A 128,617-nucleotide genomic window follows, 5' to 3' on the forward strand; every position below is an offset into this window, starting at 1 on the left:
CAGAAACAGAGCCAGGTCAGAGCGAGGACAGAGTCTAGCAGCGGAGTGTAGGCAGAAGCCCAGAGCCGGGCCAAGGGAAGACCTTGGGACTAGACAAAGAAACGAGCACTAAGGAGAGGAGAAATGGTGCGTGTGCCAGGGAGCACTACAGAGCACCATAGGAGAGAGCGAGGCAGAGCAAGCAAAGACTGAGACCATAGAGAGGAACACAAAGCAAGGAATAGCAAGGCAGAGAACACAGGGAGGACTACAAGTCAAAGCATAGCAAAAGCAAGACATGGCAAAGCAGGCGAGGCAGAGAACAAAGGAAGGACTACAAGTCAAAGCATAGCTAAGGCGAGACATAGCAAAACAGACTAAGACAAAGAACAGCAGAAGGACTACAAGGCAAAGACAAACATGGCACGAGAGACAACACAAGACATGGCACAAGACAAGAGGCGGAATACGAGCACGGAGCGTGTGCAGAGACGCACTACAGAGCAAAGTGCAAGGGCACAGAATAGAGGGAGCAACCCCACAGACCCAGAGCCTTGCAGAGAAGCAACACAATAATCAGGCCCTGAGCATAGGAAGAGGCGGCCTGATATAGGGCATAGCACCTCCTCCTCCAGGTCAGGACCAGGGGAGAACTTCCGGGATTCTAGACATGACGAGATGATAGCAGAACCAGACAGTGCAGGATCTTAGGAAACGTCACATGATCAGGGTTTCAGACATGACGAGATGATCACCGAACCAACCAGTGCAGGATCCTAGGAAGAACACATGATCCGGGATTCTAGACATGACGAGATGATTGCAGAACCAGACAGTGCAGGATCTTAAGAAACATCACATGATCAAGGACTCCAGACATGACGAGAAGATCACAGAAGGCAGAGCAGAAACGCAGGGATCCTGCAGCTCAGACATGAGGTGAGTCTGCACACAGCTCTAGCGAACATGCAGGACAGCAGACAAAACATGCGCATGCACATCGCTCCAGGAGTTCTTGAGACAAACAGACATGGCAGACATGGCGGACGTGACAGTGCTCCTCGGTGATCCCTGGCTCCGTTGACATTCCCCTCATATAGAGTGGTCTTCAGGGAGAATACTGGGATGGAGCAAAAACTGTGGGAAGGTGCATGGGGGAAAGCATCCAAGTAGCCTCTGTGGAGGTGTCTGCGGATCTTTCCGTGCCCCCTACTGGGAATCTGAAGACCATGGCTCTGGTCGTCCTCGGGTCAGTGCCGCCAGGCAAGACCTTTGTCCCGCCTCACCTGCGGTCCAAGGTTCTCACATGGGCACACGAGTCCAGGGTGGGTGGTCACGTTGGCTACAAGCAGACCACAAAACTCCTGGCAAGGTCTTATTGGTGGCTGCACAGGGCCCGGGACACTAAAGAATACATTCAGGCATGCGCCTCTTGTGCTCGGAGCCGCTCCTCTAAACAGAGGTCAGCTGGGTTACTGTATCCCTTGCCGATGGCAGGCCTGGCAATGGAGGTTCGCAACAGCCTGGGTCGCACCCCACATGTCACTCAAACCTCTAAAATGCGAATGAAAACGCCCGCCGACACACATCGGCGCCCCGCTCCTACTTCTGCTCCTGGCGACTTAGCCAACCCTGACGCCTTCCACGTGTCCATTCTCAAACCTGTTCACATGTCCCGGTTTTCCGAGTCATCTGCTGGGGCATCAGACTTGTCTTCGGATGAGCTTGAGGCCTATGCCTCTGTGGGACACAAGGTGGTACGTGGCAAAAAACTTTATTTGGTGGGTTGGAAGGCTCAGGAGGGAGGGGGCCCTAGGAGAAGGGGTAATGTTAGGGGTCGGATTCCTGCATTGACACAACAGGAATCCAGAGCCTCACATGCTGCTCTGCAGCAAGCCATTACTGAGGCTAAGTCCCTCTGCCACTCCACTAAGCATGCTCACGAGATGATCTCCCATTGGAGGTCGGGAGTCACGTTCTCAGATCCTTCTCCAGATCTGATTGGTCCATCTCATAGATCTGGAAGGTCCCGGCAGCGCACGACTATAAAAGGCCCGCATGGCCGCTCGGCCATGCGCTAGTATAGACTTTACTTGCTAGATGTGTTAATGGTGATGGATGTATGATTCTGGTGACTGACTTAAGATTCCCCTCCCTCTGATATTACGCATGTGGATAGGGAACTAGAGAAAGAGTCAGCGCCAGTCCGTGGCAAGCCATAGGCCACTGTGCACACTGCACCTCTACACTAGCGTCCGATTGTGTCACATCTCATGGCACCATCATATAGCGGCTGTGTTTGCCACTGTGCTGCAGTCAGCAGCACTTACCGGTGTCCACGGTAGCGACGCCGAATGCACGGTAGGTCTAGATGGACACCGACCTCAGCCTTGGGCTCGTGTCCTGTGGCTGGATACCGCGCGTGCAATTTAGCTGAGACCTGTGAGTCTAAGAGGCTCGGCGTTTATGTTACAGCGCCTCTGTGAGCTAACAGAGTCCGCTCCGCGCACATCGGGTGGCTTTTAACCCGTGCGCGTTATACCGCCATATAGCGTGTCTGCCATTATTCAGCAGCAGTGTTAACACATTCTGCACGGTGGACCCCGAGCGGCGAACGCACTATATTATTTATTTAGGAACGGCGGAACGCACTAACACCAGCATTCTCAACAAAATAATGGCTTTATATCAAGACCCCTCTGCCAAATTCTGCTGCAATGGCACCTACTGCGGTTGGACAAAATAATGGAAACACCTGGAAACATCAACAAAAGTTAGTTTAATATGGTGTAGGTCCACCTTTTGCGGCAATTACAGCCTCAATTCTCCGAGGTATGGATTCATACAAGGTGTGAATTGTTTCCAAAGGAATTGTAGCACATTCTTCAGTTAAAACACCCTCCAGTTCTTTGAGTGATGATGGCGGCGGAAATCGACGTCTAACTTGAATCTTTAAAATCGACCATAAATGCTCAATAATGTTGAGGTCTGGGGATTGTAGGGGCCAGATGAGATGCTCAACTTCATTAGAATGTTCCTCGTGACCATACTTTAACGATTCTAGCTGTATGAATTGGTGCATTTTCATCCTGAAAGATGGCGTTCCCCTCTGGGAACAGTGCTTGAACCATAGGATGCACTTGGTCACCCAAAATGCCTAAATAATCGTGGCTGTTAAAGGGAATCTGTCACCCTTTTTTTCCCCTATTAGCTGCCGGCATAGACATCGGGGGCTTATCTACAGCATTCTGTAATGCTGTAGATAAGCCCCCGATGTAACCTGAAAGAGAAGAAAAACACGTTATATTATACTCACCGAGGTGGGCGGTCCGGTCCGATGGGTGTTGCGGTCCGGTCCGGCGCCTCCCTTCTTCATGCGATGACGTCCTCTTCTCCCATCCTGAAATGGCTCCGGCGCAGGCGCATTGCTCTGCCCTGTTGAGGGCAGAGCAGAATTCTGCAGTGCGCAGGCGCCAGACCTCTCCCGACGCCTGCGCACTGCAGGACTCTGCTCTGCCCTCAACAGGGCAGAGCAGTGCACCTGCACCGGAGCCATTACAGAACGGGAGAAGAGGATGTCATCGCATGAAGAAGGGAGGCGCCAGACAGGACGGTGACACCCATCAGACCAGACCGCCCACCTCCGTAAGTATAATATAATGTATTTTTCTTCTCTTTCAGGTTACATCAGAGGCTTATCTACAGCATTACAGAATGCTGTAGATAAGCCCCCGATGTATATGCCGGCAGCTGAAAGGCCAAAAAAAGGGTGACAGATTCCCTTTAATTCTTCCATGAAGGGATATCATTGGCCCGGCGGATCTCCACGAAATAGCACCCCAGATCATCACAGAACCTCCACCATGTTTTACGGTTGGGAGAAGGCAGTCTGGATGGAATGTTTCTTTCGGCTGTCTCCAAACGTACACTTGGCCAGAGGTCGGAAATAGGGTAAACGATGATTCGTCTGAGAATATCACATGTTTCCACTGCTCGAGGGACCAATTCTGGAGGTTTCTACACCATTCTAAACGCTTGGAAACATTTGTCATTGAGAGCAACGGTTTTCGAATTGCAGCTCTTCCGTGGAATCCAGATTTGTGCAGCTCCCGAAGAACCGTTTTTGTGGAAACTGGGTTCTGTAGGTGTTCATTGAGCTCAGCAGTGATTTTCGGAGCCGTGGTCTTTCAATCCTCTCTCACAATTCGCTTTAGAGTCCGACGGCCTCTCTCAGTCAACTACGACTTTCGGCCGGACCTGTGCTTTGCTGCGGACGTTTTTCCTTCTCTTTCAGATGCAGTGATTACTTTGGAGACAGTATCTCTAGATACGCCAAGCATTCGGGCACTTTCTGTTACACTAGCGCCTGCCATACGAGCACCAACAATTTGGCATCTTTGAAAATCCGAGAGGTCTGCCATTGGTATCAGGTTTTCATCAATGTTCTTACAATTCTGCAAAACAAACAGTTAATTTACATACACATATCACATAACACAAATAATCAACTACAAAACATTACCATATGTCACGGTTTGCATGTTTATAACATGTTCGAAGATTATGATGCCAAAAAGTTAGGTGTTTTGTCCAAACCCTGTATATAGAATCTTTTGGAGTGTCGAATGGAAAAAGACAGGGGTGTCAACTCTCCCCATTATTGTACGTTTTTGCGATGGAACATCTGGCAATGGCCCTCAGGAAAACCAATATTCAAGTATTCCCAGTTGGGCACGAATCTTATAAATTGGCGCTATATGCAGATGACCTCCTATTGTACATCACTAATCCTAAAACATCACTGCCCTATATTCTGAAAGAATTTGAGACGTAGTCGACTGAGTCATTTTAAGGTAAATCTTTCTAAGTCAGAGATTTTGAACATCAATATCTCACAGGAGGAGACACAATTGTTAAAGGGGTCCTTTCCGTTGGTGTAATGGTTCTATGAAATATCTTGGGGTCCAGTTGCCCTCAGACTTATCCCAGCTCTTCCATATGAATCATGAGCCTTTGCTCAGTCATGTCAAAGCTGAGCTCAAGGCTTATGACAAAACACGATTATCTTGGTTCGGTAGAATTAGCGTATTAAAGATGGACATTCTTCCAAGACTGCTTTATGTATTTCAAGTGGTTCCAATTGCACTCCCCTGTTCCTTTTTTAAGCAACTAAATACAGTCTGTAACAATTTCATTTGGAGATCAAAAAGATTGATACTGGCCATTACATTTTTGGCTAGATCTAAATCTCAAGGTGGGGCCGGCCTCTCAAATTTTCAACTCTATCATGCAGCGGCTGGGCTGGGGCGGATGGTGGACTGGTTTCATGGTGCGAATTAGAATCGTTGGGTCACAGTAGAGTCATTCCTATCATGCTAAACTTAGTTAGGTCCATATATATTTGGACAGAGATGACATTTTTCTAATTTTGGTTCTAGACATTACCACAATGAATTTTAAACAAAACAATTCAGATGCAGTTGACGTTCAGACATTCAGCTTTCATTTGAGGGTATCCACATTAAAATTGGATGAAGGGTTTAGGAGTTTCAGCTCCTTAACATGTGCCACCCTGTTTTTAAAGGGACCAAAAGTAATTAGACAATTCAAGGCTATTTCATGGACAGGTGTGGGCAATCCCTTCGTTATGCCATTTTCAATTAAGCAGATAAAAGGCCTGGAGTTGATTTGAGGTGTGGTGCTTGCATTTGGAAGGTTTTGCTGTGAAGGAAACATGCGGTCAAAGGAGCTCTCCATGCAGGTGAAACAAGCCTTCCTTAAGCTGCAAAAACCCATCCGAGAAATTGCTACAACATTAGGAGTGGCAAAATCTACAGTTTGGTACATCCTGAGATAGAAAGAAAGCACCTGGGCAATGCAAAAAGACCTGGGCGCCCACGGAAGACAACATTGGTGGATGATCGCAGAATAGTCTCCATGGTGAAGAGAAACTCCTTCACAACAGCCAACCAAGTGAACAACACTCTCCAGGAGGTAGGCGTATCAATATCCAAATCTACCATAAAGAGAAGACTGCATGAAAGTAAATACAGAGGGTTCACTGCACGGTGCAAGCCACTCAAAAGCATCAAGAATAAAAAGGCTAGACTGGACTTTGCTAAAAAATCTAAAAAAGCCAGCAAAGTTCTGCAAGAACATTCTTTGGACAGATGAAACCAAGATCACCCTCTACCAGAATGATGGAAAGAGAAAAGTATGGCGAAGGCGTGGTACAGCTCATGATCCAAAGCATACCACATCATCTGTAAAATACGGCAGAGGCAGTGTGATGGCTTGGGCATGCATGGCTGCCAGGGGCACTGGGTCACTAGTTTTTATTGATGATGTGACACAGGACAGAAGCAGCCGAATGAATTCTGAGGTATTCAGAGCTGTACTGTGTGCTCAGGTCCAGCCAAATGCAGCCAAACTGATTGGTCGTCGTTTCATAATACAGATGGACAATGACCCAAAACATAAAGCTAAAGCAACCCAGGAGTTTATTAAAGCAAAGAAGTGGAGTAATCTTGAATAGCCAAGTCAGTCACCTGATCTCAACCCAATTGAGCATGCATTTCACTTGTTAAAGACTAAACTTCAGACAGAAAGGCCCACAAACAAACAGCAACTGAAAACCACCGCAGTGAAGGCCTGGCAGAGCATCAGAAAGGAGGAAACACAGCGTCTGGTGATGTCCACGAGTTCAAGACTTCAGGCAGTCATTGCCAGCAAAGGGTTTTCTACCAAGTACTAGAAATGAAAATTTTATTTACAATTATTTAATCTGTCCAATTACTTTTGGTCCCTTTAAAAACAGGGTGGCACATGTTAAGGAGCTGAAACTCCTAAACCCTTCATCCAATTTTAATGTGGATACCCTCAAATGAAAGCTGAAAGTCTGAACTTCAACTGCATCTGAATTGTTTTGTTTAAAATTCATTGTGGTAATGTCTAGAGCCAAAATTAGAAAAATGTTGTCTCAGTCCAAATATATATGGACCTAACTGTAACTTCTCTACCCTGGATTTATAAGCACTTTCATTAATCAAAGGGACCACTATCCCCATTAACAGTGGATCTTCTCAGAGTTTGGGACCAATTGGTAAAGAAACTTAAGATTTCTACGATTCCAGGACCTTTGACACCGATCATTGACAATCCAGAATTCCCTCCTGGAGTTGGAGTGAGTAAATTCCTAGTCTTTAACTATAAAACTAGATTCCATCAGGTCCTTGCAAATTTCATTAATATACCATCGCTAAACGAGCTTAAAGCTCTCCACCCCGATCAAACCGTACCTTGGTTTTCATACCTCCAGTTCTGCTCATTCATTGATTCCCTTCAGCCGTTCTCGATGCTCAAGTCTGAACCTTCTCAGTTTGATTTGTTGCTGATCAGAGAAGTTGCACCCCAGCATACAATCTCCCAAATATATTTTGTCATCTCAGACTAATACAGAGCTCCTATGGTTCAAAAAAGAGTGGGAGACAGATATTGGGATGACCTTCTCGGAGGAGCAATAGAACAAAACTTTCTTTTGCCCACACAGACTTCCATTGGCTTGTAAAGCTCAAAAAAAAATTACAAAATCATAACTAGATAGTATCGTTGTCCAGCAGATCTTCATAAGATATTTCCCCCTGTCTACAATAAATGCTGGAGATGTGAAAATGCTGAAGGCACTATGCTTCATATCTGGTGGGAAAGCCCTCAAATAAGTGGCCTCTGGAGCAAAGTCTTTGATGTTCACAGACACATTACAGGAGAATCATTTAGAACTCCTCAGATCGGACTTCTTTCTATGATACTAGGGCCTTTTAAGTCTATCAAAAGAGGATTGCTGAGACACTGTTTACCCGCCACTAGAACAGTCATTACCACTGGTATTCTGGAATCACTCCATCTATCCAAGAATGGTCTCTTGAAATGGATTTTTTGTGTAGAATGGAAAGACTCTCTGCTTATAATAAAATTAGCTCAGACAACTTTCTGTACTTGGCAAGGATGGATTCCCCAGAGAACTCCTCAATCCTTCTGTAGTGATGAAGATACCATATATTGTTCTTGTTCATACCTGAATCTGGGTGAATTCATAAACCTTGCTCATCTCTTCCTCTCCCCTTAGGATCTCAGGGAATATGATGTCGGCATCCCGGGGGGTGTCCCCGCCCACCCGCCTTCACGATCGCTGTGATTGGCTGTTTAATTCTGAACAGCCATTTGCAGCCTCTCTCATTGTTTCATGTACTTGATCCTAGGCCAGTGCCTGGCAACGCCAGGCTTCGACGAAAACCTCTCGGATTGGCGCGATCAACAATCACGTTGATCTCGCAAATCACAGGGCACAGCCGCGGTATTACCGCGGCTGTGCCCTTCCAGGACCAGCATAGGACCAGTGTTGTAAGAGCACCGATCCTAGGCTGGTGCCTAGGAAAAGTCCTGCAGCTGCTGATTGGCGAGATCGCACCAATCACAGGGCACAGCCGTGGTGTGACTGTGCTGTGCCCTGCTGGTCACCTGCCGGTGACCTGCCTAGGATCGAAGCTGTGAGCTCCGATCCTAGGCTTGTACCTAGCAACACTGGCATCACCAGGGCTAGCTCTGATTGGTGGGATCAATGTGATTATTGATCCCACCAATAACAGGTCACAGCAGCAGCATGACCGCTCTGTGACCTGTCTGTGACCGCACTGCAGGTCCTCACACTAGCTGAGGATTCCTGCAGAGCGGACACACAGCTAGATCTCCTGTGGTTGGCTTGTGGTGCCTTAGAAGCCTGTGATACCACAATCCCTGCTGAAGACAGAAGAAAGAAAATAGACTACAACCGTAAGTGTTCTGATCCCTGCGTGATCTCTCTTCATCCACCCCAATCCCCCACTTCCCCCTTCCCTTCCCCCCTATTTTTACCCCCCTCCACCTTCCCTTTGTGCCACTTCTGTGCGCACATTTAGCAGCTGCTGAGCATTGATTGGTGATACAGTTCACCGATCAACACTCATGCTCGCTTTTCTTTTCTGACGCAGTTCACTTATCAGAGCTCGTGCCTGCTTTTTCCCATTTTTCTTTTTCACTCCCCCTTGTGCCACCCCGTACACACATCCAGCAGCCACCGAACTTTGATAAGTGAAACAGTTCTCTTATCAGAGCTCGTGCCTGCTGTCTTACACTTTTCTGTTAACAGACATTTTTCTCTCCCTGGTTTTTTTTTCTTTTATCTTTTTCTTTTCAGACAAGATTGCACCAAGCACTATCCCCCCAAACATACAAAAGCAGTTAAAAATAAAGTACTTGACACAAACACCATACCATATTTCCTTAAAAAAGTCTCGCCCGTCACGTTCGTCCAAACAGTGCTGTTCAGTGGAGGAGGCATATGCTTTTCCTTTCCTCTGACACTGATAGCAAGGGAAAAGATCCCACATTTCTTTCTCGGATTCTTCATCCTCATCATCTTCCTCCTCGGATCCTTCGAAACCGCCACGCAGATGTCCCAGGACAGAAGATGATGTAGTGCCCACCATTCCAGAAGATGAAGATGAACCTGCGCACCCTATTGCGGACCCCGTATGTACGTCGCCTCCCGAAAATTACAAGCCACTGATTCCTGATTTTGTGGCAGAATCAGGAATCAAGTTTGACACCAACGGCCTCTCAGAAATAGACTTTTTCAAAGTCTTTTTCTCTGAGGATTTTGTTAACCTCATGGTGGGCCAAACTAATTTATATGCTTGTCAATTTTTGGAATAAAACCCTGGTTCATCGTTTTCTAACTGGTCTCCTGTAGATGCAGTTGAAATGATGCAGTTTTGGGGCCTGGCCCTTCACATGGGGATCCTGAAGAAGCCAGAAATTCGTCAATATTGGAGTGTTGATATTTTATACAACACTCCAGTGTTCCGAATGGTCATGGCCCGGATGCGTTTTGTGGCCATCCACAAATTCCTGCATTATACCGATAATGCTCAATGTCCCCCATGAGATGACTCCAACTTTGACAGTCTGTTCAAAGTTCGGCCGGACATCAAACACAGTGTACGTGCCCCAAAGGGACATCTGCATGGATGAGTCCTTAGTTCGTTTTAAGGGAAGGCTCAGATTGCATCAGTACCTGCCCAGCAAGAGGGCCAGGTACGGAATCAAACTCTACAAACTGTGTGAGGGTAACTCAGGGTACACCCGTCCCACAGGTTTAGAGTTTACGAAGGAAAGGAAACCAGGATTGAACCCACTGATTGTACTCCTTTCCTGGGAGTGAGTGGGAAAATTGTGTGGGATTTAGAATCATAGAATCATAGAATCGTAGAGTTGGAAGGGACCTCCTGGGCCATCTGGTCCAACCCCCTGCTCAAAGCATCCCAGTCAGATGTCTGTCCAGCCTCTGTTTGAAGACTTCCATTGAAGGAGAACTCACCACTTCTCGTGGCAGCCTGTTCCACTCATTGATCACTCTAACTGTCAAAAAGTTTTTTCTAATATCTAATCTGTGTCTCCTCCCATTCAGTTTCATCCCATTGCTTCTAGTCTTTCCTTGTGCAAATGAGAATAAAGTTGATCCTTCTACAATGTGACAGCCCTTTAGATATTTGTAGACAGCTATTAAGTCTCCTCTCAGTCTTCTCTTTTGCAAACTAAACATTCCCAAATCCTGCAACCTTTCCTCATAAGACAGGGTTTGCAGACCGGTCACCATTCTGGTCGCTCTTTTCTTTTTGGTACACCCACTGCTGGATAAAGGTTATCACCTCTACACCGATAACTTTTATACCAGCATCCCACTCTTCAAATCCCTCTCTGCACGAGGTACTACAGCCTGCGGTACTGTCTTTAAAAATCAGAGAGGCCTCCCGAAAACGTTACTTGGGCAGATGCTAAGAAGGGGTGACAGCAGAACCCAATGTAGCGACCACCTGCTGGTGGTCAAGTACAAGGACAAGGGATGTCCTCTTGACCACCATACCACCATACATGGTGATGGAAGCACCCTCAGCACTGTACGAGGTACCTCTACACAGGTCTACAAACCGGACTGTGTACTGGGGTACAACATAAACATGTTGGGCGTTGATCTCTCTGATCAACTCCTCCAACCGTACAGTGCTTTGAGAAAGGTCAAGGTGTGGTACAAAAAGCTGGTCGTGCACATCGTACAAATGGTAAGAGGTAAGACCGTGTGGAAAGGTCCCGGAAGGCCGACGTGCTGCCTTCCTGAGGAGCACGTGCGGAGGCCGCTGACCCAGGTGATGCCTGTGTGTAATGGCCTGTGTGTATCGGACAGTCCCCAGGATGGAATGGACGTACGCAGCAAGAGGCAACCAAGAGGTAACCCCAGACAGGGGAAAATAACTGTGAGGCTATAGAGCCTGATTGTTGGACAAAGCACAGCCTGTGTGACCACAGGGCTAATAGAGCGGAGCTCTACATGAACATTCCTCTGTTGTGATATGACTGTTGCTGTTCATGGTTTATGCCGTCTGATAATAAACCACATGGACTGTTTATGTTGAAAAAACCTGTGCTGGACCTGGTTAATCTGTTGCCAAGTGATTGTCCCCCAATACACTAAGTGAGCGCTACCTTACACAGGAAACAGTAGGTTAGTTCCAAAAAAGGGGGACCACTAGATAAGTTCATTGGGGGTCTAGTTTCCAAACAGGGGGCACTTGCTGAGCATTGCCACTGTTTAGGCACATCTAGATAAGTTAATTGGGCATCGAGTTTCAAAAAAGGGGCACTTGTTGGGAATTTCCACTGTTTAGGCACATCTAGATAAGTTCCTTGAGGGTCCAACTTCCAAAATGATGTCACTTGTGTATTTTTTTTTACTGTTAAGGCATATCATGGGCTCTGCAAATGTAACATGATGCCTGCAGACCATTCCATCAAAGTCTGCATTCCAAAACGTCACTACTTCCCTTCCGAGCCCCGACGTATGCCCAAACAGTAGTTTTCACCCACACAGGGGGTATCAGGAGCGTACTCAGAACAAATTGGACGACAACCTTTGGGGTCCAATTTCTCCTGTTACCCTTGGGAAAATTAAAAATTGGGAACTAAAAGATCATTTTGGAGGGAAAAAAAATGTTTTTTTTTCCACGCCCAGGCATTATAAACTTTAGTCAAACACTTGGGGATTCAAAGTTCTCACCACATATCTAGATAAGTTCCTTGGGGTCTAGTTTCCAAAATAGGGTCACTTCTGGGGGTTTCCACTGTTTAGGCATATCAGGGGCTTTCCAAACGCGACATAGAGTCCGATCTCAATTAAAGCCAATTTTGGTTTGAAAAAGTCAAACAGTGCTCCTTCCCTTCCGAGCTCTGCCGTGCGCCCAAATAGTGGTTCCCCCTACATATTGGGTATCAGCGTACTCAGGACAAATTGGACAACAACTTTTGTGGTCCAATTTCTCCTGTTGCCATTGGTAAAATAAAAAAATTGGGGACTAAAGATCATATTTGTGGAAAAAATATGATTTTTTTATTTTCACGCCCGAGCGTTGTAAACTTCTGTGAAGCACTTGGAGGTTCAAAGTGCTCACCACACCTCTAGATAAGTTCCTTAGGGGGGTCTAGTTTCCAAAATGGGGTCACTTGTGTGGGGTTTTCCACTGTTTAGGCACATCAGCACATCAGAGGCTCTCCACGTCTGATCTCAATTCCAGCCAATTTTAGTTTGAAAAAGTCAAATGAAGCTCCTTCCCATCCGAGCTCTGCAATGCGCCCAGTGGTTCCTGTTATGAATGGATCACCGAGGAGGACGGCAGGAACACGCTAAGCCACCAGAAAACCAGAGACGTTGGTAACTAAGCGGATTGCAGACCCCTGATCCTATCCACACAACTAGCAGTAGCCGTGGAGCGTACCTACGATGCCCTAGACGCCTCGGCACAGCCGGAGAGCTAACTAAGCCTAAAGCAAGAAAGGTGAAATCTATACTGCCCCGGAGCAGACCCCAAAAGGAATAGATATCCCCCAAACATATATTGTCGGTGAGACAAGATGAAAGCACAAACGCAGGCAGAAAAATAGACTGAGCAAATGATGAGGCCCAAACTGACTAGATAGGAAAGGAAAGACACTGTCTGCAATCACGCAAAAACCCTGAAAAATCCAACACGTCTGATGTACAAAAAACACTGAAGTCACACGACTTCGACCCCACTTTATCAGCACTCTGGTATGAACTTGAAGCAAAGCAAAAGAGACCAATATAACAGGGGACTGAGCAAACTGACACAGGCTGTAACATATGGAGCGGTCGTCCAGCACATCCCCCAGTGGAGCAAGTTGAACCCGCACAACAAGCAGAGAGAGACAAAAACAGATCAGATGCAAAGGATTAGCAAATGAGCACTTAGCTGAACAATGCGGCATCAGGGCAGGAGACATCAGACCTCAGAATGCACAGGAAGTCAATCACCAGCAGGGATTGAAGGAAGTCTGCAGACTTAAATACTCCAATCAGTAACCCCAGACCTCCAATTGTCATCACCATCATAAGGTGGCAGACCTCTGTCAATCTGGCCAGCTCCACTACCTCCAGTAACCACCGGAGGGAGCAGGGGGAGCTTCGGCTCAGAAGTCTGAGTCAGAGAATTCACAACAGTACCCCTCCTTGAGGAGGGGTCACCGAACCCTCATCCACACAACCAGGCCGATCAGGATGGGCCCAGTGAAAGGCACGAATCAATCTCTTGGCATGGATGTCAGCAGCAGAGACCCAAGAATTATCTTCCTGGCCATAACCCTTCCTCTTGACCAAGCCTGAAGTTTCCGTCTAGTCAGACGAGAATCCAATATCTTCTCTACCTCATACTCCAAATTACCCTTAACCAGTACAGGGTCAGGGGGGGCCGCCATGGAAACTACCAGCTCCACAAACCTTTTTAACAAAGATTTATGAAAAACATTATGAATCTTAAACGTAACTGGAAGAGCCAAACGGAAAGAAACAGGGTTAAGGATTTCCAAAATCTTATAAGGTCCAATAAACCTTGGCTTGAATTTTGGAGATGCAACCTTCATGGGAATATTTTTTGAGGACAACCAAACCATATCACCCACTTTAAACCGGGGACCAATGGTCCTATGCCGGTTGGAAAACCATTGGGCCTTTTCTTGAGAGTGGGACAACTTATCCACTACTTGGTCCCAAATCTGCTGCATTCTCTCTACCACAGAATCCACACCTGGGCAGGCAGAAGCTTCCACCTACCCCGAAGAAAATCGAGGATGAAACCCAAAGTTACAAAAGAAAGGAGACATCAAAGTGGCAGAACTAGCCCTATTGTTTAGAGCGAATTCGGCCAATGGCAAAAAGGAGACTGTGATGGTGTGATATGTTATGTGGATGTCATTTTTTTGTATATTCCTATTTTTAACAATTCCAGTTATTTTCATAGTGTTTTCTTATTACATTGTAAGTCTACAGCCTCACTGTATCTGTCTCTTGATGACCCCCTGTAGTGCATTAATCCCTAAGGCCCTTTGTTCTCTTCTGGGAGGCAACTTGTTTGACTACCCCTGGACAAGGAAGGGGGTGGGGGGGGAAGAACGGCAAGAACGGCATCTTTTCCGGTAGAGAAAAGATGGTGAAAAGGCTGCATTTCAGAGAGAAGGACCCATTTTTATCCTCTGGTGCTAGAGTTGTGGAAACTCGTTTCCCTGGACATTTTATCCTGATACTGGACTGCGTTCTTATTCTGGACTATCTTATCCTTTGTGTGGTGGACTGAATATGGACCTTTTCGTATTTTTGCCTGAATAAAGGTCTTGGAATTGTTCACTCTTCCCTTGCTCTGTTGATTGTGTGATACCAGATAAGGACCCCGTGACAACTGGTGGCAGCAGTGGGATCAACAGAGCGTCACCCAATGGAGAACCACCCACAGAGTGAGTACAGAAATTAGACAGTATGCAGTTTACAGGAGAGAGCCAGAGACCTGGGCCTGAAATACCAGGGACTGACTAAAGAGGCCTTAATCGATCTACTGGTGGGCGCTAGCCCGGCCACCTCCTCCCAGATGTCTGAAGGACGAGCACTGGAGACAGGGATCCCCATCCAGAAAAGCCAGTGGTTGGTGTGGTATGAAGAAGAGATGGCGGTTCTGGGCCACGGCGTCTCTCAGGAGTACAAGGAGGAGGCTGCCCGCTGGGCACAGCGGAGACAGGAAGCAACGGAGCTTGAAAAAGGGAGTAACGCAATGTGGCGTGTAACCCCAACAATCCGGGAGTCTGTACGGATCATCCGGACAGAGTTTAAGCCATTTGATGAGGCTTCTGGAGATGTGGAGGGGTTCTTCAAAGACTTTGAGCAGCAGTGTGCTGTGATTGAGGTGCCCCACTCTAGCTGGATGCGTTTGTTAGTGGGGCTCCTGAACGGAAGATTGGCGGAGGCTTACCGAACCATTGATGCACTGCGGAATCGGGATTATAGCATTGTAAAGCGGACTATCCTGGATTACCATCCTATCACCCCAGACTCATATAGGGCCAAGTTCTGAGACCTCCCATGCACCACGGGGGGGATTGTTTAGGATGTATGCACATAAGATGTCCGAGGCATGTCGGAGATGGCTGGAAGCAGAAAACGCCTTTACTGTGGAAGATGTTATACAGGCGTTCCTTATAGAACAATTTCTTGCCAAGTGCCCTGCAGAGGTACGGGAATGGGTCCGAGAGCGCACACCGTGTACTGTGGATAGAGCTGCAGCCCTGGCCGATGAAGCCCTTACTATCCGGCCGCAATGGAGAAGGCTTCTGGACAATGAACCACAGCCTGCTCCCGCGCCCCGTCCCCCTCCAATTATATCTGCCCTTCCACCTAGTCGCAAGCCGATGACAATCACGCCTCACAATCCTAGGCCCCAACAATTCCGACCACGACCTGGGGGTATCACAGAGAGGAGGTGTTATGGGTGTGGGCAACCTGGACATTTGCAGTCTGGCTGTCCCTCCAAGATTCGGAGGGAGCCCTACGCAGCCCCACCTCGTCCAGTGCATCTTGTACATTCCACCACACCTGAGGAAGAGCTACCACCACCCCTACCAGAGTGGACCACCGACCACGGCACCATAGATACCCCTCCTGGAGTGTACGGACTCCGGCCTCTGTCCTTTAGCTACTCAGAGCAACGGCAACGCCACCTGCAGGATGTCTTTATTGATGGATACAAAGTGTCAGGATTTAGAGACACGGGGGCATTCTTGACTATCGCTGACCCCTGTGTGGTTCGACCCAAGGCAATTTACCAGGGTTCGGGAATTCCCATTGTCCTGGCGGGCAGTGCCCGCAAATATATACAGCGAGCTTCTGTGCGTTTGGATTATGGTTGTGGAGAAAAACTGTGTTGGATTGGAGTTATGGGAGAACTTCCTGCAGATATCCTCCTTGGGAACGACATAGGGGAGTTACAGTGCCAATTTGTGGGAGCAGTCACCCGACTACAGGCCCTTCAAGCACTACGTCATCCGGACCCCACCGGGGAGCAACCACCACGAACCGCATCAGAGTCGGTAAGCAATACTTTCGCTGCTACTACATTGGGAGAGTCTTGGGACAGAGAGGAGTTTAGTAGAGAAATAGAGGGTGACACTACCTTAGCAGCCCTTAGGCGAAAGGCAGAAACTGGGCACATGGGAGATAATGGGGATGGCTTCACTCAAGAAAACGGACTGTATTATCGTGTAACAAATGGCAGTGACCAGGGCAACCCTGACGCAACGACCAGGCAACTCATTGTCCCTCAGAAGTACAGGGCACAGCTACTTCAACTGGCCCTTTCCAGTATTACAGCAGTAAAGGTAGCCGAGGCTCTTGTTACCATCTTTACCCGGGTAGGGTTTCCTAGTGAAATATTGTCGGATCAAGGCACTCAGTTCATGTCAGATCTGGTCCAGTCCCTATGGCATACCTGTGGTGTTCGAGCCATTCGCACCACCCCATACCACCCGCAGACCAACGGACTATGTGAACGCTTTAATGGAACCCTAAAAAATATGCTGAGGGCTTTCGTTGACGTTGAATAAGACTGGGAAAAGTACCTGCCACATCTCCTCTTCGCCTATCGGGAGGTTCCCCAAGAGTCCACAGGGTTCTCTCCCTTCGAACTACTGTTTAGCTGGAAGGTTCGTGGGCCTCTCACTCTTCTGAAAGAACATTTGGAGGGAGACATCTCAGATACCGGAATGCCCATCGTTCCCTATGTTCTAGAGCTCAGAGACCGTCTTGCCCAGCTAGCTACCTTCGCTAAAGAACATCAGCGAATGGCCCAGTCCAGACAAAAAACCTGGTATGACCGTAAAGCCAGGAACCGGGAATTTATGGAAGGACAGCAAGTGCTCATGATTACTGCTTCCCCTGCCAACAAGCTTCAAGCAGTCTGGGAAGGCCCTTATCAGGTTGTCAAGAAATTTAATGACACTAACTATGTTATTGCCCTGGACTCTAGAGGTCGACGACAGAAAACCGTCCACATTAACATGCTGAAAGACTACCACGACCGATCTCTGCCTGTTCTAGCTGTCTGCCACCCCCCTAGTGATACCGCCGCCGACGAGTATCTCCCAGATCTCCTCCAGGTTGCCCAAACGGGAGGATCACTGGAACAAGTGCCCCTGGGCTCCCATTTATCGGATATACAAAAGGACAATATTGTCGCCGTATTAAGGCCGAGGGCTGTTGCTTTCTCCTCAAAGCCGGGGAAGACTACTCTCACCAGTCACCATGTGGAAACCCCCGGACAACGCCCCATCCAGCAGGCTGCCTACCGGGTTCCAGAGGCTGTTCAAGGCATGATAAAGAACGAACTGGAGGAGATGAAACAGCTGGGAGTTATTCAGCCATCTCACAGTTCTTGGGCCTCTCCTGTCGTTCTGGTCCCCAAGAAGGATGGTACAACACGATTCTGTGTTGATTACAGACGACTAAATGATGCCACCAAGAGTGATGCTTATCCCATGCCCAGGATTGATGACCTATTGGATCGTCTGGCCAGTGCCCAATTTGTGACCACGTTAGACTTGAGCAAGGGGTACTGGCAAATACCCCTAACGGAGGATGCTCGGGAGCGCTCAGCCTTCATTACTCCATTTGGGCTTTATGAGTTCCTGGGAATGCCCTTTGGGATGAAAACTGCCCCCGCTACTTTCCAGAGACTGGTGGATCGACTGTTACAACAATGTCAGGACTTTGCCTGTGCTTACTTAGACGACATCGCCATTTTTAGCACAACCTGGGAGGAACATCTTAAACACTTGGGCATAGTGCTGGACTGTATCCTTACTGCAGGACTGACCATTCGCCCTGATAAGTGCCAAATAGGGATGGCTGAGGTGCAGTACCTCGGGCATAGAGTAGGGGGTGGGACACTAAGGCCTGAGCCTGCCAAGGTGGAAGCCATTAGCAACTGGTGTAGACCCCAGACTAAAAAGCAGGTACTTGCGTTTTTAGGAACTGCTGGTTACTATCACAAATTTGTTTCTAATTTCAGCACCTTGGCCAAGCCCCTAACCGACCTGACCCGCAAGAACATGCCTAGGAATGTGACGTGGACGACGGCATGCGAGGATGCCTTTTCAGCGTTCAAGACTGCCCTCGTCACTGCTCCTGTCTTGGCTGCCCCGGATTATAAATGCAGGTTCCTCGTGCAGACAGATGCATCCACCTTTGGGATTGGGGCAGTACTTAGCCAAGTGAACGCCGCCGGAGAAGAACATCCTGTTGCTTTTGCCAGTCAGAAACTAAATCGGGAAGTTGCCTATGCCACTATTGAAAAGGAGTGCCTTGCCATCGTATGGGCGCTAAAAAAATTGCAGCCTTACTTGTATGGCAGAGACTTTACAATTGTTACAGACCACAACCCCCTCACATGGCTGAATCGCGTATCAGAGGGCAATGGAAGATTGCTGCGGTGGAGCTTGTCCTTACAACCCTACAGCTTCTCCATCCAATACAAGCGAGGAAGCCAACACCAGAACGCCGATGGACTGTCTCGACAAGAAGAACCATAGGCTCCCCAGGCCGACCTACCCCTGCCACTGTACAAGGAATTATAAATAACTGAGCAATGTGGACTAAAGTGAGCAGGCCAGAGGTCTGTGTAGACCTCATGGCGTGCTCACTTATTATGGGGGGGGGGTTGTGATGGTGTGATATGTTATGTGGATGTCATTTTTTGTATATTCCTATTTTTAACAATTCCAGTTATTTTCATAGTGTTTTTCTTATTACATTGTAAGTCTACAGACTCACTGTATCTGTCTCTTGATGACCCCCTGTAGTGCATTAATCCCTAAGGCCCTTTGTTCTCTTCTGGGAGGCAACTTGTTTGACTACCCCTGGACAAGGAAGGGGGTGGGGGGAAGAATGGCAGCTGGACAAGTCAGTTCCGGTAGAGACAAGATGGTGAAAAGGCTGCATCTCAGAGGAGGTCCCATTTTTATCCTCTGGTGCTAGAGTTGTGGAAACTCGTTTCCCTGGACATTTTATCCTGATACTGGACTGCATTCTTATTCTGGACTATCTTATCCTTTGAGTGGTGGACTGAATATGGACCTTTTCGTATTTTTGCCTGAATAAAGGTCTTGGAATTGTTCACTCTTCGCTTGCTCTGTTGATTGTGTGATACCAGAGAAGGACCCCGTGACAGAGACCCAATCATCCTGATCAGCAGATATGAAACATCTCAAATAGGACTCCAAAGTCTGGTTTGTTCTCTCAGTCTGCCCATTGGTCTGAGGATGAAATGCAGAGGAGAAAGACAACTGAATTCCCAGTTTGGAACAAAAAGCTCTCCAAAATCTGGAAACAAACTGGACTCCTCTGTCCGACACAATGTTCTCAGGAATCCCGTGCAGACAAACCACTTGTAAAAACACGGGCACCAACTCAGAAGAAGATGGCAACTTTGGGAGTGGTACAAGATGGACCATCTTAGAAAATCTATCACAGATCACCCAAATAACAGTCATTCTCTGAGAGACAGGGAGATCAGAGATAAAATCCATAGAGATATGGGTCCACGGCCTCCTGGGCACTGGAAAGGGCATCAACAAACCACTAGCACGAGAACAGGGCTTGGACCGAGAACAAGTCCCACAGGACTGCACAAAATTCCTGACATCACGAGATAAGGCAGGCCACCAAAAAGACGGACTCACAAAATCTCTGGTACCAAAGACACCTGGATGACCAGCCAACGCGGAGCAATGAATTTCAGACATTACTCTTTTCCTCCATTGGTCAGGGACATACAATTTTCCCATAGGGCAACGTTCAGGTTTATCCTCCTGAAATTCCTCCAGGGCACGTCTCAAATCATGAGCGATGGCGGTAAGAACTACACCCTCATTTAGAATGGTAGTAGGCTCGGTCACATCAAGAGAATCTGCAAAGAAACTCGTGGAAAGGGCATCCGCCTTAACATTCTTTGTGCCCGGAAGAAAGGAGACCACAAAATTAAAACACGTGAAAAACAAGGCCCACCTAGCCTGTCTAGGATTCAAGTGTTTGGCTGATTCAAGATAAATCAAATTCTTGTGGTCGGTGAGGACCACAACTTGATGTCTAGCTCCCTCCAACCAATGTCTCCACTCTTCAAATGCCCATTTCATGGCCAACAATTCCCGATTCCCCACGTCATAGTTACGTTCAGATGGGGAAAATTTTCGAGAAAAGAAGGCACAGGGATTCATCTTAGAAGTTACCGGATCTCTTTGGGACAAAACGGCTCCTGCACCTATCTCAGAAGCATCTATCTCCACCTGAAATGGGAGTGAGACATCAGGTTGCCGTAGAACCGGTGCAGAAGTGAATCTCCGCTTAAGCTCCTGAAATGCCGAGTCTGCCTCTGGAGACCAATTCACCACATCGGCGCCCTTTCTGGTCAAATCAGTCAGTGGTTTAACCATACCAGAAAAATTACTTATAAATTTACGGTAGAAATTAGCAAAACCCAAAAACTTCTGGAGAACCTTCAAAGAAGTGGGCTGAACCCAATCATAAATGGCCTGTTCCTTGGCCGGGTCCATTTCAATGGCAGACGGGGACAAAATGAATTCCAAAAACGAAATCCTCTGTACACCAAAGAGACACTTCGATCCCTTAACATACAGAGTATTTTCCCTCAAAATCCGGAACACAGTCCGGACATGTTCCACATGAGAATCCCAATCACTGGAAGAGATCAAAATATCATCCAGATAAATGATCAAAAACTTATCCACAAAGTCGCGGAAAATATCGTTCATAAAAGATTGGAAGACATAAGTGGCATTAGTGAGCCCAAAAGGCATCACCAGGTACTCAAAATGTCCCTCCGGGGTATTAAATGCCATCTTCCATTCATCCCCGTGCTTGATGCGAATAAGGTTATACACCACCCTGAGGTCAAGTTTGGTAAACCAACAGGAACTTCTAACTCTGAAAAATAAATCAGGGGTAATGGGTACTGATATTTAACAGTGATTTTGTTAAGGGAACGATAGTCAATACATGGCCTTAATGAGCCATCTTTCTTGGCCACAAAAAAAAACCCAGCACCTAAAGGTGAAGAGGATTGTCTGATATGACCCTTCTCCAATGACTCCTTGATATAAGATCGCATAGCATCATGTTCAGGTACCGATAAGTTGAAAAGCCGACCCTTGGGAAATTTACACCCGGGCATTAACTCAATTGCACAGTCATAACTCCTATGAGGAGGCAAAGACGCAGACTTACTCTCACTAAATACATCAGAAAAATCAGCCAAATAGTCAGGAATCTCATGAGACTGGGGAGAGGAGGAAAAAACAGGAGTGTCACTAAGAACACATTGACAACCCCAACTCACCACAGACACAGATTTCCAATCCAAAACAGGATTATGGGTTTGCAACCAAGGAAAACCCAGAAGAGTTTCATGCAAATTGTGCAACACCAAAAATTTACAATTCTCTTGTTGGTCCGGGGTGACCCGCATTATCACCTGGGTCCAAAACTGGGGTATATTCTCCGCCAAAGGAGTAACATCAATACCCCTCAAAGGGATAGGAGTCCGCAGGGGTATCATGGGAAAACCACAATGCTTGGCAAAGTCAAAATCCATCAGATTCAAAGCTGCTCCTGAATCAACAAAAGCCTTAGCGGAAAATGTAGATAAGGAGCAGATCAAGGTAATCGCCAAAAGGAACTTGGGCTGTACACTGCCCACCGCAAATGCGCGAGAAAACCGCGTTTTTCTTTTAGGGCAGACAGAAATAGTATGAGAGGCGTCCCCACAAAAAAAAAAATTATTACGTCTTCTAAACTCCTGACGTTGTGCCCTAGACAAAACCCTATCACATTGCATGGGTTCAGAAGTTTGTTCGAAAGGCGGTACCACCTCTCGTGTAGTTTTACGTTCACGTAAATGCCGATCAATTTGAATGGCCAATGACATGGAGTCGTCAAGACCAGAGGGGACAGGAAATCCCACCATAACATCCTTTATGGTTTCTGCCAGACCCTTCTGAAAGAGAACTGCTAGGGCATAATCATACCATTTAGTAAGGACCGCCCACTTTTGGAATTTTTGACAATATAACTGCAGAACCCTGACCATGGTTCAATGCCAAAAAGGTTTTCTCAGCTTGATCAATAGCATTAGGTTCATCATACAACAACCCCAGTGCTTGAAAAAATGCATCTACATTAGCCAGAATAGGATCTCCGGGTGTCAAAAAAAGCCCAATCCAGGGGATCGCCGCGCAGCAGGGAGATGACAATTTTAACCTGCTGCATAGAGCTCCCTGTTGAGTTAGGTTTCAAAGCAAAAAATAGTTTACAATTATTCTTAAAATTCAAAAATTTAGATCCCCAGAAAACACATCAGGAGTAGGGATTTTTGGTTCAACAGCAGATGATTGAGCGAGATAAGCAGAAATTCCCCACACTTCAGCAGCAAGCTGCTCTACACGATCGGACAATTGCTTAGTCTCCATTTAGACAAAAAATCCTCCTACAGCCCCAGAGAAAAAGAGTAAGAAATAAACAAAAAAAAATTCTGACACTTTTTTTTACAATTCTTTCCTTCTTTGGAGTACCCTAGAGTCTACAGTAAGGCTGGTGATTCTGTTATGAATGGGTCACCTGTTATGATTGAGTCACCGTAGGAGGCAAACACAGAAATACAAGCTAAGTCCAGAAAACCAGGGAAGTTGGCAACTATCAGATTGCAGACCCCTGAACCTATCAACACAACTAGCAGTAGCCGTGGGGGGTTCCTACAATGCCCTAGACCCCTCGATCACAGCCGGAGAATTAAATAGGCCTAAAGAAAGAAAGGGGAAATCTAAACTGCCCCAGAGCAGACCCCAAAGCAATAGGCAGCCCCCAACATATAATGACGGTGAAGCAAGATGAAAACACTAACACAGACAGAAAGATAGACTCAGCAAAGCCGGGGCCCAAAACTACCTAGATAGGAAAGGACAGGAAGGCTGCTGTCTGCAATCTGCCAAAACCCTATCAAAGACATAAGCCAACAAGCTGATATGAAAAAGACCCTGAAGCAGCTAGGCTTCAAAAACTAAATCAGCACTCAGGTATTTTCAGAAGACAGAGCTAAAGGAATTCAGCACACCCCAGCAGGGAATGGCAGAAATCCAGAAAAACAAAGCAAAACAAAGTCAAAGCACGAATGCAAAAAGCCGAGCAGCAAACTTAGCTTAAGAGGAGCAGGAATTCAGACTGGTCTCCAAGGATCCCACAGAGAAATCACCCGCAGGGCAGAAGGGCGTCGGCAGCCTTATATCCAGTCAGTAACTCCACTCAGCCAGTCATCATCATCAGCCTCAGGTGTTTGATAATCAGGCTCACTACCTTTCTTTACCAGAAGAGGAAGTTCCTCGGGCCTCAGTAGTGAAGGGGAAAATGAACTCACAACAGTCACCGAGGAGGATGGCAGGAACAGGCTAAGCCACTAGAAAACCAGAGAGGTTGGTAACTAAGCAGACTGCAGACCCCTGATCCTATCCACACAACTAGCAGTAGCCGTGGAGCGTACCTACGATTCCCTAGACACCTCGGCACAGCCGGAGAGCTAAATAAGCCTAAAGCTAGAAAGGTGAAATCTAAACTGCCCCGGAGCAGACCCCAAAAGGAATAGATATCCCCCAAACATATATTGTCAATGAGACAAGATGAAACACAAACGCAGGCAGAAAAATAGACTGAGCAAATGATGGGGCCCAAACTGACTAGATAGGAAAGGAAAGACACTGTCTGCAATCACACAAAAACCCTGAAAAATCCAACACCTCTGATGTACAAAAAAACACTGAAGTCACACGACTTTGCCCCCACTATATCAGCACTCTGGTATGAACTTGAAGCAAAGCAAAAGAGACCAATATACTGACACAGGCTGTAACATATGGAGTGGTGGTCCAGCACAGCCCCCAGAGGAGCAAGCTGAACCCACACAACAAGCAGAGAGAGACAAAAACAGATCAAATGCAAAGGATTAGCAAATGAGCACTTAGCTGAACAATGCAGGATCAGGGCAGGAGACATCAGACCTCAGAATGCACAGGAAGTCAATCACCAGCAGGGATTGAAGGAAGTCTGCAGACTTAAATACTCCAATCAGTAATCCCAGACCTCCAATTGTCATCATCATCATGAGGTGGCAGACCTCTGTCAATCCGGCCAGCTCCACTACCTCCAGTAACCACCGGAGGGAGCAGGGGGAGCTTCGGCTCAGAAGTCTGAGCCAGAGAATTCACAACAGGTTCCCCCCCACATATGGGGTATCAGTGCACTCACGATAAATTGGACAACAACTATTGCGGTCCAATTTCTCCTATTACCCTTGGGAAAATAAAAAATCGGGACTAAAAATCATGCTTGTGGAAAAAAATATGATTTTTTATTTTCACGCCCGGGGGTTGTAAACTTTTGTGAAGCACTTGGGGGTTCAAAGTGTTCACCACACATCTAGATAAGTTCCTTGGGGGGTGTACTTTCCAAAATGGGGTCACTTGTGGGGGGGGTTTCCACTGTTTAGGCACATAATGGGCTCTCCAAACGCGACATGGCGTTCAATCTCAATTCCAGCCAATTCTGATTTGAAAAAGTCAAACGGTGCTCCTTCCAAGCTCTGCCGTGTGCCCAAACAGTGGTTCCCCCCACATTTGGGGTATCCGCGCACTCAGGACAAATTGGACCTCTTTTGTGGTCCAATTTCTCCTGTTACCCTTGGGAAAATAAAAAATTGGGGACTAAAAGATCATGTTTGTGGAAAAAATATGATTTTTGTATTTTCACGCCTGGGCATTGTAAACCTCTGTGAAGCACTTGGGGGTTCAAAATGCTCACCACACATCTAGATAAGTTCCTTGGGGGTCTAGTTTCCTAAATGGGGTCACTTGTGGGGGGGTTCCACTGTTTAGTCGCATCAGGGGCTCTCCAAACACGACATGGCGTCTGATCTCAATTCCAGCCAATTTTGGTTTGAAAAAGTCAAACGACGTTTCTTCCATTCCAAGTCCTGCTGTGTGCCCAAACAGTGGTTTCCCCCATATATGGGGTATTGGCCTACTCAGGAGAAATTGCACAACAACTTTATCTGTCCGTTTTATCCTTTCACCCTTGTGAAAATAAAAAGATGTTGCTAAAAGATCATTTTTGTGACTAAAAAGTTCCTTCCACATTACTTCTGCTCCTGTGAAACACCTGAAGGGTTAATAAACTTCCTGAATGTGGTTTTGATCAACTTGAGGAGTGCAGTTTTTAGAATGGTGTCACTTTTGGGCATTTTCTGCCACATAGACCCCTCAAAGTGACTTAAAATGTGAGGTGGTCCCTAAAAAAATGGTTTTGTAAATTTTGTTGTAAAAATGAGAAATCGCTGGCCAAATTTTAACATTTACAACTTCCTAAAAAAAAAAAATGTTGCTTCCAAAATTGTGCTGATGTAAAGTAGATATGTGGGAAATGTTATTTATTAACTATTTTGTGTGACATAGTTCTGTTTAAGGGCATAAAAATTCAAAGTTTGACATTTGTCATATGTGTAAAATTTGACATTTTTGGTATTAAAAGCCATATCTTTATGAGATGCAGAAAAGGTAAGCGGATGGATCTATGTGTGGTGCCCACCGTGAAGTATGTAGGGCAATGATCCCTAACTTTTCTTACCTCAAGAGCCACATTCAACTCTGAGAGGGTCGATAGCCACAAGCAGAGCTCCCACATCCACTGCCCGAGTAGTTACATCCAGCTCCTGCCTCCCCCACAGTAGTGACAGTGACACCCAGAGGCCCCATTATCGGTATAATGGCAGCCAGAATTTCTCGATAGAAATCACACCAAGGCAGTATACTTCATCTAGGAGTTAGTTCACACCTAACCCTCATTCGGTATTCTTGCATCAAGCACTCTCACCAAGTCATTGCAATTAGCTTCAAGTACCCCGAGAGTGTGTGGCACAGTGTAATCCTATGTCTGGCTTTGTTGATGATACTGTGGGTTGAAATTAGAACAAATCACCCAGCATGGCTACCAAGGCATTTTTTATGAAATGCCATCAGATCTGGTTTTCACTTAGGGCCCCGTCACACATAGCGATTCACCAGCGATCCTGTCAATGATATGACCTTGTCAGGATCGCTGGTGTGTCGCTACATGATCGCTGGTGAGCTGCCAAACAGGCAGCCTCACTAGCGATCAGCACCAGTGACGACGAGAGCGTGCGTCGCTGTGTACCTTAGATACCAGCGCACTGGTGCAGGGAGATGGTAACCAAGGTAAACAGCGGGTTTCTAAGCACCGTGTGGCGCTTAGAAACCCGCTGTTTACCTTGGTTACCAGCTCTCAGTGCCAGCACGTTGGTATCTAAGGTACACAGCGGGTTTCTAAGCGCCGTGCGGCGCTTAGAAACCCGCTGTTTACCTTGGATACGAGCTGGGAGCTCGCTGATCGTTGCTCTCACGCCTGCCAAACATGATGCGTACTGGCCAGCGGGAGACCAACGATCAAAAAAAAGTCCAGGGCTTATGAGCACAATCAGCGATACCCGGCAGGGGGGCCAGTTGCTGATACATGTCACACACAGCGATATCTGTTATGAATGGGTCACCGAGGAGGAGAGCGCAATAGGCTATGCCACCAGAACACCAGAGAGGTTGGTCGCTCAGCGGATTGCAGACCCCTGATCTTAACAACACAACTAGCAGTAGCCGTGGAGTGTTCCTACGTTGCCCTAGACGCCTCGTCACAGCCGGAGGACTAACTAAGCCTAAAGACAGAAAGGTGAAATCTAAACTGCCTCGGAGCAGATCCCCAAAGGAATAGACAGCCCCCACCCAAACATATTGTCAGTGAGACAAGATGAAGCACAAACACAGACAGAAAATAGATGGAGCAAATGATGGGGCCCACACTGACTAGATAGGACAGGGCAGAAAAGGCACTGTCTGCAATCACGCAAAAACCCTAATAATTCTGTGGAGGAAAGACCGGTTCCTCCCACGTCACCAATGTGACGAAACTACACAGGCACAGCTCTCCAGCGCCCCCTTTGTCTCTCAGGTCAGTAAGGGAACTGCACCTAGAGCAAATGGCTGCCGGGGAGGATGTCCTGTTACCCGCTGGGTATTCTAAGATCTGTAATCAGAGTAAAAGTATCAGCCCAAGATTAATTTTATGGTTTAATTGCCTTAAGGGCGCACTAGATAATTACAGATATATACAGCAAGCTATACAATGGAATTACAGTGGATTTGCAGTCAGAGTAAAAATATAACAATAATGGTACAACACTTAGAGATATTAAGCTGTAGGTCAATTTACCAGGTTGTAGGTTGCATGTGGATGCCGGGAGCTCTGCTGTCCACAGGTACAAGAATCTTAGTTGCCGGACAGACCCCAAAGCGCGGGCCGCTGCTCCCTTGGCAGGTCTGTCCCTAGTTCCTTCTTGGATCATAATCTGGTTCTTCTGTGTGAGTGAGACTGTCTGCCATGTGCTCCCAGTTCTTAAGCATGCTGGGTTCCTCCCCCCTGTGTCAGAGGGTGGGCTAATAATCTCCACACTTTAGCTCCCTGCAGAACTTATTCCCAATATCTAAGAAAGGGGGTAACTTCCTCCAGGATGATCGGATCAGCACACGAGAGGTACCAGTGAATGCAACTTGTTTTGCCTGTCGTGTGGAGAGCAAACATGGCCCCATTAGGTCGCTGTGGAGGGCCAATTTCTATATCTCAGGTCCCAGAGCCCTCACCGACTCAGGAGTTGCACTGCCAGATGCGCGATTTCCTCAGGGTCACGTGGATATTTTTTATGAGTCTATAACTCGAAAGGTGTGCTCATAATCAATGATCCTAGGATGGAGTCGGAGAGGCTGGGAGAGACAATGGATGTGTATTTCTGTGTCCAGCTGGCAGGTATATTCTAATTGAAGCCCCCAGGCACCTTCCTGCCCCATGCTGGTGTGGCTCCTACTCAAGCTTTCAATTTCTGTTTTGGCCTTATCTCATTATCATACTAAAAGGCCTTGCTATTCAACATTGGAGCACTAAATCCTGTTTTCTTCAATATGCTTACAGGCCCTGGAGGGGGATAGGAGCAGTTAGCTGCCTGTAATTCTTGTGAACTCAGACCAAAATGGCATCACTGGGACAGGTCAAGCTCAGACATGAGGCGAGCATTAGGCCCCATATCCAAGATGGCGGCTGCTCCTTCATCACAAATTCCAACACGACTGATGTACAAAAATACTGAGGTTTGAACAACCTCTTCCCCACTATATCAGCAATCAGGTGTGAACTGACGGCTAGCAACAGGCTAATACAGCAGGGGACTGAGCAAACACAAGATACAAAAATACAGGGCAGGGGCCAGCAGCCCCAGGGGGAGCAAGCTGACCCCTGACAGCAAGGCAAAAACAAATGCAAAGGGTTTAGCAAATGACACTTAGCTGAAAAAATGCAGGATCAGGCAGCAGACAGAAATCCTCAGTAAGCAAAGAAAGGAGTATCACCGGCAGTCACTGAGAGAAGTCTGCTCGCTTATGTAGTCCCAGTCACCACTACCCCTGCTCCAATTATCTTCTGCAGCTGTTGGGTTAACATCAAGTTGACCAGCACCACTACCAGCAGTATCCACCAGAGGGAGCCTTGCCTCAAAAGTCAGATCAAGAGAGCTCACAACAGATATCGCTGGTGAGATCGCTGTTGCCTCACAAAACTTGTGATTCAGCAGCGATCTCGCTACCGATCTCGCTGTGTGTGACGGGGCTTTAGTTTGACCATTATATGTCTTGCAACAGAACAATGACTTAAAACACACCTCCAGGTTATCTAAGGGCTAAGTGGCCAAGAAGGAGAAAACTGGAGGTTATTAATGGGACACCTTAAGGCCACATAGGCTGCATAGGCTCACAGAAGCACTAGCAAGTGGTCTAGCATTGCAGTTTTGAAAAAAGCTTCTGGGACATTTTTGAGAAACGGAGGTCTGTCCCATGAATAAAATAATAGCCAGAGATTGGTCTGTGGGCAATACCATGAGTAGGCCTTCACAAGGGAACGTGAAAGTATTCCAGGAACTGTTTTACAACATGACGCCGGGCCACATGTTGTCGTGCTATTGTTAGTAGCCTGTGTAGCCTAAACCTGCTACAATGGCCTGCAGAGTCTCTGAACATGTCTCCCATTGAGCACAGCAAGTATGTCTTTAATTGGCAATTACAAAGGGACCTATTTAGGTCAATTAGGATTACCATGATTATTAATATTTGCCAAATGCCAGAATAATGAGAGAGAATGTTTTAAGACATTTTTATTACTTACTGCAAAGTCAAAAGTTTACCTACACTAAGATTCCTATGGCTTTAAACAATTCTGGACTGCCCATATGATGATGTGATGTGTTTGGAAGCTTCTGATAGATTTTTTGGCAACATCTGAATTAATTAGAGACAAAACTGTGGATGTATTTTAACCAAAAGAAAAAAGTTTCCAACTTCCAAATATAAAAAACACATTTGCACATTTGAAAGGTAGACTCACCAAGACCCTGACTAATGCACTAGCAGGATGCAGTAGACCTCCATTGATAAAGACTGGGGCAGCACAGGTGCATACCACTGTTGAGAACAGCCAGTAACCCAAAGTGGTCTGGCTGCCTAGTGGAAAAAAAAATGCACATAAATAGGGCTTGCATAGGACATCAGTCACACAGATAAGTGTGGTGCAAAGTGTCTGAACAGCCTATTAATGACGCCCATAGTATTAGCAGGCGGGCTGCGCAGCACTGTATATATGCATCACACAGGAAAAACCAAGCCAACGTAAAGAGGTCTAACTGCATCCTGCAAAATGATAATGAAAGCCTATGAGCGCCGCAATGCGCCTGATCTGGCGACAGCCGAATCCGGTGGCCGGATCCGTTTTTTTTGGTCTGAGCATGCTCAGTAGCTCTGCCCACAAGACATATATAAAAGCAAGACAGTGGGACCCTCAGCCACACCCAACATGCCACCCAAGCCAAGAACCAGGAGCAGGAGAAGGCAGGAGACATCTGCAGCAGCACCATCAGCACCACCCCAAATGGAGCAGCATGCTGAACAACGGGAGGGGAGTCCAGCAGCAGATGAGAGACGGTAATTATCAAATCCCCCATTCCTCCAAACTAGGGCTATGGAATATCAAGATATTCATTGGCCCTTTATTTCTCTTTATTCACCAGCCGCCCAAGAGATGCAGCAGCAGCAGCAGCAATGGCAGCAGCAGGAACACCACCCACAGCCATGGAGTCTGGCCAGCAGGAAGACAGCACATCTTCTTCTGGGAGCCCTCCCTCGCATCGTCAGCGTTTGACGGCAAGTTTTTATTTCCAAAATCCATCATCTCTGTAATATATGTCTATTCATTGCCTTTTATTTCAAAACAGGAATCACAAGATGAAGAGGAGCTCCCAGAAGAAGAAGGAAGGGGTGGACAGACACTTGGAGTGGCCTCACAATTGGTAAGTTTTTTGCATCAAACGCAGAAACACAACATCACACTACACACAACACATAGAAAACAATGTTCTGCAGACCACACACAGCAAACAAATGCCTACATCCAAAGACATAACATTTTTTGTTTTCTTCTCTAGTCTTCCCAATCTGGTGCTCGGCCAAGAGGTCCTCGCAGTGCCTCCCAGGGTCGTCGGCGACAGCAACGCGGCGGTCACCAGCGTGTAAGTATAAATATTTTTGCTTTGTTTTTTTGCACTTTTTATTTCATTTCTTTTGTGGAGGCTAATTATGTTATTTTTGTCTTTTTCTTTAACAGCCTTCACAGCGTGCTCCCGACTCTGACGGTGAGGATGGAGGAATTGATGTGGACCACCTCATCGATCTCGTCAGAGAAAGGGAGCCGCTCTGGAATATGGCTGACCGCCGCCACGCTGACCTTATCGTTACCCGACGACTCTGGGAGGAAATCTGTTTGCTCCTTGTGGACCGCTGGGAGGACCTCGAAGCTCGGGCCCAGATTAAAGAGCGTAAGTATATACAGTACCGTTTGCTTGATTTAAACCAGTGTTTCCCGAACTCCAGTCCTCGTGGTCCCCACGGATCATGTGTTCAGGATTTCTATTTACTTTGGAAATCCTGAAAACATGACCCTTGGGGACCATGAGGACTGGAGTTTGGGAAACACTGATGTTGTATACTAACCACTTTGTCCTTTCTCGTTTCAGGGGAGAGAATTGTGAAGCGGTGGCGGTCTGTGAGGGATCGTTTCAAGAAGGAGTTCAATAAAGAGATGCGGGCCCCGAGTGGATCTGGAGGACGCAGGAGCAAGTACAAGTACGCATGAGCCCTGTCGTTCCTCCGGGATACAATGCTCACCAGAAGGTAAATATTACACACCACATGTGACAAAAAAATGTTTAGTTGTAACTTTTTTTTTTCAGCCAGGGCCATACCATGTCACTATTTTAATTGTTTTTTTTTCTCTTTATTCCACAGCACGGTGAGCAGCACTCGGGAGCCTGCACGATTGGACCCTTCTGAGGCGATCCCTGAGGAGACCGGCACCGAGGGACACTTCGACCGCCCCGGTACATCTGCACCTTCCCAGCCTTCCCACACATTCGACCCATCTGTCCCATCCACCAGCACAGGAGCATCGTGGCCGCCTACATTACATGAAGCTGCTGGTGAGGAGATCGCTTTCCCTTTACCCCACCCTTCTGCCCCTGCCACCTCTAGTACACCTGCGGGTACTGGGCGGCAGCGGCAGAGGGGTCAGGAAAAGAGTTATGCGCCAGAGTTCTTGCATCTGAATGCATCTTTCCAGAACTGTCTAAAAGTCTTGTCAGAGCAAATCTCCGCAGGCTTTCAGCAGATCAACTCCAGCATTCTGGAGGTGAAGACACTTCTGCAAACCATGCATTCAGAAGCAAGATCTTCGCCAAACCACACCTTTTTCAGGTCTGTTGTGGAGCGCATGGAAACGCTCTCTCCTACCCAGCAGATGCATGTAATGCATTCATGCCACGGTGCTCTCCAGCAAGTTACCTCCCAACCTCCTCCTCCCACCACAGTAGTTCCTCCACCTGCACCCCCTCCAGCCACTTTCCATCCTCCCCCTCCTATTACATCTGCACCCCCTCCAGCCACTTTCCATCCTCCCCCTCCTATTACATACCATCCACCTCCCCAGTACGAGCAACCTCCCCAGTACCAGCAACCTCCCCAGTACCAGACATCTCCCCACATCCAGCAACCAGCCCCGTACCAAACTCCTTCCCCATACCAAACTCCTTCCCCGTACCAAACTCCTTCCCCGTACCAAACTCCTTCCCCATACAACTTGCCATCAACATCATCTGCTCCTACAGTACCTGCCCAACCCTCCACTCCACCGCCCACCACCTCTTCTGCCTCCCACATGTCCACCCATTCTGTAGCTTTTTCCACACCATCACCTCTAACTGTTCCTTCCCCACCACGATCCCAGTCCTCTCTCCACACTCCCATTGTCGAAGTGTCCCGCAGCCCCTCCAGCAGTATTTCCACCCCACACTACACAGATTTATGATGTGTTTTGTAATAAAAATGCCCAGTTGGTTTCAAACCTTTATTAAAAAAGTTTTTTTAACTTTAAAAACAGTTTACAAAAAAAAAATATTTTAAATAAAAGTTAAATTATTGTTTACACTGGTTGTCTGTCATTTCTTTCTGCGGCGAAATATGTTTAAAAAAAAGATTAAATACAGGGTATTTAAAAGGTAAAAAGGTATTCAAAACCAGGTATATAACTGTGGGTAAATTTTAGCTTTTTGCCACAGTTGTGTTCCTGGTTGTGTTTGAAGCAAAGTATTTCACCTAAAAAGTTGTGTTTATTGTTGGTGATTTCCTAACAATGTACACAACTTTTGTTAAAAGGTGAAATACTTTGCATAAAACACAACCAGGTACACACCTGTGGCCTAAAGCTAAAAATAGAGACCATGACAAGATAGCCAACTTTGGTTGGCAAAGGTATATACTGTTGGTACAGAAGGTACACAAGTTTGGTTAAGGGCACAAATCTTTCACACTCTGTCATCCTGCCAGTGTACTCTGCCTTGAGGTGACAGAAAGTATATTGCAAAATTGTCCCTCATTACTGAAACCGTCACAGAACTTCTAGTGGTAATGTCATGGTAATCTTGCAAGGTGGTTTCTTCAGAGGTGTCCTCAATGGAAATGGGTTCCTTGCAGATAACAAAATTGTGGAGTACCACTCAAGCTTTGATCACCTCGTCCACAGTTTCTGTCTTGAGGTTGATCACAGTCAACAGGACCCGCCATTTGGCTGTCAGAATACCAAAGGTACATTCAACCATTCTTCTTGCTCTTGTGAGGTGGTAATTAAAAATGCGTTTTGTTCTTATCAATCCTCTGCTAGAGTACGGTTTCAAAAGGTGTTCTGACAGCTGGAAGGCTTCATCCCCTACACAGACAAATGGCATAGGTGGACCAGATGTTTGCGGCAGCGGTCTAGGTGGTGGGAACTGGAAGGTGTTTCCATACAGTTTACGCCCCATGGCAGACAGTTTGAAAACTTGAGAGTCATTGGAGCGGCCATAGGCCCCAATATCAACAGCAATAAATTTGTATTCCGCGTCAGCGATGGCCATGAGGACAATTGAAAAATATTTCTTGTAATTGAAATATTCCGATCCCGATCCGGCTGGTTTTACAATGCAGATATGTTTCCCGTCCACAGCGCCCAAGCAGTTGGGAAACTGACATATCTGTTGAAACTTGTCAGCAATTTCAATCCACCTCTCTGTTGTGGGCTCTGGTAAAAACTCTTCAGCTAAGGAGTCCCACAGTGCACGGCATGTGTACTTCACTATTCCAGATATGGTGGAAATCCCGAGTCTGTACTGGAAATGCAGTGACGAAAGGGATTCTCCAGTTGCAAGAAATCTGTGGGGAATTAAAAAAACAATCAATTAGTTTTAAATCACAGCATTACATACCAAAACTCAGCTATAACACTTGGAGATACAAACTACCACCAACAAGATTGCAGTGAAAGTGTGCTCTGATGCGAGCACATCCAATAAATGTGGCTTACCTTAAAGTCACCATCAGACGCTCTGCGGGTGAAACAGAGAAGCAGCAATAGGTGTCCGCTTTTCTTATGAGGTGTGCAATGCGCTCCACCAAGTAATCAAAATTCTCCATTTTCATCCGAACATATCCAAAAAATTTATCCGGGTTTCGTCGAAGGTCCATGCAGAGTGTACAATAGACCCCACGCGTCATTCTCTTGGCTGTGATGGGGTGGATCCACAAACGTCGTCTACGATGCCTGATGCACTGCTGTCTCGCTCTCTCCTTCTCCAGAACAATCACCCTCAAACGATTCGCCTCCGCTATAAAATCCGCCAAATTCTTCAAAATATTTCCAATCACAACATCCATCTTCGCCAGTAACTTTCTCTTCTCTCCAACCTGCACTTTCTCCTCTACAACCTGTCAAAGAAGGGCTGTAGGAACACACTATATATAGTTTTCCAGTAGCCAATCCCGTTCGGAAGGCCACAAGGGGTCTTTTTAAAAACCGGATCCGGCGTTATCCGTCGAAAAACGGATAGAAAAACGGATGAACCGGATGAGACGGATCCGGTTTTGTCTGTCAAGAACAAGACGGATCCGGCAGAAAACCGGATCCGTCACATCCGGTTTAACAAAACATTTGCCGGATCCGGCGTTCCGGCATGACGCCGGATCGCGCCTGACGCCGAAAACCTGATGTGTGAAAGTAGCCTAAATGGGTGACAAGCCAGTCCTCCACTCAAGTCTTTTAGTTTCTTTATCCCTAATTTCTCCCATAGTGGGTCCATGGTGTGTTTCAATGACGAGCAAATGACATGAAGTGAAAGATTTTTTAGAGAATCAAAGTTATTGTGACCCCTTTTAGGTTTAGAAAATTTTTTCCATGCACCCAGTATAGGTTGGAAGATAGGATGAGAGTTTGTAATGTTTTTTCTTAGTAGTATTTGGTCTAGGATGAGAGATTTGTTATTATTGAAATGGAGTTCTAGGTCATACCAGGCAGGGGGTTCTAAATGCGGCCACCAATGAAGACTCTGCTTTATTAAGTTGGCGTAATAGTATGCCGAGATATTAGGAAGTCCAGCTCCTCCATATCTTTTACTATTATATAGAATATTTTTTGCAATTCTGGGTTTCTTGTTTCCCCAGACGAAGGAGTTAATTTTATTTTGTAAACTAGTTAGAAGAGAAGTCGATATTTTTATTGGGAGTGACCTGAACAAATATAAAATCTTCGGCAATACATATGACTTAAAAGTCATGATTTTCCCCCACCATGATAGTTCCCCATCTCTATATATGTTGAAGCCATCCGAGATATTTTTAAGGAAGGAGTCAAGATTGTTGGGAATTAAGGAGTCAATATTTTTGCAAAAGTCTATGCCAAGATATGTGAGATTATTTTCCGTCCAAGACCAGGGATTTATTTTTTTGATCTCCTCTATCTCAGAATTGTTTAAATTGAAAGGGAGAATTTTTGATTTTGTTTGGTTAATTCTAAAGTAGGACATTTTTGAGAAGGCTTGGAGAAGCTTTTGGATTTTTGTCAGGGAATCATGAGGATTAGAGATAGAAAGGATTATGTCATCAGCAAAAAGGCTGATTTTAAACTCTCTAGTGTCCACTTTTAAACCTCTAATTTCTGTGTCATCCCTAATCAATTGGGCCAAAGGCTCTATGGCCAGGACAAAAAGTAGGGGCGATAGGGGACAACCCTGACGGGTGGTATTAGTTATTTTAAATGACTGAGAGAGGTTATTATTGGCATAAACTCTTGCTTTGGGGTTTGTGTAAAGTGCCATTATGGTTGTTAAAAATTGGAAATGAAAACCAAATTTATGTAGAACTGCTTGAAGGTACTTCCAATTGAGGCGGTCAAATGCCTTTTCGGCATCTAGGGATATTATAGTGGCTTTTGTTTTAGTAGATTTGATTAATTTTATTAGATTGATAAGCCTTCTTTTGCCGTCAACTGTTTGTCTGTTTTTTATAAAACCAATTTGGTCATTTAGTATAAGCTTGGGTAAAAATTGGTTTAGCCTATTTGCAATTATTTTAGCGTAGAGTTTCAGATCGCTATTGATAAGGGATATAGGCCTGTAATTTTTAATTTGGGTTGTGTCCGAATTAGGCTTGGGGATAACTATGATGGTTGCTTCCAGCATTTCATCAGGAAAGCGACCACTTTTCGAGGCTGCGTTACAAACACTTTATTTTTCAACACCAAAGAAACATATCTTCGTTTCAAGTGATGGGAATTGAAAAAGTATGTGCTCCTTCAAGAGGCGGTGATCTCAAAAGACGCCTTATGATGAGAGAAGCTTTCTGGATGTTTCAGCTTCAAACCTATCTTCCAAATGGACTGAACGCGCGCAAGGAAATTATGTTTCAGTACTAATATGTATATATCTGCACATTGGAATTGTTCATGTATTTATCTGGTTTAATCTATAATACGCTTTGTATTGAATTGTTTTTAATTTTTTTCTTGTTTTCTGGTATGTAATTTTATTGTTATTATACACCACGTGTGTTGGAATTGTGATTGATGGGTGGGAGTATATAATTCCCATGATGTTCACTCCAAAGTAGCTTGAAAAAGAACGTATTGTTCGAAACGCGTTGCTTGTCTCCGCCATATGGGGCACGTCCGTGTATCTCTGTTCTTATGCCTTGAATACATTTTTGTATATTTGGAATCTGGAAACTTTTTTCTTTTGATTATATCACGTATGGCTTCACAGAAATCTGAGCTTCCACGCACCACAACTAGCAGGGACAGGTGAGCTGGTTTCTCTTTCTATTGCGCAATGTATTTTAACGCACCCCTGAAACACACTGCTTCTGTCACAACACAGCTGTTGGGTGACCCTGGACCAGGGGCTCCTTTCCTGTGCCTAACACTAGGGGCGCCCTAGCTTGCACTGCTCCCTGGGATGGGATACTTCTGAAGGTGAAAATGCCGGGGTCTCCACCCTTGCCTTATCTCCTTAGTTAGCCCTCTTTCTGATCTCTTGCCCAAACAGGAAAGAGAGGGCACTACTGTGCATCGTAGTATACAAACCGAACAAACAAGGCAACACAGACAAGTGTTAATAGAAAACTCCAGACATACAAAATATTCACTCACATATAACAGAGGAATCCACTGGGGTGTGCAGGAAGGGGAAAAAAAACAAAATAGAGAAGTTTAAGGAGTTATCACGCATACAAACTAAGCAACTGTCACTAGAAACTCCTCAATCTCTTCTCATACCAACACCTTTCCCTCCATTAGCCATGCAAAAATAAAGCTAGCTCTGATGAGGATTAGTAACAGAGCACAGATTATAAAGGGAAAAGGAGTGGCTAACCAAGCACAGCTGAGCACAGGGATTTCCAATATGGCCGATTAACCCCTTGTGGTGTGACTGGTGGTCACATGGTTAATGGGAGGTATATGTCACAGGGATGGATGTTCCCTGCTATGCAATCAGGAGTATTTTGTCTTTAGTGAACATGAGCACTAATATGTCGTTTAGTGCACCTGGGTCCGGGTTGCGGATAACTATGAGAGATGGGAGGGTCTTGCTAGACATATTACCTCACCTCTGGGTGAGGGTGCTCACTACAGCCGTTTTCCCTCAGGACCTGCAGATGTTTGAGGACCTGCAGTGAGGTCATGACCATGTGACCAGCCCATGTGATCCATACCTCACCAGTGGGTGTGGTTACAGCCTACATAATGGAGACTGTGGTTTAGCAAATGGTCTGTGACTTGGGTGGTAGAAGGCCTCCAGTGTGTAAGGCTCAAGACCGAGCCTCCGGGCTGGACATTGCCCTAGCCTGTGTGCTCACAGGGCCTGAGGGAACAAAGCCCAACAAAGGACTGTTTTGTGATGCTTTTGCCTGCTGTGAAGGCCGGTTACCTTTTGTTCTTGCTTTGGGGTTTATGGAGCAAATAAACCCACATGGACTCTTTTAAAGAAGCAAGCCTCCTGTTTTTCCTCCTGCACCTGAGTACAAAACCTTACAATTGGTGCTAGACTGCAGGCAATGGTCCACTAAGCAGGCATGGAGGTGATTGCTGTGGCTCGGCGGGGTCACGAAGATTTGCTGTGGATCGGCGGGTCCACAAAATTTTTTCAAGTCAGCTTGCGTGACTCGGCGGGGCCACGGAGACAGCAAGCTTCTGGCGGTAACTCGGTGTTACGAAGATGGTAAACATCCCCAACGCAGAGCCGTCTGGAGGTTTGCAGAGCTGTGTAGAGCGGTGCGGAGCCTGGCAGCAAGATGTTCTGGAGCAGCAGGAGCTGCAGCGGCGGCAGCAGTTGCAGTAAGAGGTTCTGCAGCAGCAGGAACTGCAGTAGCACCCACAGGAGCTGATGAGGTGACATAGAAGAACAGTGTGGAGCCTCGCTTTGAGGAACTGTTGGGGCAGATAGACTGCTGTGTACAGGCGATGAAGGACCTGTAGAGAGATACGAGGAGTCCACGGCGTGCACCTCAAGGAGGGATGGTGGCCCAAAAAGGGTTGAGTCCCCAAAGGGGGCGGTGACCCAAAAGGAGGTGGAGTCCCAAAAGGGGGCGGTGACCCAAATAGGGGTGGTGACCCAAAAAGGGGTGGCGGCGAATGCGCCGATGGACAGTTGCTGGGTTCAGCGTTCGAACAGCGGATGTCCAGGATGTTGTACTGACTTTCCATCTGACAAGGTGTCACAGAGCTGTTCTGTAGAAGTCAATAGAGAGTGCGTGACTGGACTTCTAGACTCAGGGAGCCACACTCCCTGTCTGATTCCTGGAAGGAAGATGGGAGTCCATTGCGTTCATGGGGTCGCTAGAGATTATCCAGTGTCCAGGGTAATCATTGAGACACCCACTATTTCCAACCATGATGTCAGTGTAATCCCAGACTTGCCATACCCTGTAGTAATAGGCCAGGACTTTGAACAGTTTTGGGATATGTGGGAGGAAAGAGGAGTGCCTGATTGCTCAGGAGGGAGCCGGAATGACCCCAAGGGAGCCCCACCACAGCAGGCGGCTGTAGTGCTTCTGGGTGGTGGGATGTATAAAGAGGAGGTAGCACCACCTAAGGTCGATAGTCCAGAATTCCAGGTGACTGGGAGAAAGTGTGCGTCTGACCAACTCGGGGACTTAGCTGGGGTGACCAGTCGTGTGTCCGTGGGAAATGGGGTAGCTCCAGGATAGTGGTCCAACACCTGTTTAAGTGGGGACTTGCTGTGGCAGAGTAAGAAATGGTACAAGCTTTTTCCCATTCAGAAGGATCAAGACTTAATTGAAGTTCAGCCTCCCATTTTATTATGTTATGGGTTTTTGTCAATTCATAACTTTTGTTTAAACATTTATATATGAATTCCATACTCCAGAATATACTGTGATCAATATTATTGATCAAGTTTACTGCTGGTTCAGAGATATGAGAATTTTTTAGAAGAAACTTATCAATATGATTTTTCAAAATCAGATACTGACAAAATGAAGAGGAAGGAATGTTAAACTGTTTTTTTTGTGAGGAAAGAGGGAGACACAAGCGCAATATAGGGTCTTATCCCACAAATAGAGTAATCGGTTTGACAAAAAACTGCTCACCTGGTAGTAGGTATTCAAAGCATGTATAGATAGTTTTTTGCAACCTCTTCTTCAGGAAATACCACATGAAGCATACATGGGTGGTGCATTAAGTACACACAGATTTAAAAAAATGACCTCCAAACAGTCAGATGACACATGTCAAAGTTCATAGTTAGCAGACAGTATAAAAATTCATAGTAATAGTTAGAAGCTGTTCTTATATTGACATGTCTATTTTAATTTCACAGGTTGTTGAACAAAAGGAAAAGAAAAAATATATATATAAGGAAAATTAAAAAACACATATATACTGAGCAAGAAAAGCAAGTCTCGGACACGAACTCCTAGAGATATGCCTCAGCTTCCTCCAGATCTGCTGCCTGACAATTAGACCACTCAATTATTTCTCAGAGGAATATTATTAACAAACTTAAAGAAAAAAAAAAAAAAAGCATAAATAAATATACCAGTAAATAACCAATCATTCCGTTGTCCTAAAGAAATCATCCTCTGACATGATTTGCTATCCTCAGGTGGTGTTAATAACGCTGCTGAAGGAGTGATTTTTTTTTTTTTTGGTATTTGACCTATACGAGCACTGGTCACTGTATAATTTGACTTCGCTGGAGTTTTTAACAGCCATGTGGTATCTGGAGATGCGCTGTGTGCTCCTCCTCTGGAATTTCATCATTTGGGCAGCGCGGACGAAATCCACATATTCCTTTGCAGAGCTCTGTTTCAGATAGTCGGTGACCGACTTGTGGATCTGCAGCAGCCCTTATCTATACATGCTTTGAATACCTACTACCAGGTGAGCAGTTTTTTGTCAAACCGCTTGCTCTATTTGTGGGATAAGACCCTATATTGCGCTTGTGTCTCCCTCTTTCCTCACAATACTAGTTGCTACTGGCGGGATCCTTGGAAATCCTCCCAGCTTCGAGATCTATCAGCAGCAGAGGGTCTGTTCCACTTTCAACTTCTCCAGCAATATGGATTACTTTCTGAATCGGCTAGCATCCAGAGAACGCTTGATCAACCAAACAATTGGTATCATTGAGCCAACCACCATTATGGAGGTAAATCAACATTTTTCAAAGGATGAAACTAAAAGACTTCGTAAGATTTTCTATGACTTTAAAGAAGCACTTAAGGAAGAATTGCATTATAATCTTGATGCTCATTTTCTCTCCATTTATCTGAGAGAGAAAATTTGTCCTAGAGGTCTGAGGATCATGCACAACTCACCATGCCCTGATGACCTAGATTTCACAACTGACTGGAATGATAATCTAGAGACCTGCATGAGTAACATGTTAAAATGTCTGTATAAAAAAGAACACAATTGTGCGACATTGCTACTGTTAAAATTAAGCAGCTCTCTGAAAATCTAAAACCTTTCCTTTCACATCCTGAATTTAAGAAAATTAATTCAAATGTAACCACTTTTATTATGCAGCTTGAAAATGAAACAATTTTAAGAAAATCTAAAAAACTACAGAGAGATAGAGATGATTATAAAAATAAAACAAATAAAAAAATTGAGAGAACCAAAGGGCTGAAAATTACCAATGAAACTACTCCTAATAATGAAGTAAATAATGAAAAAATTGTGGATAAAAATCCTGTAATTAAGCAGACAACTGATATAAGAATCAATATGAGTACTCCCAAAGCATCCCCAAGGACTGCTAAGGAAGATATTCTAAATCACTCCCAGACTTTATCCGAAGCCAGAAAACACCTCGAAAATATTAGATCTCAAATTAATGAAGAAAAAAATAAAAAGAAAGATAAATATACTCCTGACAAGAATGTAAGTAATAAACCCTCTCAAGCAAATAACTCCCCTACAAATTTTTCAGACTCTATCCCTTTATCACTGTTGGATCTTTCAGTCCACGATACTACACCAAGTATGCTAATTTCATCTCAACCGAATAACACCTGTTTAATTGATAACTCAAATATGTTCAACACTGGCACTGTTCCTTTTTTGCCCCGGGTTTTCAAAAACTCCCAAACAAATCAGTTTTTTCTTCCAAGAACTGGCAAAAGAAAAAGCGTCACAGAGGTTCCAGGGGAGGCAGAAACAAAAATAAAAAAAGGGAAAATGACTTCCTCATAAAAGAATCCACTTCTATGGAAGGAAAGGCAAAATCCAGCATTTTTAACCTGTCTGATCATGTTTTAACGGAAAATGAAAGTTCATTATTATGTAAAGGTCTATCCTTTTGCCCAACTAACAGTTCTAAAGAATTTGATCTTTTTTTGGACTTACAAACCTTTGTGAGAAAATTGACTCTCAAAAGACATTTTTTATTAAGGGAAAATAAGAATATTAATACACCTGTTGAAACTAAATCTGAAACAGAAAATTTTTTTCATCTAGACCTTCCAGTTAAGTCAAATTTTTATCCTATAGAAGACAAAGGTCATCATATCAGTGTCTTTTGTGACATTGTACTAAAACAGCTAGAAAAAATTACAAAGAAAAAAACTTCAATCAGTAGTAATAAAAAACTCAATTTAAGTTCAGCTGAAAAACTGGCAATGAAATCCCTTGCCTCTAATAAAAATATTGTAATCAGATCAGCCGACAAAGGCGGAGGAATAGTGATACAAAATCGCAAGGATTATATTGATGAAGCTATGAGGATTCTCTCTGATGATAATTATTATAAAAAAAGCACTCATAAAGAATATACTTCATCTATAGTGAAATATAATGAATTCATTTTAGAAAATTTTGAGTTGGATATTTTTAATAAAAAAGAAAGGAATTTTTTAAGTATAAAAAACCCTAGTGTCCCATTTTTTTACCATCTCCCAAAAATACATAAAAACATGCAAAACCCCCCAGGCAGACCAATTATCGCAGGAATTAACTCTTTAACTTCCAATTTGGCACAATACATTGATAGAACCATGCTAATACATGTTTTTAACCTCAAGAGTCATCTTCGAGACTCCTCTCATCTACTGGCATTACTACAAAATATCCCTTGGAAAACCAGCTATGTTTTTTTAACCATGGACGTAGCATCGCTATATTCTAATATCCCACATGATGTGGGACTACTTTGTTTTTATTACTTTCTTAAATTTGATGAGAGACTCTCTACTTTACAAAAAAACTTTTTAGCCAAGGGACTAGAATTTATATTAAAAAACAATTATTTTACATTTGATAATGAGTTTTACCATCAAACGAATGGGACCGCGATGGGCTCGAAAGTAGCACCTACGTTTGCAAATCTTTTTATGGGGGTTTTTGAAGAAATATTTGTTTTTAATGAAATTTGGCAAAAACATATTGTATTTTATAAGAGATTTATTGATGACCTATTTTTTATTTGGGACAATACAGAAAACAATATTAATGATTTTATCCAACCAATGAACAACAACAACTGGGGTATCTCCTTTACTGCTTTTTATGATGTTTTTAGCATTAACTTTTTAGATGTCACTCTTTTTGTAGAAAATAACAAGATCTGTAGTAAAACCTTTTTTAAGAAAGTTGACTCTAATAGCTATATCCACTTCAGCAGTGGGCACTATCCTAAATGGCTGAAAAATATCCCCAACAATCAATTTCGCCATATCAGAAAGAACTGTACCACTGATACTGATTTTAAACACCAGTCTGCTATTCTCAGAAAAAATTTTTTAACCCAGAAATATCCCTCGCATCTGGTAAAACGAGCCTATAAAAATTCTATGAAATTGAAACAGACAGCGCTATTAGAGAATAATGTTAAAAATGGTACTGATAATAAATTTTGCATGAATTTTATAACTCAATATAGCAATCAACACAAGGAAATCCGCAAGGTTTTACAGAAAAATTGGTACATCCTACTTGATGACCCTGTCCTCAGTAAAATCCTCCCAAGAAATCCTGGAATAACGTACCGTAGAGCACCTACTATCAGGAGCATCATAGCACCTAGCCGCCTCAAGCCAGTAACCAACGGCCATGAGAGGCATATTTCAAACACTATTAAAGGGGCTTTTAAATGTGGTACTAAGAATTGTTCATGCTGCCAGAGTATTGGGCATAAGATGATGGATATTATCTCCTTTTCCACTAAAGAGAAATTCAATATACCCTACTTCCTAAACTGTAATTCTGAATTTGTTATTTATATGATTGAATGCCCCTGCGGAAAGCAATACGTAGGAAGAACTACACAACAACTTCATCTCCGCCTGAATTCCCACAGACACAACATAAAAAAAGGTCTTCTTACCCATGGTCTTTCGAGACATTATACCTTAGTTCATAATAAAGATTTTAATAAGTTAAAAATTATTCCTATTGATCATATCCCTGCTCATATTCCAAATAGGATTATGAAATTAAACAGGAAAGAGGTATATTGGATTTATAAATTAAGAAGCCTCAAACCACAGGGTCTTAATGAGATCACAGAGGTGTTTATTTAATTTATTAATAGAGTTCGTTATATGTATTTCAATTTTTTTAATACTTATGGATGTCTTTTAATATTTATTTTTCTGTGGGAGTTTCTAAAGAATTTCACCATAAAATACCTGATGGGTTGATTATTTAATTGGTACAAAAGATCTTATTCATGTTTTATAAGGGAAGTATTTTTAATGTGCTTTTATTATATTTATTTCCATCATACTCCTTTATGTCTAGCAAGCCCTTTAAATTTAGAGACTTATTAACTATTAGTGCTCCACAGTAATTGGAATAAACCGATGGTGCTGCGGTTAGATAATTAGGTTAGTAACCTAGACCCTGTTTGTTTGTTTTTTTTTCTCTTCCAATTTTTTCTATTCTATCTCCACTCAGAGAAATAGCAGTTCTACAGAGCATTAATTCCTTTCCTCTTTCTGGACTTGTCTTTGGCCCCAGTGAAATAAATACTGGTATATTTATTTATGCTTTTTTTTTTTTTTTTAAGTTTGTTAATAATATTCCTCTGAGAAATAATTGTATATAACCAATCATTCCGTTGTCCTAAAGAAATCATCCTCTGACATGATTTGCTATCCTCAGGTGGTGTTAATAACGCTGCTGAAGGAGTGATTTTTTTTATTTTTTTTTGGTATTTGACCTATACCAGCACTGGTCACTGTATAATTTGACTCCGCTGGAGTTTTTAACAGCCATGTGGTATCTGGAGATGCGCTGTGTGCTCCTCCTGTGGTATGATCCTGAAGGTGATGCAATATTGCAGGTGTGGAGCACATTGTCCTTCCAACTCTGCCACTGAGAGTATATATTCCATATTTTTTATTAATAAAACATTTATTCTTAATTGATTAAAATTTAGATCCTTGTAATTTAATTTTTAACTAATGGTTTATTTCAACATATGTCTCTTCCACATTGGATACACTTGCAGGAACCTGTTAGCACAGCCAAGTGGTCTAATTGTCAGGCAGCAGATCTGGAGGAAGCTGAGGCATATCTCTAGGAGTTCGTGTCCGAGACTTGCTTTTCTTGCTCAGTATATATGTGTTTTTTAATTTTCCTTATATATATATATATATATATATATTTTTTTTTTCCTTTTGTTCAACAACCTGTGAAATTAAAATAGACATGTCAATATAAGAACAGCTTCTAACTATTACTATGAATTTTTATACTGTCTGCTAACTATGAACTTTGACATGTGTCATCTGACTGTTTGGAGGTCATTTTTTTAAATCTGTGTGTACTTAATGCACCACCCATGTATGCTTCATGTGGTATTTCCTGAAGAAGAGGTTGCAAAAAACCTTGAAACGCGTAGAATAAACCACTGTCAAACTTTATTAACCTCTGGAATTTCATCATTTTGGCAGCGCGGACGAAATCCACATATTCCTTTGCGGAAACTGTTTTTTTTTTAGGAGACTAAATGGGTGACAAGCCAGTCCTCCACTCAAGTCTTTTAGTTTCTTTATCCCTAATTTCTCCCATAGAGGGTCCATGGTTTCAATGACGAGCAAATGACATGAAGTGAAAGATTTTTTAGAGAATCAAAGTTATTGTGACCCCTTTTAGGTTTAGAAAATTTTTTCCATGCACCCAGTATGGGTTGGAAGATAGGATGAGAGTTTGTAATGTTTTTTCTTAGTAGTATTTGGTCTAGGATGAGTAGATTTAGAGATATGTTATTATTGAAATGGAGTTCTAGGTCATACCAGGCAGGGGGTTCTAAATGCGGCCACCAATGAAGACTCTGCTTTATTAAGTTGGCGTAATAGTATGCCGAGATATTAGGAAGTCCAGCTCCTCCATATCTTTTACTATTATATAGAATATTTTTTGCAATTCTGGGTTTCTTGTTTCCCCAGACGAAGGAGTTGATTTTATTTTGTAAACTAGTTAGAAGAGAAGTCGATATTTTTATTGGGAGTGACCTGAACAAATATAAAATCTTCGGCAATACATATGACTTAAAAGTCATGATTTTCCCCCACCATGATAGTTCTCCATCTCTATATATGTTGAAGCCATCCGAGATATTTTTAAGCAAGGAGTCAAGATTGTTGGGAATTAAGGAGTCAATATTTTTGCAAAAGTCTATGCCAAGATATGTGAGATTATTATCCGTCCAAGACCAGGGATTTATTTTTTTGATCTCCTCTATCTCAGAATTGTTTAAATTGAAAGGGAGAATTTTTGATTTTGTTTGGTTAATTCTAAAGTAGGACATTTTTGAGAAGGCTTGGAGAAGCTTTTGGATTTTTGTCAGGGAATCATGAGGATTAGAGATAGAAAGGATTATGTCATCAGCAAAAAGGCTGATTTTAAACTCTCTAGTGTCCACTTTTAAACCTCTAATTTCTGTGTCATCCCTAATCAATTGGGCCAAAGGCTCTATGGCCAGGACAAAAAGTAGGGGCGATAGGGGACAACCCTGACGGGTGGTATTAGTTATTTTAAATGACTGAGAGAGGTTATTATTGGCATAAACTCTTGCTTTGGGGTTTGAGTAAAGTGCTATTATGGTTGTTAAAAATTGGGAATGAAAACCAAGTTTATGTAGAACTGCTTGAAGGTACTTCCAATTGAGGCGGTCAAACGCCTTTTCGGCATCTAGGGATATTATAGTGGCTTTTGTTTTAGTAAATTTGATTAATTTTATTAGATTGATAAGCCTTCTTTTGCCGTCAACTGTTTGTCTGTTTTTTATAAAACCAATTTGGTCATTTAGTATAAGCTTGGGTAAAAATTGGTTTAGCCTATTTGCAATTATTTTAGCGTAGAGTTTCAGATCGCTATTGATAAGGGATATAGGCCTGTAATTTTTAATTTGGGTTGTGTCCGAATTAGGCTTGGGGATAACTATGATGGTTGCTTCCAGCATTTCATCAGGAAAGCGACCACTTTTCGAGGCTGCGTTACAAACACTTTATTTTTCAACACCAAAGAAATATATCTTCGTTTCAAGTGATGGGAATTGAAAAAGTATGTGCTCCTTCAAGAGGCGGTGATCTCAAAAGACGCCTTATGATGAGAGAAGCTTTCTGGATGTTTCAGCTTCAAACCTGTCTTCCAAATGGACTGAACGCGCGCAAGGAAATTATGTTTCAGTACTAATATGTATATATCTGCACATTGGAATTGTTCATGTATTTATCTGGTTTAATCTATAATACGCTTTGTATTGAATTGTTTTTAATTTTTTTCTTGTTTTCTGGTATGTAATTTTATTGTTATTATACACCACGTGTGTTGGAATTGTGATTGATGGGTGGGAGTATATAATTCCCATGATGTTCACTCCAAAGTAGCTTGAAAAAGAACGTATTGTTCGAAACGCGTTGCTTGTCTCCGCCATATGGGGCATGTCCGTGTATCTCTGTTCTTATGCCTTGAATACATTTTTGTATATTTGGAATCTGGAAACTTTTTTCTTTTGATTATATCACGTATGGCTTCACAGAAATCTGAGCTTCCACGCACCACAACTAGCAGGGACAGGTGAGCTGGTTTCTCTTTCTATTGCGCAATGTATTTTAACGCACCCCTGAAACACACTGCTTCTGTCACAACACAGCTGTTGGGTGACCCTGGACCAGGGGCTTCTTTCCTGTGCCTAACACTAGGGGCGCCCTAGCTTGCCCTGCTCCCTGGGATGGGATACTTCTGAAGGTGAAAATGCCGGGGTCTCCACCCTTCCCTTATCTCCTTAGTTAGCCCTCTTTCTGATCTCTTCCCCAAACAGGAAAGAGAGGGCACTACTGTGCATCGTAGTATACAAACCCAACAAACAAGGCAACACAGACAAGTGTTAATAGAAAACTCCAGACATACAAAATATTCACTCACATATAACAGAGGAATCCACTGGGGTGTGCAGGAAGGGGAAAAAACAAAATAGAGAAGTTTAAGGAGTTATCACGCATACAAACTAAGCAACTGTCACTAGAAACTCCTCAATCTCTTCTCATACCAACACCTTTCCCTCCATTAGCCATGCAAAAATAAAGCTAGCTCTGATGAAGATTAGTAACAGAGCACAGATTATAAAGGGAAAAGGAGTGGCTAACCAAGCACAGCTGAGCACAGGGATTTCCAATATGGCCGATTAACCCCTTGTGGTGTGACTGGTGGTCACATGGTTAATGGGAGGTATATGTCACAGGGATGGATGTTCCCTGCTATGCAATCAGGAGTATTTTGTCTTTAGTGAACATGAGCACTAATATGTCGTTTAGTGCACCTGGGTCCGGGTTGCGGATAACTATGAGAGATGGGAGGGTCTTGCTACCCATATTACCTCACCTCTGGGTGAGGGTGCTCACTACAGCCGTTTTCCCTCAGGACCTGTAGATGTTTGAAGACCTGCAGTGAGGTCATGACCATGTGACCAGCCCATGTGATCCATACCTCACCAGTGGGTGTGGTTACAGCCTACATAATGGAGACTGTGGTTTAGCAAATGGTCTGTGACTTGGGCGGTAGAAGGCCTCCAGTGTGTAAGGCTCAAGACCGAGCCTCTGGGCTGGACATTGCCCTAGCCTGTGTGCTCACAGGGCCTGAGGGAACAAAGCCCAACAAAGGACTGTTTTGTGATGCTTTTGCCTGCTGTGAAGGCCGGTTACCTTTTGTTCTTGCTTTGGGGTTTATGGAGCAAATAAACCCACATGGACTCTTTTAAAGAAGCAAGCCTCCTGTTTTTCCTCCTGCACCTGAGTACAAAACCTTACAATTGGTGCTAGACTGCAGGCAATGGTCCACTAAGCAGGCATGGAGGTGATTGCTGTGGCTCGGCGGGGTCACGAAGATTTGCTGTGGATTGGCGGGTCCACAAAATTTTTTCAAGTCAGCTTGCGTGGCTCGGCGGGGCCACGGAGACAGCAAGCTTCTGGCGGTAACTCGGTGTTACGAAGATGGTAAACATCCCCAACTCAGAGCCGTCTGGAGGTTTGCAGAGCTGTGTAGAGCGGTGCGGAGCCTGGCAGCAAGAGGTTCTGGAGCAGCAGGAGCTGCAGCGGCGGCAGCAGTTGCAGTAAGAGGTTCTGCAGCAGCAGGAACTGCAGTAGCACCCGCAGGAGCTGATGAGGTGACATAGAACAGTGTGGAGCCTCGCTTTGAGGAACTGTTGGGGCAGATAGACTGCTGTGTACAGGCGATGAAGGACCTGTAGCGAAATACGAGGAGTACACGGCGTGCACCTCAAGGAGGGATGGTTGCCCAAAAAGGGTTGAGTCCCCAAAGGGGGCGGTGACCCAAAAGGAGGTGGAGTCCCAAAAGGGGGCGGTGACCCAAATAGGGGTGGTGGCCCAAAAAGGGGTGGCGGCGAATGCGCCGATGGACAGTTGCTGGGTTCAGCGTTCGAACAGCGCATGTCCAGGATGTTGTACTGACTTTCCATCTGACAAGGTGTCACAGAGCTGTTCTGTAGAAGTCAATAGAGAGTGCGTGACTGGACTTCTAGACTCAGGGAGCCACACTCCCTGTCTGATTCCTGGAAGGAAGATGGGAGTCCATTGCGTTCATGGGGTCGCTAGAGATTATCCAGTGTCCAGGGTAATCATTGAGACACCCACTATTTCCAACCATGATGTCAGTGTAATCCCAGACTTGCCATACCCTGTAGTGTAGTAATAGGCCAGGGCTTTGAACAGTTTTGGGATATGTGGGAGGAAAGAGGAGTGCCTGATTGCTCAGGAGGGAGCCGGAATGACCCCAAGGGAGCCCCACCACAGCAGGCGGCTGTAGTGCTTCTGGGTGGTGGGATGTATAAAGAGGAGGTAGCACCACCTAAGGTCGATAGTCCAGAATTCCGGGTGACCGGGAGAAAGTGTGCGTCTGACCAACTCGGGGACTTAGCTGGGGTGACCAGTCGTGTGTCCGTGGGAAATGGGGTAGCTCCAGGATAGTGGTCCAACACCTGTTTAAGTGGGCACTTGCTGTTCCAGGATGACAGGGTGAGTGGGTTTGACTCCAATTCAGACTGTGACTCGAACGCAAGGGAAAGAGTGTGCAGTAAGGTGGAGCTGAGTAAAAATGGCAGATCTTTCTCTCGTCGCAGGGGCTGCGGAAAGGTGGGACAGGCTACACCCTCTCAGAAGAAGGATGAGACAGAGACAGGGTCAGGTGCAGACGAGGTTATTGCCCTTGATAAGGAGGTCACTTTACCTCTGACAAACCCCAGCACAGAGGGAGTTGGTGACAGGCTGGAATCACTCAATTCTGAGGAAAAAATTATGGCATCATGAAAAACAAACCAACAAAAAAACACTCCAACACATCACTATTTTGTTGCACCACCTCTGGCTTTTATAACAGCTTGCAGTCTCTGAGGCATGGACTTAATGAGTGTCAAACATTACTCTTCATCAATCTGGTTCCAACTTTCTCTGATTGCTGTTGCCAGATCAGCTTTGTAGGTTGGAGCCTTGTCATGGACCATTTTCTTCAACTTCCACCAAAGATTTTCAATTGGATTGAGATCCGGGCTATTTGCACGCCATGACATTGACCTTATGTGTCTTTTTCAAGGAATGTTTTCACAGTTTTTGCTCTTTGGCAGGATGCATTATCCTCTTGAAAAATGATTTCATCATCCCCAAACATCCTTTCAATTCAATATCAACATAAACTTGTGCATTTATTGAAGATGTAATGACAGCCATCTGCCCAGTGCCTTTTCCTGACATGCAGCCCCATATCATCAATGACTGTGGCAATTTGCATGTTCACTTCAGGCAGTCATCTTTATAAATCTCATTGGAACAGCACCAAACAAAAGTTCAAGCATCATCACCTTTCCCAATGCAGATTTGCGATTCATCACAGAATATGACTTTCATCCAGTTATCCACAGTCCACGATTGCTTTTCCTTAGCCCATTGTAACCTTGTTTTTTTCTGTTTAGGTGTTAGGCCTCTTTCACACATCAGGTTTTCGCCGTCAGGCGCGATCCGGCGCTTTTGACAGAAACCGGATCCGGCGAAATGCAATGCCGGATCCGGTTTCCCCCCCATTGACTTGCATTTGCGCCGGATCGCGCCGGATGGCCATGCGTTTCATCCGGTTATCGCCGGATCCGGCAATGTGTCGCAATGTGTCGCGATCCGGCGTCTGGAAAAAACGTCTACTGTAACGTTTTTTGTCTCCGGCGAAAAAGCCGGACACGCCGGATCCGGCGCGTCCGGCTTTTTCACACAATGAAAGCCTATGAGCGCCGCAATGCGCCGGATCCGTTTTTTTTGGTCTGAGCATGCTCAGTAGCTCTGCCCACAGGAGATATATAAAAGCAAGACAATGGGACCCTCAGCCACACCCAACATGCCACCCAAGACAGCAACCAGGCGCAGAAGGCAGCAGACATCTGCAGCAGCAGCACCATCAGCAACACCCCAAATGGAGCAGCATGCTGAACGGGAGGGGAGTCCAGAAGCAGATGAGAGACGGTAATTATCAAATCCCCCATTCCTCCAAACTAGGGCCATGGAATATCAAGATATTCATTGGCCCTTTGTTTCTCTTTATTCAACAGCCGCCAAAGAGATGCAGCAGCAGCACCATCAGCAACACCCCAAATGGAGCAGCATGCTGAACGGGAGGGGAGTCCAGAAGCAGATGAGAGACGGTAATTATCAAATCCCCCATTCCTCCAAACTAGGGCCATGGAATATCAAGATATTCATTGGCCCTTTGTTTCTCTTTATTCAACAGCCGCCAAAGAGATGCAGCAGCACCATCAGCAACACCCCAAATGGAGCAGCATGCTGAACGGGAGGGGAGTCCAGAAGCAGATGAGAGACGGTAATTATCAAATCCCCCATTCCTCCAAACTAGGGCCATGGAATATCAAGATATTCATTGGCCCTTTGTTTCTCTTTATTCAACAGCCGCCAAAGAGATGCAGCAGCAGCAGCAGCAGCAGCAGAAATGGCATCACTGGCAGCAGCAATACCCACAGCCATGGAGTCTGGCCATCAACAGGACAGCACATCTTCTTCTGGGAGCCCTCCCTCGCATCGTCAGCGTTTGACGGTAAGTTTTTATTTCCAAAATCCATCATCTCTGTAATATATGTCTATTCATTGCCTTTTATTTCAAAACAGGAATCACAAGATGAAGAGGAGCTCCCAGAAGAAGAAGGAAGGGGTGGACAGACGCTTGGAGTGGGCTCACAATTCGTAAGTTTTTTGCATCAAACGCAGAAACACAACATCACACTACACACAACACATAGAAAACAATGTTCTGCAGACCACACACAGCAAACAAATGCCTACATCCAAACTCATAACATTTTTTGTTTTCTTCTCTAGTCTTCCCAATCTGGTGCTCGGCCAAGAGGTCCTCGCAGTGCCTCCCAGGGTCGTCGGCGACAGCAACGAGGCGGTCACCAGCGTGTAAGTATAAATATTTTTGCTTTGTTTTTTGGCACTTTTTATTTCATTTCTTTTGTGGAGGCTAATTATGTTATTTTTGTCTTTTTCTTTAACAGCCTTCACAGCGTGCTCCCGACTCTGACGGTGAGGATGGAGGGATTGATGTGGACCGCCTCATCGATCTCGTCAGAGAAAGGGAGCCGCTCTGGAATATGGCTGACTGCCGCCACGCTGACCTTATCATTACCCGACGACTCTGGGAGGAAATCTGTTCTCTCCTTGTGGGCCGCTGGGAGGACCTCGAAGCTCGGGACCAGATTAAAGAGCGTAAGTATATACAGTAACGGTTGCTTGATGTAAACCAGTGTTTCCCGAACTCCAGTCCTCGTGGTCCCCACGGATCATGTGTTCAGGATTTCTATTTACTATTGAAATCCTGAAAACATGACCCCTGGGGACCATGAGGACTGGAGTTTGTGAAACACTGATGTTGTATACTAACCACTCCTTTCTCGTTTCAGGGAACAGAATTGTGAATCGGTGGCGGTCTGTGAGGGATCGTTTCAAGAAGGAGTTCAATAAAGAGATGCGGGCCCCGAGTGGATCTGGAGGACGCAGGAGCAAGTACAAGTACGCACAAGCCCTGTCGTTCCTCCGGGAAACAATGCTCACCAGAAGGTAAATATTACACACCACATGTGAAAAAGATGTAACTTTTTTTTTTCAGCCAGGGCCATACCATGTCAGTATTTTAATTGTTTTTTTTTCTCTTTATTCCACAGCACGGTGAGCAGCACTCGGGAGCCTGCACGATTGGACCCTTCTGAGGCGATCCCTGAGGAGACCGGCACCGAGGGACACTTCGACCGCCCCGGTACATCTGCACCTTCCCTGCCTTCCCACACATTCGACCCATCTGTCCCATCCACCAGCACAGGAGCATCGTGGCCGCCTACATTACATGAAGCTGCTGGTGAGGAGATCGCTTTCCCTTTACCCCACCCTTCTGCCCCTGCCGCCTCTAGTACACCTGCGGGTACTGGGCGGCAGCGGCAGAGGGGTCAGGAAAAGAGTTATGCGCAAGAGTTATTGCATCTGAATGCATCTTTCCAGAACTGTCTCAAAGTCTTGTCAGAGCAAATCTCCGCAGGCTTTCAGCAGATCAACTCCAGCATTCTGGAGGTGAAGACACTTCTGCAAACCATGCATTCAGAAGCAAGATCTTCGCCAAACCACACCTTTTTCAGGTCTGTTGTGGAGCGCATGGAAACGCTCTCTCCTGCCCAGCAGATGCATGTAATGCATTCGTGCCACGGTGCTCTACAGCAGGTTACCTCCCAACCTCCACCTCCCACCACTGTAGTTCCTCCACCTGCACCCCCTCCAGCCACTTTCCATCCTCCCCCTCCTATTACATCTGCACCCCCTCCAGCCACTTTTCATCCTCCCCCTCCTACTACATACCAGCAACCTGCCCAGTACCAGCAACCTCCCCAGTACCAGCAACCTCCCCAGTACCAGTCATCTCCCCACTTCCAGCAACCTGCCCCGTACCAAACTCCTTCCCCGTACCAAACTCCTTCCCCGTACCAAACTCCTTCCCCATACAACTTTCCATCAACATCATCTGCTCCTACAGTCCCTGCCCAACCCTCCACTCCACCACCCACCACCTCTTCTGCTTCCCACATGTCCACCCATTCTGTTGTTTTTTCCACACCTTCACCTCTAACTGTTCCTTCCCCACCACGATCCCAGTCCTCTCTCCACACACCCAGTGTCGAAGTGTCCCGCAGCCCCTCCAGCAGTATTTCCACCCCACAATACACAGATTTGTAATGTGTGTTTTTTAATAAAAATGCCCATTGGGTTTAAAACCTTTATTAAAAAAGTTTTTTGCACTTTAAAAACATTTTACAAAAAAAAAAAAAATTTTAAATAAAAGTTAAATTATCGTTTCACAATGGTTGTCTGTCTTTTCTTTCTGCGGCGAACTATGTTTAAAAAAAAGGTTAAATACAGGGTATTTCAAAGGTAAAAAGGTATTCAAAACCAGGTATAACTGTGGGTAAATTTTAGCTTTTTGCCACAGTTGTGTTCCTGGTTGTGTTTGAAGCAAAGTATTTCACCTAAAAAGTTGTGTTTATTGTTGGTGACTTCCTAACAATGTACACAACTTTTGTTAAAAGGTGAAATACTTTGCATAAAACACAACCAGGTACACACCTGTGGCCTAAAGCTAAAAATAGTAGACCATGACAAGATAGCCAACTTTGGTTGGCAAAGGTATATACTGTTGGTCCAGAAGGTACACAAGTTTGGTTAGGGCACAAATCTTTCACACTCTGTCATCCTGCCAGTGTACTCTGCCTTGAGGGGCCACAAGGGTCAATTTTAAAAACCGGATCCGGCGTAATCCGTCGAAAAAACGGATAGAAAAACGGATGAACCGGATGAGACGGATCCGGTTTTGTCTGTCAAGAACAAGACGGATCCGGCAGAAAACCGGATCCGGCACATCAGGTTTTACAAAACATTTGCCGGATCCGGCATTCCGGCACGACGCCGGATCGCGCCTGACGCCGAAAACCTGATGTGTGAAAGTAGCCTTAATGATGGCTTTTGTTTAGCTTTTCTGTATGTAAATCCCATTTCCTTTAGGCGGTTTCCTACAGTTCGGTCACAGACGTTGACTCCAGTTTCCTCCCATTCGTTCTTTAATTTTCCGGTCTTGAAGCTCTGATGTCTTCCTTGGTCTACCAGTATGTTTGCCTTTAACAACCTTCCCATGTTGTTTGTACTTGGTCCAGATTTTAGACACAGCTGACTGTGAACAACCAACAACTTTTGCAACATTGCGTGATGAACTACCCTCTTAAGAGTTTGATAATCCTCTCCTTTGTTTCAATTGAAATCTCTCGTGTTGGAGCCATGATTCATGTCAGTCCACTTGGTGCAACAGCTCTCCAAGGTGTGCTCACTCCTTGTTAGATTCAGACTAATGAGCTGATCTAATTTGATGCAGGTGTTAGTTTTGGGAATGAAAATTTACAGGGTTATTCCATAATTTTTTCCCTATGCTTGGTTTAAAAAAGTAATCATTACTGACTACCACATTTTTGTTCTTGATTTCTTTTAGTGTTTCCAGTTGCCATTTGAATTGACTTTACTTTTGTGCCATGTCTGTGATCTGCTTTTTTTCTACAAAATTAAACAACTGAATAAACATCCTCCAAGGCCGGTGATTCCATAATTTTTGCCAGGAGTTGTATATGCAAGTACAAACAAGATGGGAAGGTCCAGCCATCATTCCGCTCAGGAAGGAGATGGGTTTTGTGTCCCAGAGATGAACGTGCTTTCGTCTGACATATGTACACTCACTGGCCACTTTATTAGGTACACCATGCTAGTAAGGGGTTGGACCCCCTTTTGCCTTCAGAACTGCCTCAATTCTTCGTGGCAGAGATTCAACAAGGTGCTGGAAGCATTCCTCAGAGATTTTGGACCATATTGACATGATGGCATCACACAGTTGGCGCAGATTTGTCGGCTGCACATCCCTGATGCGAATCTCCCGTTCCACCACATCCCAAAGATGCTCTATTGGATTGAGATCTGGTGACTGAGGAGGCCATTTGAGTACAGTAAACTCATTGTCATGTTCAAGAAACCAATCTGAGATGATTCGAGCTTTATGACATGGCGCATTATCCTGCTGAAAGTAGCCATCAGATGTTGGGTACATTGTGGTCATAAAGGGATGGACATGGTCAGCAACAATACTCAGGTAGGCTGTGGCGTTGCAACGATGCTCAATTGGTACCAAGGGGCCCAAAGAGTGACCAGAAAAAATTCCCCACACCATGACACCACCACCACCAGCCTGAACCGTTGATACAAGGCAGGATGGATCCATGCTTTCATGTTGTTTATGCCAAATTCTGACCCTACCATCCGAATGTCGCAGCAGAAATCGTGACTCATCAGACCAGGCAACGTTTTTCCAATCTTCTACTGTCCAATTTCGATGAGCTTGTGCAAATTTTAGCCTCAGTTTCCTGTTCTTAGCTGAGAGGAGTGGTACCCATTGTGGTCTTCTGCTGCTGTAGCCCATCTGCCTCAAAGTTCGACGCACTGTGCGTTCAGAGATGCTCTTCTGCCTACCTTGGTTGTAACGGGTGGCAATTTGAGTCACTGTTGCCTTTCTATCAGCTCGAACCAGTCTGCCCATTCTCCTCTGACCTCTGGCATCAACATGGCATTTCCGGCCACAGAACTGCCGCTCACTGGATTTTTTTTCTTTTTCGGACCATTCTCTGTAAACCCTAGAGATGGTTGTGCTTGAAAATCCCAGTAGATCAGCAGTTTCTGAAATTCTCAGACCAGCCCTTCTGGCACCAACAATCATGCCACGTTCAAAGGCACTCAAATCACCTTTCTTCCCCATACTGATGCTCGGTTTGAACTGCAGGAGATTGTCTTGACCATGTCTACATGCCTAAATGCACTGAGTTGCCGCCATGTGATTGGCTGATTAGAAATTAAGTCTTAACACACAGTTGGACAGGTGTACCTAATAAAGTGGCCAGTGAGTGTATATCAACCCAAGGACAAAAGCAAAAGACCTTGTGAAAGTGATGGCAGAAGCTGGTAAGAATGTGTCAATGTCCACAGTGAAATGAGTACTGTATCAACATGGGCAGAAAGGCTACTCTGCCAGTAAGAAGCCGTTACTCCAAAAGAAACATAAAAAGCAAGATTAATGCTTGCAAGTGCACACAGGAACAAAGACCTTAATTTTTGGAGAAATGTCCTGTGGTCTAGTGCAACTAAAATTGAACTTTTTGGACATAATGACCATCGTTACATTTGGAGGAGAAAGGGAGACGCTCGGAAGTCTAAGAACACCATCCCATCTGTGAAACACAGGGTGGCAGCATCATGTTGTGGGGTTGTTTTGCTGCAGGAGTGATTAGTGCACTTCACAAAACAGATGGCATCATGAGAAAAGAAGATTATGTGGCAATACTGAAGGAACATCTCAAGACATCAGCCAGGAAGTTAAAGTTTGGGTGGAAATGGGTCTTCCAAATGGACAATGACCTAAAGCATACTGCCAAAATGGTAACAAAATGGCTTAAGGATAACAAAGTCAATGCCCTATAGTGACCATCAGAGCCCTGATCTCAATCATGTTGAAAATTTATGGGCAAAGCTGAAAAGGCCGGTGCGAGCAAGGCGACCTACAAACCTGGAACAGTTACCCCAGTTTTGTCAGGAGCAACGGGCCCAAATTCTGACCAACTATTGTGAGAAGTTTGTGGAAGGATATCCCAAACTTTTGACCCAAGTCATTCAATTTAAGGGCAATGGTACCAAATACTAATTCAATGTATGTAAACTTTTGACTTTGAGTAATTGATTAAAATGCCTTAAACTATTCTCTCTCTCTCATTATTCTGGCATTTGGCAAATAATAATTATGGTAAACCTAATTGACCTAAAACGGGAAAGGTTTATTCTGATTTCATGTCAGATAATGGGAAAAACATGCAAATGTGTCTTTTTATATAATGTATGTAAACTTCTGTTTTCAACTATAAATGTTGCATGATGGGGCTATGAGTGAGGAGACCCTTGCTCAGTCCTGGCATTGCTGTTTATATATGGACCATGATGAGGCTGGGAATGTTTAGTTTGCAAAAGAGAAGACTGAGAGGAGACTTAATAGCTGTCTACAAATATCTAAAGGGCTGTCACATTGTAGAAGGATCAACTTTATTCTCATTTGCACAAGGAAAGACTAGAAGCAATGGGATGAAACTGAATGGGAGGAGACACAGATTAGATATTAGAAAAAACTTTTTGCCAGTTAGAGTGATCAATGAGTGGAACAGGCTGCCACGAGAAGTTGTGAGTTCTCCTTCAATGGAAGTCTTCAGTGGCTGGACAGACATCTGACTGGGATGATTTAGCGAATCCTGCTTTGAGCAGGGGGTTGGACCAGATGGCCCAGGAGGTCCCTTCCAACTCTGCGATTCTATGATTCTAAGTTTGGGTGAGGAGACCCTTGCTCAGTCATGGCATTGCTGTCTATATATGGACCATGATGAGGCTGTAAGTTTGGGTGAGGAGACCCTTGCTCAGTCCGAGCATTGGGGTCTATATACGGACCATGATGGGGCAGTAAGTTTGGGTGAGGAGACCCTTGCTCAGTCTGAGCATTGGGGTCTATATTTAGACTATGATGGGGCTGTAAGTTTGGGTGAGACCGTCGCTCAGCTGGGCATTGGGGTCTATATATGGACCATGATGGGGCTGTAACTTTGGGTGAGGAGATCCTCACTCAGTCCGGGCATTGGGGTCTACATACGGACCATGATGTTAAGAGTTATGACGGAGGTATCATTAGAAATATTAGTCTTGTAGTAAATCTTGCTTTCCTCCACGCCGGGTAATATTGGTAATATATCCCCAGGTGGTGCTTGGGGATGGGGACAGCATGGGCCTGTGTGATTTCAAATGCCAGGGCTGAATTTCAGCCCAAGTCCGTACCTGGTGGAGACCCTCGCTCAGTCTGGGCATTGGAGTCTATATATGGACCATGACAGGGCTGTAAGTTTGGGTGAAGACCCTCGCTCAAGTCTAGGCATTGGGGGTCTATATACGGACCATGATGGGGCTGTAAGTTTGGGTGAGGAGACCCTTGTTCAGTCCGAGCATTGGGGTCTATATACGGACCATGATGGGGCTGTAAGTCTGGGTGAGGAGACCCTTGTTCAGTCCGAGCATTGGGGTCTATATACGGACCATGATGGGGCTGTAGGTTTGGGTGGAGACCCTCGCTCAGTCCGGGCATGGGGGTCTATCTATGGACCATGATGGGGCTGTAAGTTTGGGTGAGGAGACCCTTGTTCAGTCCGAGCATTGGGGTCTATATACGGACCATGATGGGGCTGTAGGTTTGGGTGGAGACCCTCACTCAGTCCGGGCATGGGGGTCTATCTATGGACCATGATGGGGCTGTAAGTTTGGGTGAGGAGACCCTTGTTCAGTCCGAGCATTGGGGTCTATATACGGACCATGATGGGGCTGTAGGTTTGGGTGGAGACCCTCGTCCACCCTGGGCCGTGTACGCTCGTGAACGACACGATACAAAGAGCCGGACTTCCCATCACTAACACAGACTGTGACACGGTTGCACGTGAACTCGGCCATAATGTTCTCGTTTCCTTTTTTCCGCATGTCTTTCCAGTTTTCCGTTTCCTCACTGTGGTTGACACTATCGTGACGTGTAAAAACTAATGACCCGTGTGACTGACGGCGGTCTGTCTATGGGCGGTACGGTATCAGGGGCGTCACAGGGTGAAAGCTGCGCCCGCACCGGGGAACACACCACATCATTAGTCATGGCGCCAAACTTATAACAATGGATGAGGAAATACAATGAGAGTCGCCCGGCCGCCTGCTCTCGCGAGGTTTGGTGCTCCGTCCAGAGCCGCTTCCTGGTCTCCTCCTCTCATTCACCCTCTTCTCTGCCTGGTCTCGTCACTCATCACGTACAAGCTGGAAATGAAACTACAGATCCCAGAATGCCGTGCAGATAAAAACGCTGCACCATAATGGGCGTCTGCACGAGTTGCACTCTGGGAATTATAGTCCCACTGTGACAGGAGGCCATAGCGCGTCTCTTCGCTTCCATGTAGACTCCCATGTCCGCAGCAGCCCAGTGTCTGATGTCATACACGTCCGGGAGTCAGCTACACACACGCACTTATAGGTCTCGCGAGACTCCGTGCAGGCCACGCCCACTTTACAACCTTTTGATTGAAAAAAAAAAAAGCCGGCAGCAGCAGTGAGCGCGCCTCCACTCCGGAGCGACTCCCGCCAGCCTCGTGCAGCATTGCGCCGCCCCCTCCTGAGCCGGCACCGCTCTCCATTAGCGCTCGTGGGAGACATGTCTGAGGAAAGTGCGGAGCACCCGAAACCCCCGGCCCGTGAGGAAGAGATGACGGTAGAGGAGGCGGGGGATACCGGCGGGAACAAGCCCAGCACAGCTGAAGCCGCGATGCAGGTGAGTGCAGATACGGCGGAGCGCACGGCCTCCATGTCCGCGGGCACTGGGGAGCACGGTCCTCTCCCGAGTACCGCACTACAATGGCTGCAGAAGCCGCTGCCGTATGTACGTGCCGCTAGGGGGAGACAATGGGACAATTCCAGAGCGCCCCTCTGCGGGCAGCATGGGTAATGCTGTGTCCTGTCAGTGCCGTGTGCCGTTGTCTCACCACTTGTGTGACCGGCCCAGAAACCGCAACTACACCTTGTTCTCCATGGTCCAGGCGACTCTCCCCATTCCTGGTGTCCGCCATTGTCAGGATCTCTGCTGCCTGTCAGTGGAAACACTTGTGGGCTCAGTTCCACGGCCGAGTGTTAGCAGTGGTTCTCACGGATGGCGCCCGGGCTTGTCGTGGTCTATGCCGTCATTCACATGTCTAAGGTTTTCACTTGCAGAGACATGTCTGATTTTGATCCAAATGTCAGATGAGAATTGTCAGTGTAAGACACTTAGATGACATCCGAGTGCAGTCTGATTTTTCACGGATTGTCGGGAGACTTTTTTTTTGTCTTATGGTAGAAAAATAAACATCTGGATGAGGCTTAAAGGGAACCTGTCACCGGGCCAGCGCCCTCATATACAGCATTCTAGCGCGGGCATCATGTCTTGATCCGGCGCGTCCTACGTCATCCTCCCTGTATTCCCCATCGCTCTACTACCCAGGTGCATTGCTGTCTGCCATGCTGAGACCTGTAGTGCACATGCTCCAGCTTTACCTGCGGGGGATTGGTGCGCTTTGCTTTGAGCTCAGCCCGGTAGACAGGAGCGCCTGCGCAGTATTGTGACGGAGGCGCTGTGAGGATGCGTCATCCAGACGAAATGAGTAGAGATGCGGCACCTGATCAAGACCAGCAAAGCCTATTGGAGCAGGTATAGTCAGTTATTTTTGTGTTCTGCACTGGAGACACCTATTCAGCTTTCTAGAATCATATATATGGCGGCATACAGGCGCCACCATACTTTATATGGGAAGGACCCTCTAAGAGACTGAGAAACCTGTCATTATTAACAATTGTGTCCAGTCCTGGCAAATCTATCCATGCCTCATAAGGAGACAAAACGCTGTTTTTTGATGGGTTAATACTTGCTCCTTTTTCTCATTTTAATGGGTGATAAAAGCAGCAAAAAGACTGTAAGACTTGCTGTACTTCAGATCTGCAAGGAAATAATAAGCAGCGTGAAACTGTAGAAATCTTGGGAGTTTGTGGTTTTCTAAAACTCTGCGTTCTTCTCAGTGACACAGCATGTGAACAAGCAGGGACATAATGGCACGATTCCCGCTGCCGGCCACTCCGCTGCCAAGCTCGGGGTTCTCTGAGCAGAACACGATCTTGGCCTTAGAATATCCCACGCCGTGTGACCACAGCACTGAAACCCTAAGGAGTACATCCCACTAGCGGTTTACAAGTAGCAGCAGGTGACTATTAGGCCACAGTCAGTATTTCACATCAGTATTTGTAACCCCAAACCAGGAGTGGGTGGTAAATCCAGAAGTGGTGACGGGTTTCAGGTTAATTTTTTTTTTTTTTTTAACTTTTTTTTTTTTACCGGTCCGGCGATTCTGAACACGGCAATACCCAATATGTCTGTTTGATTTTATTTTTGTTTTATTTTGAATGGGTCGAAGGGGGGTGATTTGAACTTTTTTTTTTTTCCCATATTTTAACCCCTTTCTGTCATGTGACGTACTATCCCGTCCATGTGCCCTGGGACTTAATTCCCAGGAACGGGATAGTACGGCACAGTGATCAGCGGCGCCCACGTGGTGAGCGCCGGTGATCGCTCCCGGGTGTCAGCTACTTATCACAGCTGACACCCAGCACAATGTGTATGGGGCAGTCACGGACCGCCCCTGACACGTTAACCCCTTGCACACCACAATCAAACACGATCGCGGTGTACCGGGGGTTAAAGGGAAGCATAGGCAGGGAGGGGGCTCCCTCCGTGCTTCCCTGAGCCCCCCACAGCAGTGCAATGAGCAGCGCAATGTGCAGCGCTGCTGCGGGGGGCTCCATCCCTGCAGGTCCCCGAATCCAAGATGGCGACAGGGGCCTTCGGGGGCCTGTAGGGAGCTGACTTCCTCAGTGCCTGCAAAGCGCAGGCAAGGAAGGAAGCCTGTGCAGTGCCTGTGACAGATCGCTGATCTGTCACAGTGATCTGTGATGTGACAGATCAGCGATCTGTCACATGACAGGTATGTCCCCCCTGGGACAATGTAATAAAGTTAAAAAGTGTAAAAATAATTTTTAAAAAATCGCTAAATAAAAAAAAAATATTCCCTAATTCATTTTTTGGAAATAAAAAAAAAAATAATAAAAGTACACATATTTGGTATCGCCGCGTCCGTAACGACCCACCCTATAAAACTGTCCCACTAGTTAAACCCTTTAGCGAACCCCTTAAAAAATAAAAAACTAAGCAAAAAATAATGATTTATCATCATACCGCCAAACAAAAAGTGCAATAACGCGCAATCAAAAAGACGCATATAAATATCCATGGTACCGCTGAAAACGTCATCTTGTCCCGCAAAAAACGATGCTGTATGGCGGCTCATCAGCAAAAAAATAAAAAAGTTATAGCTCGCAGAATAAAGCGATGCAAAAATAATTTTTATATAAAATTGTTTTCATTGCATAAAAGCGCCAAAATGTAAAAAAAACTACATAAATGAGGTATCGCTATAACCGTACTGATCCGAAGAATGGAACTGCTTTATCAATTTTACCGCACGCGGAACGGTGTAAACGCACCCCCCTGAAAATGATACCAATAAAATCGTCAACTCGTCCCGCAAAAAATAAGACCTTACATGACTTGGTGGGTCAAAATATGGAAAAATTATAGCTTTCAATATGTGGTGATGCAAAAACTATTTTTACAATAAAAAGCGTCTTTTAGCGTGTGACAGCCGCCAAACATAAAAACCGCCATAAATAGTAAATCAAACCCCCCAATATCACCCCCTTAGTTAGGGAAAAATAATAAAATTAAAAGAAAATGTATTTATTTCCATTTTCCCCTTAGGGTTAGGGCTGAGATTAGGGTTAGGGGTGTGTTGGGGTTGGGTTTGAAGTTATAATTGGGGGTTTCCATTGTTTGGGCACATCAGGTGCTCTCCAAGTGCAACTTGGCGTCTGATCACAATTCCAGCCAATTCTGCGTTGAAAAGGTCAAATGGTGCTCCTTCCCTTCCAAGCTCTGCCATGCGCCCAAACAGTGTCTTACCCCCACATGTAGGGTATCCGCCTACTCAGGACAAATTGCAAAACAATTTTTGGGGTCCAATTTCTCCTGTTGCCCTTAGGAAAATAAAAAACTTGGGGCAAAAATATAATTTTTGTGGAAGAAAATGATTTTTTTTATTTTCACACCCGGGCGTTATAAACTTCTGTGAAGCACTTGGGGGTTCAAAGTGCTCACCACACATCTAGATAAGTTCCATGGGGGGTCTAGTTTCCAAAATGGGGTCACTTGTGTGGAGTTTCAATAGTTTAGGTACATCAGGGGCTCTCCAAAAGCAACATGACACCCGCAGACCATTCCATCAAAGTCTGCATTCCAAAACGTCACTACTTCCCTTCTGAGCCCCGATGTGTGCCCATACAGTAGTTTTCTCCCACATATGGGGTATCGGCGTAGTCAGGACAAATTGGACAACTTTTGGGGTCCAATTTCTCCCGGTACCATTGGGAAAATAAAAAAAATTGGTGACTAAAAGATCATGTTTGTTGAAAAAATACGATTTTATATTTTTTTTTTTTTTATTTTCGCGCCCGGGCGTTATAAAGTTCTGTGAAGCCCTTGGGGGGTTCAAAGTGCTCACTACACATCTAGATAAGTTCCTTGGGGGGGGTCTAGTTTCCAAAATGGTGTCATTTGTTGGGGGGTTTCCGCTGTTTTGGTACATCAGGGGCTTTCCAAACGCGATATGGTGTCCGATCTCAATTCCAGCCAAAAAGTCAAATGGCGCTGCTTCCCTTCTGAGCTCTGCCCTGCGCCCAAATAGTCGTTTACACCCACATATGGGGTATCAGCATACTCAGGACAAATTGCACAATAACTTTTAGGGTCCTGTTACCCTTGGAAAAATAAAAATTGGGGGTGAAAAGATCATTTTTGTGGAAAAAATGATTTTTTAATTGTACAACTGTACGTTATAAACTTCTGTGAAGCCCTTGTGGATTCAAAGTTCTCACCACATATTTAGATAAGTTCCTTGGGGGGGTCTAGTTTCCAAAATGGGGTCACTTGTGGGGGGTTTCCACTGTTTAGGTACATCAGGGACTCTCCAAACGTGACATGGCGTCCGATCTGAATTCCAGCCAATTTTGCATTGAAAAAGTCAAACGGCGCTCCTTCCCTTCTGAGCTCTGCGATGCGCCGAAACAGTGGTTCCCCCCCACATATTAGGTATCAGCGTACTCAGGACAAACTGCACAATAACTTTTGAAGTCCAATTTCTCCTGTTACCCTTGGTTAAATAAAAAAAAATTGAACCTGAAGTTTTTTTTTGTGAAAAAAAGTCAAATGTTTTTTTTTTTTTTATTTAAATTTCTGTGATGCACCTGAAGGGTTAATAAACTTCTTGAATGTGGTTTTGAGCACCTTAAGGGGTGCAGTTTTTAGAATGGTGTCACTTTTGGGTATTTTCTATCATATAGCCCCCTCAAAGTGGCTTCAAATGTGATGTGGTCCTAAAAATAAAATGGTGTTGTAAAAATGAGAAATCGCTGGTCAACTTTTAACCCTTATAACTTCCTAACAAAAAAAAAAATTTTGGTTCCAAAATTGTGCTGATGTAAAGTAAACATGTGGGAAATGTTACTTAAGTTTTTTGTGTGCCGTATCTCTGTGATTTAAGGGCATAAAAATTCAAAGTTGGAAAATTGCGAAATTTTAAATTTTTTGCCAATTTTCCGTTTTTTTTCACAAATAAACGCAAGTTATTTGAATGAAATTTTACCACTAACATGAAGTACAATATGTCACGAGAAGACAATGTCAGAATCACCGGGATCCATGGAAGCGTTCCAGAGTTATTACCTCATAAAGGGACAGTGGTCAGAATTGTAAAAATTGGCCCGGTCACGAACGTGCAAACCACCCTTGGGGGTGAAGGGGTTAAAAAAAAAAACATTTTTTTTCTTACTTTTCACCTGCATCAATAGTCTCCATGAGAAGCTAGAAGCTGCCACACCTCGATCGCCTCTGCTACATAGAGGCAATGCTCAGATCACCTCTATTTAGAAGATTTACTGCATTGCTATGAGCGTCGACCACAGGGTGGCGCTCACAGCAATCCGGCATCAACAACCATAGAGGCGTCAAGGGTCACGTGATGCAGGTCACCGGTGAGCACATTTCCGGCCGGATGTCCGGAAGCGCTTATTAAATGCCGCTGTCAGAGTTTAACAGCAGCATTTAACTAGTTAATAGCCACATGTGGATTGCGATTCTCTCCCCTCCCCTGGCTATTGCAGGCACATGTCAGTTGTTCATAACAGCTGACATGTCCTGGCTTTGAGGTGGGATCAAGAACGGAGCCCACATTAAAGTGGGGGTACTGCCATCAGGCGTACTGTTCCGGCTGATGGCAGTAAGGGGTTAAGGTGGTTATTTAATAGCCTGTTCATATAGGCCGACTGCTCTTCCATGCGCACAGAACAGTCATTAATGTGATCATTCTGTGCTCATAGAATATTGTTCTCAGCAGCACGTGCAGAATGATGTGCTGCAGAGATCGATTAATTTTTTTTAAGCGCGCTTTAAATTAATTTTCTTTGCTCGTCAGTTTACTGCCAGCCCCCCCTAGCTCGTTCCTGATAATCGGCGATTGGACTTGGGTTGTTAGCCCAATACCTCTGATCACATCATCAGTGCGCCTCTTTGCTACATTGTTTCAGTGTGTGTCAAACGTATCAGCTGCTGTTGGGCTGCTCCCAAAAATTGTGGCCAGAGAATACATTTCTAGAAAAGCCAGTTGTGAGTAGTATGTGGTCTGTGAAGGGTTATACCTGGGTGTAGTGACCATGGTGTTCTCATTGTCTGACTGCTAAAGACTCACATTTTGCTGCCCAAAATCTGGTACTTCAGTCACATTTTTTAAAAGATAACATTTTCTGTATATTTGTTATTTGACTAGTAAGCGTGATCATTGCAGGAAAATGTTGACAGCATCTGCACAGAGAATGGAGATCTAATTAGGAGGTGTGATGCAGCACTGTACAACAGAGACCCCAAACACCTGCCAAGGAGGGGTCATACTTGTAACAAGGGGGTATGGTTAGATGCTGATGTTGGGGGCTGTGCTGGGTACCAGAGCCCCCTTGCCCACTGGCTGGAATGACCATGCATTGAATGTCAGACAACTTGTCTCTGGTTTATTTCACGTTTTCTAAACCTGTGGGTTCTTTTTTTTTACGTAATAAGTTACTGCCAGGTAATCTGTTGCATATCTTGAAACTCGATTTCTGTAATGTCTGGCTGTGTGAAATTAAAGCATTGTCCACAAAAACAATGTCAACATATTTTTCCGCAGGAACAGGAGTCTGGAAAAGAAGAGAATGAGTCCCCTAATAAAACGAAAGAAAGCACTGAAACGGACCCTGGTGGTTATGAAGAGAAAAGGGTAACTTTTGTTACAGCATTACATGATAGCTGTCTTAGGCTAGTTTCACACTAGCGTTTAAACGGCGCCGCTAAGCCACGCCCCCTGCCGGCTCCCTGCCCGCCCCTTCCTGTCAGCGCCTCCTCCGAGCGCACAGGGCTGCATGCGTTATGCGCACCCTATCTTTAGCATAGGGTGCGCAGGCCGTGCGCAACTATGAATGTAGCGTGCGCTGCGCATTTTTGAATGTGCGGCGTGCGCGCCGAACACAGCATGTTGCATTTTGGCGCGCACGGCGCACATTCAAAAATGCGCAGCGCACGCTACATTCATAGTTGCGCACGGCCTGCGCACCCTATGCTAAAGATAGGGTGCGCATAACGCATGCAGCCCTGTGCGCTTGGAGGAGGCGCTGACAGGAAGGGGCGGGCAGGGAGCCGGCAGGGGGCGTGGCTTAGCGACGCCGTGCGCGCGTCGTTTAAACGCTAGTGTGAAACTAGATATATATAATTTTTTTTTTTTTTTTTTGTATTTTTAAGAATATTTGTGCAGTGGCGTTTAAAGATACATTCACTTCATGAGATTGTCCAATTCAACATGGATTACCTCTGTAAATCCCCTCTGACACTCCAATGTCAGCTGCAGATTGTGCAAGGATTGGCCCCATTCAATAGAGGGAAAAAAAAAATATATATAGTGGTGCAGTAACCTCTGTTAAAGCTAGGGGGCGCTGCATATGCGACTCAGAATATGCATGTGGGCATTTACTTGATGGTGAAACAGTGACCGGCATGGTTGTAAATGTCCAGTATGTGTCGCAGAGGTTCTCTGCGCCATAAGCCAAAATAGCGTTGTTATGCTGGGACTTGTAGTCCACGAGTTGTTTATCTATAAGGGCGGCTTATAGGGCTAGTCAGAGCTGGGTGGGATCGGCTAGCCACACATACACTGCCCACATATGGGGGTGGTTTGGGATATATATTGTGACTAGTTGCAAACCCCATTACTATAAATTGGATGTTCAATGTTTGATGATTTAGGCTATGTTCTTACAATGAATGTGTCGAAGATTTTCTGCACCCATTAGTTAAAGGGGACCTGTCATAAAAATTCTTGTTAATAGCGTTCTGAAGCTCCCTGGTGCGCACACTGAAAACCCCTCTGCTGGGAGGAAATTAACTTTAGGGCTTTCAGTCATTTGGAGTGAGCCAGTGTGGCTTCAGTCACCGCTCAGCGCATAGTGAGCAGTGGCAGTAACTGCACCCCGACACTGACAGCCAGAAATTTGTCTTGCTTAAATCTTCATCAAAACTTGAATGTGTAAAATTTGTAAATCTTTATTTACAGACGTGTTTTGTCACTTAAATTTGTCTTTTGCTTACACAGAGCGTCGACCGTTCCAACAGATTTGATTACCTTTTGAAACAAACGGAGTTGTTTGCACATTTCATTCAACCAGCAGCACAGAAAACGCCAACATCGCCGTTAAAAATGAAGCCTGGTCGTCCTAGGTTAAAGAAAGACGAGAAGCAGAATCTGATATCAGCAGGAGAGTACGTTGTATATACACTTAGTTTTTCCTTTATTATATACGGGCTGGATAATACTTAAATATACAATTTTCAAATTGCGTTAGATGGATAGTGCGTTATGTGAACACTGAGTCAAGCTTATTGTCAATCTCCATACATTACAATATTCTATGTTTTTAGGGAAAGGAAAATTTACAATCCAACCCTCACCTCCCATGTCCTTGTTCAAGAGTCAAATACAACCTCTGTTTTCCAACGTCATTTTTAGTTTAGGCTGTGAATGTTGCCCATGTCTGATCATTTATACATAATGTTTCAGTAACCGACACAGAAGAACGGAGCAGGAGGAGGATGAAGAACTTCTAACTGAAAACGCCAAGACTACAAATGTCTGCACCAGATTCGAAGACTCCCCATCATGTGAGTACAATGATATGAAATTGTTCTGGTAGTTGTACAGTGCTTTCAAGACCAGGGTGATCATCCTTATGACACGGTTTAGTCTGCCTTTTTGCAGTTGTTGGGTATCTTTAGTGACAGACAAATGCTACACTGCTCAAAATAAATTAAGGAAACGCTTAACACAATGTTATTCCAAGTCAATGACACTTCTGTGAAATCATCCTGTCCAGTTATGAAGCCACACTGATTGTGAATCCATTTCTCCTGCTGTTGTGCAAATGAAACAAACAGGCATAAACGATAGGCAGTTAGCAAGACAACTATAAAGGAGTGGTTCTGCAGGGGGTGGCCACAGACCATTTATCTATTCTCATCCTTTCTGGCTGTCTTGGTTACTTTTGCATTTTGTCATTGCTGTCACCCCTAGAGGTACTGTACAGTAGCAAGAGGTGGTGTCTACACCCACAGAAGTTGCTCAGGTAGTGCTTCTCTTCCAGGATGGCACATCAATGTGAGCTTTGGCAAGACTGCTACCTGTATCTGGCAGTAGTGTCCAGAGCATGGAGCAGATACAAGGAGATGGGCCAGTACACGAGGAAACGTGGAGGGGGGCGTAGGAGGGCGACAACCCAGCAACAAGACTGCTACCTCCTTCTTTTTACAAGGAGGAAAATGAAGAGCAGTGCCAGAGCCCTGCAAAATGACCTCCAGCAGGCCACTAGCATCCATGTTTCTGCGCAAGCTCTCCGAAATAGACTCCATGAGGTTGGTATGATGTCCTAACGTCCAAGTGGGTGTTGTTCTTACAGCCCAACACCCTGCAGGGCGGTTGCCATTTGCCAGAGAACACCAAGATTGTTCAACATTGGTGACCTATGCTCTTCACAGATGAGAGCAGATTCGCACTGAGCAGATGTGACAGTCTGGAGATGCCGTGGAGACCGTTCTGCTACCTGCAACATACTCCAGCATGACTGTTTTGGCAGTGGATCAGTAATGGTGTGGGGAGGAAGTTCTTTGGAGGGCAGCACAGCCCTTCATGTGCTAGCCAGAGGTACCCTGGCTGCCATTAGGTACTGGGATGAGATCCTCAGACCCATTGTGAGACCATACACAGGTGCCGTGGGCCCTGGGCTCCTTCTGATGCACGACAATACTAGGCTTCGTGGCTGAAGTGTCAGCAGTTCCTGCATGATGAAAAAATTGATACTATGCAGTGGCCTGCCCGTTCCCCAGACCTGAATCCAATCGAGCACATCTGGGACGACATGTCTCGTTCCATTCGCCTGCGTCATGTTTCACCACAGACTGTCTAGTAGTTGACTGACGCTTTAATCCAGGTCTCGGAAGAGAACCCTTAGGAGAACATCTACAACCTCATCAGGATCATGGCCAGACGTGTTTTTTTTTTTTTTTTTTTTTGTTAAAGTTGGGAAATTTGCATCACCTGGCCTTTCCTAATGATGATGCACAAGCCATAACCCTAACAAAGATCTTAAACCTTGGTCAGTTATCTGAGCACACAAATCTCCATGGGTGGCCAACTTTTACATCAGCTTATTTCCCTTTTTTTGTAATTTTTAACATTTGAGACTGAGTGTCTTTTCCAGAATGACTTTTAGGGTTAAATTGCATGAATGGGAAAATCTTCTGGGCATGCTCAGTTTAAAAAAGCGGTTCCGCCACAGAAAAAAAGTTACTTTGTACTTCTACTCAAGACGGCGGAAGCTTAAATTACAACGGATCCGTCAAACGGATCCAACGGACAACCATCCGTCAAAATCCGTCGCTAATGTAAGTCTATGGGAAAAAAACGGATTCCGCCAAAAAAATCTGTTTTTTTCAAAAAGGCGGATTTTGACTGACGCCAAAAGACTGAAGTGTGGAAGAGGGCTAAGAGATTTTTACTAATTACTATTTGAAATTGTTAACATTGAGTACATTAAATTAGGATTTAATCCGGTATTATAAATATTGTCCTGTTTCTACAGATGTGAAAGGTGGAACTTTGAGGGACTATCAAGTCAGAGGCTTGAACTGGCTCATATCATTGTATGAGAATGGCATTAATGGCATACTGGCTGATGAAATGGTATGTGATAAAATGTTTGTTTTTTATTCAATTGGGGTGGCAGGCAGGGCTGTGGAGTCGGTAAGCCACAGTTGCGACTCCGACTCCTGGATTTTATCAGGCTCCGACTCCTTCATAAATGGCCAATTCATAACAACAAATTTACTGTTGTAAAATATTAAACATCGTGCTTATTCAGTTTCTCACCATCATATAAGTAATCAGACCACTTAGAGCAAAAACTACATTTATTAGAATACAATTAGAATATAGCAAATAACTTTTCTAAACTGTAAGTAAATATGCAATAAACACTTTTATGCAGTTAATAAGAAGAAATCTATAAATTTGTCCTCAGAAAAAGTATTGCCTCTGTCAGATCCTCCTTCATGGATGCCCTCAAATCTGATCTAATTATTTTGAGAGCAGAGAACAACCTCTCTATACTAACTTGTGTTGGTGGCAAAGCAGTAACCACTCGGGCAACATCTCTGACAATGTCAGGATACAGAGGAATCGCTTGTTGCACTGTTATTTTTGATGAACGGTCAAATTTCTTTTAGTGCACATGAAAAATTCTGCTGAAATGTACTGGCTGTGTTCCTTGATGGGGATGACTCTTCTATGCGGGAACGCTTTTCACGGTCCTTGTGATCCAAATATTTTTCGAAATTAAATTCTTCATCAGTTAATGATGAGGGTGAAGATGTGGCATGACGACCAAATTCTTCTTGTTCCTCCTGACTGTTCTGCAACCCTTTCATCCTTACTGCTATTTCAAACAGAGCTTCTTTTCCTTTACTTAGCTGTTGATCTAGAAGAATCTGATGCATTGGGTCTACATAAACAGCTGCCAAAAGAATGTTATTTTGTAACAGTAGCTCCTCTCTCCGTTTCATTGATGTAGCAATGCCACTTGCAATTAACCCTCCTCTTTGGGACAGGCGAAACATCAGGTTCTTCCACTCCTTTAAGAAAATACCTGGAGTTAAGTCCTCTGCTTGTAATTTTTTAGTCACTGTAAATGGGTGCTCTAGCAATTTTTCCAGCTCAGTCACCTGATTCCACTGACTTTCATTTAGCGTCAGTTGAGGGTTAGCCATGTCTACAAGAAAGGTTTTCAGTTCAACCAAGCGCTGAATCATTAAGTAAGTACTGCCCCATCGTGTGGCTTGATCAATAATTGCCCCTTTTCCAGCACGTCTCTTCAAAATTGAGTCAACTTTAGGGGTTCTGGCAACAGTAGCCAATTTTCTCACCTTGCCAATCAGTGCAGCAGCATGTCCTTCTTGCAGACTGTCTCTTATAGCCAGCTGTAGCGTATGCACATCACAGCGCATGTGATGAATGAAAGAACATATTGACACAGTTTCAACAAGATCGTCTAAACTATCATGTTGCTGTTCATCTGAAGCAACTTCAGTTTGCTCCTCAGTTACAATACTGTGTTCCTCTATTTCAAACATTTCTGTGTCTGTGGACCCAGAATGTTCTTCTAGCTGCTGGTCACCATCATTACTCTCATTCTTTAGCTTAATAGTACTTATCATATTTGAAGCATTGTCAGTTACGACAGAAAGAACTTGCTCTTTTTTAAGTTCATAGTCTTGCAGAACCTTTTCCACCAAGACCTGGAGAAATTCACTGGTGTGATGAGCTTTGGTGTCTTTTACTGCCAATGTCTTGGTAACTATTTCATTTTTGTCACAAACAAATCGGACATTGATGGCAAAATAGTTCACTCTGTGACGTGTGCAGGCATCCATTTTAAGAAACAGAAAGCGTCCCTTGAGAGTTTTTTTTAAGTTCTTCCTTTTGTTTAAAAGCTTCTTCGATTACTAATTTTCTAATACACTCTCTCTCTCTCCAGAGAAACACCAAGCTTGCGGGCCATTTCCCCATTCAGACACACAAAAGCTGGTCGTGAAAATAATGAAATGGGCACACTATCCTTTACAACAAGCGCTATGATCTGTTTTTTAAATGTATCTACTGTCATTGTCACAGTAACTTTGTCACTGACAAAATATCTTGCAACTGATGGCTGCAAAGTTCTCTGCTCCTTTGTTTGGCTGGAAGAGCTGGGCACTGGTTCATTGGTTTGGATGCAGTCTCTCATCCACTGCTTTCAGTACTTCTGGATGAAAGCGCTGTAAATGTCTCTTTAGATTAGAAGCTCTGGTAGGAGCATTTTTATCTTTGCCTGAATATGCACTTATCTTGGCTTCACAGCATTTGTTTTCGTCTGGATCATTTGTCATACACTGACAGACATAATGTTTTCTATCTTGAGTGATGGTGAAATGTTCAAATACAGCTGATTTAATGTGATGCTTCTTTGACATTCTCAGGTTTTTAATTCTGCATTCACAATCCAAATGACAATTGTTTTTCCTAACAACAATTGTACAAAATTATTGCCAGGTCGTACAACTGATATAGTGGTCAGTAATACTGTTATTATTCCTCATGTACTCAGTTAACTGATGCAAAGTTTGTTGAAAGGATAATACTTCTTACAGTCTTCCTCTTCTGAGTAGCAGGCAGCTGTGAGATGCTTGGAAGACGCACACCTAGTATGATCTAGTCTAGAGGAGGAGCTTTACTACTAAGAATTTGCAACACATTTTCACTTTCAGTTTCATACATTGTAAGTAGGGGGGTTGGGGCAGCATGAGGTTAACAAAGTATAAGATTAGATAAGGGCAGTGGAGAACAGTGACACACAAGAAGTAAGAAATGTCTCTATCTCCAGCAGAACTGCTTATCACTGTTGTTCATAGTTTGATAGAACATATATATTTGAGTAACATTTATAAAATTCATATGAAAGTTCAATTATGAAATATTAATACATTTTTTTTAAAGCTGGAGTCGGTACATTTCTACCGACTCCGACTCCAACCAAAACTAACTCCGACTCCGACTCCACAGCCCTGGTGGCAGGTGTTTCCTCAAGAAGGGGCTTCTGTGCTGTTTAACTGTGTCAGGTCTTTATTGTTTCAAGCCCCACTTATCAATTCCTGGTATATTCTAGCACTGAGATATAATTTACTGTGATGGGATAACTCCTTTTGAACAGGAAGAAAATCTTGTCCACTACTCAAACAGCCCTTTCTCAATCACTATTACCCCGTGTAAAATAACATCCTATACTCTTCTCCTGTGTGGATATATTTCCAGCAATGTCGACACATGCTGTCCCAGGTCTCATGACGTTGTCTTTTCACTCTTTTGGACGTAACTGACATCCAGAGGTAGTCAGAAAGCAGAGACTCATGCTTCTTTTGGGAGTCCATATTGCCCAAAGGAAGTGAGAGCAAAGTGGCCACTGAGGGTATGTGCACACTTTGCGGTTTCTGCTGCGTTTCCGCAGCGTTTTTGGCTCTGCAGAAACGCAGCAGATTCTGCTGCGTTGTACAGTACCTTTATTTCCTATGGAAATAAAAAAAAGCTGTGCACATGCTGCATTTTTTTCCGCGCGGTTTTCAAAACGCAGCATGTCAATTGTTTGGTGCAGAAACGCTGCAGTTTTACACCTCATCCATTATGAGGGCAAAACCACAGAAAAAACGCAGATAAACCGCAGGTCTTTGTCCTGCGGATTTACCTGCTGTTTTCTCTACAAAATCCGCAGAGACAAAAAAACTATGTGTGCACATACCCTGATTGTCATGTGAGCCCTGCAGCCAATGCCACACAAGTTCTAGGAGAGCAGACGATGAAATTGCTAGCATGAAGTCCACATTGGAGAAGACTATTGGCTATTATTTTACAGGAGGGAATCTAGTGTTTAAGAGGAGGTTGTCTGAGTGGTGGACAACACCTTTATGGTATGTGTACACGTTGCGGATTACCCTGCGGATTTTTCCGCGTGGATTTGGCTAAATCCGCAGGTCGAATGACCTGCGTTTTATCTGCGGATTTAGTGCAGATTTTCTGCAGATTTCCCCTGCGTTTTGACACTTGTGGATTCTTATAATGGAGCACGGGTCAATACGCTGTGGATTAGCACAAAGAATTGACATGCTGCGGATTAAAATCCACGTGGAAGAATCTGCAGCATGTGCACAGCGTTTTTCATTTCTCATAGACTTTAATGGTACTGTACAACGCAGCAGAATCTGCTGGGGATCCGCAGGGCCAAATCCGCTACGGATCCACAGCAGAATCCGCAACATGTGCACCTACCCTTAAGCTGTTGTCCTAACTATATTTGTAGTCCATTTTTGCGTAGTAAGTTACTGATGTATAGGATGCTAGAGTTCATTTTCACTTGCAAACTATTAAGTCTGAGTTCACATTTGCAAATGCAATAGTAGTTGGTTGAAAAAATTACACCGTTTTAAGCTCACGATGTCTTGTTAAAATGACAGGTATCTTAGTGGGCCCAACAGAGCACACAAAGTGCAAAAAGTGGCATTGGGTATCAGTTAAAGAGGACTGCCAAAAAGAAAATTTCACAAGCTGTTTTAATTATTCCCCGTAACCTGTGTGTTTTGTGGCGCGCTGAATCTGAAAATGACCTCTGTTTTGTCTTAAGACATCACGTTTCCTGACAATTTAGGTAACTATGTTAATAAGGCAGTACCGTGAAATAAATACACTTACAACATTTTTATTACTAACTTTTCATTAAAATTTTTGAACTGAAATGAGCTCCCTAAAACTCACTAAAATCTATTACATATCCCCCCGTGAGGTGCCTCTTTTTACATTTCGCTTGTGTGTAGCATCTGGAATGTCTCTCCGAAGCATCCAACATTAGTCTGCCATCATTCTAATACTCCTTTTTCCCGGGTATCTTCTTTCCATCTCTTTATTGTCCTGGTGGAAATGTTCACCTTGGTCTTTACTCACAGCTCCCAAATTTTCAGGAAAGTAGTTAAAGGGGTTGTCTGGGCTTTTCACAATCTCAGTACATATCTGGGCTGCAGAATTATGACAATAAGTAATTTACTTTGTCACTGGTTTGCACGGTTACCTAGATATTCTGAACAGAACGTCCAAGGGGGGGTGTGTATGGCATTGAAATGAGAACTAGTCGTAACTTCCTACTCTACTCCAAACATGCCCTCTGTAGCAACAACCCCACCCTCCATAGCTACAGGCCCTCCCCGTCCACATGAAGCAGCCCTCATCACACAGTAACAAATTCTTCCCCTCCAGCAGCCTCACTGCAGAGAGCAGACCACCCAGCTGCTCCTCCCCCAGACACACGCTGAACAGTGGTCTATGGAAAGTGAAACTAGTGAGGAGTGAAAGTCGTCCTGTATTCTGGGCCACTCCATGATTACAATGCATAACTCATTATGAGTGATTCCTTCCCTCACTGTCCCTGGCTGCTGGCAGCAGTGAGAACAGACTGTGTGATGGCCAGTGATGGGGGTCTGCAGCTTCTAATCTGCACAGGGGATGGCATTCACTGATGTCATCTGTTGTGTGACAAAGCCTCTGCTGTGTGATTGAGACAGCTCTGCGTCACTGATGTCTTCACACAGCAGCAGATTTGGTGCAGTGCATGTGCGAAGCTCCACCAAACTCCCAGCAAGCTCCAGTGACCAGCACCACCCACTGCCCAATCACTGGCTGGCAGTAAACTGCACCAGCACTCATCTTTATCATTATTCCAGCATTGGAAAGAACACAGCAGTGATCCTGTATTTGTGAAAGCAGCACAATACATACATATATACACCCCCCAACACTTCACACTGTTACAGCTGCTGATTGGACAGGCTGCTCCCATCAGTATTTGCGTCATTAGAGACACAGCGCTCACACATGCACTGCACCAAATCTGCTGCTCTCTGCACTGAGGCTGCTGGAGGGGAAGAATTAGTTACTGTGTGGTGAGGGCTGCTTCATGTGGACGGGGAGGGCCTGTAGCTATGGAGGGTGGGGTTGTTGCTATAGAGGGCATGTTTGAAGTAGAGTAGGAGGTTACGACTAGTTCTCATTTCAATGCCATAACACCCCCCCCCCCCCCCCCCCCCCCCTGGACATTCTGTTCAGAATATCTAGAAAACTGTGCAAACTAGTGACAAAGTAAATTACTTATTGTCCTAATTCTGCAGCCCAGATATGTACTGAGATTATGTGAAAGGTGGGAATCGAGGAAATGCTCTTTCAAATTCATCAGGCAACCTAAAGCTTGAAATGCTTTCAGCATTCATCCGACGATCTTTTTGTAGTCGGGATCTTTTTTTTTTTTTTTTTTGCCTAAAAACTTCTTTACGACCTCTTTAAATGCAATCTACCCTCTTTTGTGGATCCGTCATAGGATTGAAAAACTCTTTTTCATCTTTAAGCCATTTAATGTCTGGTCCGACAAACACCCATTCCTTCAATTTTGTCTCAGAGGCATGGAAACTTGGTGACCAAGTATTTGAAGCATTCCTCATCTCTTGGAAGTGATTTTACGACTTGCTTCATCAAGCCCAATTTTATATGGAGAGATGGTAGAAGAACTTTATAGGTATCAAAGTTTCTCGAAGCACATATTTTTCACCGACTGTGAGCACCCTCGGCTGCCAACTCTTCTTGGTCTAGTGATTTTCTTTTTTTTTTTTTTTTTTGTCTCGAATGTCCCACGGACACAGAAAACAAGGGTATTTGGCATACCCAGCTTGTTGCCGAGCAGCATGCACAAGACCTTCAAATCCCCACACTCTTGCCAACCGGGTTTTCATATTTAGGTTTACAAAGAACCAATTCCAAGTTCTCGTAGGTTTCCTTCAAGTGTACGGAATGACCTACAGGGATGGAAGCGTAAAAAATGCTGTTGTGGAGTAAAACTGCCTTAACGCTACTTTTTGAAGAATCTATATAAAGATGCCATTGTGCTGAATCATATTGGATTTTGAACTGACCCATCAAACCTTCGACATTGATGCAATAAACCCACTTGTCTTCCTGTGCAAAGTAATGTAACTCCTTTTCACGATGTCTGAACCATCAAAAAGACACTCCTGAGTCCTGGTGACATTAAATTCCTGCTTTTTGAGCCTTGATACAAGTAACTCAGCGGCATCTTTGGGAAGATTGTAGTCTCTTACTAAATCCTTCATCTCCTCCTGGGAAAATAATTTTGTTTTTGTATTATCTTCAAAGTCAGAACTTAATACGTCATCTGGTTGAGGTATGATTCCACCTTCATCGGAGCTAGGTATCTCTTCCAAGGTAGCAGGGGCCTTGGGTACTGGTATATCTGTGTCATGGGGGATGGGACAGATTGCTGAGTGAAGATTGGGGTATGAAATGGAATGCTTCCATTTGGAATTATACCCTTTCACATTGCATGAACAAAAGAAACAGTTGTCACTATGGTTCTCTTGATCTCGCCATACCATAGGAATCCCATAACAGAAAGCGGTTTTATTACCCTTGAACCAATTTCGGAGGTCCTCAGCACACAGTTTGCGCCTAAACTAAATCTTGATCTCCAAGTTTTAGTCTGAAGTCTACTTTTTTCAAAGTCTGTAATATTCAGCTGTTGATTCAACACTTTATATTCACCACAAATGAAACAAATGGTCAGGCGAATTAATACACTTCCGCAAATCCATAACGCTAATTTGGGGAAACACTGATGAATGAAATTCCAATGCAAGTTTCATGAAAGCATAAGGACCTTTCATTAAGTCACTAACCACCTGACTGCCGACAACCAATCATGCAGTTCCTATTGATGATAATGGGGAAAGAAAATAAGCTTCCTGCCGATGACTCACACCAGAGTTTGCAGAAGAACCTAGAGGTTTGTGGCAAGTCCTGACGTTTAGGATTTTTTTTCAATATTTTTTTTTTTATCAAAGCACCAAAATACATGGAAATTATATGAAAATAATCCAACAGCTTTTTAGTTGTAGACATGCGTTGTTGTGACACAATGCAGATGTGAACAGAGCTTAACCCAATGCATTAGGACTGTGAGGAAAGCCTTTCCATAATTGATTTTTACTGTTATATAATGAAAGTGTTATTAAAGGGGTAATCCTGCCGCGCTCATTTTGCATCGGCTGGTGAGTCGGGCCAGTAATGTCACAACTAGAGTTGAGCGATACCGTCCGATACTTCAAAGTATCGTATCGGATGGTATCGGCCGATCTTTAAAAAAAGTATCGGTATCGCCGATTCCGATACCAGAAGTCCCATTCAAGTCTATGGGACGTCCGGTATCGGAATAAGAAAAACCCTTTCCTGCCCTTGTACAGCCTCTCTGGGGTCTGTACGGGCCTTTCGGGGGGGCTGTGCCGGCCTGCCAGGGGGGCTGTGCCGGCCTGCCAGGGGGGCTGTGCCGGCCTGCCAGGGGGGCTGTGCCGGCCTGCCAGGGGGGCTGTGCCGGCCTGCCAGGGGGGCTGTGCCGGCCTGCCAGGGGGGCTGTGCCGGCCTGCCAGGGGGGCTGTGCCGGCCTGCCAGGGGGGCTGTGCCGGCCTGCCAGGGGGGCTGTGCCGGCCTGCCAGGGGGGCTGTGCCGGCCTGCCGGGGGGCTGTGCCGGCCTGCCGGGGGGCTGTGCCGGCCTGCCAGGGGGGCTGTGCCGGCCTGCCAGGGGGGCTGTGCCGGCCTGCCGGTGGGCTGTGCAGGCCTGCCGGTGGGCTGTGCAGGCCTGCCGGTGGGCTGTGCAGGCTCCGGGCGTCTGTGCAGGCATCGTCCGATGGGACTACAAGTCCCATCTGGCGATGCCTGCTACCATGACAGTGATTGACACATTAGCCAATGATGGGACAGTAGTAGTCCCATCATCCGGCTAATGTGTTAAATGTAAAAAAAAAAAAAAAAAAAAAATTACATGCTACATACATACAACATGCATACTACATACATGCTACATTCATACTACATACATGCTACATTCATACTACATACATGCTACATTCATACTACATAAATACTACATGCAAAATACATACTACATATATACTACATGCATGCTACATACATACTGCATGCTACATACATACCACATATATACTACATACATACTACATGCATGCTACATACATAACACATATACTACATGCATGCTACATACATACTACATGCTACATACTACATATATACTACATGCATGCTACATACTACATGCTACATACATACTACATATATACTACATGCATGCTACATACATACTGCATGCTACATGCATGCTACATACATACTACATACATACTGCATGATACATACTACATACATACTACATACATACTACATGCATGCTACATGCATGCTACATACATACCACATACATAACACATACATGCTACATACATACTACATGCATGCTACATACATACTACATGCATGCTACATACATACTACATGCATGCTACATACATACTACATGCATGCTACATACATACTACATGCATGCTACATACATACTACATGCATGCTACATACATACTACATGCATGCTACATACATACTACATGCATGCTACATACATACTACATGCATGCTACATACATACTACATGCATGCTACATACATACTACATGCATGCTACATACATACTACATGCATGCTACATGCATGCTACATACATACTACATGCATGCTACATGCATGCTACATACATACTACATGCTACATACATACTACATGCTACATACATACTACATGCTACATACATACTACATGCTACATACATACTACATATATACTACATGCATGCTACATACATACTACATGCTACATACATACCATATACATACTACATGCATGCTACAAACATACTACATGCATGCTACAAACATACTACATGCATGCTACAAACATACTACATGCATGCTACAAACATACTACATGCATGCTACAAACATACTACATGCATGCTACAAACATACTACATGCATGCTACATACATACTACATGCATGCTACATACATACTACATGCATGCTACATACATACTACATGCATGCTACATACATACTACATGCATGCTACATACATACTACATGCATGCTACATACATACTACATGCATGCTACATACATACTACATGCATGCTACATACATACTACATGCATGCTACATACATACTACATGCATGCTACATACATACTACATGCATGCTACATACATACTACATGCATGCTACATACATACTACATGCATGCTACATGCATGCTACATGCATGCTACATGCATGCTACATGCATGCTACATGCATGCTACATGCATGCTACATGCATGCTACATGCATGCTACATGCATGCTACATGCATGCTACATGCATGCTACATGCATGCTACATGCATGCTACATGCATGCTACATGCATGCTACATATATACTACATGCATGCTACATACATACTACATGCATGCTACATACTACATGCTACATATATACTACATGCATGCTACATACATACTGCATGCTACATACATACTGCATGCTACATGCATGCTACATACATACTGCATGCTACATGCATGCTACATACATACTACATACATACTACATGCTACATACATACCACATATATACTACATACATACAATACATTCATACAATACATACATAGACATACAGTACATATAACATAGAGTAACATACTTACCAATACTTGTCACATTGTTCCCCGAAGCCATTGTATTTTCCGGAATAAATATTAACATAACAAACCACAAAAATACTCACCCACGATCCGAAGCAGTCCACGAGTGTGTCCCACGACGATCTTGGGTAGAGAACTGCAGCATCAGCTGTTGCTGCCTTTCTCTACGGGCTGCAGGAATCCAATGACGGAAGGTAGGTATCCTTCCGCACTGTATTCCTCCGCCACTTAAAAAAAAAAAAAAAAGTCCCTAGTCTCACTTTATGCCATTGCTGTGTGGGAAATTCCCAAAACCAGGGGAAGAGTCTTGAGATCATTTGCATATTCCCAGTGCCTTCTGGGATAAGTGAAGAGTCTCCGCGAGCTCAACGATCACTGGGTTTTGGCGGTTGCAGCTGAAAAGAGGAAATCGGAAAACCAGGGGAAGAGTCTTGAGGAGATCATTTGCATATTCCCAGTGCCTTCTGGGATAAGTGAAGAGTCTCCGCGAGCTCAACGATCACTGGGTTTTGGCGGTTGCAGCTGAAAAGAGGAAATCGGAAAACCAGGGGAAGAGTCTTGAGGAGATCATTTGCATATTCCCAGTGCCTTCTGGGATAAGTGAAGAGTCTCCGCGAGCTCAACGATCACTGGGTTTTGGCGGTTGCAGCTGAAAAGAGGAAATCGGAAAACCAGGGGAAGAGTCTTGAGGAGATCATTTGCATATTCCCAGTGCCTTCTGGGATAAGTGAAGAGTCTCCGCGAGCTCAACGATCACTGGGTTTTGGCGGTTGCAGCTGAAAAGAGGAAATCGGAAAACCAGGGGAAGAGTCTTGAGGAGATCATTTGCATATTCCCAGTGCCTTCTGGGATAAGTGAAGAGTCTCCGCGAGCTCAACGATCACTATCGGCGCGCGAAATTTGGCTCATCTTTCATCGTTTTTAAGAAATCTCAAGATGGAAGAGGCCAGGAGCCATTTGGTGAGCTGCATTTCTTGCTACATGTTCACAGATTTACCAGTGGAAAAGCCAAACTTCACATGCCACAAATGCAAGCTTGTGTCCCTGTTGGAGGAAAAGTTGCAAAATCTCGAAGAGAGGTTAGCTACGTTGAAGATCATTAAGGAAGGTGAAGAGTTCTTGGACAGAGCAGAATTATCTCTTCATGTTACAGAAAGAGAAGAAATTCGAAGTGCACCTGAAGAAACAGAGGAATGGAGACATGTGACCCAGAGAAGCAGGAGGATCAGGAGGCAGTCAGCACCCATACTGCTCAGAAACCAGTACCAGGCTCTCACGCAGGAAAACGATGAAGAAATACATCAGGATAAGACTTGCCCACAAACAGCAACCTTGTACGCCTTCAGAGTCCTCCTGGATGGAGAAAGAAAAATGTTGTGAAGAAGAAACGGAGAGTGGTGGTCATGGGGGATTCCCTGCTGAGAGGAACAGAGGCCGCTATCTGCAGACCGGATATAACTACAAGAGAAATGTGCTGTCTTCCAGGTGCAAAAATTAAAGATGTGTCTGACAGGATATCAGGACTCTTCAGACCTACAGATGACTACCCATTCCTGCTACTACATGTGGGGACAAATGACACCGCAAGAAACGACCTGGAAATCATCTGCAGAGACTTTGAAGACTTAGGCAAGAAAGTGAAAGAACTGGGAGCGCAGGTGGTCTTCTCTTCCATCCTCCCAGTGGATGGCCATGGAACAAGGAGGTGGAATAAGATTCTGCAGGTGAACAACTGGCTACGTCGATGGTGCCGTCAGCAACGATTTGGATTTCTGGATCACGGAGTGAACTACTTATACGATGGACTACTTGCTAGAGATGGGGTGCACCTTACGAAGACTGGAAAGCATGTATTTGGAAGTCGCCTTGCTACACTTGTAAGGAGAGCTTTAAACTAGAACAACATGGGAAGGGAAGCAAAAGACCAGAAAAAGCCATACACCTGACAAATGCTATTGAGAACTCTGCTATTAGAAGTGGAAAGGAAGAACAAAGACGAAAGAATCTGATTAATAAAAATATTGGAGAAAGAGAAACCAATCACAAACTAAAATGTTTCTATACTAATGCACAAAGCATGGGCAACAAACAAGGAGAATTGGAACTACTAACACAGGAACAGAAATATGATGTAATTGGAATCACTGAAACTTGGTGGGACAATACACATGATTGGAATACAAGACTAGAAGGATACAACTTATTTGCAAGAAACAGACTTGATAAACGAGGAGGGGGTGTCGCATTGTATGTTCGAAACGCGTATATCTGCACAGAGATTGAAGCTTCAGAGACTGGGAGTTCTGTGGAAACTGTTTGGGTAAGAATACAAGGACAGAACAATGGAAAGGACACCATTGTAGGCATTTACTACAGGCCGCCTGTGCAAGCCGAATATATAGATGAACTCTTTATGCATCAGATGGCCAAGTTCTCCAAAAAATATGACATAGTTGTCATGGGAGATTTCAACTATCCAGACATTTGTTGGGAATCTCTCTCAGGCAAAACTAACAGGTCAAGGAAATTCTTATCCTCTCTTGCTGACAACTTTATCTTCCAAAAGGTAAGGGAGAAAACAAGGGGAACTGCTACCTTGGATCTAATCCTTATAAACAGGGAGGAAATGGTTGAGGAGGTAAAAGTGGCTGGGACCCTAGGAGGTAGCGACCATGCTATTTTAGAATTTTGGATTACTAGATGTGGAAGACCTGTGAAGACTCAGACGTCAAGGTTAGATTTCAGAAAGGCAGATTTTAAGGGATTCAGAAAGAGAATTGGAGGGATCCAATGGCTGGATATCCTTAAAGACAAAAATGTCCAGGAAGGATGGGAAATCATGAAAAATGAAATTCTCAAAGCACAGTTGTTAACAATTCCGAAAAGAGGGAAGAATAGGAAGCATTTAAGGAAACCAGGATGGATGAACACAGAACTTAAGCACATGCTAAAAAGGAAGAAAAAAATGTTTATAAAATGGAAAGAGGGAGGCATATCTAAAGAAGAATATAATGCTGTCTGCAGAACCTGCAGGGCACAAATCAGATTTTCTAAAGCTGAAAATGAACTGAGGCTTGCAAGAGATGTCAAAAGCAATAATAAAGGATTTTGGGGATATGTCAAAAGTAAAAGAAAAGTCAAAGATGCTATAGGATTTTTACAGGATGAAAATGATGAAATGGTAAGACAGGATGTTGAGAAGGCTGAACTTTTAAATTCCTATTTTGCATCTGTTTTCTCTCAGAAAGGAAATGCAACATCAACTGTTATTCACTGTCCTATTAAGGGAATAGAAGAATCCAGGATATCTATAAACAGAAAGATAGTGAGGAAACACTTAGCTAACCTAAATGAATTCAAGTCTCCAGGTCCAGATGAATTACACCCCAGAGTACTGAAGGAGATAGCAGAAGAAATTTTTGAACCCCTCTCCATAATCTTTGAAAATTCTTGGAGAACAGGAGAAGTGCCAGAAGACTGGAGAAGAGCAAATATTGTTCCTATCTTCAAAAAGGGGAAGAAGGTGGACCCAGGCAACTATAGGCCGGTGAGTCTGACTTCTATACCAGGAAAGATCTTTGAACAAATTATTAAACAACATGTATGTCAATACCTGGATAAGAATGAAGTGATTAAACAGAGTCAGCATGGGTTTCTAACTAATAAGTCATGTCAGACTAACTTAATTTCCTTCTATGACGGTATCACTGATTGGGTGGATCAAGGAAATGCTGTAGATATAGTATATCTTGACTTCAGCAAAGCATTTGACAAAGTCTCTCATACAATCCTTATTGAAAAAATGACTAAGTATGGAATGGACAAGGCAACTGTTAGGTGGATTCATAACTGGCTTAGTGATCGGACCCAAAGAGTGGTCGTAAATGGCTGCACATCCAGTTGGAAGAATGTCTCAAGTGGGGTACCACAGGGCTCTGTCCTGGGCCCTGTATTGTTCAACATCTTTATCAACGATTTAGATGAAGGAATTGAGGGTAAACTGATTAAATTTGCTGATGACACAAAGCTAGGAGGGATAGCTAATACTAGAGAAGAGAGAGAGAGGATTCAAAAAGATTTAAATAAACTGGAGAAGTGGGCAGCAACTAACAGAATGGTTTTTAACAGGGAGAAATGCAAAGTACTACATCTGGGCAATAAAAATGAAAAAAGCATATATAGAATGGGAGGAATAGGGCTAAGTGACAGCACATGTGAAAAAGACTTGGGTATACTAATAGATCACAGACTGAATATGAGTCAACAGTGTGATGCAGCAGCAAAAAAGGCAAATGCAATTCTAGGATGTATTAACAGAAGCATACAGTCTAGATCACGTGAAGTCATTATTTCCCTCTACTCCTCTTTGGTCAGACCTCATCTGGAATATTGTGTCCAGTTTTGGGCACCACATTTTAAAAAAGACATCAACAAACTGGAGCAAGTTCAGAAAAGAGCGACCAGAATGGTGACCGGTCTGCAAACCCTGTCTTATGAGGAAAGGTTGCAGGATTTGGGAATGTTTAGTTTGCAAAAGAGAAGACTGAGAGGAGACTTAATAGCTGTCTACAAATATCTAAAGGGCTGTCACATTGTAGAAGGATCAACTTTATTCTCATTTGCACAAGGAAAGACTAGAAGCAATGGGATGAAACTGAATGGGAAGAGACACAGATTAGATATTAGAAAAAACTTTTTGACAGTTAGAGTGATCAATGAGTGGAACAGGCTGCCACGAGAAGTGGTGAGTTCTCCTTCAATGGAAGTCTTCAAACAGAGGCTGGACAGACATCTGACTGGGATGATTTAGCGAATCCTGCTTTGAGCAGGGGGTTGGACCAGATGGCCCAGGAGGTCCCTTCCAACTCTACAATTCTATGATTCTATTCTATGATTCTATGTAGTATGCATGTAGTGTATGTAGCATGTATGTAGCATGTATGTAGCATGTATGTAGTATGTATGTGGTATGTAGTATGTATGTAGTATGTATGTAGCATGTAGTATATATGTAGCATGTAGTATGTATGTAGCATGCATGTAGTATGTATGTAGTATGTATGTAGCATGTAGTATATATGTAGCATGTAGTATGTATGTAGCATGTAGTATGTATGTAGCATGTAGTATGTATGTAGCATGTAGTATATATGTAGTATGTATGTAGCATGTAGTATGTATGTAGTATGTATGTAGCATGCATGTAGTATGTATGTAGCATGCATGTAGTATGTATGTAGCATGCATGTAGTATGTATGTAGCATGCATGTAGTATGTATGTAGCATGCATGTAGTATGTATGTAGCATGCATGTAGTATGTATGTAGCATGCATGTAGTATGTATGTAGCATGCATGTAGTATGTATGTAGCATGCATGTAGTATGTATGTAGCATGCATGTAGTATGTATGTAGCATGCATGTAGTATGTATGTAGCATGCATGTAGTATGTATGTAGCATGCATGTAGTATGTATGTAGCATGCATGTAGTATGTATGTAGCATGCATGTAGTATGTATGTAGCATGCATGTAGTATGTATGTAGCATGCATGTAGTATGTATGTAGCATGCATGTAGTATGTATGTAGCATGCATGTAGTATGTATGTAGCATGCATGTAGTATGTATGTAGCATGCATGTAGTATGTATGTAGCATGCATGTAGTATGTATGTAGCATGCATGTAGTATGTATGTAGCATGCATGTAGTATGTATGTAGCATGCATGTAGTATGTATGTAGCATGCATGTAGTATGTATGTAGCATGCATGTAGTATGTATGTAGCATGCATGTAGTATGTATGTAGCATGCATGTAGTATGTATGTAGCATGCATGTAGTATGTATGTAGCATGCATGTAGTATGTATGTAGCATGCATGTAGTATGTATGTAGCATGCATGTAGTATGTATGTAGCATGCATGTAGTATGTATGTAGCATGCATGTAGTATGTATGTAGCATGCATGTAGTATGTATGTAGCATGCATGTAGTATGTATGTAGCATGCATGTAGTATGTATGTAGCATGCATGTAGTATGTATGTAGCATGCATGTAGTATGTATGTAGCATGCATGTAGTATGTATGTAGCATGCATGTAGTATGTATGTAGCATGCATGTAGTATGTATGTAGCATGCATGTAGTATGTATGTAGCATGCATGTAGTATGTATGTAGTATTTTTTTTTTTTTTTTAACATTTAACACATTAGCCGGATGATGGGACTACTACTGTCCCATCATTGGCTAATGTGTCAATCACTGTCATGGTAGCAGGCATCGCCCGATGGGACTTGTAGTCCCATCGGACGATGCTTGCACAGACCCCCGGACATCAGCACAGCCCCCCGGCAGGCCGGCACAGCCCCCCGGCAGGCCGGTACAGACCCCCGCAGGCCGGCACAGCCCCCCGGCAGGCCGGTACAGACCCCCACAGGGTGCACAGACCACCGGCAGGCCGGCACAGCCCCCCGGCAGGCCGGTACCGACCCCGGGCAGTCCACACAGCCCCCCGGCAGGCCGGCACAGCCCCCCGGCAGGCCGGCAGAGACCCCCGGAAGGCCCGAAATGACGGCGCATCATGATGCGCACACACCGCGCATCATGATGACGTCAGTCTGTCAATCAACTTTGAACTTCCGATTCCGATGCCGAATTCCGATATTGAAAAAATATCGGAAGTCGGTATCGGAATTCCGATACAGCAAGTATCGGAATGCTCAACACTAGTCACAACTGTAAATGTCGCTGGCTCACACGTGTGAGTGCCAGGTATTCCCCTAATGAAAAGGACCGGTGCAAACCCCTGTTCCTTGTGCAGCAAGCTGATCGACAGACGTCTAAGATGTGATACCCCAAACACACCCATCCCTCTCCACAGATATGAAGTGAGTGGGGCCGGATTAGAGATATAAGACTGACTCGTATGACCCATGTTTTACAATTCAATCTCCCAAATGGATAAAGAGTGCCATACACATCAGAGAATTTCAACATACTGGCTGATGTCAGTATTACAAGCTCATTATTTCATGTGTATGGGGTCTGTTTTCTGACATTTTTCAGGAGAGAATTATGTTAGGTCTGGCTCCTATTCTGCAGTGATGTTCCAAATCATTGCTGCAGAGTATTGCTGCTTCCCGCAATTGTGTAGCAGCGGGATTCGGCTGCGTGACTTCAGGTAAAGGAGCTGTCAGTGAATCAGGAGGTGGTTGCGGTGCTGGGGGGGGAATAGATCTGGAGTGACAGAAGCTTCATCCCCTAAATAGCTTGGCAACCTCATTGAATTGATATGCCAATCAGTAAACATATTTCTCCATAACTGGGGAACTGAATGGCCATATAAAGGTATTGCTGGACTTGTGTTTTGAAAAAGCGACATGCATATAAATCGTTTGGGGGCGAAGGAGTGAAATCCTTCTGACAAATTCCCTGTAAACTTCATTAGACATTGAGATAATGTGATATATTTTGGTCAAGATCAAATTTATTTTTTTTCTTACTTAGGGTCTTGGTAAAACTCTGCAGACCATTAGTCTTCTTGGCTATATGAAACATTACAGGAATATTCCTGGACCACATATGGTATTGGTTCCTAAGTCTACCTTGCATAATTGGATGGCTGAATTCAAAAGATGGGTGCCCTCTCTATGTGCCGTTTGCATGATCGGTGACAAGGATCAAAGAGTAAGTTTCTCATTTGAATTTCATCATAATGATTGCTAGAAAGCGCTTTGTGATATATACGACTTTATGTTGTACTCTATAAAAAAAATAAGTGTTCCTAAGATGTGTTATTACCTGCTGCTATTCAATGTTTACTTTTTTTTTTTTTTTAAATCACAGGCTGCCTTTGTCCGTGATGTTCTTTTGCCAGGAGAATGGGATGTTTGTGTGACATCATATGAAATGCTCATCAAGGAGAAATCTGTATTTAAGAAGTTTAACTGGCGATACTTGGTTATTGATGAAGCTCACAGAATCAAGAATGAAAAATCTAAGGTTTATAATTTCTGCAGAATGTTATAAATACTGAGGTGCACTGAATTCTTAACCAATTTATTTTTATACATGTATAATTTTTATTTTTTTATACAGCTTTCTGAAATTGTGAGAGAATTTAAGACTACAAATCGTCTACTGCTAACAGGAACTCCCCTTCAGAACAATTTACATGAACTTTGGGCACTTTTGAACTTTCTGCTTCCAGATGTATTTAACTCTTCAGAGGTAAGTGGCACACAGGTGGTTTGCTTCCTGAGAGGATTAAACTGTTCTGCACCAGAGTAAAGTACCGTATATACTTGTGTATAAGCTGAGATTTTCAGCCCACTTTTTTGGGCTGAAAGTCCCCCTTTCGGCTTACACGCTAGTCATATACGTGGGGGGGAGGGGGGCGGTCAGAGACCATACTCGCCCCCTCCTGGCATGGTCTCTTCAGCCCCTGCTTCCCCCATGATCTCAGCGTCCCAGCTGTTCCTGCGTTCAGCGGTCACATGGTATCGCTCTGTAAACTCATGAATATGTGCATATTTAATGAGCGGTACCACGTGAGCGCTGAATGCAGGAACAGCTGGGACCGAGATCATGCAGGGGGTGAGTGTGACTGGGGAGGACGGGGAGCAGAGCAATATTTAACGGTCCCCGTTCCATCGCTGTCTCCAGGGTCCTCTGGCTGTGACATTCAGCGGAGGTCGCGATGATGTAGTCAGTGCGCGCCCTCTGCTAACGTCACTGCACAGGACCCAGGAGACGGCAATGGAGCGGGGAATGGTAAATATAGCCAGTGTCGGGGGCCTGAGCCAGTGGCTACACCGGCACCTAGCCCACAGTGACGGAGAGGTGAGTATGTCCTTTTTTTATTTTTTTATATATAGATATATCAGCATATGGGGGGTATTTTATGTATGGAGCTTCTACTTGGGCCACCATTAACCCTTGTGCAGCATATGGGGGGTATTTATGTATAGAGCTTCTACTTGGGCCACCATTAACCCTTGACAGCAATATATGGGGGGTATATATCTATGGAGCATCTTTTTGGACCACCATTAACCCTTATGCAGCACCACCCTCGTCTTATACATGAGTCAATACGTTTTCTCAGTTTTTTTTTGTGGCAAAATTAGGGTGGTCGGCTTATACACGAGTATATACGGTATTTAATTTTTTTTGAAAACTTTTTTTTTTTTTCTTTTTAATCATAGGATTTTGACTCTTGGTTTGATACCAACAACTGTCTTGGGGATCAAAAACTGGTGGAGCGTCTTCATTTGGCAAGTATCACTCACTCCACTTGGCATTAATCTGAAATAAAGCCTGTGTAGGACATATTCTGATATGTGCGTTTTATTCTATGTAGGTGTTGAGGCCCTTCCTCTTGCGACGTATAAAAGCTGATGTGGAAAAGAGTCTACCCCCAAAGAAGGAAGTTAAAATATATGTCGGTCTTAGTAAAATGCAAAGAGAATGGTAAGTATATTCCCTGTTTTCTCTTACAGAAAAGTATTAAATAATACCTTTTCTCTAAACCTGTAATTATTACTTTCTTCATAATGGAGTCCTGATCTCCTATCCACAATCATTAAAGGGATTGTGCCAAGTTTAAAAGTTGTTGTTCCTTACCAATTAAATAGGGGATAATGCCTGATTGCTGAGTGTTTGACCACTATGACCCTTACTAATCTTGAGATGGGGCTCTGATGAGATTGATGGAGCAAAGGACGAGTACATGTACCTGTGCTCCATTCATTCCCAATGCGAGTGCTGGAAACCAGCTGAGCAGAGCCCTCCCCTATCTACAGTGGTTCCACTGAGAATTAGTGGCGCAGATGTGCACATGCTCAATTTCTCTTTCACTGTATAGCCTCATTCTCAGTATCCGTTGATATTCCAGTGATCGGCAGGTTATCTTTTATCCTCTGGATAATGGATGAGCGCCAGACTTAGTACAATTTGTTTAAAGCATGAGGCAGGTCAAGCATAGTATTCAGCGTGCTGCATGTCTCACGGCTGTTCGACAGCTGCAACACATGCAGGGATTGCCTAACAAACAGGTAATCCCTGCATGTGTTGTGGCTGTCGAACAGCCTCCGCAACTCGAGCATAGTATTCGAGCACGCCTAAGAAACTTTGCTAGCTCTTGAGCATGCTCTGATAACACCTTATCACAGCACGTTCACTCATGAATAGTGCGCAGTTGTATTACCTAATAACCTACCAGGTTTGCCTAAATAGCCCTGTGTACATAATCCATGGCTCACACACAACCTGACCTTTTATCACACCTCTATATCCTTACTTCAGCTAGCTAATGCTGTTTTACCATTCTGTCAGTATTTATCATGAAATGCAAAGTGGCTCATCCGGTTTTTTTTTTTTTTTCAATTTCCCCTACCCACACAGGGGTCGAGTGCACTAAGAAATGTTAGATCAATGTCAATTGTATAACGAAAATATTGGATTGTTTGAGATTTTACAGATAATCGCTATCATATTTGTGCCTTATTTCTTTTCTAGGTATACAAAGATTTTAATGAAAGACATTGACATCTTGAACTCATCAGGGAAGACTGATAAAATGAGGCTGTTGAATATCCTGATGCAGTTGAGGAAGTGTTGCAATCATCCTTACCTTTTTGATGGAGCGGAACCTGGCCCTCCGTATACCACAGATATGCACTTAGCAACAAATAGTGGTAAAATGGTTGTGCTAGATAAGCTTCTCCCCAAGCTAAAAGAGCAAGGTAAAGAAACTTCGGTTCAAGAATAAGTAATGCTTCAACTGTTCAGTTACTCTGATTATTTGGTGAGACTTCTGTAATCAAGCACAGATTTTCTGTGATAGATTCTGTTCATATTGGCCATCTTCTTTGAGGACAAAGATTACACTGTATCTGTTAGGCCCTTTAACCCCTTCCCGACCAGTAACAGCGTATGCGTCGAAAGTCGGTGCCAATCCGACCAATGACGCATATGCTGTGTCATAACTTGAAAGCCCCCCTGCGGGTCGGGTGGTCACTGAAAGGTCACCTGACCCGCAGGTACAGGGGCCTTCGCCCATCCCCCCGTGGCTGATGAAATATTACAATCCAGCCATGGCCGATGCTGCAGTAGCATCGGACATTTAATTAATCCTAAATTTGCCACAAACTGAACAATATATTATGCTCCTCTTACAAACCACATGAAACACCAGATCCCAATGCTAATTAAAGCCAAGACCAAATCCAGAGCATTCAATGATAAAACATTTTTATTAGTTCATATATAGAATGTAAAAAGACTTTTTTTGTGTCTACAAAAAGGTGCAAGAAAAAAGAACATAAGACTCCCATTAAAGTCAATTTTGCTGCATGGCTCTGGACCAAGGGACTACAATTCATGACAAATAACAATCAAATTCACAATGGTTAACCCCACAGACATGTTATGGTGCATAAAGTCACTCACTATGGCTACCACCGCCAAATAAATATCACTATCAAAAAGGGCACCAGACACTACTGTGTGAAGCTGTGAACACCTATTATAGCCTAGCAGCTACTGCCAATTAGCTGAAACAGCAATGAAGTCTAAAAGCTGCATGCTTATAAGGATTACTCCCAACAGCCTCCAACAAACCAACCTAAACATGCGCGTCGGCGCTGGAGTACGGGGTTCCTTTATGCACACTAAACGCTGCTAGGATCCAGGTAATGGCCCTTGTGACTCTATTCATGGAGCAGACACTTTAGGTTGGTTTGTTGCAGTTTTTAGAATGGTATCACTTTTGGGTATTTTCTGCCATTTAGACCCCTCAAAGTGATTTCAAATGTGATGTGGTCCCTAAAAAAACAAAAACAAAAAAACAAAAACAAACAAAAAAAAAATTTGTAAATTTTGTTGTAAAAATGAGATCACTGGTCAATTTCTAACCCTTATAACTTCCTAACAAAAAAAAAATGTTTCCATAATTGTGCCCAATATGTCACGATAAAACATTCTCAGAATTGCTAGGATCCGTAGAAGCGTTCCTGAGTTATTACCTCATAAAGGGACACTGGTCAGAATTAAATGGCCTGGTCATTAAGGTCAAAATAGGCTTGGTCATGAAGGGGTTAAAAAGTGCTCACTCGTTGCAATGCTAATTAACTAGACTCTTTACATATGGCAAAGTTTACGTAGTTATGATTGGTTTATTTATTTCATGCTAGGTTCTCGTGTGCTGATATTCAGCCAGATGACAAGAGTCTTGGATATCTTAGAAGATTATTGCATGTGGAGAAATTATGAATACTGCCGCCTAGATGGCCAGACGCCACATGATGAAAGACAAGTGAGTATTCGTCTATCTCAGGTAATATTACAGTAATAATAGAACTGAGCGCTAATGGCTGTATTTCACAGGAATCTATCTTGGCTTACAATGCTCCCGGTAGTACTAAATTCATTTTTATGTTGAGCACACGTGCTGGAGGACTTGGAATCAATCTCGCTACAGCTGATGTTGTTATCATATATGATTCTGACTGGAATCCCCAAGTTGATCTTCAGGCTATGGTATGTGTATCACATTTATTGTGACTCTTTTTTTTTTTTTTTTTTTTTGGAGTGAATAAATAATTCTCGTGTGCGAGTGGAAGGTCCTCAAAACCAGTGTTTCCCCCCCCAACCTTCATTCCTTAAGGCCCACCCTCAGATCATGTTTTCTGGATTCCCTTAGTATTGCTCAAGTAATTTCTGTTCTGTTGGTTGGCCTTACGACTGTAGTTGGGGGGGGGGGAGGGAGGGGGGCATTGCTGTATACTACACCATACTGGACAGAAGAACTTACTGTGCTGTTCTGTAATAGCTGATCGATAATCTCTAATGTAAAGTGGGCCTATGCTTCTGCTTCATTCTGAGTGACGACTGTGAATGATGTGCTGGTATCACTAGTCCTCCCCATTCATGAATATAGAATAAGTCAACTATACTCCTTCTAGCCGGCTGTTACATAACATGCACAGTTTGGCAGATTATCTCAGCAAACATAAAATATATGGGAATGTGGTGATTTTGAGTATGATAATTAGCATCTTAAAATCATTTTTTCATCCGACTTTGATTTTAACTTCTCATTTAACCCCTTAATGATATATGCTGTGTTTTTGAGGATGTGTGATCCTGCTATATGGAGCGTGATCATGCATTGGTTACAACATACCGCGTAGGTGCCTGTACTGATGTATAGCTGACACCTAAACAAAAGCAAGATTCGAATTGCAACAGTTTAGCCATTAAGATGCCGATGCTAGCTTTGACAGCATTTAAAGGGAACCTGTCAAGTGAAGAAATGCTATTAACCTGCAAATTATGGGATTAATACACAGTTTAATACAGTGCTAAATCTGCCCAGTGAGCACTTAATCACCACCTGCTGGGAGGAAATGAACTATAAGTGTTTCGTCAGTGATCAGGTTTCAGTCATCGATCTGTATAGAGTGCGACGGCTGTGACAGCGCCCCCTGCCACTGATCAACAGCAGCTAAGCATTAGGGCCGGCTGTCACTCAGTGCCGGGGGCACAGTTATAGGTGCTGCTCTCTATACAGAACGACAACTGAAACCCGAATGCTGCCAGGAGGAAGAAAGGTAATTTCCTTCCGCGGGGTAGGGTGGGGTTGAGGGCTAGTTGTCGGCATTGGGCATGTACGCTACTAATACCATATTTGCAGATTAATAGGGTCTCTTCATGTGACTGGTTCCCATTTTTAAGAGTTTTGAAGGGTTCCGCTTCCAAGGCCCAACCTCCTACACTCCCGTCTTCCAACCCCTTACCCCTGCCATGCGATCACTTGGTGCTGATGGGTTGTTGTGGCAACCTGGAACCTGCCGCCATGTTGTGGACCGGAGACTGCAATAATATAGAAAAAGAAATTGCCCCCTTAACGTCCAATGACGGCCTCCCCCTGCCTGGTGTGGGCTCCGGCGATGAGACCGCGCCTTTTCCCGCACATGACAGCTGATCTGATCGGCTATCAACACTAAAATGCCGCTGTCAATCTCTGACAGTGGCATTTAACGTGCACGGGCAAGAAGTGCTTCATTACCAGCTCCCATCGGCGCCCGTGTCACATGACAGTGGGTCGCCGATGGGTTGGCATGACAACCTGGGGTCAGCAGGAGACCCCTGTGGTTGTCAAAGCCGGATAGCTATGAGCGCCATCCAGCGGTTGGCACTCATAGCAAGTGAAGCGTGTCTGCTACATACAACAGGGCTGTGGCCCTGTTCTATGCAGCACAAGCGATCTGATGATTGCAGCTTCTAGTCTCCCATGCAGATTATTGAAGCAAGTAAAAAGTAAAAAAAAAAATTAAATAAAAAAATATAAATTCAAATCAACCCCCTTTCGCCCCAATTTGGTATAATTTCATTCAGAATTGCCCGATCTATCAATATATAAAAAGAATTAATCCAATCGGTAAACGGCGTAGTGAGAAAAAGAATCAAAACTCCAGAATTATATTTTTTTGGCTGCTGCAACATTGCAATAAAATGCAATGATGGCAATCAAAAGATCGTATCTGCACCAAAATGGTATCAATTAAAACTTCACCCGGCCCCAGATCCTGAAAATTGAAACGCTACAGTTCTCAGAAAATGGCAACTTTTTTTTTTTTTTATACTAACTTTGGAATTTTTTATTCATCATTTAAATAAAGAACCTAGACATGTTTGGTGTCTGTGAACTCGTAATGACCTTGAGAATCATAATCGCAGGGCAGATTTAGCATTTGGTGAACATGGTAAAAAAAAGTCAGCGCATTTGGATTTTTTTTCCCGTTTTCCAGTACATGATATGGTAAAATCAATGGTGCCATTCAAAAGTACAACTCGTCCCGCAAAAAAGCAAGCCCTCACATGGCCATACTGATGGAAAAATATAAAAGTTATGGCTGTGGGAAGAAGGGGGAGCAAATAAAATGGAAACGCAAAAAACAGAAATACCCCTGGTCCTTAAGGGGTCAAAGGATTGCAGGTTAAAAAAAAAAAATCTAGCAGTAGACATGGAAATTTTGTATAGCCACACTCTTCCCTCATTAAAATAATTAAACATATATATTTCATATTGATGCATCCAGAAGTCTGATCAAAGTATAAAGGTATTACTCCGTACAGCAAACGCTGTAAAGCAGAGCTTAACTCCAGAATTACAGTTTTTGTTTTTTGGTCCAGTCCTCCACAAATACAACACAAAGTGCTCAAAACATTCATTACATCAAATCCCAACGGTATCAACAAAAATGTCAGTTCGCAACACAAACAATTCTTCACGCAACTCAATTGACAGAAAAATAATGTTGCAGACCTTAATTGTTCTCGTTTTTTCCTCAGTACATTATATGCTAAACTGGTGTCATTAAAGGAAGAAAAAAAAACTCGTCCTGCAAAAACGACTCATACGGCTATGTGGACAGAAATGTATGGTTTCTAGTGTGTAAGGGGAGGGAAAAAAGTGAAAATTAGCTGCAGTTGGAAGGTTAACTGAGAGCGGTTACATCCAAATGTGAAATTAAAAATAAAATAAATTTCAGTTGTGCCAACCCCAAATGGTACCAATAAAAGCTTCAGCTTGCTCTAGGGAAAACCAGGCCTCATACAGCTGTCAACTAAAAAAACAAAACAAAAACTTGTGGCCCTCAGCATATGGCACCCCAAGCCCTCAACCCAAGTCACCACTGGGTTAACGGAGTCTTTCAGACATGAAAACATGTTTCAGATATGGTTTTCCCACCACATTTGTAGGATAGAGCACACAGAATCGGGCAGACGAAAACCGTGAGGGTGTTCAGATACATAACAGACAACACGGTGGAGGAACGTATTGTGGAGCGAGCAGAGATGAAGCTGCGTTTGGACTCCATAGTTATTCAGCAAGGTATGTCTCTTGTAAAAGACTGATTGTGTTTTATCTAATTGCCTGAGAAGTGCACATGGTGCTGCTATAACTTAAGTTTGTTTGTATGCCATTAGACGGCAGGTTATAGGGAACCTGACAGATCTGCGGTCATCATGTATCACGCTGGCTGTATGACTTGTTATATGTTTAATTCTGAGATGCTGCAGCTTTTCAGAGAAAACCAGTTTAAGGCTGTGTGCCCACGATGCGATTTTTTTTTAAGCGTTTTTGCCGCGATTTTCGGCACGAAAACACTGCGAAAAAGTTTAAAAATCGTGTACAGAACGCACCCCATGCATTCTTATGGCATTCCGCACATGCTGTGGTCATGGTCATTCTTTTGTGCGGAATCGCAAAGAATTGCCGCGATTCTACACCCATAGGAATGCATGAGAATCGCTTACTTCCCGCATGTGGCTATGCCCACCATGTGGGAAGTTAAACGTCTCATGTGCGGTTGGTACCCACGGTGTGGAGGAGAGGAGACTGTCCTCCAGGCCCTGGGTACCATACCCCTGTAAAAAAAAGGAATAAAAAATCGGGGTATATTTACCTTCCGGCGTCCCGCGCTGCATTCCCGGCCTAAGCGTTCCCAGTAATGCCTTGCGGCAAGGTCCTGTGATGACGTTGGTCTCGCGAGATCGCTATAGTAACGCGAGACCAACGTCATCACAGGTCTCGCAAGGCATCGCTGGGAACGCTGAGGCCCGGGATGGCAGTGCGGGACGTCGGAAGGTAAATATACCCTGATTTTATTTATTTTTTTTTTTTACCATTTTTAACATTTTATCTTTTACTATTGATGCCGCATAGGCGGCCTCAATAGTAAAAACCTGGTCACACTTGTCAAACACTGTTTGACAGGTTGGTCACACTCGTCAATCACTTTCCAAGCGGTGCTTCAAATCGCTTGCAAAGTGCTTGAGAAAATCGCGGCAAAATCGTGAACAGAATCGCGCTGAAAAACGTGCGATTTCTGGAAAGGAGTCCGGTTTACAGTGTGCGTTTTAACACGCAACGTGGGCACATAGCCTAAAAGCTGCATGGGACCAAGTCATATAAGATATTATTCAAATAGTTAGATGCCAGTGACTGACAGGTCCCTTCTTACTTGTAGGTTGAGACCTGACACTCTAGAGCAACGGCGTTCCAGAGTTGAACATAAATTAGTTCGCATCTGTATGATTTTAGCCATTCATGGTGCCCATGGATTGGCTAGCAAATATCCGCTGTCAGGCTCCCTTTAAAGCATCACTCAAGTTTTTTTTGTTATTTTTTTTTTTTTTTAATTCTATTTCAGCACTGGAGTGGTGCTTCTAATATTGGGGCACTTCCCATAATCTTATACTTGCCCGCTGCAGTCATCACCTTCTATCAGTTCTGTTCTGGTCCTGCGGATCCATCTTTTGACAGCAGCTACTGACTGACTGGAGGTCAGAAGTAACGGTCACAAGCTTTCTATGCAATCCTGAGAGTCAGAGGGAGGCTCTCATAGACTTGCATTGAAAAGTAACTTGTGGCTCACTCGGGAAACACTAGTGATCCGACTTGTCACAAACTTCTTAACACTTTTGAGAGCGGCGGTGATAATGGTGGCTGTGGGAAATTATCGGACCAGGGGCAGGAAGCTTGGAAGCACCACTTTAGCACTGCAATAAAAAAAAACTTGCTGGAGTGGTGCTATAACGCTGTGAGTTAAAGGGGTTTTTCCACAAACAAAAATTTAATTTAAAAAAAAATAGATCTTGAAATAATAACATCCACAACTGGATGTGGTTTGTTTTAAAAAAAAAAAAAAAAAAAAAAAAAAAAAAAATGTTCCTGTGCTAAGAATCTTATACATGTGCCCCTGTTGTGTAATGGCTGTGTCTGACTGTACAGGAACATGGTCTGATCATACCACTGCTCCTGGGCAGGGGGAGGAAGCAAGAGTATACAGGCATTAGTGTAGGGGATCACAAATGAGTCTTTATTTGAAGTAAAACATTGTTTAAAAACAGACAGAGAAATGTTGTACCTCTCAAAGAATCATCTGTGATCCCCTCCTGTAATGTCTGTATACTGTGTATGTGTCCAGGAGCTGTGGTATGATCAGACCATGTCCCTGTATGGCGAGACACTGCCATTACACAGTACACAGCAGGGGCACATTTATAGGATTATCTCAGCACGGGAACATTTTTTATTAAACATCCAATTATGGAAATTATTTCAAGGTGTATTTATTAAAATTAACTTTTCTCTATCGCTTCATTGGGGGACACAGGAACCATGGGTGTATGCTGCTGCCACTAGGAGGCTGACCCTATGCACATAAAAAAAGTTAGCTTCTCCTCTGCAGTATACACCCCACCGACTGGTACGAAGTTAATCAGTTTTTAGCTTGGTGTCAGTGGGAGGTGGACACGGGTCTTTTATTAGACCTATTTTGTACCTCAATGTGCATCGTTCCTTTTCACATACCAGGAGGGATACAGTGTGAAAGGTCACTACTGTAATCCCACGCAGAGACTGAGTATGGCGTGTACTGCCACCCCATATACTCATGGGTCTAGTCGGCAGGACCCCAACCCCTAGTACAGAAGCGTGCTTGGGTGATCTGGACCCAGTCCTGGCCCATCGTCTCCCACCTACTCGCCCACAACAGCCTGTTGTTTGGAAGAGACTTTGACATCCTGCAGCAGGCCTTTCCGGATGTCGAACATCACCGATATGTCCCTCTTTTCCCTAGGTCCCTTCATGACTAGTTTTTCATTAAGAAAAGGTCAGAGAAAAGGAAGGTGGTGAGTATTGTCTTAAGGTGATCCCCTTTTCAACGTTAGTCACCACTTCCCCATATTCTTCAAGGGACCGGAGCTGCTTCCCACGGTCACCAGGATTAATCTAGGCCCCGGCTTACATTCGAGCCTAGTCCTCGCTCCCCTTCCGGCACCTGGCTACCTTTTTAGTCGGATCTGGCAGATGGCTCTGGTGTTTTTAGGGCCTCCGCGCTGCCCCTCCGGCGAACTCTGAGGGTTAATCTAAGCCCTGGCTTCTATTCCGGCCTTTAGTTTCCTCCTTGGTTCCGCTCCCGTCCACTCAGTCCTCGTGCAAGCTTTTCTCCCACCATTCTCCACCGCTTCCGCCTCCTGCACTTGGTGGCTAGCTCTGCCCACTCCACCCGGCCTCATCAGACAAGCGGCGCAGGGAAAGTAGCGTTCGCCACCATCTTTCTCTCACAGACCTGGCTTTTAGCGCCACCTCCTTTCCGGCTTTAGTGAGCAGGCTTTTCCTAGCACACCCACTCCTGCAGCGTGCAATTTCATACACTGACTTCTGGCATCCTCCCTGCGGTCGCCATTTTCCTCCGTGTGATCCCGGACAGTAACTTCTCCCTTCAGAACCTGCTCCTCTTCAGCATCCTCTACAGCCTGGAAGCAGTCTTTGGGACAGGATATTGTGAGTAGCTCTGCTCTGCAGACTGACACTTTCCTATGTATCTCTCACTGTCTCCCAACCTTATGGCATCAGTTAGTGGGTCTGCTCTTCATGCCTAAGCACAAAGGAGAGCCTTCTCGCCCTCTGGCTTCCTCTTCCTCTTCTCTGGTCAGACACTGTGCTTGCTCTTCTTGTAAACGTAGACTCCCTTCAGGTCAGTCCACTCCCCTCTGTCAGGATTGCAGCAACCCCACTGTGCCCACTACCCAGGAGTCCCTTCCCACTCCAGGAGAAACCAAGACCCCATCCCAGGGTGGGCTTCATCTGTTGCAGTCTATGGCGGACCTCACCAGGGTGTTTCAGACCCTTGTGTCTGTACTTGACAAATTGCCCCTTCCAGACTCTGCAGTTGCCAGTTGGTCACAGGTTTCTCCATCCGGCCCTTCCAACACAAGCCGTAAGAGACCCAGACAGGAGCACCGTTCTAGGTCCTCTTCCGGATCCTCCTCTCCCGAATAAGGCGAGGGGTTTTCGGACTCTTTCAGAGGATGAGTCTGACATGAATTCAGAACAGGCCTCCAAAATGAGAGATATGGTCCAGAGCCTTATTGTCGCAGTCAACCTGAACTTAGGCATAAAAGATGGCTCTACGGAACCCGCAGATGAGGTGGTTTCGTTTAGACGGTCAAAAACACATGGGAAGCACCTCGGCATCCTATATCCCTTCTCTCCTGAGCTCACCGCTAACTGGACGACTTCCCCAGCTGTGGACCCGCCAGTTTCCAGACTCAACCAACACGGTCCTCCCGCTTTCTAATGCAGCATCCCTCAAAGACTGCAACGATAGGATGATAGAATCGCTGGCAAAATCAGGTTTTGAAGCGGATGCTTCTACATTATGCCCAGCCTTTGCCTCTACCTGGGTCTTAAAGACCATACAGATGGGCTTAACACCTTCATAAGGGCATTTTTGCGGGAGCTCCTCCGAGGGAGATAGCTGACCTTGGAGACCAGATTTCCTATGCAGGGAAATAGTTGATGTCTGCCTCCTTGGATGCTGCATCCTGCGCTGCTCAGGTGTCCAGCAATATGGTGGCTATCCGGAGGAATTTTTGGCTCAAAGCATGGCAGGCGGACCTATCGTCAAGCCGCTTAACAGCCTCCCCTTCCAGTGGGACCGCCTGTTTGGCCCCATGTTGGACCAGATCATTAAAGAGGCCTCGGGAGGCACGACTTCTCTTCTCCTCCCCCCCCCCCCCCCAGTCCACACCTCACCGGCCTTCCCGGAGGTGACAATTCCGGCCTTTTTGCCGTCTTGCAGCAATGGAGGATTCTTCCGGTCAGCGCAGGTCGCAGACCTGCCAGGTCAGAAAAAAGGCTTCCTTCAAGCCCACTCCCCTCCTGGCTTCCTCAAATCTCCCATGGTAGGTCCACCAGGCCCAGACCTGGCAGATCTTCCTTGGCATGAATCGTGTCAAGAGCCCAGGCTAGGCGGTTGTCTTCTGTTTTTCAGAAACGTCTGGCTCGCCTCTGTGAAGGACGCATCGGTCAGGGAGGTAGTATCCTCAGGATACAAGATAGTGTTCGCTTCGCGTTCCTGAGATTGTTTCTTCAAATCCCGTCCTCCAAAAGATCCTGCTCTTGTTCCAGGCTTCTTTGCGTCCATCGCCTCCCTTCTCAGTTCCATGATTATCTTTCCAGAACAAGAACGCTTTACAGGTTTCTATTCAAACCTGTTTGTAGTGCCAAAGAAGAACAGCGTGGTTTAGCCCATTCTGGATTTGAAGTTACTGAACAGAAGAGTCCGCCTGCGACATTTCAGGATGGAATTCCTGTGTTCCATGGACATTCAAGATGCCTACCTCCACGTTCCGATCTTTCAAGCTCATCAGAGATTCCTGCGTTTCGTGGTACAGGGGAACCATTTCCAGTTTGTCACCCTGCTGTTCAGACTCACAACAGTTCCTGGGGTCTTCACAAAGATTATGGCAGCTTTGATGGCCATCTTGAGGATCAGGGTCCTAGTGCTCATTCCGTACCTCGACTACCTCCTCACGACATCCTCAACAAGGATCCTTCAGGCCCAGGAGAGTCTGACCATCGTCCTCGACTCCCTGGCCCGGTTCGAGTGGCTAGTCAACAGGAAAAAGTCCTGCCTTGTTCAGACTCAGCACCTGGTCTTCCTAGGCATGCTGTTCGACACCCGACAAGGCGAGGGTTTTTCTCCCCGAAGAGAGAGCAATCCTCCACCAGGGAGTTCGCTCTCTTCAAGGCCTTCAGCTTCTTTCCCTCTGTTCAGCAATGAACGTCCTGGGCAGGATGGTGGCAGCCTCGGAAGCAATCCCCTTTGTGTAATTCCACTCAAGACCACTTAAGCAGGCCATTCTTTCGCAGTGGAACAGGTCTGTCCTGTCGCTGGATCGTCCGCTTCGCCTCTCTTCCCGAGTCAAGCGATCTCCACTGGGGGCTGTCATCCCCTCTCCTCTCCCAGGGCTGTTCATTCCTTCCCGTCCATTGGCAAGTGGTGACGACGGACGCCAGCCTTCTCTGCTGGGGGTGGCTTTTCGCCATTTGAACTGTTCAGGGGCGCTGGTCGGCACAGGAGTCCTCTACCGATCAACATCCTCGAGATAAGGGCCATCATTCTGTCCCTCCGTCACTGGGAAAGGCTTCTCGGGGGTCTACCAGTCAAGGTTCAGACAGACAATGCCACAGCGGTGGCATACGTCAATCACCAGGGAGGGACCAGGAGTTCTTGGCAATGGCCGAGGTATCCAGGATCCTCCTCTGGGCGGTGGCGACAGTTCCGATAACATCCGCAGTGCATATTCCCGGCATGGACAACTGGGCCGCCAATTTTCTCAGCCGTGAGGGTCTCGTGGCAGGAGAGTGGTCCCTGCATTAGGAAGTTTTTCATCAGATTTGCCTTCGATGGGGAACTCCAGATGTGGACCTCATAGTGTCCTGGTTGAACAGGAAAGTTCCATGGTTCCTCTCCAGGTCTTGCAACCCTCTCGTGGTGGGCGCCGATGCTCTGGCCATTCCTTGGTCGCAGTTTGTGCTTCCCTACCTGTTTCCCCTTCCCCTTCTTCCCAGGCTGTTGAAGATCAAATCGGAGGTGGTGCCAGTCATTCTGATCGCCTCGGATTGGCCCAGAAGGTCTTGGTTCGCAGAGATCTTCTGGAGGACGCACCTTGGAGGCTCCCAGACAGGCCAGATCTTCTGTCACAAGGTCTGATCTGCCACCAGAGTTCTTTGTCAATATGATGGCGTGGCTGTTGAATCCGCGATTCTCAGAGCGTCCGTTTTTTTCTGATCACGTGATGCGCACCATGATCCAGGCTAGAAAACTCCTCTTCCAGGCTCTATTATCAGACCTGGAAAGCCTCTTTCTGCTGGTGTGAGTCCAATTACATTCTCCCAATGTCTTTGTATCTTCACTCCATTTTGGCTTTTCTCCAAGAGGGACTTGATTCTGACCTTGCCCTTAGTTCTCTAAAGGGGCAGGTATCAGCCCTCTCTATCCTCTTTCAGAAGTCCTTAGCCTCTGGTTTTCAAGTCAGAACTTTCCTTCAAGGATTGGCGCATGCGGCTCCCCCATACCGGAATCTCGTGGACCCCTGGGACCTAAACCTTGCCCTGGAGGTCATGAGGGGTGCTCCCTTTGTGCTTCCTGTCCTGGAAGGTGGCGTTTCTTGTAGCTATCACCTCCATTAGAGACGTCTCAGAGTGGCGGCTCTTTCCTGTCAACCCCCCCCTCCTTCTTGGTTCTTCACCAAAATAAGGTGGTGTTGCGGCCTCCGCCTTCTGTCCTTCCCAAAGTGGTATCCACTTTTCACTTTGACGAGGATATTGTCCTCCATTCCTTCTGTCCTGCTCCAACTCATTCTCTGGAGTGTTCATTGAACAGGCTAGACCTGGTCAGGGCAGTAAGGGTCTACCTGGCTACGATCGCCTCTTTTAGGAAGACTGATCTCCTTTTCGTCATTCCAGATGGTGCGCGAAGAGTCCTGCCGGCCTCTAAGGCTACGATTGCTCGCTGGATCAGAACTGCAATTTTGTAGGCTTACCGAGTTAAGAACAGAGTGCCTCCCCCTGGAATTAATGCTCACTCTACCCGGGCAGTGGGTGCCTCCTGGGCAGTACACCATGGGGCATCTGCCCTACAACTTTGCAAAGCAGCAACCTGGTCTTCCATCCACACATTTGCCAAATTTTAAAAGGTCCATACCTACGCTCCTGAATGGAGTTTTCTGCTGTTTCACTCCACAGGGACTACTTTGGGACGTCCCATGGTTCCTGGGTCCCCCAATGAAGTGATAGTGCATAGTGTCAGTCTCCTAGTGGTAGCAGCATACAACTATGGTTCCTGTGTCCCCCAATGAAGGCTTCGAGAAACAGATTTTACTGTAAGCAACCAAAAATCCTGTTTTATTCGTGGAAAAAAAACCCTTTAAGTGCATGAGAGAAATGGCAATTTTTTAGCTCCGTTCCATCTAGAAAATTCTAGATGGTCACAATTTACTAATGACACACAGTAATACTATTGTGTAATATATGAAATGGTGAAAATTGAGTCAGGGGTAGTATCATTAAGTTAGATACAAACCAATAGCTCAAAAATGTTCCTTATATCAGTGGTCCCCAACCTTTTTTGCACCAGGGACCGGTTTCAAGCAAGACCATTCTTCCATGGCCCGGCAGGGCGGGGATGGAGGTGTGGCAGGGGCGGGGCTTTGGTCATAAGGGGGCGGGGCTATGGACACGGTTGTAGTGTAGCAGTGCATACTTATAATTAAATAACATTTAGAATGTGACTCAACTCACCATAGGTTTTGAATGAGTGCTCCATCACTCCCTTCTCCCCATCATTGCCTTCACCCCATCACTGCTGTCTCTCCATCATTGCCTTCACCCCATCATTGCCTTCACTCCCCATCATTGCCTTCACTCCCCATCATTGCCTTCACCTCCCCCATCATTGCCTTCACCCCCCCTGTCCCCATCTCCTCCAGGGCCAGGCTCCACCTACACAAACAGAGACACACACACACACACACACACACGTGTACACACACACGTACACACACAGACACCACCTCTCTCCTCTCACCTGCCCGCCGCCCGCGCTTCCTCACTCTGACACAGCAGCGGCCGCGCTCCTCTCTGTGTCAGTCAGAGACAGGAAGCGCGGGCGGCGGGCAGGAAGCTGGACGGGTCCTTGCAGCTCCGCTCCTGCTATTCCCTCTTGCAGGCAGCGGAGCTGCTTGGATCGCTCCCTGCCCGCCGCTACGCATGAGGGCAGTCTAAGAACTGCTGCGCGCTGCCCCAGCCCCCGCTACGCCACTGATCGCCACTGGCTCCCCTTGTGTCCGCGGACCGGCGGTTGGGGACCCCTGCCTTATATTACCTACTACTGTATAATCCGCTAATTGTTTTTTTTTTTTTTTTTTTTTATGTTAAACAGGAAGGTTGGTGGATCAAAATCTAAATAAGCTTGGAAAGGATGAAATGCTTCAGATGATCCGACATGGTGCTACCCACGTGTTTGCCTCAAAGGACAGTGAAATCACTGACGAAGATATTGATGCCATCCTAGAAAGGGGTGAAAGAAAAGTGCGTGTGCCTTCACTATGGACCTTTCTTAAAAGTATTTTAATTTCTTTAGTGTTTAATGCCGGTTTTTAATTTAAATATTCCCAACCTAGACTGCAGAACTGAAGGAAAAGTTATCAAACATGGGTGAAAGCTCGCTGAGAAATTTCAGTATGGACACAGATTCCAGTGTATACAACTTTGAAGGTGAAGATTACAGAGAAAAGCAGAAGGTGTTTTTTCTTTTTCTTATTTTTGTAATTCCAAAAATGCATAAAATTCAATGTTGGTTGCTAAAAGTGAGACATCAAACTGAAAACTAGATACACCGCAGCTCCTTAAAAAAGAAAGTGTTATGGTGCAGAGTTTATACATAGCAATCAGGCCAGTGTCTGTCTGGAAGGACCACAAATCTGTTTTTTCAAAAGGTAACATTTGTTAACTTTTTTTTTTTTTTTTCCTAGATGGCGTTTACAGAATGGATTGAACCTCCAAAACGTGAAAGAAAAGCCAACTATGCTGTGGACGCCTATTTTAGGGAAGCACTTCGTGTCAGTGAGCCAAAAATACCAAAAGTGAGTGTGAATAGTTGGTGTTTTGTTTTTCTTTCTTTGTGGAAAAATATCCTGATTGTATTTTTTTATGGATTTTACGTTTATCATTTTTAGGCTCCAAGGCCCCCAAAGCAGCCCAATGTTCAGGACTTCCAGTTTTTTCCTCCTCGATTGTTTGAATTGCTGGAAAAAGAAATTCTGTATTATAGGAAGACCATTGGGTATAAGGTACCGCATTAAATCTTTATACTTTTCTGTTTTGGTTAAAATGAAATGTTCTTTCTAATATTGTGTTGTGCTTACTCAGGTACCTCGCAATCCAGATTTGCCCAATGCATCCCAGGCGCAAAAGGAGGAACAGTTGAAAATTGATGAAGCAGAGCAACTTAATGATGACGAGCTAGACGAAAAGGAAAAGTTGCTAACACAGGTGTGAAGAAGTGATGGTCACCTATACAAAGTGGATATTTTACTGCATGTGCGATATGCGCTAAAGTTGCCTTTTAATGGTTGCAAACCGTTTCATTGCTGTATTATAACTGTGGTGTTTTTTGTGTTTTTTTGTTTTTTTTAACTTTTAACTCAGGGTTTCACTAACTGGAACAAAAGAGATTTCAATCAATTTATCAAAGCCAACGAAAAATGGGGAAGGGATGACATTGAAAATATTGCCCGGGAAGTGGAAGGGAAGACTCCAGATGATGTAATGGAGTATTCAGGTAAATGTTCTTTCTCCTCGTATTTTAGGCAGAGGATGTAAATGTTATAGCAAAGGCTTATTTCCCCAAAAGTGGTTCTTTCGTCAGGATATACTGTCATTTTTAGGGGCAGCAAACTATGACCAATCCGCTGCACAAAAATGACATTCCTCTTTGGCTTTCCTCAACAATATTTGACATCTGCAATTTATTTAGAATCCACTGCAGCAATCATTGGAGTGGGTAGAGGGGAAGCTTACCTCCTTCTTAAAGGGGTTATCCAGGCTAAACCTACATTTCTGCAGTTAGTCTGATTTCAGTTTCCGACGTCCTGACTGTGTAATATGCACTCTGTTAAGATTTCGCTCAGTTGCTAGCTTGTATGGTCGTCGTATGACCACTCAAGCAGTGTGCCCTACTGGTGGTCATGTGTCGACTAACGGCTGTTCCTACTTCTCTCAATGTTCTGTTGAGAGAAGCTGGAAATCTTTCTTGCCAGCATATGACCCCCAGTATGCATTTCTAATATGAATGGTAATGTGATGACTGCTTGAGCAGACACAAGTGGAATCCTGACTGTGTCTATATACACTCTGTTGGCATTCTGGATAACTGCAGAAAATTTATTTCTTTATCGCCTTATTGGGGGACACAGATTACCATGGGTGTATGCTGCTGCTGCTAGGAGGCTGACACTATGCAAAACAATAAAAACTAGCTCCTCCCCGGCAGTATACACACGACAGGCACCGAGCACCTCAGTTTGTGCTTAGTGTCTGTAGGAGGCGGACCGGGATCTCCCCAGATCCGCAGTTAATAATCCATTTTTTCTTTTAGGGTTTAGATCGAACTTTTTAATCTTTTCTCTTTTATTTTTCAGGTTTTTCCGTCGGGAAACAGGGTGTAGTTATCACCCTGATTTCCTATATCATGCGGCTGAGCGAGCAGTGTGGTGTCACCCACATCGCAACTCTCAGTACCGCAGGCAGGACTTTTTCCCTATCACCTTCTGGTGATAAGGGTTGTGGACAGGTGGCTGGTCCTTGCCGAATCCCCCTCCTCACCCCTTTCTCGGGACAGGGTTGAGAGGAAGACGGCGATCGCAGGAGGTTCAAGCCGTCTTCTGCAGGATGCGGGTACAGAGGACCCCCCCCCTTCAGCGGCCTGCCTGTTCTCCGTGGGCCCCTGTGGTCATCCTCTTCAGGGACGTCAGGTAAGTGCCTGTATGTTCCCTCCGGCCCCGCATAAGCTTCTGTGAATGGGAGAAGTTGGACCTTGGTGATTACAGGTCCACAGTTATTTGAATCTCCCGCCCTCTCTGCCGCGCGCTCACACAGCCACTTGCGTCTCACCCTCCCCCTGCACTATTCAGGGAGACACTGGGGATCCCTCCTCTCACCACAGCAGCGTCACAAGCAGCAGGGCCATTGTCAGTTCGGCACCGTTATGTTGGCGTTTCCTTCACAATTGCTAGGCATGGGGCTGCGGCGTCTTCCTTTCACTTTCACTTTCCCTCAGCGTGCTCCCTCCTCCCTTCCTAAGCGCGCTCTTTTCAGCGCGCCTTTACTAGCCCATCACAGGGCTCCTTTTCTTTTGATATGCCAGCCTTCCCCTTCGGCCATGCCCTCTCCGTCACTGTTAGCCAGTCACGGCGCAGCCGCTAAGCTCCGCCCCCAGCCTAAGGATTTCCTGGATTTTCACTCCTTCCTGCGCTGCTTGGGGGACACTTCGGCATTTTCTGCTGCTCGCCAGAATCTCGGTAGGCTCTGCTCTGAGGCAAAGATTAGCTCTCCTCGGCAGTTCTTCCCTAATTCCTGCGGCCATTCAGTGCAGTTTACTTATGCCCAACCCTTCAGGGGATCTCTGCTTCAGGCCCACCGCTACCTATTACGTCTGTGCGCGCTGTAAAAAGAAGTGGGCATCTGGTCGGTCGTCCCCACTCTGCCCCCCCTGCAGTCCTTCAAATATGTCAGCATCTCAGGAGCGCATAGAGTCCCGGGCTGAGGACACTCTCCCTTCCCCCCTCCCCCCGGAGTGGGCCGTTGTAATGTCTCAGTCAGTATCTGACTTGACAAAAGTATCACAGTCGCTGGTCCAGGTCTTAGAACGATTACCTCAGCTATCTACAGCCACCTGTGCCCCGACCGCCTCTCAGGGTGAGTCGTCCGCACCTGACCGCGACCTTCAGAGAGACAGACAGGGCAGGAGTTCTAGGAAGCGGGCTCTGTCTACTTCGTCCTCTAGCTCGCAGGGCCCTTCTGCTTCTCCCAGGTTTCCTTCTTCCTCGGATGACAACCTTCAGTCAGGCGATGGCTCTCAATCAGAAGCTAGTTCAGAAGGGAACAGCGTGTCTAAAACACGGGACATGGTCGATAGCTGAAATAAGACTATCTTCCAAACACTAAAAATTAAGCAGGATAAGACTCCCCCCTCAGGAATGCTCTGTTCTCCTTAAATGAGCAAGACCTCCATCTCGAACCTTTCCCAATCACAAAGATTTCGATACTACCTTATCCAAACACTGGGAGCGCCCTGAGCAACGTTTCTCAGGCCGCAAGTACTTAGACGTACTGTACCCCTTTGACGCAGACCTGCTCACAAAGTGGTCCAAGGCTCCCGAGGTGGATCCTCCAGTTTCACGGATAGCCTCAAAAACGGTGCTTTCCCTGCCAGATGGGGCATCGCTTAAAGATCCTACTGACAGGCAGATTGAATCTCTGGCTAAGTCTATCTTTGAGGCATCCGGCGCCTCTCTCTGCCCTATTTTCGCATCCGCCTGGGTGGCGAAAGTCATTTCCGCTTGGGCAAAAATTCTTTGCAGGGGCATCTTAGCATCAGCTCCTCAAGACGAGTTGGCGGATCTTGCAGATCAGGTTAACCATGCGGGAAAATACCTTTTGGCCGCCTCCTTGGATGCGGCCGGCTGCGTAGCAAGGGCTAACATAGAATCATAGAATCGTAGAGTTGGAAGGGACCTCCTGGGCCATCTGGTCCAACCCCCTGCTCAAAGCAGGATTCGCTAAATCATCCCAGTCAGATGTCTGTCCAGCCTCTGTTTGAAGACTTCCATTGAAGGAGAACTCACCACTTCTCGTGGCAGCCTGTTCCACTCATTGATCACTCTGTCAAAAAGTTTTTTCTAATATCTAATCTGTGTCTCCTCCCATTCAGTTTCATCCCATTACTTCTAGTCTTTCCTTGTGCAAATGAGAATAAAGTTGATCCTTCTACAATGTGACAGCCCTTTAGATATTTGTAGACAGCTATTAAGTCTCCTCTCAGTCTTCTCTTTTGCAAACTAAACATTCCCAAATCCTGCAACCTTTCCTCATAAGACAGGGTTTGCAGACCGGTCACCATTCTGGTCGCTCTTTTCTGAACTTGCTCCAGTTTGTTGATGTCTTTTTTAAAATGTGGTGCCCAAAACTGGATACAATATTCCAGATGAGGTCTGACCAAAGAGGAGTAGAGGGAAATAATGACTTCACGTGATCTAGACTGTATGCTTCTGTTAATACATCCTAGAATTGCATTTGCCTTTTTTGCTGCTGCATCACACTATTGACTCATATTCAGTCTGTGATCTATTAGTATACCCAAGTCTTTTTCACATGTGCTGTCACTTTAGCCCTATTCCTCCCATTCTATATATGCTTTTTTCATTTTTATTGCCCAGATGTAGTACTTTGCATTTCTCCCTGTTAAAAAACATTCTGTTAGTTGCTGCCCACTTCTCCAGTTTATTTATGTCTTTTTGAATCCTCTCTCTCTCTTCTCTAGTATTAGCTATCCCTCCTAGCTTTGTGTCATCAGCAAATTTAATCAGTTTACCCTCAATGCCGTCATCTAAATCGTTGATAAAGATGTTGAACAATACAGGGCCCAGGACAGAGCCCTGTGGTACCCCACTTGAGACATTTTTCCAATTGGATGTGCAGCCATTTACGACCACTCTTTGGGTCCGATCACTAAGCCAGTTATGAATCCACCTAACAGTTGCCTTGTCCATTCCATACTTAGTCATTTTTTCAATAAGGATTGTATGAGAGACTTTGTCAAATGCTTTGCTGAAGTCAAGATATACTATATCTACAGCATTTCCTTGATCCACCCAGTGATTCCGTCATAGAAGGAAATTAAGTTAGTCTGACATGACTTATTAGTTACAAACCCATGCTGACTCTGTTTAATCACTTCATTCTTATCCAGGTATTGACATACATGTTGTTTAATAATTTGTTCAAAGATCTTTCCTGGTATAGAAGTCAGACTCACCGGCCTATAGTTGCCTGGGTCCACCTTCTTCCCCTTTTTGAAGATAGGAACAACATTTGCTCTTCTCCAGTCTCCTGGCACTTCTCCTGTTCTCCAAGAATTTTCAAAGATTATGGAGAGGGGTTCAAAAATTTTTTCTGCTATCTCCTTCAGTACTCTGGGGTGTAATTCATCTGGACCTGGAGACTTGAATTCATTTAGGTTAGCTAAGTGTTTCCTCACTATCTTTCTGTTTATAGATATCCTGGATTCTTCTATTCCCTTAATAGGACAGTGAAGAACAGTTGATGTTACATTTCCTTTCTGAGAGAAAACAGATGCAAAATAGGAATTTAAAAGTTCAGCCTTCTCAACATCCTGTCTTACCATTTCATCATTTTCATCCTGTAAAAATCCTATAGCATCTTTGACTTTTCTTTTACTTTTGACATATCCCCAAAATCCTCGGGGATAGCTGTACGCCGAGTCCTCTGGCTAAAGTCATGGAATGCGGACACTACTTCAAAAAAGTCGCTTACCAATCTGCCATTCCATGGCTCTAGACTCTTTGGAGCCAAGCTGGATCAGATAATTTCCGATGCCACTGGTGGTAAAAGCACTTCGCTTCCCCAGTCTCGACCGAAACGTGTTTTTTCAACAGAAAGGGTTTTCGACCATTCAGGCCCTTTCGTCCCTTCTCTGCCATGGAGAGATCTGCTCAACAAGATCGGCCGCCCTCCTCCAGGGAGCGGGATCAGAGGAAACCTTCCTACAAACCCGCTCCTCGCTGGAGATCTAGAGGACAATACTCCAGATCTTCAGGCGCCAATTCCGGCAGATTTTCTTCTAAGTGACGGGTCACCCCCACCTGGAATTTCTTCCAGGGTGGGAGGCAGACTTTCCTTTTTCGTGGATGCTTGGCTGTCTGTTGTCGACGACGCTTGGGTCAGAGAAATCGTCGCATCCGGATACAAGATCGAATTTGCTTCCCCCCCGAACAGACGTTTTTTCCGGTCTCGGCCTCCGCGACAGCGGTCCCAGACTCCGGGTTTTCTGCAGGCCATTTCCTCCCTTCTTTCCGCCGGAGTCATTGTTCCCGTTCCATCAAACGAACGGTTTTCCGGGTTCAACTCCAATCTCTTTGTAGTCCCGAAGAAAGACGGCTCCCTTCGTCCAATTCTGGACCTCAAATTGCTCAATCGCCACGTGAAGATTCTTCATTTCACAATGGAGTCTCTTCGGTCGGTGATTGCTTCCTTGGAACCCGGGGAATTCCTCTGCTCGGTGGACATTCGGGATGCCTATCTGCACATTCCAGTTTGTGTGCAACATCAGAAGTATCTTCGATTTGCGATTCAGGGAGACCACTTTCAGTTCACGGCTCTTCCTTTCGGCCTAGCTTCAGCGCCCCGTGTTTTCACGAAGGTGATGGCGACCGTCATGGCCATCCTTCGCTCCAGAGGGATCCTCATCATCCCTTATCTGGATGATCTTTTGATCAAGGGTTCGTCTCGCCAGGACTGTCTCCAGAGTCTTCAGATAACCCTGGACACTCTCGGCCGCCTTGGTTGGCTAGTCAACAAGGAGAAGTCCATTCTGACCCCCACCCAGCGTCTGACCTTTCTGGGCATGTAATTCGACACGAATCTAGCCCGTGTTTTTCTTCCAGGGGGAAAAATTTGCGACCCTTTCCAAGGGCATCAGAACTCTCAAGAGGCCTACTCCCATTCCCATTCGGTCCTGCATGAAGGTCATGGGGAAGATGGTGGCTTCCACGGAAGCAGTACCCTTTGCGCAGTTTCATCTTCGCCCCCTCCAGCTGTCTCTACTTTCAGCCTGGGACAAGACCATGATGTCCTTGGACCGTCCTATTCTGCTCCCTCTCAGAGTGAGGCAATCTCTCACTTGGTGGCTACGGCCAGCGTCAGTTCTCCAAGGGAGGTCCTTCCTTCCGCCTCAGTGGCAAGTCATCACCACCGATGCGAGCCTTCTAGGATGGGGAGCCGTGTTCCATCAGAAAGCGGCCCAAGGACGCTGGAATCCACAGGAGTCTCTCCTCCCAATCAATCTTCTGGAGATCAGAGCAATCTTCCTGGCCCTTCTTCACTGGAAGCCTCTCCTCTCCGGCAAGCCAGTCCGTATTCAGTCGGACAATGCCATGGCCGTGGCGTACATAAACCATCAGGGGGGCACGCGCAGAAAGCAAGTAATGTCAGAAGTGGCCAAGATATTCTGCTGGGCAGAACGCTACGTTCCGGCAATCTCCGCCGTTCATATTCCAGGGGTGGAAAATTGGGCAGCCGACTTTGAGTCGCCAGGGCCTAGCGTCCGGCGAATGGTCCCTGCACCCCACAGTCTTCAATCAGATATGCCACGGTGGGGCACCCCGGATGTCGACCTCATGGCATCTCGGATGAACCACAAGGTGCCGCAGTTCGTAGCCAGGTCCAGGGACCCTCTAGCCGTCGCATGCGATGCGCTGGTGACTCCGTGGTCCCAGTTTCAACTCCCTTATCTGTTCCAGCCTCTGGCCTTGATCCCACGAGTGGTCAAAAAGATAAAATCGGAAGGCGTACCAGTGATTCTAGTCGCTCCAGATTGGCCAAGATGGCCTTGGTACGCGGAACTGGTCAACATGCTCGCGGACGTCCCCTGGAGGCTTCCAGACCGTCCAGACCTTCTCTCGCAAGGTCCCCTTTACCACGAGAATTCTCAGTCTCTGAGTTTGACGGCATGGCCGTTAAGACCGCAATCCTGAAGGAATCAGGTCTGTCCAGTCAGGTTATTCAAACTATGATCAGAGCCAGGAAACCAGCCTCTTCCTGCATTTACCATAGGTACTGGAAGGCTTTTTTCCGTTGGTGCGATGATAAAAAGTCTTCCCAATGTCCTTTTCTATCCCATCTATCCTTGGGTTTCTTCAGTATGGTTTAGAAGCGGGTCTGTCCCTCAGTACGCTCAAGGGCCAGGTTTCCGCTCTCTATCCTCTTCCAAAGAGAGCTAGCTTCTCTACCACAGGTCAAAACCTTTCTCCAAGGGGTCTCCCATGTGGCTCCTCCTCATCATTCGCCAACAGACCCGTGGGATCTCAACCTCGTTCTTGGCGCTCTCCAGAAGGCGCCGTTCGCCTCTCCAGGACATTCCTTTGTCCCTTCTCTCGTGGAAGGTCACCTTTTTGATCGCCATTACATCCATCAGAAGAATTTCTGAATTGGTGGCCTTGTCATGTCGTTCCCCTTACCTGATTCTCCATCAGGACAAAGCCGTCCTCAGGCCCGTTCCTTCTTTTCTTCCAAACGTGGTTTCCTCCTTCCATATCAATGAGGATATCGTTCTTCCTTCTTTTTGTCTGGCTCCCTCTCATCCGCTTGAGAAGTCTCTCCACAAACTGGACGTAGTTAGAGCCCTGCGTGTCTATCTCGCCAGGACATCTTCCTTTCGTCTGTCCGATTCCTTGCTGGTCATCTCTGAAGGTCGCCAGAAGGGCCTTCCGGCTTCCAAATCCACGATCGCTCGCTGGATTCGTTCTACCATTCTGGAAGCGTATCGTCTTCAGGAAAAACGACCCCCTCCGGGAGTAAGAGCTCATTCCACCCGGGCTGTGGCGGCTTCGTGGGCTGTTCGTCACCAGGCTTCGGCCATGCAAATTTGCAAGGCCGCAACCTGGTCGTCTTTGCACACCTTTACGAGGTTCTACAGGGTTCATACCCAGGCCTCGTCTGATGCTGTTGTTGGTAGGAAGGTTCTGCAGGCGGCGGTGGCTCACCGGCCGACCTAAGCCTTTCTGTTACTTTCATTCTTTATTGCTGTTCCCACCCTTGGGACTGCTTTGGAACGTCCCATGGTAATCTGTGTCCCCCAATAAGGCGATAAAGAAAGATGGATTTTTGGTTCTTACCATAAAATCTCTTTCTTGGAGCCTTCATTGGGGGACACCAGCACCCTCCCTGTTTACGTTGTACCGTGTTGGGTCTTAGAGTCCCTTGTTTGGTTGGTACATATGTTTAGAGTTTTCGCTTTGCTTCTCCTACTGCTTTTTCACCAACTGAGGCGCTCGGTGCCTGTCGGTGGGTGTATACTGCCGGGGAGGAGCTAGTTTTTACTGTTTTGCATAGTGTCAGCCTCCTAGCAGCAGCATACACCCATGGTAATCTGTGTCCCCCAATGAAGGCTCCAAGAAAGATTTTACGGTAAGAACCAAAAATCCATCTTTTTCTTGGGGAAAAAAAATTGGTCCATCTTAATTTTTTCTTTTTCGTCTCCATTTTTAATGAAAAGGAAATGTTTTACCCATATACAGTCTTTGTTAGCAATTGTTTAATTTACAACCTTTCTCCGCATTTAAAATCTCGATACCAAAAAAATAGATTTGTAACTTATTCTTAATTATTGCTTTAACATTGGCTTTGTGTGGCTTGCAGAAATCTGAATACCCTTAGATGTGATGATAGAATATGTATTCTAAATCTGTGTAAAAAATTTTTTCCCCCATTTATAAGCTGTGTTTTGGGAAAGATGTAATGAACTCCAAGACATTGAGAAAATCATGGCTCAGATAGAAAGGGGCGAAGCAAGGATACAGAGAAGAATAAGCATAAAGAAAGCATTGGACACAAAGGTAATTGGAACATTTCCCTGATTTTGTGTTTTCAGAAATTCAGGCATTGTTTTTCTTTTAGTGGCGAGAATACTGTGTGGCTTTTTTTTATATTTTTATGTAGATTGGTCGATACAAAGCATCTTTTCATCAGCTGAGAATATCTTACGGCACCAACAAGGGTAAAAATTATACTGAGGAAGAAGACCGTTTTCTTATCTGCATGTTGCACAAACTTGGTTTTGATAAAGAAAATGTGTATGATGAACTCCGGCAGTGCATTAGGAACTCTCCTCAGTTCAGATTTGACTGGTTCCTGAAGTCAAGGACTGCGATGGTGAGCAGATTTTGACAGGCTGTAATTTCTACTTGGTGCGTAGTGGTAGCGTGTTACCTGCATACTAAAAGGTGAAGGACACTAACTTACACCTTTATGTCATGAATATGTTTTTAATTTCCCAATGTACTAATTTTATCTAGTAAGGAAGTAAATTTGAGAAACCTGTTTGCCTCTAGAGGAAGTCCTTCTTATTTCACTGCATAAAAAGTCTAAACTTTTTGAAGTTGTAAACATCCTTTATATTTTTTCTCAATATCTAGGAACTTCAAAGAAGATGTAATACTCTGATCACTTTGATTGAAAGGGAAAACCTCGAATTGGAGGAGAAAGAAAAAGCTGAGAAAAAGAAACGTGGACCAAAACTGCCTTCTGTAAGGGATTTTTTTTTTTTTTTTGTTTTGGTAGTACTTCAAATTCTCCCCTTCTGTTATGTGGACACGTTGTAGTTGTTAGATATCTGGCATCTTGCATATAAGGCCACGTTCACATGTTCAGTATTTGGTTAGTATTTTACATCAGTATTTGTAACGCAAACCCAGAAGTGGGTGATAACTACAGAAGTGGTGACGTGTTTTTATTATACTTTTCCTCTGATTGTTCCACTCCTGATTGTTGCTTACAAATACTGAGGTAAAATACTGACCAAATACTGTATGTGTAAACATGGCCTCAAAGTGCTCTGCTTATACTCACCTGGAAAGTCTTATCGCTCGGGACAGTTTTTTGACTAAGTGTTAAACTTTCAAATTGTAATGTTGCAAGTGTCTGTTATAATAGTTGGCCATCTTTTACGGTGTCTGATAGTCACTTAGAGCTAAAGAAGACTGGTGCTATGATTTTAGTTTTCATGTTTAATTATAGTTTTCAATCAAAACCTTTTTTTTTTTTTTTTTTTCTTGCAGGCTCAAAAACGGAAGATGGATGGTGCGCCAGATGGCAGAGGAAGAAGAAAGAAGCTTAAGCTTTGAGTGTATATTCTGTATTTAATAAGTTTAAGAAGTAGTTCTTTGCGTTACGGGTCTTCATAAGATGTACTGTACACTGATCGACTATTATGTCATTCAACGACATGAGGTTCAGCTGTTTCTTATACTAGGGATGTAGTTATTGTAGTTAATACTCCTTTTTTTAAATAAGACAGCTGTGCTGGATGTTTTTTTTTACCATTAACATTTGAAGTAATAAAATAGACTTCGTGAAATGTGTTATTAATGTGTGCGTTATTTCTATTATTTCTAGCAAGTATTCTTTAAATGTATAAAAAAAAAAGCTTTTGTATAAATTTGTTTACTTTCATTGTTCAGAAAAATACATATTTTTTGTTTTGTCTGCTTAATTCCTAAATATTTTCTGTAGTATAATTTAAAAAGGACAAGCTTAGATTGTGCACATAATATAAAGGCATCAAATATTGAAAAATATGATCACTTAAGGCAGGAGTGCACAACCTTCTCTGCTCCAGGTGCCACATTGTCGGATTGCACAACTCCCAAGAGCAGCAATGAAACTGAGGAATTAACATCTGAGTTTATACAGTTGTGCTCAAAAGTTTACATACCCCTGCAGAATTTTTGCTTTCTTGGCCTTTTTTCAGAGAATGTGAATAACACCAGAACTTTTTCTCCACTCATGGTTAGTGGTTGAGTGAAGCCATTTATTGTCAAACTACTGTGCTTTTTCAGTAGGAATGGTGTTCCTTTCATCATACTTATTTGACCTCTCTCCAAATGTAATGTTTATGGTTGTGGCCAAAAAGTTCAATTTTGGTCTCATCACTCCAAATTACCTTATTCCAGAAATTTTAAGTTTTGTGTCTGTTCTGTTTTGCATATCGTAGGAGAGATACTTTGTGGCATTTGCGTAGTAATGGCTTTCTTCTGGTGACTCGACCATTCAGCCCATTTTTCAAGTGTCTTCTTATTGTGTATTTTGAAACCGCCACACCGCTAGTTTTCAGAGTGTCCAGTATTTCAGCTGATAGTATTTGTGGGTTTTTCCTTGCATCCCGAACAATTTTCCTGGCAGTTGTGGACGAAATGCTTGTTGGTCTACCTGACCGTGGCTTTGTTTTTACAGAGCTCCTGACTTTCCATTTGATAATCACCGTTTGAATGCTGCTAACTGGCATTATCAAATCCTTGGATAACTTTTTATTTCCCTTTCCTGTTTTATGCAATTCAACTACTTTTCCCGTAGATCCGTTGACAATTCTTTTTGCTTTCCCCATGACTCACAATCCAGAAGCTCGGTCAGCTTTTATGCACACACTGATTACAAGCAAACAAGTCACTGGTGGGGATGTTGGCTTTTAGTAGCCATTCAAACCCATTAGTGCAGAGGTCTCAAATTGCATTCCTCAAGGGCCACAAACAGGTCATGTATTCAGGATTTCCTTGTATTGCACAAGGTGCTGGAATCATCTGTGCAGGTGATTAAATCATCACCTGTGCAACACAAGGAAATCCTGAAAACATGACCTGTTTGCAGCCTTTGAGGAATGCAGTTTGAGACCTCTGCATTAGTGTCAACTTTTGTGCATGTTACCCTGGTGATTTTGGCCTGATATGTGAACTTTTGATCAGGGTCATTTGGCTGTTTTGGGTTGTCACTATGTTTTAAAAAGAGAAAAAACAGTAGTTTGACAATAAATGGCTTCTCCCAACCACTAACCATGAGCGGAGAAAAAGTTGTGGGGTTATCATTCATATTCTCTGAAAAAAGGGCCAAGAAAGGAAAAATTCTGCCAGGGTATGTAAGCTTTTAAGCACAACTGTAGCATATTAACAGTATATGCCATGAATTTCTTATAAGAGGGATCCTTTTCTTGCAATCCCATCGACCCTAATAATGTGGTTTCTCTGCTCGGCACTCTGGAGGAGTATAGGCTCTTTGTTCTTTATTGATTATAGAAGTTCCCCTTTTCTCATCTACAATAGGAAGAGTCGCATCTTCTAATGCAGTGTTGTCCTACTTTTGTACAGGATGAAAGCATGAGTACCGTACTTGCATTGTATATACATATGTATATAGGGAAATCTTAATGAGTCTAGTGGACAACCTCTAAATGAGGTAGCGATATCGCTGTTGCGTCACAAAATTGGTAACGCTACAGTTGTGGCCAAAAGTGTTGACACTCCTGCAATTCTGTCAGATAATACTCAGTTTCTTCCTGAAAATGATTGCAAACACAAATTCTTTGGTATTATCTTCATTTAATTTGTCTTAAATGAAAAAACAAATAGAATTGTCCTAAAGCCAAATTGGATATAATTCCACACCAAACACAAAAAAGAGGGTGGACAAAAGTATTGGCACTGTTTGAAAAATCATGTGATGCTTCTCTAATTTGTGTAATTAACAGCACCTGTAACTTACCTGTGGCACCTAACAGGTGTTGGCAATAACTAAATCACACTTGCAGCCAGTTGACATGGATTAAAGTTGACTCAACCTCTGTCCTGTGTCCTTGTGTGTACCACATTGAGCATGGAGAAAAGAAAGAAGACCAAAGGTGAGGACTCGAGAAACCAAATTGTGAGGAAGCATGAGCAATCTCAAGGCTACAAGTCCATCTCCAAAGACCTGAATGTTCCTGTGTCTAATGTGCGCAGTGTCATCAAGAAGTTTAAAGCCCATGGCACTGTGAAAAATTGACAAGAGATTTCAACACAAGATTGTGCAGATGCTGGATAAAGAACCTCAGCTAACATCCAAACAAGTTCAAGCTGGCCTGCAGTCCTAGGGTACAACAGTGTCAACCCGTACTATCCGTCGGTGTCTGAATGAAAAGGGACTGTATGGTAGGAGACCCAGGAAGACCCCACTTCTTACCCCGAGACATAAAAAGCCAGGCTGGAGTTTGCCAAAACTTGCCTGAAAAAGCCTAAAACGTTTTGGAAGAATGTTCTCTGGTCAGATGAGACAAAAGTAGAGCTTTTTGGGCAAAGACATCAACATAGAGTTTACAGGAGAAAAAGAGGCATTCAAAGAAAAAAAAAAAAAAACACGGTCCCTACAGTCAAACATGGCGGAGGTTCCCTGATGTTTTGGGGTTGCTTTGCTGCCTCTGGCACTGGACTGCTTGACCGTGTGCGTGGCATATGAAGTCTGAAGACTACCAACAAATTTTGCAGCATAATGTAGGGCCCAGTGTGAGAAAGCTGGGTCTCCCTCAGAGGTCATGGGTCTTCCAGCAGGACAATGACGCAAAACACACTTCAAAAAGCACTAGAAAATGGTTTGCGAGAAAGCACTGGAGACTTCTAAGGTGGCCAGCAATGAGTCCAGACCTGAATCTCATAGAAAACCTGTGGAGAGATCTAAAAATGGCAGTTTGGAGAAGGCACCCTTCAAATATCAGGGACCTGGAACAGTTTGCCAAAGAAGAATGGTCTAAAATTTCAGCAGAGCATTGTAAGAAACGCATTGATGGTTACCGGAAGCGGTTCAGTTGCTGAAGGTTGTGCAACCAAGTATTAGGCTGAGGGTGCCAATACTTTTGTCTGGCCCATTTTTGGAGTTTTGTGTGAAATGATCTATGTTTTGCTTCATTCTCTTTTGTGGTTTTTTTTTTTTTTTCTTCATTTAAGACAAATGAAATGAAGATAATACCAAAGAATTTGTGTTTGCAATCATTTTCAGGAAGAAACTGAGTATTATCTGACAGAATTGCAGGGGTGTCAATACATTTGGCCACAACTGTATGTGTAAAAGGCCTTTAACTCCTTCCCACTGAACAACTCCCATGCTGTCTGTACCTTACATGCCTTTCCCATATCTCTGATGCCCCTACTATTCTAATCCCCCTACGGTCCTATACTGTCTAAGATCCCAGCCTAACCATATACAGAACACATTAAAGAGATCCACATTACAGTACATGACAAATGCATCACATTACAGTACACAACAAGTATGATAACATTAGTGAACAATGAGGTGCCGCACGTCATCATGTGAACAGCTTCCAGGGGAGAGGAGGCATGTGTGAGGGTCCCCTTCACCTCCTTACAGTTTCACAGCCTCCACATAATCTCCTGCTCAGGATATTGCTGCAAGAAAATCACTGATGCAGTGCATAGAAATAACAAAAAAGCACCAGGACACCAGCCCTGGCAATATAGTTTACCCCTATTCCTCCTCACTGGCTAATCATTCAACTGTAACAGGATGGATGATTTGGGGGAGTTCTATGAATGTGAGAATTATGGAAATACAGCTGTTTGTGTAAAATTACACAGATTACAATGCACACAAAATATGCTCTACCCTGTATATTAGTTCCAGCTTTGCAACGGTGTATTTAGTTTAACACTATGGTTGAAAAAAAAATTAATATTTGCTTAATCCATAACAAGCTTTTATTTAATAAATTAGACACATAAGGTTTTTAAACTAGGCTTCTCTCTAGAAGAGTGGACAGTTGTTGACAGATTGATTTTATGGTAGTTGTTGTTCCATAATTTAACATTTGCTTTAGTCTTCAAAAATTGTATTCCAATCTTGAAACTGTAGGTCCTAGAAAGCTGAAACCAGGTGTAAATCCTTGGAATATGAGAGTTTGATCCAGTTGTTTGGTCATAAAATATCTGCGTTTCTGTTTAATTTTTTTCCCTTTCTCCCATGACAGCACTACCTGAGAAGAGGGTATCCACCCATCAAGGACAGGAAACCTACTGAATAAAATGGCGGTACCTCTCCTCCCCATCAGTTTTGACTTACCCAGATTTGGAGGGTGTCCAGGACAGGATGCCTTCCGGAGGGTTGAGGTACCACTGGCCAGGAGATCGGTGCGAGGCCGTGCAGGCAGAGATCTCTTGGTACAAAGTCTCTTGCCGACTCGAGGTCCCAGGGCTGCAGAAACAGCTCATGTGAAATGCGCCCTGACCCGCCTCCAGGCTGCGCACGTGTGGGGGTGCGCTGGTGAAAAACTCAATGCACCCTTGCAACAAGTGCGCCGGAAAGCGGGCCAGCCTGGATCTTCTCATGTGCAGGGCGGATATTCAGCATGTCCTGATGATGATGTGCACCGAAAACCTACAGAGGCCGTCCGAGGCCACTGGGCGTCGGATTCAAAAACCGAAAATCAAGGGGCTGGATGGAGGTGTGCCTCTTTAGCCAGCAATCCTAAGCAATGGATATGCAGCAGCTATCACCGCAGCAGCTTCATTGCCAGGGACGCTGTAGTAGCAGTCGGGCAAGCAGCAAGACCAGCCTGAAGTGTAGGGCAGGTCATGACACCTCCAGGGAAGCACGTTCTTCTGATCCAGTCTTCATCTTCAATACCGTTCAGTTGATCAATATAGGGTGAGTGATCTATGTGAAAGTTCACCATATTAAATGGGTCCCCTTTTCTCTATGTATTTTTTTTTTAATTACTAGGAAAGGCCCCTGAAATTTAGCACCAAGCAGAACAATAAAGAATATGCTTTGTGCAGGCAGGGCTTATCCAGCACTTATATTAAGACCATGTCCTGATTGCATACAGCGAACCATCTCTGAAGAACCCCCCGACTTAAGTCCATAATTAAATCTGAAATCCAGGATTCATTAAAACACCTAATGAAGCAGAAAGGGGAAGAGAGATAAGACAGCAGTCATCTTTGTCAGAGGGTTCGGTAACATTAAAAGATGGTGAATATTTGGATTTATCTGGCTCCCTCTCTTCCGCTTCTGATAGTGACACCGGGTGTAGGCCTTATTTTCCAGCAGAAGACATGTACAGGTTAGGCTAGGGTCACATTTGCGGAGGGCAGAGCTGCAGAGGGCTGCGTAGGCCCTCTGTTAAGCCCCGCCCACTGCTGCACCTCTTCCATTCAGCTCCGCTTACATTGAGTACGCAGGTCATGCGAATGTATGCCTCCGCATGCGTTGTTTTGAAGCTGCACCAAACGCAACATGTTGCATTCTGTTGCGGTCAGCGCAGCGTCAAGAGGATGCATGCAGATGTAGGTGGAGCTGAATGGAAGAGGTGTGGCAGTGGGCGGGTCTTAACGGAGGAACTACGCAGTCCTCCAGCTCTGCCTACGCAAATGTGAACCTAGCCTAAGTCCGAGCAGTCGGGTTAACTATGGGCATAGCTAATTCGAAGACCCCCCTAGAACAGTGCAAGACGACATGGGAAGAATCCTGTGGAGAGAATTTGCATATTCCCAGTGCCTTCTGGGATAAGTGAAGAGTCTCCGCGAGCTCCACGATCACTGGATTTTGGCCGTTGCAGTTGAAAAGAGGAAATCGGTATTTGGCTCATTTTTCATCGCTTTAACAATATGGAAGAAGCCAGGAGCCATTTGGTGAGCTGCATTTCTTGCTACATGTTCACAGACTTACCAGTGGAAAAGTCAAACTTCACATGCCACAAATGCAAGCTTGTGTCCCTGTTAGAGGAAAAGTTGCAAAATCTCGAAGTGAGGTTAGCTACGTTGAAGATCATTAAGGAAGGTGAAGAGTTCTTAGACCGAACAGAATTAGAAGAATTTCAGAGTGCACCTGAAGAAACAGAGGAATGGAAACGAGACCCAGAGAAGGAGGATCGGGAGGAAGTCAGCGCCCATACTGCTAAGGAACCAGTACCAGACTCTTACGCAGGAGAACGATGAAGAAATACATCAGGATAAGACTTTGCCCAGAAACAGCAACCATGTACGCCTTCAGAATTCTCCTGGATGGGCAAAGAAAAATGTGAAGAAGAAACGGAGAGTGGTAGTCATGGGGGGATTCCCTGTTGAGAGGAACAGAGGCCGCTATCTGCAGACCAAATATAACCTCAAGAGAAATGTGCTGTCTTCCAGGTGCAAAAGTTAAAGATGTGTCTGAAGGGAAGCAAAAGGTCAGAAAAAGCCATACACCTGACAAATGCTATTGAGAACTCTGCTATTAGAAGTGGAAAGGAAGAATTAAGACAAAAGAATCTATATAATAAAAATATTGGAGAAAGAAACCAATCACAAACTAAAATGTTTCTATACAAATGCACAAAGCATGGGCAACAAACAAGGAGAATTGGAATTACTAATGCAGGAAAAGAAATATGTCCTTGGAATCACTGAAACTTGGTGGGACAATACACATGATTGGAATACAAGACTAGAAGGATACAACTTATTTGCTAGAAACAGACTTGATAAACGAGGAGGAGGTGTCGCATTGTATGTTAGAAACGTGTATATCTGCACAGAGATTGAAGCTTCAGAGACTGGGAGTTCTGTGGAAACTGGGTAAGAATACAAGGACAGAACAATGAAAAGGACACCATTGTAGGCATTTACTACAGGCCGCCTGTGCAAGCTGAAAATATGGATGAACTCTTTATGCATCAAATGGCCAAGTTCTCCAAAAAATATGACAGTTGTCATGGGAGATTTCAACTATCCTGACATTTGTTGGGAATCTCTCTCAGGCAAAACTAACAGGTCAAGGAAATTCTTATCCTCTCTTGCTGACAAGTTTATCTTCCAAAAGGTAGGGGAGAAAACAAGGGGAACTGCTACCTTGTATCTAATCCTAATGAACAGGGAGGAAATGGTTGAGGAGGTAAAATTGGCTGGAACCCTAGGAGGTAGCAACCATGCTATTTTAGAATTTTGGATAACTAGAGGAGGAAGACCTGTGAAGACTCAGACGTCAAGGTTAGATTTCAGAAAGGCAAATTTTAAGGGATTCAGAAAGAGAATAGGAGGGATCCAATAGCTTGATATCCTTAAGGACAAAAAAGGAAACCAGGATGGATGAACACAGAACTTAAGCACATGCTAAAAAGGATGAAAGAAATGTTTATAAAATGGAAAGAGGGAGGCATATCTAAAGAAGAATATAATGCTACTTGCAGGGCATAAATCAGATTATCTAAAGCTGACAATGAATTGAGGCTTGCAAGAGACATCAAAAGCAATAATAAAGGATTTTGGGGATATGTCAAAAGTAAAAGAAAAGTCAAAGATGCTATAGGAGTTTTCCAGGATGAAAATGATGAAATGGTAAGACAGGATGTTGAGAAGGCCGAACTTTTAAATTCCTATTTTGCATCTGTTTTCTCTCAGAAAGGAAATGTAACATCAACTGTTCTTCACTGTCCTATTAAGGGAATAGAAGAATCCAGGATATCTATAAACAGAAAGATAGTGAGGAAACACTTAGCTAACCTAAATGAAATCAAGTCTCCAGGTCCAGATGAATTACACCCCAGAGTACTGAAGGAGATAGCAGAAGAAATTTTTGAACCCCTCTCCATAATCTTTGAAAATTCTTTGAGAACAGGAGAAGTCCCAGAAGACTGGAGAAGAACAAATGTTGTTCCTATCTTCAAAAAGTGGAAGAAGGTGGACTGTGAGTCTGATTTCTATACCAGGAAAGATCTTTGAACAAATTATTAAACAACATGTATGTAAGTACCTCTATAAGAATAAAGTGATTAAACAGAGTCAGCATGGGTTTGTAACTAATAAGTCATGTCAGACTAACTTAATTTCCTTCTATGATGGAATCACTGATTGGGTGGATCAAGGAAATGCTGTAGATATAGTATATCTTGACTTCAGCAAAGCATTTGATAAAGTAGCTCACACAATCCTTATTGAAAAAATGACTAAGTATGGAATGGACAAGACAACTGTTAGGTGGATTCATAACTGGCTTAGTGATCGGACCCAAAGAGTGGTCGTAAATGGCTGCACATCCAGTTGGAAGAATGTCTCAAGTGGGGTACCACAGGGCTCTGTCATGGGCCCCGTATTGTTCAACATCTTTATCAAAGATTTAGATGAAGGAATTGAGGGTAAACTGATTAAATTTGCTGATGACACAAAGCTAGGAGGGACAGCTAATACTAGAGAAGAGAGAGAGGATTCAAAAAGATATAAATAAACTGGAGCAGTGGGCAGCAACTAACAGAATGGTTTTTAATAGGGAAAAATGCAAAGTACTAAATCTGGGCAATAAAAATGAAAAAAGCCTATACAGAATGGGAGGAATAGGGCTAAGCAACAGCACATGTGAAAAAGACTTGGGTATACTAATAGATCACAGACTGAATATGAGTCAACAGTGTGATGCAGCAGCAAAAAGGCAAATGCAATTCTAGGATGTCAGTCAAAGAAAAAAGAAACATCCGGCACTGTCCCTGAGAATGAAATACCCGCAAAGCCACTTATAACCGCTATCAGTGTGACACCTGTAACCCTTGCTGAACGGGTGCTCTATCCATATGAAGAAAAAGCATGAAATATCATAGTAGAAAAAGACAGCAGGATGGCACTCACCGTTCTCTTGAAATGATTCACTTTATTTCATATTAATAAAGCATAGGCAATGGCACGGGAGAAATGCAAAAAGACGGACGACAGCCGTTTCGCGCACAATGCACTTCAACAGGTCCCACAAAATCAGATATCCCTGAGGAAGGTGCCAGGAAGGGCGCCGAAACGCGTAGGAAGGAATAAAGCAGTACTTTGTTACTACATCTTGCATCCCAGGTGATTTTGTGGATTCAGCAGCGCGGACTGTGGCACATCTTTATTCTTCTTTTAGTCCTTTACTAGGTAGCCAATAAGTGTATTACGATGCATGCGCATTGTCCTGCATAAAAATGATGGTTTCTCTGGTGCTTCGTTGGGAGACAAAGGAACCGTGGGTGTACGCTGCCAACAAAACAGCCTATAGACAACCAAGTTATTCAGTTTAGCTTGGTGTCACTAGGTGGCAGACACGGGTCTGAAGCTCCAGACTGGTTTCTTTCAAAATGACTTTATTTTTATTCGGACTCCCATGACAGCACCACGAGAGAGGGGATCCGCCCTTTAGGAACAGGAAACCTACAGATACAAAAGGGCGGCACCTCTCCCACGCATCAGTTGGTTTCCTGTTCCTGAAGGGACGGGATCCTACAGAAGACCAGGATCCCAGGCCGGCCGATACAGGTAGCGGGGGGGGTCTCCTACCTCGGCCTGGTGCGGATCCCTGGAAGACGCCACGGTGGCCCAGAATGGGTAGCATGG

The 128,617-nt window shown here is 44.6% G+C and overlaps 1 protein-coding gene across 1 annotated transcript; it reads left to right on the plus strand.

Moving 5' to 3' along the window:
• Positions 1 to 60,666: 60,666 nt before the first annotated feature.
• SMARCA5 (SNF2 related chromatin remodeling ATPase 5) lies at positions 60,667 to 118,827 on the plus strand. The gene is made up of 24 exons (XM_073549785.1): positions 60,667 to 61,018; positions 67,602 to 67,691; positions 69,057 to 69,223; positions 69,522 to 69,622; positions 71,596 to 71,696; positions 89,756 to 89,935; positions 90,095 to 90,250; positions 90,347 to 90,478; positions 91,456 to 91,524; positions 91,611 to 91,720; positions 92,768 to 92,994; positions 94,444 to 94,565; positions 94,637 to 94,789; positions 98,018 to 98,150; positions 107,056 to 107,204; positions 107,297 to 107,416; positions 107,648 to 107,758; positions 107,852 to 107,965; positions 108,045 to 108,167; positions 108,324 to 108,456; positions 117,189 to 117,307; positions 117,411 to 117,623; positions 117,887 to 117,997; positions 118,529 to 118,827. The coding sequence occupies exons 1-24, from the start codon at positions 60,902 to 60,904 to the stop codon at positions 118,592 to 118,594; spliced, it is 3,117 nt and encodes a 1,038-aa protein (XP_073405886.1). The 5' UTR covers positions 60,667 to 60,901; the 3' UTR covers positions 118,595 to 118,827.
• Positions 118,828 to 128,617: the final 9,790 nt, after the last annotated feature.

This window comes from Dendrobates tinctorius, unplaced genomic scaffold (assembly GCF_039654945.1).
Source record: "Dendrobates tinctorius isolate UK_male_01 unplaced genomic scaffold, ASM3965494v1 ptg000161l, whole genome shotgun sequence".
NCBI lineage: Eukaryota > Metazoa > Chordata > Amphibia > Anura > Dendrobatidae > Dendrobates > Dendrobates tinctorius.

Coding starts and splice junctions, on each gene's coding strand:
- SMARCA5 (XM_073549785.1), top strand. CDS start 60,902: ATGTCTGAGGAAAGTGCGGAGCACCCGAAACCCCCGGCCCGTGAGGAA. Junction 90,251..90,346: donor TCAAGAATGAAAAATCTAAG/GTTTATAATTTC, acceptor TTTTTTATACAG/CTTTCTGAAATTGTGAGAGA. Junction 107,759..107,851: donor GTGAGCCAAAAATACCAAAA/GTGAGTGTGAAT, acceptor TATCATTTTTAG/GCTCCAAGGCCCCCAAAGCA.